This window comes from Oryctolagus cuniculus, chromosome 13 (assembly GCF_051225735.1).
Source record: "Oryctolagus cuniculus isolate XC-2025 breed Fujian yellow rabbit chromosome 13, ASM5122573v1, whole genome shotgun sequence".
Classification (NCBI taxonomy): Eukaryota; Metazoa; Chordata; class Mammalia; order Lagomorpha; family Leporidae; genus Oryctolagus; species Oryctolagus cuniculus.
Window position 1 is genome coordinate 90,459,135 of NC_142879.1, and position 144,179 is coordinate 90,603,313.

Genomic DNA, 144,179 nt, shown 5'->3' on the forward strand with positions numbered 1-144,179 from the left:
CAGAAACAAAATGATTAAAATATGGTTCCTAGGAAACATATATGGATTGATACATATAAGGATACATATAAGTTTTACTAAACTGGGTGGAAATTTAAGCTAACCATTAAGATGCTGCATTTCAAATTAGAGTACCTGGATTTGACTCTGGCTCTAGCTACCAACTCAGCTTCCTGGAATGTAGTGGTCATGGCTCCAGAGCATAGGTTACTGCCACCTGCATGGAAGAACTGCATTGAGCTCCTTCTTGGTTTTGGCACAGCCAGGCTGTTGCAGGCATTTAGGGGAGTCAGTGAGCCAGGAGATAGTAATTTTCCTGTGAGCTAGCTGACAGCTTTCTCTCCCTCTCTCTCTCAAATAAATATCTAAAACTTGAAAAATACTATTACTGAAGTGGACTTGGAATTAGTCTTGACTTTAGACATTGAGCCTATGTTATCCTCATACCAAAAGGCAATCATAAAATGTGACTAAGAAAGTTTGAAATTGTCTTTAGTTAGTTTAGAGGTCTATGTGATATGATAAATGACAGGAGTGAGATTTGAACTCCATTTGTTATATGAAGACATGTTCTCTCTCTTCAGCATTTGTGAAATAGAAGGAAGAAGTGGGAAAGTGAGAATTAAATCTCAACAAACATAGTTTTCCCACCTGCATATTAAGAAGTATAGATTTCCTAGAAATGTTCGCTGTAATAGTTCTTGGAAGAATATATTTTTAATTCTTTAAAATCAATCAAATAATTTTAATTCAGATCTCAGAGTTCTGCTGTGCACCTTAGGGATATCAGACCCCAAAATTTGATCTTGGGGCCAGTGTTGTGGCACAGTGGGTTGGACAACTGCCTATGATGCAGGCATCCCATATGGGTCAGGTTCAAGTCCCAGCTGCTACACTTTAGATCCAGCTCCCTGCCCATGTGCTGGATGAAATCAGTGAAGTACAGCACAAGTGATTGGGCTCATGCACCCATGTGGGAGACTTAGAAGAAGATCCTGGCTCCTGGTTTTGGCCTGACCCAACCCCAACCATTGTGGCCATTTGGGAAATGAGCCAGCAGATGGAAGACTTCTCTCTGTGTCCCTCCCTCTCTGCCTCTGTAACTCTGTTTTTCAAATAAATAAATAAATCTTGGGGTTAGCATTCTGACATGGTGGGTACAGCTCCCACCTGCGATGCCAGCATCCCATGTGGACACCAGTTCATGTCCCAGCTGTTTTCTCTTCTAATCTGCCTCCCTGCTAGTGGCCTGGGAAAAGGGTGGGAGATGGTCCAGGTGCTTGGGTCCCTGACACCCGTGTGGAAGACCCAGATGAAGCTATTGGCTCCTGGCTTCAGCCTAGCTCAGTGCTGAATGTTTTGGTTATCTGGAGGAGTGAACCAGCAGATGGACGATCTCTTTATCTCTCTGTCCCTTCTCTCTCTGAAACTCTTTCAAAATAAATAAATCTTTAAAAAATTTAATCTGCAGATGTCACATAAAAATGCATTAAAGGGTTATTTAAATTTTGGCAAAAAATTAAAATTAGTGTTACATTGCCAACTTTCTTCTTAAGAGGTGACTTCAAAAGCTGGTCTCAGTGTAATCTTGACTAAACAATATACAGTTGTCAGTCAAACAGTCACATAGCTGTAGCTGTGAAAAGGAATTCTGTAGAGATTGTTAATATTCACGGTTAATTTTAAGTATCTTCAATAATGTGCTTGGCAGAATTATTCTTAGGTGTTTAAATCCAATTGAAAACTGATCCCTGTTAAATATATGAGTGGAAATAAGAGAGGGAGATGACAGTTTGGCACATGTTCCTTCAGACTTACCCGTAAGGGTAAAGCTAAAAACTTTCCATGGGACTCTAAATCCCATTAAGTTGGCAGGTACCAAAGGCATCTTGTTAGTGTGATTAGTTTAAGTTCATAACTGATCATAGAGATAGAATTAAGTGTCAAATAGATCAATAAATAAGACCAAGAGTCTGCTAATAATAATTGATAGAATTGAAAAGAATGATACAACATGGGAAGCGGGCCACACAGCAGATTCATAGAATGACAAATACTCTAAACAGCACTCTGGCCTCAGAATCAGCCTTATAGGCATTCACATCTGGATAAAAAGTCCATAAGAACATTTCAGGCATGAAAAGCCAAGACACTGTGGCAAAAATGACTTCAATGAAAGATCTCTGTGAGTGAGATCATGGTGGAAAGAAGGGGCCATCAAAGAAGGAGAGCTTCCACTTTGTGGTCTTGTCTAAATAAGGTCAGAGTTTTTGAACTCAAGAGGCCTCCATAACTTTGGAAGCTTATGACAAGAGCTGCGGGTGATTACTGACTTCATAAATAAGAGTGTCAATTGTTAAATCAACAACAGGAGACACTGTGCACTTGATCCTCTTGTAGGATCTCTGTCCTTAATGTGTTGTACTATGAGAATTAACAGTAAAACTAGTCTTCAGGCAGTACTTTGTACTTTCTATGTCTGTGTGGGTGCAAACTGTTGAAATCTTTACTCAGTATAGAGTTGATCTTCTGTATTAAAGATAATTAAAAATTAATCTTAATTAAGAATGGGATGGGACAGGGAGTAGGAGGTGGATTAGTTTGGGGGTGGGTATGAGAGGAATGACTGCTATAATCCAAAAGTTATACTTATGAAATTTATATTTATTAAATAAAAGCCTTCTATAAAAAATGTGATTGGGCCTTCTCCTATCAGTTGAAAGGCAATGTGAAAGCATAAATCATTATGCTAAAAGAGAAGAATTTCTGTCTCAACACAGCAGTTTCCATTCCTGCTGGAGTTTCCAGCCTGCCAGGTTGCCCTGCAGACCCGTACTTTGCAGGACCCACATCACAGGAATCAGTCCTTTAAAAATGCATTTATATTATATATCACATATATCTGTTCTACTGGCTCTGTTTCTATGGAAAAATCTGATACACTGGACAAATAACATTGCACCATGATACTATGAAGAACAGAATGAAGGATAGGATCAACCTAGAAAAAGAAATTGATTGCTCAGTTTTTTATTTTTTTAGGTGGGATTTTTTTTTATTTAGTAAATATAAATTTCCAAAGTACATTTTATGGACTACAATGGCTCCCCCCCATAATTTCCCTCCCACTCTCACCCCTCCCATCTCCCATGCCCTCTCCCATTCCATTCACATCAAGATTCATTTTCAATTATCTTTATATACAGAAGATCGATTTAGTATATATTAAGTAAGGATTTCATCAGTTTGCACCCACACAGAAACACAAAGTGTAAAATACTGTTTCAGTACTAGTTATAGCATTACTTCACTTTGGACAACACACTGAGGACAGATCCCACATGAGAAGTAAGTACACAGTGACTGCTCTTGTTGACTTAACAATTTGACACTCTTGTTTATGGCGTCAGGAATCTCCCTAGGCTCTAGTCATGAGCTGCCAAGGCCATGGAAGCCTTTTGAGTTCGCTGACTTCGATCTTATTCTGACAGGGTCATAGTCAAAGTGGAAGTTCTCTCCTCCCTCCAGAGAAAGGTACCTCCTTCATTGATGGCCCCGTTCATTCCACTGGGCTCTCACTCACAGAGATCTTTCATTTAGGTCTTTTTTTTTCCAGAGTGTCTTGGCTTTCCATGCCTAAAATAATCTCATGGGCTCTTCAGCCAGATCCAAATGCCTTAAGGGCTGATTCTCAGACCAGAGTTCTATTTAGGACATCTGCCATTCTATGAGTCTGCTGTGTATCCCACTTCCCATGATGGATCATTCTCTCCCTTTTTTATTCTATCAGTTAGTATTAGCAGACACTAGTCTTGTTTGTGTGATCCCTTTGACTCTTAGACCTATCAGTGTGATCCATTGTGATCAGAAATTGATCACTTAGACTATGAGATGTCATTGATACATGCCACCTTGATGGGATTGTGTTGGGATCCCCTGGCATGATTCTAACTCCACCATTTGGGGCAAGTCCTATTGAGCATGTCCCAAATTGTACATCTCCTCCCTCTCTTATTCCCACTCTTATATTTAACAGGGATCACTTTTCAGTTAAAATTTAAACACCTAAGAATAATTGTGTGTTAATTACAGAGTGTTCAATCAATATTACTAGAACAAAACAAAACAAAAAATACTAAAATGGATAAAGTATTACATTATACATCAATAGTCAGGACAAGAGATTATCAAGTCACTGTTTCTCATAGTGTCCATTTCACTTCAACAGGTTTCCCCTTTGGTGCTCAGTTAGTTGTCACTGATCAGAGAGAATATATGATATTTGTCCCTTTGGGACTGGCTTAATTCACTGAGCATGATGTTTTCCAGATTCCTCCATCTTATTGCAAATGACCAGATTTCATTATTTTTGACTGCTGTATAGTGTTCTATAGAGTACATGTCAAATAATTTCTTAATCCAGTCTACCGTTGATGGGCATTTAGGTTGGTTCCAGGTCTTAGCTATTGTGAGTTGAGAAGCAAAAAACATTAATGTGCACACAACATTTTGTTTGCCAATTTAATGTCCTTTTGGTAAATTCCAAGGAGTGTTATGGCTGGGTTGTATGGTAGGGTTATATTCAGGTTTTTGAGGAATCTCCAGACTAACTCCTATAGTGCTTTATCAGTTTTCATTCCCACCAACAGTGGGTTAGTGTCCCTTTTTCCCCACATCCTCGCCAGCATCTATTGTTGGTAGATTTCTGAATGTGAGCCATTCTAACCGGGGTGAGGTGAAACCTCATTGTGGTTTTGATTTGCATTTCCCTGATTGCTAGTGACCTTGAACATTTTTTCATGTGCTGTTGGCCATTTGGATATCCTCTTTTGAAAAATGTCTATTGAGGTCCTTGGCCCATCTCTTAAATTCGTTGTTTGATTTCAGTTGTGGAGTTTCTTGATTTCTTTGTAGATTTTGGTTATCAACCTTTTATCTGTTGCATAGTTTGCAAATATTTTTCCCATTCTGTCAGTTCCCTCTTCACTCTCCTGACTGTTCCTTTTGCAGTACAGAAACTTCTCAATTTGATGCAACCCCAATTGTTAATTTTGGCTTTGACTGCCTGAGCCCTCAGGGTCTTTTCTAAGAAGTCTTTGCTGGTACCTATATCTTGCAGGGTTTCTGCAATGCTCGCTAATATTTTGATGATGTCAGGTCATAGATTTAAATCTTTAATCCATGTTGAGTGAATTTTTGTGTAAGGTGAAAGGTAGGGGTCTTGCTTCATGATTCTGCACGTGGAAATCCAATTTTCCAGCACCATTTATTGAATAGACTGTCCTTGCTCCAGGAATTGGTTTTAGATCCTTGATCAAATATAAGTTGGCTGTAGATGTTTGGATTGATTTCTAGTGTTTCTATTATGGTCCATTGGTCTATCCATCTGTTTCTGTACCAGTACGATGCTGTTTTGATAACAACTGTCCTGTAGTATGTCCTGAAATCTGGTATTGTGATGCCTCCGGCTTTGTTTTTGTTGTACAAGATTGCATTAGCTATACGAGGTCCCCTGTGTCTCCATATGAATTTCAGCATCATTTTTTACAGATCTAAGAAGAATGTCTTTGGTATTTTAATTGGTATTGCATTGAATCTGTAAATTGTTTTTGGGAAAATGGACATTTTGATGATATTGATTCTTCCAATCCATTAGCATGGAAGATAATACCATTTTTTTGGTATCTCTTCTATTTCTTTCCTTAAGGTTTTGTAATTCTCATCATAGAGATCTTTAACGTCCTTGATTAAGTTTATTCCATTTAGCTCTTCTTTTTTATTTCCAGGGTGTCTTGCCTTTCCATGCCTAAAATAATCTCATGGGCTCTTCAGCCAGATCCAAATGCCTTAAGGGCTGACTCTGAGACCAGAGTGCTATTTAGAACATCTGCCATTCTATGAGTCTGCTGTGTATCCCACTTCCCATGATGGATCATTCTCTCCCTTTTTTATTCTATCAGTTAGTATTAGCAGACACTAGTCTTGTTTGTGTGATCCCTTTGACTCTTTGACCTATTAATGTGATCCATTGTGAACAGAAATTGATCACTTGGACTAGTGAGATGGCATTGGTACATGCCAGCTTGATGACATGATTCTAACTCCACCATTTGGGGCAAGTCCGATTGAGCATGTCCCAAATTGTACATCTCCTCCCTCTCTTATTCCCACTCTTATATTTAACAGGGATCACTTTTCAGTTAAAATTTAAACACCTAAGTATAACTGTGTGTTAATCACAGATTTCAACCAATAGTACTAGAACAAAACAAAGAGAAAATATTATATGAAAGATCTCTGTGCATGAGATCCCAGTGGAAAGAACGGGGCCATCAATGAAGGAGGTACCTTTCTCTGGAGGGAGGAGAGAACTTCCACTTTGACTATGACCCTGTCAGAATAAGATCGAAGTCAGCGAACTCAAAAGGCTTCCATGGCCTTGGCAGCTCATGACTAGAGCCTAGGGAGATTCCTGACGCCATAAACAAGAGTGTCAAATTGTTAAGTCAACAAGAGCAGTCACTGTGTACTTACTTCTCATGTGGGATCTGTCCTCAGTGTGTTGTCCAAAGTGAAGTAATGCTATAACTAGTACTGAAACAGTATTTTACACTTTGTGTTTCTGTGTGGGTGCAAACTGATGAAATCCTTACTTAATATATACTAAATCGATCTTCTGTATATAAAGATAATTGAAAATGAATCTTGATGTGAATGGAATGGGAGAGGGCGTGGGAAATGGGAGGGGTGAGAGTGGGAGGGAAATTATAGGGGGTAGCCATTGTAATCCATTAACTGTACTTTGGAAATTTATATTTACTAAATAAAAAAGTTTATATCAAGGCATTTGATTGTTTTTGTGGCTATTGTGAATGGGAATGATCTTAGAAGTTCTTCCTCAGCCATGGCATTGCCTGTGTATACAAAGGCTGTTGATTTTTGTGCATTGACTTTATACCCTGCTACTTTGCCAAACTCTTCTATGAGTTCCCATACTCTCTTAGTAGAGTTCTTGGGATCCCCTAAATAAAGAATCTTATCATCTACAAAGAGGGAGAGTTTGAGTTCTTCCTTCCCAATTTGTATCCCTTTAATTTCTTTTTCTTGCCTAATAGCTCTGGCTAAAACTTCAAGAACTATATTGAATAGCAGTGGTGAGAGTGGGCATCCCTGTCTGGTACCAGATCTCAGTGGAAATGCTTCCAACTTTTCCCCATTCAATAGGATGCTGGCCGTGGGTTTTTCATAAATTCCTTTGATTGTATTGAGGAATGTTCCTTCCATACCCAGTTTGCTTAGAGTTTTCGTCATGAAAAGGTGTTGTATTTTATCACATGCTTTCTCTGCATCTATTGAGATAATCATATGGTTTTTCTTCTGCAGTCTGTTAATGCGGTGTATCACATTGATTGTTTTGTGAACATTGAACCATCCCTGCATACCAGGGATAAATCCCACTTGGTCTGGGTGGATGATCTTTCTGATGTGTTGTTGCATTTCTCTTCTCCTAGTAGATTTGGGTCTGGTTTGCTGCAGTTTTTCTAGATCCTTGAGTTGCGTTGAAAGCTCATTTATTTGGTTCCTTTCCAATTTCTTGATGTAGGCACCTATTGCTATAAACGTTACTCTTAACACTGCTTTTGCTGTATCCCATAAGTTTTGGTATGTTGTGCTGTTATCCTCATTTACTTCCAGAAAGTTTTTGATTTCTCTTTTTTTTTTATTTCCTCTATGACCCATTGTTCATTCAGGAGCATATTGTTCAATCTCCATGTGTTTGCATATGCTCTAGTTATTCCTGAATTGCTAATTTACAACTTTATTCCTTTATGGTCTGAGAAGCTGCATAGTATGATTCTAATTCTTTTGAATTTGCTGAGACTTGCTTTATGGCCTAGTATGTGGTCAGTCCTAGAGAAGGTTCCATGTACTGCTGAGAAGAATGTAAGTGCTTTATGTGTAGAATGAAAAGTTTTGTAGATATCTGTTAGATACATTTAGGCTATAGTGTTGATTAATCTGCTGTCTCCTTGTTGATCTTCTGTCCTGTTGATCTGTCTATTTCTGAGAGTGGAGTATTGAAGTCCCCCAGTACTACTGTATTGGAGCCTAAGTCTCCCTTCAAGTCCCATAACAAATCTTTTGCATAAACCGTGCCATGTAATTAGGTGCATATACATTGATAATCATTATATCTTCCTTTTGAATTGATCCCTTAATCATTATATAGTGCCCCTCTTTGTCTCTCTTAACAGTTTTTGTGGTAAAGTTTATGTTGTCCAATATTAAGATGGCTACACCCGCTCTTTTTTCATTTCTGTTGGCATGGTATATCTTTTTCCAGCCTTTCAATTTCAGTCTGTAAGCATCTTTGTTGGAAAGATGTGTTTCTTGTAAGCAGCAAATAGATGGGTTTTGTTCCTTAACCCAATCAGCCAGTCTGTGTATTTTAACTGGACAATTCAGGCCATTAACGTTCAATGTGACTATTGATAAGTAGCAACTTTGCCCTGCCATTTGCCAAAGATATTTTATAATATATGCTTTGAATTCCCTGTGATCTTTTGCTGTGAGGTTTCTTTCCTTTACCTTATTTCATATTGTTGACCATATTTCTGTGTTTCTGTGTGTAACACATCTTTGTTTTTTTTTAATTTTTTTTGACAGGCAGAGTGGATAGAGAGACAGAGAGAAAGTGTCGCTCCCCGTCTTCGTGGAGGAACGACACAGGACCCTGCGCTGTTCTTTCGTCTGCTCAGCCCTTCCCGGGTTTGCTGCTGGTTCTTCCCGGGTTGGCTGCTGGTCCTTCCCGGGTTGGCTGCTGGTCCTTCCCGGGTTGGCTACCGTCCCTTCCACCTCCGTGGAAGGGCGGTTCCCCCTGCCACATTCCCCACTTCCGCAGGGGAGCGGCACACCGCCGGCCGGCTCTCTCAGGGGCTGCACAGGTGTTCCCCTTAGATGTTCCTCGTGCATGCCGTCTCTCTCCTCCTTTATAGTCCTCCTCCGCCAATCCTAACTCGGCTACCCACACGCCGAGTACGCTGCTCTCCTCCAATCAGGAGCAGGTCCTGCAGCTTGTCAAGTTGGTGAGAGGCAGCTGGGTAGAAGCTGTTGCCTCCTCTCCCAGTGCCATATTGTGGGAGAGCAGATGCATAGAATAAGTCTTAATTCCAGTAACTCAGTCCAGTCTGGGTAGCTCCCCACAGAAAGGTCTTCCTTTTGCCATTGGTTCACCCTCCAATGGCTGCCGTGGCCAGCACACTGTGGCCAGTGCATCATGCTTATCTGAAGCCAGGATCCATGTGCTTCTCCTGTTCTCCCACCCGGGTGCAGGGCCCAAGGACCTGGGTCATCCTCCACTGCACTCCTGGGCCATAGCAGAGAGCTGGCCTGGAAGAGGGGCAACCAGGACAGAATCTGGCGCCCCGACTAGGACTAGAACCCAGTGTGCCAGTGCTGCAAGGCAGAGGATTAGCCTATTGAGCCATGGCACTGGCCATGTGTAACACATCTTTAAGCATCTTTTGCAGGGCTGGACAGTGACGACAAATTCTTTCAATTTCTGTTTGATACGAAAGGTCTTTATTTCACCTTCATTCACAAATGAGAGCTGTGCAGGATATAATATTCTGGGCTGGCTGTTTTTCTCTATTAGTACCTGGACTATGTCTCGCCAATCCCTTCCAGCTTGTAGGGTTTCTGATGAGAAGTCTGCTGTGAGTCTAATTGGAGATCATCTGAGAGTAAGCTGGCATTTCTCTCTTGCACATTTTAGGATCTTTTCTTTATGTTTCACTGTGGTGAGTTTGATAACAACGTGTCGTGGTGAGGATCTCTTTTGGTTATGTTTACAAGGGGTTCTGTGAGCTTCCTGTACTAGGATGTCTCTGTCCCACCGGCGCCGCGGCTCACTAGGCTAATCCTCCGCCTAGCGGCGCCGGCACACCGGGTTCTAGTCCCGGTCGGGGTGCCGGATTCTGTCCCGGTTGCCCCTCTTCCAGGCCAGCTCTCTGCTGTGGCCAGGGAGTGCAGTGGAGGATGGCCCAAGTGCTTGGGCCCTGCACCCCATGGGAGACCAGGAGAAGCATGTGGCTCCTGGCTCCTGCCATCGGATCAGCGTGGTGCGCTGGCCGCGGCGGCCATTGGAGGGTGAACCAACAGCAAAGGAAGACCTTTCTCTCTGTCTCTCTCTCTCACTGTCCACTCTGCCTGTCAAAAAAAAAAAAAAAGGATGTCTCTGTCCTTCTCCAAACCTGGAAAGTTCTCTGCTAGTATCTCACTAAAAAGGCCTTCTAATCCTTTCTCTCTCTCCATGCCTTCAGGAACTCCTAGAACCTGAATATTGGGTTTTTTAATAGTATCCTGTAGATTCCCAACAATATTTTTTAGATTTCTAATTTCCTCTTCTTTTCTTTGGTTTGACTGTATCCTTTCCTGTTCTCTGTCTTCTAAGTCCGATATTCTCTCTTCTGTTTCCCTGACTCTATTTTCAAGGCTCCCTAATGTGTTTGTCATTTGATCTATTGAGTTCAATTCATTTTGATTTCTCTTCACTATCACACTTTCCTGTTCTACTAGTTTCTTTTCATTTTGATTCGTCCTTAAGATTTCATTTTCTCAAAGGAGATTTTTCCATCCTGTCCAGTAAGGAATTCTGTACCTCAAGCATTTGTTTTTGAAAATTTCTAATTGTTCTTATAAATTTTTTGAAATCTGTATCTTGCATTTCTTCCATCTCATCATTTTCATAATCTGGCTTGGGGTGTTTTGTTCATTTGGGGGCATCATAATGTCTTCCTTGTTCTTGTTTCCTCAAATTTTGCATTTTTTGCTTGTATTGTGGAGATATCTTTAGATTCTAGGAAATAACACAAATGTAGGCATCAAGAACAAGTAGTGTAGACTCATAAGAATCGTAGATTCTTAGACCAGAAACAAGTACTGGAAATCATGTAGGTCTCCGTTCACACAAGTTTTAGAATGCAGAAAACCCTTTCAAAAGGCACTAAGTTGTTAGGAGCAGAGGGAGAGCCACCAGCATGCCAGAGACAGATTCTCATCTCTCTTTTACCCATAGTTTCTGTGCTTTAGCTCCTTATTTTTCAAAGGAATGAATGCCATTCTAAAAATCAGTGTTACTTCTTAGGTTGTTTAAAAATAAAAAATACAATGGCTTTTCCACCCTGGTGCTCTGTCAGAGAGGGTTCCTGTCTCCAGGATGCTGGTCACTGTGTGGGAGGACCATGAGCATCCTAAGGGGTGGTGGCCAGTCAGTCTGCTATCCACCACATCGGCCCTGTGCTAAGTGCTTTGCCTGTGCTTTCTCATTTAATCTTTACCCAGGACTCTTGGAGGCACATGCTTTTATTTTCAACTTCATCTACCTGGATTAATCAAGGCTTAGGGAAGTTTGGGAGTGTGCCAAGTCCATGCCACTACGAAGCATGAAGGTATTATATGAAGATATTCAGTCTTACTGCAGGAACCACAGAGATTTGGGGGTTTCGTAGCACTACAGATTGCTAATCCTCATCTTCCAACTTACTATCAGGAGGCCCCTTGCCCATCCAGGATAAATGATGCTGAATGCATGACTTGATTCTCTAGGGATATTACAGTCACATGATTCATAACAAACTGGCCCAGCATTGTGTGCTGATGCAGCTGAAATGAGTGTGTGTCTTGTGATTCTGCAGATGGACAACACCTGTGTGGGCTCATACTGTGAATACAGGACCACCCACCAGGAGAATCCTGTAAGACCTGGATACAATCAAAACATCTGGGCTTTGCAAATCCCCAAGGAAATGGCATGAGCCAAACACCTTTAAAAGGCCACTACCTTTAGTTCTCTTTGTTAACCTGTATAATGAATTTGAACAGAAAGTGCCTAGAGGATGTGAGGAAGTGGACTTTTCTCCACCATGGTTATCACAGAGCACACTGATGTCCCTGCGATAACAGACAAGGAGAGTTGGGCAGAGTGCTCTTGCTCGTTCATAGGAAACACAACTGCAGTGGTAAAAAAAACACTTTAGTAGACCCACTCATTTGAAAAATAACACAGAAACTGAAGTCATAAAGTTGGTTCTACCTCCCCTTAGCCATATAACCTTAGGTTTGTCAGTGACCCTAGATGAACTTTGCTGTCTTATATAATGGAGCCAGTTTATTTACTTTTAGTGTTATGTGCAACAAGTAAGAATATTTTGGACATGGATGTGAAGATTATCAAATTCTGTACAAATATATCATCAAGTGCACATGGGTATTTAACTGAGGTTGAAGCACATCAGCAGAGAACATTGTTGTCATCCAATCGTCCTGTCTAGGAAGAGGTCACACACTAAATGGTAAAGCTTGGTGGGACTTCTGGGAGGCGTCTGATGATGCACTGTGGAAAACAAAGGCTTGGAGAGACCAAAGAGGATACTCAAACTCACAGAGTCTAATCAAAGCAAAGGGGAACTAGAATTCAGTTTTCTGGAATTTCAGCCTCATGCAATTGTAATGCATGGTTTATGCCTTTCTATATTTTAAATTTAAATTTTAAATTTCAAAAGCCAATCTTCTTTCAAGATAATCTAAAAGGAAAATTGTCCTGATTGACTCAGAGGTTTCTCATGGCCAGCATCCATCTAAAAGCATCCCAGGATGATCCAAATGGAAAGACAGTGAACCATTAGGGCGGCTATGAGATGAGGCCATAAGTCATGACAAACATCAATCTTGTCCCTAAATGACATAAACATAAACAGTGTGACTCTGTTCCCTGCTACTCAGAAGTAACAAAGCACCAGCCCTTGGGAAATTTCTAGGAAAAACAGTAGAAATAGTAGGAGACAAGATGAGGCATTTTCTACCCTCAAGTTCATTAAAAACAAAAAGACATAGATGGTCCCTTTAAAGGTATTAATCATCCCTCCTCCCTTCTCAAACACTTATTTTTAACTCTCTCTCTCACAGACTACTTTTAATAAATAAGACTGTTTAGCAACTGAATAAAGGAAGTAACTAAGTCTACTGGTTGCTCAATAATTTCATGTTTACAAACTCCAAAGGATTCCAACAGAAGATTTTAGTACCACACATAAATTCTTTTTTTAAAGATTTATTTATTTATTTGAGAGGTAAAGTTACAGATAGGGAGAGACAGAGAGAAGTCTTCCATCTACTGGTTCACTTTCCAAATGGCCACAATGGCCAGAGTTATGCTGATCCGAAGCCAGGAGCCAGGAGTTTCTTCTGGTCTCCCATATGGCTGAAGGACCCAAGCACTTGGGCTGTCTTCTACCGCTTTTCCAAGCCCTTAGCAGGGAGCTGGATTGGAAGTGAAAGTGTCCACATGCTTAATCTACTATGCCACAGTGCCAGTGCCCACACATAAATTTTTTATGATTGAAAGAACCTTAATAGGTTCTCTCATCCAATCTCACACCCGAGGAAAATATTCTGTATGTGAGATCCTGCATAGAAAGCAACCTGGCAGCTCCTAGAACTACCTAGGGATAAGGCACTTCTTACTGGGAGTGAGGACTAGAACTCGCAAGCCCACATGGTTTATTTATGGTAACAGTGAAAAATCTGACTCCCCACAACTCCTAGCCATTGGCCCCACTGCTGTGTGTACACAAGGTATCACAAGTAGCTCCCCTCTTGGCATTTATCCATGTCATTTTGTGAGTTACACCCTCTGTTACTCTTCCAATGCACTCTTCCTCCCTCTTTCTTTGCAGCTAACATACTACTTAGCAATAGATTCTTTTGTTGTTGTTGTTTAAATATTTATTTATTTATTTGAAAGGCAGCTTTGCAGAGGGAGTCTTCCATCCACTGGTTCACTCTCCAGTTGGCCACAACAGTCGGAGCTGTGCCGAACTGAACTCAGGTGCCAGGAGACTCTTCCGTGTCTCCCACATGGGTACTAGTGCACAAGGACTTGAGCCATCTTCTACTGATTTCCAAGGCCATAGAAGAGAGGTGGATCGGAAGTGGAGTAACTGGGACTTCAACTGGTGCCTATATGGGGTACTGGCACTGCAGGTGGCGGCTTTACTTCCTACACCACAACGCCGGCCCCATCAATAGATTTTGAACAATTTAATGCCTAACACTTTGGGTATCTTGCTTAGAGACTTGCACAATTAAATTATTTTTCCAAGGGCCAGCGCTGTGGCAGAGTGGGTTAATGCCCTGGCGTGTAGTGCTGGCATCCCATATGGGTGCCAGTTCGAGTCCCAGCTGCTCCTCTTCTGATACAGCTCTTTGCTATGGCCTGGAAAAGCAGTAGAAGATGGACCAAGTGCTTGGGCCCCTGAACCCACGTGGGAAACCCAGAGGAGGCTCCTGGCTTTGAATTGGTACAGCTCTGGCTCTGAGGCCATCTGGGGAGTGACCCAGCAAATGGAAGACCTCTCTTTCTAACTCTTTCTCTCTCTTTAACTGTCTTTTAAATACATAAATAAAATAAATTTTAAAAAATAAATATTTTCCAGATGACATCCTTTACATATTTTAAAGCATTTAATAGACCTTCTCTTCTCCAGAATTAACAATCCTACATGCCTTCTGCGTCACTTTTGATTTTGTTTCAAGAGTTGAAACAGTCTCCCAAATGTGTCTCAGTTATTCAAATCCCAGTAAAAATATATGACACAGCAGAGGATAACGGTAGAATACAAGGACACTTATCATTTGATCTAACTGTCTTTCAGACATGGCTGCCTGAGATTGCATTCCTTTCCTACTAGGTCACATTTTTTTAAAGACTTACTTTATTATTTGAAAATCAGAGTTACACAGAGAGGAAAGGCAGGGAAAGGGAGAAACATCTTTCATCTGCTGGTTCACTACCCAACTGGCTGCAATGGCCAGAAATGTGCTGATCCGAAGCCAGGAACCAGGAGCTTCTTCCAGGTCTTCCATGAGGGTGCAGGGCCCAAGGACTTTGGCCATCATCTACTGCCATCCCAGGCCATAACAGAAAGCTGGAAGGAAAGTGGAGCAGTTGGGTCTCGAACTAGTGCCCATATGGGATGCCAGTGCTTCAGGCCAGGGCATTAACCTGCTGTGCCACAGTGCCAGCCCCACATTTTTTACTATAGTGCATTAAGGTACTGTTTGAAGAAAGAGCTCCTCATTGCTTGAACCTAACCAGATCTGGAGTTTTTCCTGCTTTTTCCATTCACATTGCACGTTACTGAAGCCACTGCTGATTCCTGATTCTCTCAACTTGTTCTTGAGGCACCCCTTCCCTTTCATTCACTGTCTACCCTTGAAGTGTCCTGAGTATCCTGGGAAGGTCTAGAATGGAAGGAAATGATCAGAGGGTAACACACAACCAAAATTTTAAAAATTTGAATAATTTTAGAGAAAAAACCCTAAGTATATCCAGCAAGTATGTGAGCACGATTCTATGCAAAGGACTCCCCCATTATCCACCTCAGTGATGCCAGGAGACATGACGTCACCATTCTCTTCCTCCACAAGAGTCCATGGTCCACTCAGGATGTCCCTTGCCCATTGAAACAAATTCAACATGACACTAGAGGCATTACCTGATAGATTTATTAAAGTTGAAGCTCCTTACATATGAAAGCCAGTCAGAAGTTCTTTTCATAAATATATATTACTTTTTTAATACCCACTCTCATTCCAGGTAGCCCCACAAGAATTCCAGAGTAGAACCAATATTTTTCTTTCACTGTTTCTTGTCCTCACTGCCTTTATCTATTACTAGATCCTGTTGTGCCATCCAACAGAGTGTCATTAAGACTCCTCATTATCTTCATAGTCAAGGCTCATTTTTCTAAATTAACAAACACCATGTGTCAGGCAATGTGTTTGATATGAGGCTACAATTAATTTTCTTATAACTCCATTTCATCCCAGAAAGTAAAGAAGAAAGAAAAAGATGAGAATAAAAAGGAAGGAAACAAAAATAGTACAAATTAGAAAAAATAACATCAAGGCCATCGCATGGAATCAGGAATGAGAATTAAAATTCATCGCAGGAAGATCTATACAATTCCTGTAGTCAGATCAGAGTTAACTTTAAATTTTTTACAGTGAAGGAAAAAAATGTGAGTGGAAGGAAAATTATGGGGGGGAAGCCATTGTAATCCAATAACTGTACTTTGGAAATTTATATTTACTAAATAAAAAATAAATTAAAAAAAGAAACAATTTCATAAAACCAAGTGTTTCCTATCTCTCTCTTTCACACACACAGACACACACACACACACCATTCTCCTTGGTCTGAAACTGTTTGACACATGAAACTGCTGTGATCTCACACTTAATTTTGCTGCAGAATATTCTCATCTTCTCCATTTATGTCTTATTTCTGTCCTTTTCAAGCTGTCTTTTGCATCATACACAGAAGATTACATAAAGAACTGCTCAGGTGTGTCTGTTTCTCTGGCCAAAGATCTGCTGAATACAACCACAGCAAAGCTGAGCATTTTTTGTTTCTGGTTTCTAAGGTGTTCATACCCAGTTTTTCCCCAATACATATTGTCTCAAGTTCAATCATGAGAAATGACATGTTTGGCTCTTTTTTTGTTTCCTTTTTTTTAAGATTTATTTTATTTATTTGAATGTGAGTTATGAGGGGGAGAGATAGATAAATAGATAGACAGACAGACAGACAGATGATAGACAACTTCCATACTCTGGTTCACTCCCCAAATGTCTGCAATAGCCAGGGCTGGGTAGACTGAAGCCAGGAACCAGGAGCTTCTTCTAAGCCTCCTACTTAGGTCATTTCCACTGCTCTCTCAGGGGCCCAAGCGCTTAGGTCATCTTCTGCTGCTCTCCCAGACATATTAGCAGGGAGCTGAATTGGAAATGGAGCCACTGTGACTCGAGTTGGTTCCCCCATGGGATGCAGGCCTCAAAGGCAGTGACTTTACCCACTAGGCCACAACTCCAGCACCCATATTTTTCTCTTAATCCCTATCTCCCTCATATTTCTGGCAGTATCCATATTAACAAGTGTAATTCTGCCCCCTGGCTTTTGTAACACTTCTATTAAAACAGGAAAATAAGTATCCATCCCTTTATGGAAAATTTATTCCTTTATGGAAAACATACCCTAATTGTATGTTTATGGGTCTGTTGCTTATATGGATACCCTGACCTTATAACAGAGTATCAGTCATCTTTTTTTAGTATCACTGGTACTCATACTGAATTAACTTACTTTTTATTAACCTCATAAACCTAGCACTAATACTAGACCTTGACTAATTTATCTACTCACCTCCCATACTCCTGGATTTCTGCTGGCTGCTGCTTTGAGCTCTGTTGATAGCCTCTTTCCAACTTATGTTCCTCCTGTTTTGAGTATTTAATTAGAATTACACACTTTCTCCTGACAGTCAAACATCCCCCTTCACACAATGACCAATATATCCACTCCTCACATGACCCTGAATCCATGTTCTAGAGCTGATCTGGACCTGAGCCCATCAATTCCATCCTCGAAGTTTTTCAGTCTGGCCCATCCTGTACACAGACAAACCCAGACTCCTCGTTATAGACTCCACAGAAGTCCTTATGCCAATCTCATATGCTTTGCTTGCTGTTCCCCAGTTTACTGAAAATAGATTTTTGTAAAAAATGTTTTTCTAGAAAATGTACAGTGCACAAAAAACTTAATGTGTATGAGCAAAGTCAAAAAATGTGATTAGAGTATTACGTAAAAAAAGTTTAAACAGCAAAAAAAATTGGGAATATCAATTATAATATAAACAAGGTTTGTATGAACCACTTTAGGTTATATTGTCATCCAAGAGATTATGTTTGCATTAATATCTGTTTTTGTGATGTTCTTATGCATTAAAAGGTATTTAGTATTGTATGAACAAATGTTGAACAAAATTTTATTTATTTAGCAAAAAATTAAATAAAATTTTGATTTTTCTGGATTAATAGAAACTGTCTTATCACACACACACACACACACACACACACAGATGGCCAGCCCAGATCTCCAAGATAGATCTAGTTTTATAGTTGTAGGATTCTATGGAAAGTAAATCATCTGATAAGAAAAGATTTTTTTTTTCAGTTGTATTTTTCTAACTCCCAAGTTTATTTTCAAAACTATTTTTTCTGGCACACAAACCGTGTAAGTTTAGAATTAGTTATATGAAGGACAGAAATGATCTATATTTGTTATAAACTCACTAAAATCTAACAAAGAAATACTATCATGCAAATACTGAATCTCATCAACATAATTGAACTTTTTTTTCCTTTTTTTAACTTTTATTTAATGAATATAAATTTTCAAAGTACAGCTTATGGATTACAATGGTTTCCCAACCCATAACTTCCCTCCCACCCACAACCCTCCCCTTTCCCGCTCCCTCTGCCTTCCATTCACATCAAGATTCATTTTCAATTCTCTTTATATACAGAAGATCAGTTTAGCATATACTAAGTAAAGATTTCAATAGTATACACCCACATGGAAACACAAAGTGAAAAATACTGTTTGAGTACTAGTTATAGCATTAAAACACAATGTACAGCACATGAAGGACAGAGATCCTACATGAGGAGTGAGTGCACAATGACTCCTGTTGTTGACTTAACAAGATGACGCTCTTGTTTATGGCATCAGTAATCACCCTAGCTCTTGTCAGGAGTTGTCAAGGCTATGGAAGCCTTTTGAGTTCACTGAATCTGATCATATTTAGACAAGGTCGTAGTTAGAGTGGAAATTCTCTCCTCCCTTCAGAGAAAGGTACCTCCTTCTTTGATGACCTGTTCTTTCCACTGGGATCTCACTCGTGGAGATCTTTCATTTAGAACATTTTTTTTCCCAGAGTGTCTTGGCTTTCCATGCCTGAAATACTCTCATGGGCTTTTCAGCCAGATCAGCATGCCTTAAGGGCTGATTCTGAGGCCAGAGTGCTGTTTAGAACATCTGCCATTCTATGAGTCTGCTGTGTATCTCGCTTCCCATTCTGGATCACATAATTAAACTTTTTTAGATCATTTTCCCACCTAAACCAATTTGCGTTTGGCATTTGGGTGACATGGGTATAAACACAGACATATTCAACAAAGGGAGACAGCATTCAAGCATCCTTCTTCTGTATATAATTATATTTAAGAAATAAAGTGGCTCAAGTGGGAGGAAATAAGCTGAGGGCCTCAAGAAATAAACAAAAATCAGCAAGTGTGAAAGGTGCTGATTCCATCAACTTTTCTTTCGTGCCTCCCAATATACAAGAGTGCACTCTGGGTATGTGAAGTAAAACTTCTCATAGGCCAGCTCCACCAAGGGGTGTGGGACGAGGGGAGGGCAGCAGGAGGATAGAGTGTACCTCCCACACCCGTGCTTCCCTCAGAGGCCACTGCCTCCATGAAACACTGCCTTGGACTCTGACTCCAGGCTCCGAGTCTGATTTTGCTGCTGCATTTGTTCTGCTCTGTTTGTGGTGTTTGTCCCCCGGTTCTCTAATTGGGGCAAAGAGGAAGGCTCAACTAGTCTAAGAAGGCTTAAGATCTTTATTTATTATACTGCATGTACAACTGATTTCCATCAACAATTATTTTTTAAGATAAGCAGTCAATGGAAGACACGTGAGGCCTGGGGTACATCCTAGCATCTGAGCACGCGGCTGCTGGTGGGGACCCCTCAGGCCTAGTGGGCTTTCTCCAGGAGGGCCCTGTAGCACCATACATGCTGATGTTATACAGCCTCAAAGTCCACCTCATTGCCATAATAGGGATCTTCAATAATGAGTTGTTTTTATGGATCATAGCTCCCAAATAGTTAAATTTAACTTTGCAGTTTTTAACTTGATTACTTTTTCTATTCAAATCTCTCAGGTTGCTTTCATCCCTACACAGTATGTAGTCCGAGGTGGCAAAGTCTCCCTTGGTGACCTGCAGGGCCATGTGGCTCATGGGCACACCCTGACTCCACATGAACTCATGCCCACAGTAGTCAGGGAGGTTCCCTATCTCACAGGTGGATGTGGCTGTGTGTCGCTCCCCCTCTTCATGGAGGAATGACACTAAACCCTGCCTAGGCTTCATAACCGAGTCACAGCACCATTATGTCGCTCCCCCTCTTCACAGAGGAACGACACAGGACCCTGCGCTGTTCTTTTGTCTGCTAGGCCCTTCCCGGGTTTGCTGCTGGTTCTTCCCTGGTTGGCTACCGTCCCTTCCACCTCCATGGAAAGGCGGTTCCCCCTGCCACTTTCCCCACTTCTGTGGGGGAGCGGCACACAGCCGGCCGGCTCTCTCGGGGGCTGCTCAGATGTTCCTCAGGTGTTCCCCTTAGATGTTCCTGGTGCATGTTGTCTCTCTCCTCCTTTATAGTCCTCTTCCACCAATCCCAACTCTGCTACCCATACACTGAGTACGCTGCTCTCCTCCAATCAGGAGCAGGATCAGCTCCTGCAGGTTACTGGTCGAACTAGAGGTAGCTGTATAGAAGCTGTTTACTCCTCTCTCAGCGCCATATTGTGGGAGAGCAGATGCATACAATAAGTCTTAATTCCAGTAACTTAGTCTAGTCCGAGTTGCTCCCCACAGCTGTGCTGTCTATCTTCCAATTGTCTGAAACATTCTGATCAGTCACGAGTTTTCTGAAAACTGCTTCTGCAATGGGTGACCAGCAAATGTTACCCAGACACACAAACAGCACCAACTTGGATGCCGTCTGGGCCATCTTCCAGCACATGCAGACAAAAGATTTTTGAAATAGCTTTCATTCCAGTAGTGTGTAGGATGCATGCAAAGAAGTAAACCTAGAAAATGCTTTTTGTTGTTTTTAGCTTTATTCCAAGGCTATGGTCTCTGTGATCAGAACAATAAATTAAGTCTGGTTCCACCAATAAATAGATATGTACCCTAGAATGAGTCACTTAACCTCTCTGAGTTTATCCCATCACTTATACATAGGATTAATAATATTTTAAAGATTTATTTATTTATTATTTGAAAGTCAGAGTTACACAGAGATAGAAGGAGAGGCAGAGAGAGAGGTCTTCCATCCACTGGTTCACTCCTCAATTGGCTGCAATGGTTGGAGCTGTGCTGATCTGAAGCTAGAAGCCAGGAACTTCCTCTGGGTCTCCTATGCAGATGCAGGGGCTCAGGGGCTTGGGTCTGCATCTACTGCTTTCCCAGGTCAAAGCAGACAGCTGGATCGGAAGTGGAGCAGCCGAGTCTCAAACTGGCACCCATATGGAATGCTAGCACTGCAGGCAGTGGCTTTGACCACTATGCCACAGTGCCAGCCCCTAGGATTAATAATAAGTATTCTATCCTCCTCAAGAAAATATGAAAAATGTGTATAATGTATACTAAATTTCTTCACTAATAATCTTCTAAATAAAATTTACTTATCATTTTCTGAACAAGCATAGACATCTAGCAACTAAATCTTTCAAGAGTATGTTAATTCAAGTAGAAATGAATATATGTATACACTAATATCACATGACTTCTTCCTGCTTTGATTACTAATGAATGACCAAGCTTGTTGCTGTAAATAAATGGTCACTAGGATGTTTTTCAAACATACGTGTGGCTCAAGATTAGACTTCTTCCGCTTTGTGGTCTCACCTGTCAACCACAGCAACTATTTTTGACCATAGGCTTTTCAGTGACATCTAACTTTGCACAAGAGTCATCATCCTTACTGAGATGTAGAGATGTGTGACATACTTGACACAAGCAATGTGCTTCTTTTTTTATTTTCTTTTCCTAATCTCTTTAGCATGCGTCTCTGCTTTGGCAGATGACTAGGACCACCCTCCACTGCTTTCCCAGATGCATTAGCAGGGAGCTGGATTGGAAGTGGAGCAGCTAGGACTCTAAACAGCACTCATATGGGATGCCTGCATTTCAGGCCAGGGCTTTAACCTGCTGTGCCACAGTGCTGGCTCAACAGGTGACTGTTTACTCTCAATAATCTCCTCTTGGTATTAGCAGCAGTTTGTAATTTTTTGTTTGTTTACCTTCTTCTGTAATCTATACTTTTAAAAAATTACAAAAAGTTCCAGCACCCTGAGAACCCTTATCACTAGGGCATACAATCAGATGTTTGTCCAGCAAAGGGTGGTGTAGATGCAACATGGAAAATGCAAGGTGAGTTGATCCATCTTTCTCAGGCTGTAGTTTTCCTGGGCACCTTTTATAACCCACTGACTTATCTTCCTCTTCCACAGAGTGGAAAATATGTTAAGCTATCCTATTTAGCCAAAAGCCAGCGGCAGCACTTAAATATGTCATCAGCCCAGGGCCAGCACTGTGGCGCAGAGGGGTAAGTAGCCAACTGCAACAGCAGCATACCTTATGGTAACTGCTTTGAGACCCACCTGCTTCACTTCTCATCCAACTCCTTGCTTGCAATAGCAGCAAAGATTGCCCACGTGTTTGGATTCCTGCACCCACATGGGAGACCCAGACAGAGTTCCAGGCTCCTGGCTTTGGCCTGGCTCAGCCTCAGCTATTGTGGCTATCTCGAAGTGAACCAGCAGATGAAAGATAGAGATTCTCTCTTCTCTGCCTTTTGCCTAAACATACATTAAATAAATAAATGAAAAGGCATCAATATGGCAACTTTTTGAGGAAAAGGCTTCTGACAGTCGCAGGTATTGTCTCAATGCTTAAAAATATTCAGACACAGGCTGGCACCATGGCTCAATAGAATAATCCTCCTTGCGGCGCCAGCACACCGGGTTCTAGTCCCGGTCGGGGTGCCGGATTCTGTCCCGGTTGACCCTCGTCCAGACCAGCTCTCTGCTCTGGCCCGGGAGTGCAGTGGAGAATGGCCCAAGTCCTTGGTCCCTGCACCTGCATGGGAGACCAGGAGAAGCACCTGGCTCCTGGCTTCGGATCAGCGCAATGTGCCGGCTGCAGTGCGCCGGCCGCGGCGGCCATTGGAGGGTGAACCAATGGTAAAAGGAAGACCTTTCTCTATGTCTCTCTCTCTCTCACTGTCCACTCTGCCTGTCAAAAAAATATTCAGACACAAAAATTATAAACTGACATATTTATATTTCTGAATCAGATATTTTTCAGAAAAAACTGTTTGCCACTCATCATCAATTATCAGTCTGAAAGCATTCATGAAAGAAATCAAATAATTTTACTAAACACAAAATCCTCTAGTATAGCCCACATTTAAACCAGTTGCTACCATGGATATACACAGATTGACTTTTGTTAATTTACGAGGATCATTGCACTTCCATGGCATGGAGCTGTCTGAAAAGTTTAAATGCTGGTGGGTGCGGCATTATTTCCCATATTTGCTTATTTTGCAGAGTGCATTTATTAAATATCTATCATGAACTTCATATTCTATAAATCTGTTCCAAGTATGTTGATATTTAATGGTACTTACACACTTATAAACTGGGCTAATCCTCTTAACTTCTCTCTGGAATAGCTATGCCTTTGACATTGCCTTTTTCACACATATGGAAATGCATAATAAGCTTCTGTATGGTACTTCAGAATTTATAAAAGGCTTTTCACATAAGATTTACATAATATCATGTGAAAGTGGCCAAATATCACAGTCTCCTCATTACAGAGGGGAGAGGTTTTAGTGACTCTCCCAACAGTTACTCAGATTCTAATGGTCAGGTTAAGAATCTAATTATGTCTCAGATACACATCTAGATTTTTCTTCCTACTGTCTCATTGTCATAATTCTCAGCCTATGAGTGAACTTCAGTGTTAGTGAATGCTAACATTCAAGGTTCTAAGTGAAAAATTACCGAGGTTTGCATTGGTGAGTAAAGCATGTGTCTAAATGTTACTCGTATTTAATAATAAGTATTGAATCCCATGAAACTGAATATAAGATTATACAAATTTTTCAGATGAAGAGCATATATCTAAAAACACATTCTTACATTTTGCAAACATGCTGAAACACCTTACTGGAGCATGTGTTTCACATAGTGGTAAAGCCTGCCACATCTCAATCAGAATGACTGCGGCTCAAGTCCTAGCCCTGCTTCTGCTCCTAGCTTCCTGCTAACAGAACCCTGGGAGGCAGCAGCTGATGGCTCAAGTACTTGAGTCCCTGCCACTTATGTGAGAGACCCACATTGAATTCCTGGCTTCAGCCTGACCCAACCCTGGTTATTGGAGAGATTTGAGGAATGAGCAGTAAATGGAAGGGCTCTCTCTGCCTTGAAAATAAACAAAAATAAATATACAGACCTTTTCTTAAGGTGTCTTGCTCACATCTAAATGATTTCCTTTCTCACAGTAAAATACCTAACTGTTCTCTTTAGTAACAATGCAGGTTTTGCTCTTCACATCCACTCTTGAGCTCCAAGTACTGGCAGCTCACCCTAGCATGCTGACTGGTTCCAATGTTCAAGCACATATCTCCCATTCTCTTTTGGTGGGTCTACTGGAAAGAAAGGAGAGTACCTAGAGTACTTAATCTTATTATTGCTCTTGCTGTCCACCTGCAGGCCTGAGGGAAGAGCACTTGAATACACACTGTGGAGTTCTGGACGTAGTTTCCAAAATTCAGTCACTTCGCAGCTCAGGGACTCTGTCCTCATCAATCACCTTAAAACCTGCAGGAGTAGGGAGAAGCTGTGTTTGAAGAATTCACAAATAATGTGCATTGAAGCCAACCACTACCACATCCACCACACCCCTAATTCAGAGTTCTGGCAAATCCCAAGCAGACCAGGATTGACTCAGGAGGTGACCTCGACTCCTTGCTCTGAAAGGCTCCAAAGGGCCTGGTGCTTCCTGCAGGGAGCTCAGGGGTGCCAGGAGGCAAGCAGCAGCTCAGCAGGTCCAGGCACACACAGACACACATCCAGAACTGACCCAAAAAGCAGGCCTAGCTGGGGTACTGCCTCCTGACAAAGTCTCCTACTCTCTCCCAGAAGGTTGCAGGCCAGCACCCGGAATTGCAGAGTTTGGGGCTTGCCTGCCCTCCCACGAAGGAAGCCGCCCCCGTGGGAACCCCACTGCACTTGCGGGCAGGGCTGGGGGAAGAAGGACCAAGCCAGCCTCTGCCCCAGGACTGCAGCCTGGGGAAGTCCCCGGCCCCCAGTGCCCCTGCCGGGCGTGGCATCTCTCTGAGTGCACTCTGAGCCAGGCCTCAGCCATCAGCAGCTCCTTTGCTTCCAGAATCTGCTGCAGGCTGGCTCAGGCTCAGCCTGGCCAGAGGCCTCGGTCCAATCCTGGCTGCCCTGGGGCAGGACCAGTGCTGCCAGACCCGCCTCACAATGGGCTGGCTATAAAGGCGGTGGTCATTGGCGGGTAGCTGGTAGTTGAGATGTGTGCGGGTGATGTGGGTGGTGTTAGGTTCTTGGCCCTTGAGCTCGATTTCAGACCTTGGGACAAGAAGGCAGGTAGCGGCCCCGAGAGCCAGGAGGGGCATGAGAAGACAAGACATACCCAGTGAGTGCGACCACCTGCCTCTCCCACCAGCCCTGCTGGCTGAGGCTTGCAGCACATGAGGCATTTGGGGAAGCAAGAAGGCCGAGTCTCAGCAGGAAAACCAAGCGTGTGGTGCTGATTTGCTCACTGACGCTGTAGCTATGTGGTCTGCAAGGGCAGACACCCAGGAAGGGCTTGGTAGGAGGGTGATAGAGGCACACTGAGCCCTCGTGCAGCCACCTACTGTAGGCATCCAGGGCAGCAGAGTCCTGCGGGGTCCCTAGAGATCCTGACCATGCTGTGCCTTGGGTCATCCACCCTGCTGCACTGCTGCTGGGGGCAGTGCTTCTGCGGTTGGATATCTCCTTCGAGTCCATGGCCATTTTCTGAAGATGGGCTGATCTCACACAGTGACAACCATGGAACAAATCACTGTTCTGTGGCATCTGCCTCCCAGGAGCATTGTGGGTGGACAGGGGGGAACGGGTGACCGGTGGTACCTCCTGTGCATGGTCTCTGGCCCGTCCAGGACCGAGGGTGAAAGGCAAGCAGAGAAGCCGGCTCAAGGCAGTCCCGCTGTGGGTTCCATCAGGTATGAAATGTCTCCCAATTGTGGTTAACCTTGCAGAGAAATTGTCCCCTTTTGTGGGCCAGAGACAGCATCTGCTTTATTAGCTGTGCAGTGTATTGAAAATTAAAATTTGGGAAGTCCTATCTTTAGTCCTCGCAGCAGTAGTTACATTCTGAGGAATTGATGAAACTGCTCAGTACTTCGGGGCTCAGTTTAAATATTAGGTGGGTAAGCCTGCTATTGGCTTTTGGTTTATCTCATTTGGTTTGTTTGTAGATACTGGGTGACTTTATTTGGTAAAAATGCATTCAGGCTCAGTAGTGTATTCAAGGATGGTCATTTAGTGAAATGTCTTTTTTTTTTTTAAGATTGAAGACAGGATTGAGCTACTCATTGCAAAATTCCACCACTCCTGGGAAGGCCAAAATCAGCAAGAAAAGCAGATGGCAAACTTTCATCAAGTAAGTTGAGATTCCTGTGTTTGAACAGCTCACAGCTGAGCTGGTGAAGGGACCTGCTCTGTGCACCAGTAATTGTGGAACTGCTCTTGCAGACCTTCCCTGATGGAAGCACTGCTGTGGTCAGAAGCATTCCAGGAGCTGCTGGCCAGCAAATGTGAATTAGTCTTTAATTTAATTCACCAGAGTGTAGAAAGGCTGTGTCCTCAAATGAGCAGCTCACCAAGGAGAATTCTACTTGACCTAGAAGGTCTGCTTATCTCCCTTTATTTCTCAGCATATTCACCCCAGGTGGGGAAGATAAATCACCCTTCAGAACTGCAATGGCAGTTCTCTTGGTTGAGGCTAAGGATGCTTTTCATTGCATGCAATGTTTGCAAGAGACTTAGTTCCCTGAGGATTTATGCCTCTCCTGTAGATACATTTTTGGCATTAAAAACTGAAGTATTTCTGTTTTAGTAGTATGACACCAACTTAAGTATTTTGCCTACTGGCATCTTTATCTTTAAAGGGCTAAATCCTCAGGATTACAGGTTTGAGTAAAAACTAGAAAATAACTAATCCTAGTACTAGAAAAGCACAAGGGATTATTTGATCATTCGGTTCCTCATATTTCACATGCTTTTTTTTTCTACCTTCTCTTCCCTCCCTACAGATGGTCTAGCTGTATTTAAGTCTTTTTTAAAAAACTGAATTCTGTAAAGAAAATATATGCTTCTGGATGGCTTGTGAAAACTTCCAAAAAATCCACCCACCCAGAAGCTATACTTAAAACCAAGGCAAATATATACAGTCTAAGAAAAAGTCCCAAAAGAGGTAAGACAAAGTTCCCCATTTCAGCGTAAAGTGTACACCCTTGGCACTGAGAAGCAGCAAAAGAAGTAAAAACATAAGATTAAAGCAAGGGTCCGGGAATCTGAAAACTTCCCTGGTGTCTTAGCTTTCAACTAAGTATCCCCAGACCTGGCAGGTGGAGCTCATCACACGTTACAGCTTCTGATTTTCACTTTCAAAGAGCAGAGCTCCGTTCTCTGACAAAGGATAATGAGTGATCTTTGTTTCAGATGAACATGCTTTCAAACCAAAACTTTTATTATCCAAAATATACAAGAAGCTACAACTCCTTGCTATACAACTGCCTGAAAAGGGTGTACAGCATGATGTTTTACTTATTTGAAAGGCAGAGTTACAGAGAAAAAGAGGGAGAGACAGAGAGAGGTCTTCATCTGTTAGTTCACTCCCTAAATGGCCACAGTAGCCAGGGCTGGGCCAGACTGAAGCCAGGTGCTTCCTCCAGGTCTCTCATGTAGGGACAGAGGACCAGGTGCTTTACCCAGCAGGGAGCTGGGTAAGAAGTGGAGCAGCTGGGACTCAAACCAGCATCCATATGGGAGGCTAGTGCTGCAGGCAGCAGTGTAACTTGCTATGCCACAGCACCAGCCCCAGGAAGAACTCTAATCCCTGTTGTTTGGAGTCAGAGTTCTAGTACGACTTGTGTGAAAAACCACAGACCACCACAAAGCCCCATGGTTGATGAGAAAAAGGGAGCCCCAGAGTAGAGGACATATTCTGTTTCCTAAAACAGAAGTCTGTGACTGCCAAAGAGAATGACATTCAATTCAGTTCCCTCAGAACTATTGATTCCAAGCTAGGTAGTGAATCAGGAAGCTGGTCACTGTCCAAGAGAAGCTTGTATCAGAACAGCTTCCACCACTGTACAGACTCAGGCAATAAATACATAGTCTGAGTGGGCTGGGTCTCACTGGAAAAGCAGGACTGTGAGATGGGAGATAATGGAATGGAATGCTGTTGGTCTAAACTCTTGTAAAATCAATAGGTCTGGGATTATGTGACCTTAGCTACCTAGCTGTACATCTGTCCTTAAATCAGTTCATGTCACCATATAGTGGTTTTAGTTTTAGGATTTGAGTCCCAACTAACATAACATGTTTACTGTGTAGAAGAGTACTAAAATTCTTGTGACTCCATTTCATCCACGCTATTGTTGTGTATTGCTTTACCTGAAATGATGTTTGAATTGTTAAATGGTATATAAAATAGTGAGTGCTCATGTGTATAAAACCACAGTGTCTATTATAAGTGCCAAAATCTCTTGAAGGCAGTTAAGTTTTGAAGTGGTCTTTAAATATTTTAATACATTTATTTCAATAAATAATGTCATTGAATACTTAGAGTCCAGGTGTGAGTTGATTTGATTTTTATAACTGGAACTTTGACCAAAACAAAGGGAAGATCTTTGTAGTAGAGAAGAAGTGTGCATTACTGTGTCTATGCAGGGAGAACTGACAGCCCCAGAGCTGAGTTGAGGGTGGCAAGGAAGATGCTCTTTTCTAAGCCTAAGTCACAGCACATCATTAGAGTCACCTGGGGTTAAAACTACTAACAGAATCTTTTATTAAACATCAGGGTCATGATGAGAATAGAACATTGACCTAAATCCCTTCTTGAGGATTAAGAACCAGCTATATAGAAGTGAACTGTATGGAGACAAACACCAATGTTACATTACTCAACTCTCTACTGCTCCAATGAAGGGAGAAGACAAATGGGGAATATGGGCCTCCCTTTTTTTTGTCATCTTTTCTTTGGTTCCAACTCACATGGGCTTCCAGAAGACATACATGGAAACTGCTCTCTTCTGTGGTCAACACATGATCTCAGAATTTCCCTTATTCATTTGCCTTCACTTGCTTAACAAATTTTGATTATGTTACTCTAGGTAATGAGGAAGGCAACAAAAGTGCACTTTCCCCCCTCATTTTTAAAACTGATTTATTTGAAAGGCAGAATTACAGAGAGGGGGTAGAGACAGACCTTCCATCTACTGGTTCACTCCCCAAATGATCACAATGGCCTGAGCTGAGCCAATCCAAAGCCAGGAGCCAGGAGCTTCTTCCAGGTCTCCCACAGGATACAGGGGCTCAAGCACTTGGGCAGTCTTCGGATGCTTTCCCAGGCACATTATCTGGGAGCTGGATTGGAAGTGGATCAGCCAGGATTTGAACCAGCACCCATATGGGATGCTGGCACAGCAGGCAGTATAGTGGCTTTACCCACTGTGCTATATTGCAAGGCCCATATAAGTATATATTTCAAAGATTTATTTATTTGAATGGCAGAGTTAGAGAAGGAGAGACAGAAGAAGAGAGATCTTTCAACCTCTGGTTCAGTCCCCAAATGTCCACAACAGCAGAGGCTGGGCCAGGCCAAAGCCAGGAGGCTGAACAGTGGACAATCACTTTAGTTATTAATTTAAAATGAAAAGGCTAGAGCTGGTGCCATGGCATATCAGGTAAAGTTGCCACCTGCAGTGCTGGCATCCCATATGGGCACTGGTTCATGTCCTAGCTGCTCCGCTTCTAATCTAGCTCCCTGCTAACATGCCTTGGAAAGCAGCAGAAGATGGCCCAAATACTTGGGACCCTGAATCCATGTGGGAGACATGGAAGAAGCTGCTGGCTTTGGATCAGCCCAGCTCTAGCTTTTTGCAGCCACTTGGGGAGTAAACCAGCAAACGGAACATCTCTCTATGTGTCTCTCTCTGTAACTCCTTCAAATAAATAAACCTTTAAAAAAAATAAGGTTTATTCACATGGGCTATGAGCCAATCCAGGAAAAGTAAGAGAAGCAATAACTATTGCTACCTGTATTTTTATCTAATCTAAGTATCGTGTAAACTAAAATATACAATACTAGGCGTATACTATCAGTAATTACACTACTGAGGCTGGTGCCGTCGCACACTGTTTAATCCTCCACCTGTGGTGCTGGCATCCCATATGGATGCCAGTTCTAGTCCTAGTTGCTCCTCTTCCAGTCCAGCTCTCTGCTGTGGCCTAGGAAGGCAGTGGAGGTTGACCCAAGTGCTTGGGCCCCTGTACCCACATGGGAGACTGGGAAGAAGCACCTGGCTTCTGGCCTTGGATCAGTGTAGCTCTGGCTGTTGTGGCCATTTGGGGAGTGAACCAACAGAAGGAAGATCTTTCTCTCTGTTTCTAACTCTATCTGTCTAATAAACAAATAAAATCTTTAAAAAAAGTAATTATATTACCAATACTCAGTAATTATAATTAAGAATTTTAGTAACTATACTGATTATGAACAGTAATTCAGTGTTTCTCTTTTAACTTTTAAAATTCCCATGAACTCAAATGTTTTTCTGTTGGTCCTAATAGAACTACAAGCCCTAGCAGTTCTTTTATTTTATTTTATTATTTCTTTATTTATTTGTAAGTCTGAGTTGCAGAGAGAGGAGAGGCAGAGAGAGAGAGGTTTTCCATCTGGTGGTTCACTCCACAATTGGCCGCAAGGGCCAGAGCTGCGCTGGTATGAAGCCAGGTGCTTCTTCCGGGTCTCCCATGTGGGTACAGGAGCCCAAGGACTTTGACCATCTTCTAATTCTTTCCCAGGCCACAGCAGAGAGCTGGATCAGAAGTGGAGCAGCCAGGTCTTGAACTGGCACCCATATGGGATGCTGGTGCTTCAGGCCAGGGCGTTAACCCACTGTGCCACAGCATGGGCCCCAGTCCTAGCAGTTCTATGTTTAGCATTTCATCTTCAGTTCCAACTGCTAATAATACAGTAGAATTATAGAAGACCTGACAGTCACATAAACCTTACCATAAGATAGCACTGTGTAGAATAAATCCTTTAAATATAAAGACAATCTTCTTATTGCACAAGGGAGGAAGAACCAGAGGGGTAAAATAACTTGCAAATGTCACTTAGCTCTTGTGGCTTAGAAACAAGGAAGCCTCTCAGCTTTATGCCACTTGCCTCAACTAGATGAGCCTATAATTTTAAAAATACTCAACTTGGGCTCCATGAGTTTAAATGAATTTTTCACAGTTACGTGACAAAGAAGCACCAAAGCCAGAAGTAAAAATTATTGCTCTTATCTTTCTCTTCCTTATCCACTATGGAAACCTGATTTACAGTTATACATTATTCAAATATCATTTACAACCAAGAAGTTTTTTTTTTTTTTTGCTAACTTTAACAATGAAACTACTTTTAGCCATTGAGGAAGTTATTTTAATAGAAGATATAGACGTACTTTTTTTGTTTTGTTTTTTAATTTGAGATGCAAAGAGACAAACAAGTAGACAAAGAAGTGGAATTCACCCTCTAGTTCACTGCTGAAATGTCCACAGTGGCCAGGGCTGACCCAGGAGCAGGAAACCGAATCATCTGAGTCATCACTTGCTAGCTCCCAGGGTCTGCATTATCAGGAAGTTGGAGTCAAGGCTGGAACTGGGAATCAAACGCAGAAACTCCAATGTGGGACACAGGCATCTGAACCACAAGGCTACACCCTGGCTTCCAGACTGGTTTTTTCACCAGTCATCTGAAAATGAAAGTTAGTTCTGACCTGAAATCCAAGACTCTAGAGTCCTCAGGTGTGTGTGCATGAGAGTTAGTTGGGTTGTCCAAGCAGAGTCTGCAATTTAGAGAGAACAGAAGAGTGAAACATGTGTCAGAAGATGTCAGCATTGGAGAGGTGGCTGTGCTGTAGTCAGAGGCTGAGGAGGACAAGTCCACAGAGAGGAGCAGCACATGGGAGGATGGTGTACTAGAAGGTAGGGAGAAAAAAAATTGAAAAATAAATATTTTTAAAATATTTATTTATTTGGAAGACAGAGTTATAAACAAGGAGAGACAGGGAGGAGGGAAGGAGAGATCTCCCATCTGCAGGTCCACCCACCAAATGGTCACAATGGCTGGGACTGGGTCAGATCAAAGTCAGGATCTGGAACTCCATCCAAGTCTCCCTCATGGTGGCAGGGACTCAAGAACTTGGGTTGTCTGCTGCTTCTCAGATGCACTGGCAGAGAGCTAGATGGGAAGTAGAGCAGCTGAGGTGCAAACCAGTGCCCATATGGGATGCCAGCATCACTGGCAACAGATTATTCTAATGCATCACAACACTGGCTCTAACAAATGAATTTAGGTAAAACAATTCAAAATGCCAGAAAAGTATCAAATAAAATGTCAGGGATGAGCACTGTGGTGCAGCAGGTTAAACCACTACTTAGGAGGCATACCTCATTCTTAAGTATGAGGATGTCTTTTTTGCTTTTTGTTTAGCCACTTTTGTACAAGAGAGTAACAAGATAAACTGTTCTCCAAGGAGTCTGATCTGATCACCTCACATAGGATAGACTGAGATGAGAAGAAAGTGCAAGACAGATTACAAGTGCAGAAAAGAAGAAACTACAACTGGAATGACAGCATGAGGAAGGAAATGCAGTCGTGTTTTGTGAGAACTAAAAGCAAATATATGTGCTGTTTGCAGAAAAATAGCATTAAAAGTGCATATGAGGCCAGCGCCATGGCTCACTAGGCTAATCCTCCACCTGCAGCACGGCACCCCGGGTTCTAGTCCTGGTTGGGGTGCCGGTTCTTTCTCGGTTGCTCCTTTTCCAGTCCACCTCTCTGCTGTGGCCTGGGAAGGCAGTGAATGATGGACCAAGTGCTTGGACCATGCACCCACATGGGAGACCAGAAGGAAGCATCTGGCTCCTGGCTTCAGATCGGCAAAGCACACCAGCTGTAGCAGCCATTTGCAGGGTGAACTAATGGAAAAGGAAGACATTTCTGTCTGTCTCTCTCTCACTCTGTCAAAAAAAAGCATATATGAGATTTTCAAAAAGTTTGTGGAAAATGGAATTAAAAGATAAGCTTAATTTGTCCAACAAATATTGAAATCTATGCATGTGAACAGTTTTCAAAAAGTTCATGGAAAATGCCCATCATACAAAAATGGTGCATGGATTTCAAAATAATTTTTTAAAGAAAATTATTTATTCTGGTTTTTTTTTTTTTGATAGGCAGAGTGGACAGTGAGAGAGCGAGAGAGACAGAGAGAAAGGTCTTCCTTTTGCTTTGGTTCACCCTCCAATGGCCACTGCAGCTGGCGTGCTGTGGCCTGTGCACCATGCTGATCCTAAGCCAGGAGCCAGGTGCTTCTCTTGGTCTCCCATGTGGGTACAGGGCCCAAGGACTTGGGCCATCCTCCACTGCACTCCTGGGCCACAGCAGAGAGCTGGGCTGGAAGAGGAGCAACCAGGACAGAATCCAGCACCTCAACTGGTACTAGAACCTGGTGTGCCAGCACAGCAGGCTGAGGATTAGCCTATTGAGTGTGGCGCTGACCTATTTATTTATTTATTTATTTATATGAAAGGCCGTTAAGGGGAGTGGGAAGGGGAGATACAGACTTCCATTTTCTGGCTCACTCCCAAAATGACCACAAGAGCCAGTTCGGGCCCAGGCTGAAGATGGAAATCAGAAGTCCATCGAAGTCTCCCACAGGGGTGGTAGGGGCTCTAGCAGTTGAACCATCTCCTTCTGCCAGGTGTATTAGCAGGAAGCACAACAGCATATGGCAGCTTAACTTGCTGTGCCACATAGACAGTCATTGAAAATAAATTCTTGGAGCCGGCACTGTGGCACAGTGGGTTAAGCCACTTTTTGCAGTGCCAGCATCCTATAGGGGAACAGTTTGAGTCCTGGCTCCACTTCTGATCCAGCTCCCTGTTATTTTGCCTGGGAAATCAGTGGAAGATGGCCCAGGTGCTTGGGCCCCTATACCATGTGGGAAACTCAGAAGAAGCTCCTGGCTTCAACCTGGTCATTTGGGTACTGAATCAGCAAATCGAAATTTCTCTGTAACTATGACTTTCAAATTAATAAATCTTTAAAAAAATTCTATGCACTTAATCATATCCAAGAATTATTGCCGAGACCAAACCAAAGAACATTTCTTCCGTGTTTTCTTGTAAGAGTTTTACAGTTTCAGGTCTTGAGTCTTTAATCATTTTTGTGTTGATTTCTGAGTAAGTTGTATGATAAGGACCCAAATTTACTATTTTGCGTATGGATACCAGTTTTCCCAACACCAAAGATGACTCTCATTTTCCCTTATGTATTCCTACCATCTTCAATAAAAATTGTGTTACTACATAAAAAAAAAATTCTATGCACTTAAAAGACCTGTTGCAATCCAAGTGCACAGTTACTTGCTCAGCAGAAATGCTAATTCAGGTGCAAGAAGTGCTGGTATCAGGGATGCCTTGGTAAAGAAGTAGTGGTTTGTAGAGGGCACTTAAGGGGCTTTTATGCAGAAGCCAGACAGCAGTGTTTTAGAGTTTAAGAGATAGTGTTGGTTTACAAATTACATATTCTGACTGGTGTTGTGACATAGAGGGTAAGTAAGGCTACTGCCTGCAGGGCCAGCATCCCATGTGGGTGCTGGTTCGAGTCCTGGCTGCTCCACTTCTGATCCAGATCTCTGCTGAGGCCTGGGAAGGCTGTAGAAGATGGTCTAAGACCATGGGTGCCTGCACCCAAGTGGGAGACCTGGAAAAAACTTCTGGCTGCTAGATTTAGATCAGCCTAGCTCTGATCATTGCAGCCATTTAGGGAGTGAGATTGTGGATAAAAAGACCTCTCTCTCTTTCTGCCTCTGCTTCTCTGTAACTCTGCTTTTCAAATAAAATCTTTTTAAATTATGTATTAACTTCCAACTGGGAGATCAGTAATTAAGTCAAGGTAAGTAAGTCATTTAAATAGGCATCTAGTCAGCCAGTAATGATGACTTCATTTCATTTCTTTTTTTTTTTTTTTTTTTTTGGACAGGCAGAGTTAGACAGTGAGAGAGAGAGACAAAGAGAAAGGTCTTCCTTTTTCCATTGGTTTACCCCCCAAGTGGCTGCTGTGGCTGGTGTGCTGCACCAATCCAAAGCCAGGAGCCAGGTGCTTCCTCCTGGTCTCCCATTCAGGTGTAGGGCCAAGGATTAGCCTAGTGAGCCACAGCACTGATCTTGTTTCATTTCTAAACACAGAAATTATTTTAAATGGCTTTAGAGATGTACTTATCAAAATAATGTGGGCAGGACTCCCTGGAGCAGCACAGAGGCTGCAGGAGAATGAAGAACACCTGAACCAGTGAGCCCCGAGTAAAGTGTTTGTGCAGCTGATGCAGAACTCCCAGTTTCTAGATGACAGACACATGGTTCATAACTGGAAATAGAATAAAACTGCCTGAGAAGAAGCATAGTGATAAGAACAGGCACAAAACCATGGTGTTCTAGGGTAAGGTCCTTTTGGTCCTCTGCCATTACGTCCCCTTAGCAACAGGCAGAGCCTACAGCCTTCTGCCACCCATCCTCCAACCTTTGCGATTGGACAGGAGGTGAAAATTCTACCTAGAGTTTTAAAAGATTTATGTATGAGAGAAAGAGAGTGAGGACTTCCAATCACTGGTTCACTCCCCAAATGTCTGACAGATGTTCTCTTTAAAAATCTCCACTCAGGCCCAGTCCTCAGTCCCCAAACCTCTGTCAAAATCTCATCATGTCCTTTAGGCTCATCAAGCATCCATTTACACTATAACTGAGTTAACATACTGTGTAGACACATACAATCTGGGTAATTTCACTATTAAGCCAAGTCACTGACAATGAATCTGCACCTGGTTCCTAGGAAGCACTCAATGAATCATTGCAATTACTATCCTTGTCGTTAAAGAACTGGTTTATCAGGCCAGCACTGTGGTGTAGTGGGAAAAGCCACTGCCTGCAGTGCCAGCGTCCCATATGGGCACCACTTTGAGTCCTGTCTGCTCCACTTATGGTCCAGCTTTCTGCTATGGCCTGAAAAAGCAGTAGAAGATGGCCCAAGTCCTTGGGCCCCTGCACCCATGTGGGAGACCTAGATGAAACTCCAGACATTGTGGCCATGCGAGGAGTGAACCATTGAATGTAATACCCCTCTCTCTGTCTCTGCCTTTGAAACAAATGAAATAAATCTTAAAAACAAAAGAACTAGTCTATCAGCATCAGCAGGAATGGAGCTTGAATTTCCCCATACCAGTTATCAGCTGTGTGACGTTGGGCAAATCCTTAAACTACTCTATGTAGCAGCCCTGCTTATGTGTTTGAGAGCTGCATTTAGCTCTTTCCTTCAGGCATTCTTTTCTAACCTCAGCATTTCTTTATAAACTTGACTTTTCTGTAACAAGGATTGCAGATCACAGCACTGTGAGAAGTTCTTGTCAATACCTGAGAAAATGTTTCTCAACCTTGTTCTTTTGTGTACTCATACAAAGAACATGTCTTGGCACGTAGTTGAGGTTCCAATAAACCAGAGGGTCATCAGACAAAATAACAAGCAGCCTAGAAAATATGCAAACCAGTTTAGTCTAAATGTGCTCATCTTCCTTGGAGAGATAAGGCAGCTAACTTGGAAACATAAAAATAGCTTTTTCATAAAAGATCAAATCCATGTAATATGAAATAGAGAAGATGGTAGATAATTTAGGTTTGTTGTTGTATGCATACTTGTATGGTAATATAAGTATGAGTAAATATATGATGGAATGGGTTCATAGTCAATTCATTTTTTTGTAAAGAAAAGTTGAAGGATAGATCCATGTTTCCAGTAAAGTCACTGTCTGCTTTTGTTAGAATGAGAATGGAAGGGAGAGAGGGGAAGCAGAAAGAAATAGGGTCTGTATTGGTAAGAAGATTGGGAATCACAGCTCCAGTGAAGGCGAGAGAGTCCAGTCTTGGTGTTATAGAGGTAGGTGCATTTCCCTCACCCATGTCTTCCATTCAACCCATGGGAGAGGAAGCTGAGTGCAATTATATCATATTTGATTGTATTCTAGAGAGAGTTTGCTCTGAAGTTATCGGAATTGCACATCAAGCCTTTCCATGACAAATGACTCTCTCCGCTGAAGAATGTAATTAACAATGCGGTGAGTAGCTGGACTCTTTTTGGGAGACCCGACAATATGCCTTACCAGGCAGTTATCATTAATCAAAACCCAAGCAAGAATATTAACAAAGTATTCACAAAAAGTGTCCAATAAACCCATTTGTGAGGTTACTCAGACATCTAAGTACATAATGCTGCACAAGGGCCCCCTGATCAAAAGAGCGCATCTCATTCCCTTGTCACAGCTGTAACATTCTGTTACTCACTGGTTATTGTGGCCCAGGTAAATGAAGTCTTGCAGTAACATACAAGCATGAGGAACATAATACTGACATTTCACAAAGAACACCCCAGAGATAACAGAATTTATACATGCATAGTCTATAACACAAAAGGTTTTACAGGACCCAAGATGTTAGCAGGAAACAAACAGCCTGGGAAAAGTGTTCTGAATGTATTACAGCTGGCAATGAAGCTTTTGTGTAGAAATAGCAGCAAACCTGATTCAAATGGCTGAAATGTTAACACCAGATAAAAAAGAAACTGCAAAAACTTTTCACATGACATTAGACAGAAACAAACACTGAAAAATACATTCAAAATCAAGATCATGCACTGTATGCCCTGAAACTCTTAACCACTGCAAACATGAAGATGAACCGTACCCGTATCTTTATGGAGAATCAGGAAGGCAGGACTGTCTGTTGCTCAACCATCTACACCCACACCTGAGCAGTTGCTGGACCTGTAGGGAAGATGTTTTAGAAATGGAAATATGTTATCAATGATGCCATATTTCTGACACCCCCACCTTCCTTATGAGCAAGAAGCCATCATTTACTTCCTCTCAAAGTACTTATCTTCCCCATATACAACAACTGATAGCATTTGTTGCCTATTTTATCAAAAAGAGACACCGAGCTGGCACCAGGGCTCACTTGGTTAATCCTCCACCTGTGGCACCTGCATCCCATATGGGCGCCTGGTTCTAGCCTGGCTGCTCCTCTTCCAGTCCAGCTCTCTCTGTGGCCCAGGAGGGCAGTGGAGGATGGCCCAAGTGCTTTGGCCCCTACACCCACGTGGAAGACCTAGAAGCACCTGGTTCCTGGTTTCGGATCAGCGTAGTGCCGGACATAGCAGCCATTTAGGGGGTGAAACAACGGAAGGAAGACCTTTCTCTCTGTGTTTCTCTCTCACTGTCTATAGCTCTACCTGTCAAATAAATTAAAAAAAAAAAGAAGCACCAGATTCCAAGATTTTGTTTTATAAGCCTATTATCTAGAGCCCTCCACACCTGGGTTATTTTTGCTTAATTCCATGTAATTTGCGTTTACAATTCTGGTGCATGGGAAATGTCAAATTAGCATCAAGGACACATTTTCTATACCAGAAAGACTTGACTGAAATAATGATTGTGTTTCTTTTTGTTTTTTCTGGATTTGCATTTTAACTATTTACTCAAATGTTTGGCCTTACTTGATTATAAAGGTGATTTTTAATAAAATGTTACATAATTTTCGAAGAAGAATGAGAATTTACTTTAAATGGTGTACCTAATGGAAAACATGCACGCATTCCAGCCCACGTTTAGCTAATTGGTAACACAGGCACAATGGGACATGAAGGCTGGAGCTGGCCTCACCTCAACAAACCACCACAGCAAAGTCCACTCTCCCCGATCTCCCTCCGTCCTCTCCACACAACCTGGGAGAGGCAGACTGCGTGCACAGAGATGGAGAGGGGGCTGTGGAGCCAGCCGAGGTCACTGGTGCAGGGACAGGTCCTGTCGCCCGTGTCCGGAGCCAGCCCAGCCCTCAGAGGTGGGGTCCACAGGTGGAAGAGCTCACTTTGGGGAAGTCCAGGTCTCTCTGTAGCTGGTTCTGACAGGATCCATCTGCCCCATGGCCCCTTCTGGGAAACCTGGCCCCACACACTCACTGCTCCAGTGGCAAAAGCCAATGGGCATGAGGGGCGTCACAAAAGCCATAGCCAATCAGCATGCTCCCTGGCACAGGGGGCGTGGGGAGGTTGTTGCTAGGTGATGGGCGTGCAGGCTGTGTTTGGGGTCTGAGGCCACCCCCTGTGGCCTCTGTGATCCTGCTGGGTTCTGCGGACCTCTAGCATTCGCCAGGAGCTGCAGAAGCCGGCTCCGGGTGAGTCACCGCTAACTGCAGCTCATCAACTTCTGGTCTTTGTGTCTCTTCATATCCCGAACGATTTCTCTTTTGGGAAGTTTCTGTAATGTTCGTTTTAACAATGTTTAAAGATATTGCATGGTTAATCCTCTTGGTTAATTTCTCTTGTAGATGCGTGTTTTCTAGTCTTTTTAAATATTTTCTATGTGTTTTTTGCTGTTAGTAATGACATTTTAAAAAAAAGATTATTTGAAAGGCAGAGTTAGAGAGAGAGAGAGAGAGAGTCAGAGAGAGGTCGTCCATCTGCTGGTTCACTCCCCACTTGGCCACAATGGCTGGAGCTGTGCTGATCTGAAGCCAGGAGCCAGGAGCTTCTTCCAGTCTGCCAGGTGGGTGTAGGGGCCCAAGCACTTGGGCCCTCTTGCACTGCTTTCCCAGGCCATAGCAGAGAGCTGGATGGGAAGTGGAGCAGCCGGGACTTGAACTGGCACCCACATGGAACGCCCGGGTCATGATATATTACCCAGTGATCTTTTACCCTCACTTGTCAATTGTATGTAGTTCGGGATTACACTGGATTGTCTGTAAGTAATGGTGTCATCTGGGTACATTGACAGAGTTGCTGATTTGTTTAGGGTTGATGCTTGTGGTTCGTTTTTGCTGTTTGATTTCCCTATTAAGAGAGGTGGGGTGGCCGGCGCCACGGCTCACTAGGCTAATCCTCTGCCTGCAGCACCGGCATCCCAAATGGGCACTGGGTTCTAGTCCCGGTTGCTCTTCCAGTCCAGCTCTCTGCTGTGGTCCAGAAAGGCAGTGGAGGATAGCCCAGGTCTTGGGTCCTGCACCCGCATGGGAGACCAAGAGGAAGCACTTGGCTCCTGGCTTTGGATCGGCACAGCACCGGCCATTTGGGGGTGAAGAAATGGAAGGAAGACCTCTCTCTCTCTCTCTCTCTCTCTCTCTCTCTCTCTTTCTCTCACTAACTCTGCCTGTCAAAAAAGAAAAAAAAGAGAGGTGGGGAAGAAGTCAGGCATGTCTGGGTCTGTTCCCAGGGGAAAAGCTTTCACTGAGCCTACCTCAGGTAGTTTGTTTTAGTCCATTTTAGACAATCTTGATCATATATAGGCAATCACTCTTTTTTGCAATGTTGCCAGAAGTTGATCTTTTCTTTCCATCTGGATACTGAATTTTGTTAAATGCTCTAACACTTAATCTAAATGAACATGTAATTACTTCACATTTTCAACCTACCTGGATGGTTTACAGGGTTTGTTTGACAATGTGGAATTCTCTTCATTTTTTAATGTGTCTTGCTTGTTATTGGCCTATGATATTTTCCTATATTGTTGAATTCATATGATATTTTCCTTACAATATTACCTGTTTATGAAACAAATGCTCATTAATTTTATAACCTGGTATTGTGTACATCATATATACAACACTGGCTTCCCAAAAGTAATTTAAATATATTCTCTGTTTATTTCCACTTAAAATGAACTTGGGAAATTTAAGTTTATTTTACTTTCTTAAAAATTTAGAATATTCCACATGTTTGGGCCCAAAATTTTACTTGTGGAACTTTTGTCATGGTTGGTTTGGCTTTTCAGAAATTCAATCAACTTATTCAATTATGTAGTTTTTTTTTTTCTGTTTCATGCTATATTTTTGTTTTGGGAGACTGATTTTCAAAATGTAACAGATTTTGAACTCTGGAGTCACATTTTTATTTCTAAGAATTTAACAATATCCTCTTAGTATCTTGGTAAGTTCTGTATGTTCTATAAGGAATGGTCCTGTGATAATTTCCTTAAATTGGTTATTGGTTTAGTAATTTTCTCAACTTTTAAAATATGATTCTCCTTACATGTTTCTGTAGTACTTTTGTGACTAGAAACGTTTCATTGATGTCTGTTGCATCTGTGTCCTGCCTTTATTTAAATATTCTTTCAGCATTTTTCCTCTTTAATTCTTGAGAAGGTAGCTGAGATTTCAGTGTCCTAACATATTCAATTAAGGATTTCCATTTTCTCTGAGCATTATAAATTCTCTTCTTAAAATATATTTCCCTTTATACATTCTCAGTTCTTATTCTCAAGACATTAAACTGTATCATGTTTTTATTGGGAAGCAAGGAAAAATATTCCATTCCAGAATATTAAAAACATAAAATTTTAAATTTTGCTGAACAGTTTGTAACAGTTGAACTTGCATTTTAGGCATAAATTCATTTTCTTGATATATTATGACAGATATATTCTTTGAAAGGTAGTGGGATATATGGGGTAAATGATCCAACAGATTTGTTTTCATTAGATCAAAGTTGCCCATGGGATATCTAAACTTAGAATGAGTTTGATATCACAACACTATTTACAGTCTCTGCAAGAAAAGTAAAGGACATTTTGTCCCTAGATTTCAAATCGAGATAGTCCAATTTACTTTTGGTTCTCAATGATATATTATTGTGTTGTATAACACCATGCATTCATGAAAAATAGATTTTTATTCAAACATTCACATTTGTACCACATTCTTTTTCTTTAGCTCACTAGGTCTAAAATTTTTCTAAAGGACATATTTTCTAAAATACAAGTTCATATATGTTGCCTGCTGTAATCAATTTCTTTTTAAAAAAGATTTATTTTGATTTATTTGAATGAGTTACATAGAGAACTGAGCTGATCTGAAGCCAAAAACCAGGTGCTTCCTCCGGTTCTTGCACATGGGTTCAGGGGCCCAAGGATGTGAGCCATCCTCTGCTGCTTTCCCAGGTGCATTAGCAGGGAGATAGATCAGAAATGGAGCAACCGGGATTCAACCAGCACCCATATGTGATGCCATCACCAAAGGCTGGGGCTTTAGCCTACTGTGCCACAGTGCTGGCCTCTGTAATCAGTTTCTAAAGTGTACTCACTGACAAGAAGAATTACACAAAGTACACTCATCTAACAAGGCATGTTAAATTTAAAGATGATGGCTTTACCTGCTATGCCACAACGCTGGCCCCAAGTATTTGGTTTGGAGCAATACTCATCTGCAGTTTCCATAGATTTTACCAGAAAGTATCATTTGATAGTAAATCCTTTTAGTGGATATATGGAATAGACCAAACATTGAATTTGTAAAAAAATGGCTTTCATTGAGATCATGCCAAGTCTAAGGCTTTGCCACTTCATGTTTATATATCTTTGGGCAAACCAGTTACTTACCTCTTCATGCCTCAGTTCCATTTCCTTTTAAGGAGCTATTTGCTTTTTTCTGGAAACAAAATGCTGGAAACATCACCTTGTATAAAATAAATGTTAGCAATTATTGTTATTATCTATTCACATTTTCCTAACTGAAGATTTATTTATTTATTTATTTATTATTTGACAGGTAGAGTTATAGACAGTGGTGAGAGAGACAGAGAGAAAGGTCTTCCTTCCGTTGGTTCACTTCCCAGTTGGCCACTACTGCTGGAACTGTACCAATCTGAAGCCAGGAGCCAGATGCTTCCTCCTGGTCTCCCATGCAGGTGCAGGGGCCCAAGCACTTGGGCCATCCTCTACTGCTTTCCTGTGCTATAGCAGAGAGCTGGACCAGAAAAGGAGTAGCTGGGACTAAAACCGGCACCCACATGGGATGCCAGCACTGCAGGCAGAGGATTAACCAAGTGAGCCAGGGCACCGGCCCCAAAGATATTTAAATATCTGTGATTTTATGCATAATGTTGTGGTATACACATTTAGAAAGAACTAGAAATCTATATGAAATTATATACATTCAATTTCTTAAAAATTCCATATTTTTCTTGACATGGTAACTCAAGCTAGATTCAATTCTGTTTAATTTGATAAGTGAGCCATTTCTTATCTAATTCCCTAGATAGTGTAACTTATTCACTTGTTTGTGCTTTGTGATGGTACCTGCATCTTTTTCAAAAGATGTGCCAGTTTTGGTCAAAAATAAATCACTAGATTAAATTTGTTATTTAAATAAAGGGTCTATTTTATGGCAGTAATATTAAACTGGTACGTTGATGCACTTTGTTCAATGGATTGGAGACTTGCTGATTGTGTGTGTGAATGGTGTGTGTGTGTGTGCACTCAGTTTAAAGCTACAATAAAATAATTTTCTTTTTGGGTACATTTGACTAAGAATAAAAGAGCTCACTTTTTAAAGGGTCAGTGCTTTTGATTCATCACATATGTTTCTTCTCTGTACTAAACTCACAAATCAGATTGTGAATGTTATGAAATCATTTGAGGGCCAGGCATTGTGGCTTAGTGGGTAAAGCCACCATCTGCAGTGCCAGCATCCCATATGGATGCTGGTTTGAGAACTGGCTGCTCCACTTCTGATCCAGCTCTCTGCTATGGCCTGGGAGAGCAGTGGAAGATGGCCCATGTCCTTGGGCCCCTGAACCTATGTGGGAGACCCAGAAGAAGCTCCTGGCTTTGGATGGGCATAGCTCCAGCCATTGCAGCCAATTGGGGAGTGAACCAGTGGATGAAAGACCTCTCTCTATCTGCCTCTCCTTCTCTCTCTGTGTAACTCTTTAAAATAAATAAATAAATCTTTTAAAAATCGTTTGAAGGTAGATTATGATAAGATAAACATGTACCATAAGTATAAATCACTCACCAGGATAACAAAAAGGAGCTATTCCAAATATCCACAAAATACAAATGGAATCACAAATATCAATAAAAGGAAAAGTGTACCAAAAGTAGTATATGATAAAATATAACAGAAATAATGAAATGTAAGACTTAAATCCAACCATATAAATATTCTAATTAAGTGTAAATGTTCTGAAAACCTCCTTAAATGTCCAGCTTAACAAAATAAATTTCAAAGCAAGACACAAATGTATGCTACTCAGAATGAATATGTGTTAAATACTTATGTGTTAAAAGTAAAGGACCGAGGCCAGAGCCCTGGAGCAGGTTAATCCTCCACCTGTGGTGCTGGCATTCCATATGGGCCCCAGTTCTAGTCCCAGCTGCTCCTCTTTCAGTCTAGCTCTCTGCTGTGGCCTGAGCAAGAAATGGAAAATGGCCCAAATGCATGGGCCCCTGCACCCGCATAGGGGACAAAGAAGAAGGACCCAGCTCCTAGCTTTAGTTCGGCGCAGCTCCAGCCATTTCAGCCATTTGGGGAATGAACCAACACTCTCACTCCCTTCTCCCTCTCACTGTATCTCTACCTCTAAAATAAATATACAAACATCTTCAAAAAAAAAAAAAGAGAAGTAAAGGACCATCTATTAACACTAGTCAGAAGAGGTCCTATATCAGTGTTGGGCAGCATCAGTTTCAAAAGAAAGGATATGATTAACACTGAGTGTATTTTTCAGTTATAAAGGGGATGGTTAATTATGAAGTCATAACATTCATAAGTGCTTATGCTACTAATAACCTTTGAAATATATGTAGCCAAACACTGACAGAACTACAAGGGAAAAGAATCATTCAAGAAAATAAATGTTGAGAAATTTGAATGCCATCTTGGTTACAGGCAACATTTCTCAAAAAAAAACCCACTATATTCTAGATTTCAAACACAACTCAACATATTTATAAGGATGGAATTCGTTAGAACAAGGCAGGAATGTTTCCTCTCACCACTTCTATTCAATATTGCACTGGAGGTTCTAGGCAATTCGATCACTCAAGACCAGATTTAAATTCACTTCCTTAGAAACCTTTCCAGCTTTTATGAAGTAGAGAAATAATTGTGGCCGGCGCCGCGGCTCACTAGGCTAATCCTCCGCCTTGCGGCGCCGGCACACCGGGTTCTAGTCCCGGTTGGGGCGCCGGATTCTGTCCCGGTTGCCCCTCTTCCAGGCCAGCTCTCTGCTGTGGCCCGGGAGTGCAGTGGAGGATGGCCCAGGTGCTTGGGCCCTGCACCCCATGGGAGACCAGGAGAAGCACCTGGCTCCTGCCATCGGATCAGCGCAGTGCGCCGGCCGCAGTGCATCAGCCGTGGCGGCATTGGAGGGTGAACCAACGGCAAAGGAAGACCTTTCTCTCTGTCTCTCTCTCTCACTGTCCACTCTGCCTGTCAAAAAAAAAAGAAATAATTGTTAGGTGAGCTTATATGGCACATAATTATTAATTTTCATTCCTAGTTATGCTTTGTTTATATTAGAGTGTTATATGCATGTAGCATGGTAGGGAACATTTTTACAAATGTCCATCCTCTTGCTAAAGTAATTTAACATTAAGAGCATTTAGTTGAAGTCATTTTCTACCATTTGAGTATGTGATACTCTAATGTTAAGAAATCAAGTCTAAGTCTAGGAAATTTAGACTACTGACAATATATAAAACTCATTTATAGGGGCCATTAATGTAGTATGGTACGTTAAGCCTCCACCTGCGATGTCAGTATCCAATATGGGCACCAGCTACTCTGTTTCCCATCCAGCTCTCTGCTAATTGCCTGGAAAAGCAGCATCAGATGGTCCAAATGCTTGGGGCCCTGCACTCATGTGTGAGACCCAGAGGAAGCTCCTGGCTCCTCGCTTTGGACTATCCCAGCCTCAGCTGTTACAGCCATTTGGGGAATGAAGCAATAAATGCAAAATTCTCTCTCTCTATCTCTCTACCTTTCAAATAAAATATAGCTTAAAAATTCTGAATTTTGTGAAGAAAGCATAGGCTCTGGCTGGCTTGTGAAGACTTCAAAAAAATCCAATCACCCCAGAAGCTGTCCTCAAAAGCAAAGAAAATATATACAGTCATCTTAGAAAAACATATAATAATCTGGGAAAAGCAGTGCAAAATGCTCAAGTACTTTGGCCCCTGCTACCTGCCTGGGAGACTTGGAAGAAGCTCTGGGATTCTGGCTTCAGCCTGGCCTAGCCAAGGGCATTGCAGCCATCTGGGGAGTGAACCAGTGCAAGGAAGATCTCTCTCTCTGTATCACTCCTCCTCTCTCTCTAATTCTGCCTTTCAAATAAATGAAAAATAAATCTTAAAAATCTCATATATGTAAATCCAGTATTTGTACTGGGTTTTCCACTATTATCATGTTTGAATTTTCCATAATTTATGGCTTGTCCCAAGCAAAAAATCCTGCTCCATAAGAGATACCAGAAAATGGAATATCATGGTTCTAACACAATTTGCTTTTTCTTACTGCTTAGGAGTCCACAGATTTCTCTAAAGGTTCTTTCTTCTCCTCTGTAAGATCACTAAGTATTTCATCAGACAGCTTGGTTGTAGTAGGTGCTGTCTAGGGAGTCACAGTGTATTCAAACCCTTGGTAGTGACCCACAGGTGAAGGTGGCATAGAAGAGGCAACAGACATTGCATCTTGTGATGGTGATGATAACCAGCTTGTATGTTCACTTTGATCTTGATTCTGAGGAAATTTTTTTTACTAGGATGTCCTCTGGCCAACATGCCTTAACATTTTCAGAAATACCTCTAATATCTGAAACATCCCACACAGCAAGGCAGGAATCAAAGCATGAGCACTCTTCCTCTTCTTGGTCATAGGGTTTATATGAGAGAGTAGAATAATGAGCAGTAGTAACAAGGGACAGCTCAATAAAGATACAGAAATTCTGGAGTTCTGTAGCCACAGCGTCTACAGTTTGCCAATCTTATATATATGTTTCAGTAGTAACACCAACTTTCACCAACAAAGCAGTAACTGCTGCTTGCCAGAAAGAAACAAAAATCACCAGTTTTACAGAAAGAAATCTGCCAACAGGTGGGACTGCATTCTTCCTTTAATAATTTATAAAATAGCAGGAGAAAGTACTGGTAAACAATTGTGACATATTTATTATTACCAAGCAAGTCCAAACATTTGAAAAGTTAATGTTTCCTTCATCATGTATCCCAACCAGCTCACAGATTAAAACAACAATTTCTCCAGAGTAACTGACAAACCACTTTTGCTCAGCCTTAGGACAAAGCTATCACTGACAGCAACAGAGGTAGAAGATATTTACATCTCAATTTTGAGTTCATAAACTTAACAAATTTTACGTCATGAGTCACAGTGAAATGTGTTCCCTGATGTTTTTAAACTTTTATTTAATGAATATAAATTTCCAAAGTACAGAATATGGATTACAATGGCTTCCCCCCCATAACGTCCCTCCCACCCGCAACCCTGCCCTTTCCCACTCCCTCTCCCCTTCCATTCACATCAAGAATCATTTTCGTTTCTCTTTATATACAGAAGATCAGTTTAGCATACATCAAGTAAAGATTTCAACATTTTGCTCCCGCACAGAAACATAAAGTGAAAAATACTGTTTGAGTACTAGTTATAGCATTAAATCTCAATGTACAGCACACTAAGGACAAAGATCCTACATGAGGGGGGACGGAGCCAAGATGGCGGAATAGTGAGGGCGCGCACCGATAGTCCAGGAAAATTTAGTTTAATAAAAGGGGAGTTACGGTAGCCTCAGAAAAAAAGAACCAGGAAAATATTGCAGAGGAAACTCTTCTGGATCGAGTGGCCATGAATCAGAGGACCTACTGGGAGAACAAGGTCGCCCACCACGCGGAAGCCAAGCCGCGGGACCGAGCCACGGGACCGAGCCGCAGGAAGCCGCAGGGTCTGCGTGCCAGTGCTCGAAGGGGAGTGCGTGCCACAGACAACAGCGGACAGGCTTGGGACGTCCAGGGCCCCGAGTCCACACATTGGCGCTGGAAAGGGAGCGGACCTGCGTGGAGAGCGTGGGAGCCCACAGTTCGGGACACCAGCGGCAGACTCAACACAACAGCGCTGGAACGCGAGGTGAGCCGAACCTCAATAGCCCGAGACACCGGCAGGCAAGTGGAGAGAGGAGACTAGAGGGAACGACCCCCGGGGGGGGGAGTTCACCAGGCTAGCTGGAAGAGAGAGAGAGAAAAAAAAAAAGGTGACTGGTACGGACACGGGTTTCTCTCTCTCCGCTCACCTCTCAAGGGCGAGCAAGACAAAGAGTAGGCGCCATCTTGGACATACGTCATAAGCAGAGCGACCTCAGGTCTGCACCAGCCCTGAGCCTAGCAGAAAAACCTGACTCTGGGCGGGGCAAATTAACAGGAGATTAGGACCTAGTAAATTTGTGGTGCTACTGAACTGAGACTGTGAAAAAAGAGACGGTGGGGGAAAGAACTCACGGAATTCACGTGAGCACTCTCCAGAGACGCTACAATTCCATAACTTTGGCAACCCAGTGGGAGACTGAAGGAGAATTTGAGCCCACTCTGAGGGCCGAACAGATCCCCTGTGTGGTCCTTGGGAAAGAGCTTCTGATCTCTGGCTCCTGTGGGTATATCATTTGCCTGCTAACTACCTCCAACTTCGTTCAGCTGTGCAGAATAACTTCCCTTTTGAATCAAAAAAAAAGAAAGAGAGAGAGAGAGAGATTTACCACACCTAACCTGGGAGTGTCACCTTTGGCACACCAAACAGAGCTCTCAGGCCACACCCATCTCAAGCCCTAAGGCTCCATCAAAAACAGATAGTCCACTTAATCTAGAGTCATAGTATGACAAGAAAAAGCACCACAGTGAAGAAACCAAATATCTCCAATATGCCAAATAACAAACGCAAAACCCAAGGTAATAAAAACAAAGAAGTCACCATGACGCCCTCAAATGAAAAAGACACCCCAATTCAAGATTATGAAGATGATGACATAGAAGAAATGCAAGAAGCAGATCTCAAAAAATTGATAAGAACATTAAGAAGTTCTCAAAAACAAATTCTTGAACTACAGAAATCCTTAATGGATAAGATAGAAAATCTCTCTCGTGAAAATGAAATATTAAGGAGGAATCAAAATGAAACGAAACAACTAGTACAACAGGAAACTGGGATAGTGACGGAAGTGAAGAATTCAATAGATCAAATGAAAAACACAATAGAGAGCCTTACAAACAGAATGGGTGAAGCAGAAGAGAGAATATCCGACTTAGAAGACAGAGAACAGGAAAGGATAAAGTCAGACCAAAGAAAAGAAGAGGAAATTAGAAATCTAAAACATATTGTTGGGAATCTTCAGGATACTATTAAAAAAACCAACATTCGGGTTCTAGGAGTTCCTGAAGGCATGGAGAGGGATAAAGGATAGAAGGCCATTTTAGTGAGATATTAGCAGAAAATTTCCCAGGTTTTGAGAAGGACAGAGAAATCCTAGTACAGGAAGCTCACAGAACCCCTAATAAACACGACCAAAAGAGAGCCTCACCACGACACGTTGTAATTAAACTCTCCACAGTGAAACATAAAGAAAAGATCCTAAAATGTGCAAGAGAGAAACGTCAGATTACTCTCAGAGGATCTCCAATCAGACTCACAGCTGACTTCTCATCAGAAACTCTACAAGCTAGGAGGGAATGGCGAGATATAGCCCAGGTACTAAGAGAGAAAAACTGCCAGCCCAGAATATTATATCCTGCAAAGCTATCATTTGTGAATGAAGGTGAAATAAAGACTTTTCATAACAAACAGAAATTGAAAGAATTTGCTGCCACTTGTCCAGCCCTGCAAAAGATGCTTAAAGATGTGTTACACACAGAAACAAAGAAACACGGTCATCAATATGAAAGAAGGTAAAGGAAGGAAACCAAGGAAGGAAAGCTCACAGCAAAAGATCACAGGGAATTCAAAGCATATATTAGAACTTATCTTTGGCAAATGGCAGGGCAAAGTTACCACTTATCATTAGTCACATTGAACGTGAATGGCCTGAACTGTCCAGTTAAAAGACACCGATTGGCTGATTGGGTTAAGGAACAAAACCCATCTATTTGCTGCTTACAAGAAACACATCTTTCCAACAAAGATCCATACAGACTGAAAGTGAAAGGCTGGAAAAAGATATACCATGCCAACAGAAATTTAAAAAGAGCGGGCATAGCCATCTTAATATCAGACAACATAAACTTTACCACAAAAACCGTTAAGAGAGACAAAGAGGGACACTACATAATGATTAAGGGATCAATTCAACAGGAAGATATAACAATTATCAATGTATATGCACCTAACTACAGGGCACCGGTTTATCTAAAAGATTTGTTAACGGACTTAAAGGCAGACTTAGAACCCAATACAATAGTACTGGGGGACTTCAATACTCCACTCTCAGAAATAGACAGATCAATAGGACAGAAGATCAACAAGGATACAGTAGATTTAAACGACACTATAGCCCAAATGGATCTAACAGATATATACAGAACTTTCAATCCTACAGCTAAAGATTTTACTTTGTTCTCAGCAGTACATGGAACCTTCTCTAGGATTGACCACATACTAGGCCATAAAGCAAGTCTCAGCAAATCCAAAAGAATTAGAATCATACCATGCAGCTTGTCAGACCATAAAGGAATGAAGTTGGAAATTAGCAACTCAGGAATCCCTAGAGCATACGCAAACACATGGAGATTGAACAACATGCTCCTGAATGAACAATGGGTCATAGAAGAAATCAAAAGAGAAATCAAAAACTTTCTGGAAGTAAATGAGGATAACAGCACAACATACTGAAACTTATGGGACGCAGCAAAAGCAGTGTTAAGAGGAAAGTTTATATCAATAGGTGCCTACATCAAGAAATTGGAAAGGCACCAAATAGATGAGCTTTCAGCGCATCTCAAGGACCTAGAAAAACTGCAGCAAACCAGACCCAAATCTAGTAGGAGAAGAGAAATAATTAAAATCAGAGAAGAAATCAAAAGGATTGAATCAAGAAAAACATTACAAAAAATCATCCAAACGAGGAGCTGGTTTTTTCAAAAAATAAACAAAATTGACACCCCATTGGCCCAACTAACTAAAAAAAGAAGATAAAAGACCCAAATCAATAAAATCAGAGATGAAAAAGGAAACGTAACAACAGACACCACAGAAATAAAAAGAATCATCAGAAATTACTACAAGGACTTGTATGCCAGCAAACAGGGAAATCTATCAGAAATGGATAGATTCCTGGACACATACAACCTACCTAAATTGAACCAGGAAGACATCGAAAACCTAAACAGACCCATAACTGAGACAGAAATTGAAACAGTAATAAAGGCCCTCCCAACAAAGAAAAGCCCAGGACCAGATGGATTCACTGCTGAATTCTACCAGACATTTAAAGAAGAACTAACTCCAATTCTTCTCAAACTATTCAGAACAATTGAAGAAGAGGGAATCCTCCCAAATTCTTTCTATGAAGCCAGCATCACCTTAATTCCTAAGCCGGGAAAAGATGCAGCACTGAAAGAGAATTACAGACCAATATCCCTGATGAACATAGATGCAAAAATCCTCAATAAAATTCTCGCCAATAGAATGCAACAACACATCAGAAAGATCATCCACCCAGACCAAGTGGGATTTATCCCTGGTATGCAGGGATGGTTTAATGTGCGCAAGACAATCAATGTGATACACCACATTAACAGACTGCAGAAGAAAAACCATATGATTCTCTCAATAGATGCCGAGAAAGCATTTGATAAAATACAACACCCATTCATGATGAAAATTCTAAGCAAACTGGGTTTGGAAGGAACATTCCTCAATACAATCAAAGCAATCTATGAAAAACCCACAGCCAACATCCTATTGAATGGGGAAAAGTTGGAAGCATTTCCACTGAGATCTGGTACCAGACAGGGATGTCCACTCTCACCACTGCTATTCAATATAGTTCTGGAGGTTCTAGCCAGAGCTATTAGGCAAGAAAAAGAAATTAAAGGGATACAAATTGGGAAGGAAGAACTCAAACTATCCCACTTTGCAGATGACATGATACTTTATTTAGAGGACCCTAAGAACTCTACTAAGAGACTATTGGAACTCATAGAAGATTTTGGCAAAGTAGCAGGGTATAAAATCAATGCACAAAAATCAACAGCCTTTGTATACACAGACAATGCCATGGCTGAGGAAGAACTTCTAAGATCAATCCCATTCACAATAGCTACAAAAACAATCAAATACCTTGGAATAAACTTAACCAAGGATGTTAAAGATCTCTACGATGAAAATTACAAAACCTTAAAGAAAGAAATAGAAGAGGATACCAAGAAATGGAAAAATCTTCCATGCTCATGGATTGGAAGAATCAATATCATCAAAATGTCCATTCTCCCAAAAGCAATTTATAAATTCAATGCAATACCAATCAAGATACCGAAGACCTTCTTCTCAGATCTGGAAAAAATGGTGCGGAAATTTATATGGTGGCACTAGAGACCTCGAATAGCTAAAGCAATCTTGTACAACAAAAACAAAGCTGGAGGCATCACAATACCAGATTTCAGGACATACTACAGGGCGGTTGTAATCAAAACAGCATGGTACTGGTACAGAAACAGATGGATAGACCAATGGAACAGAATTGAAACACTAGAAATCAACCCAAACATCTACAGCCAACTTATATTTGATAGAGGATCTAAAGCTAATTCCTGGAGCAAGGACAGTCTATTCAATAAATGGTGCTGGGAAAATTGGATTTCCACGTGCAGAAGCATGAAGCAAGACCCCTACCTTACACCTTACAAAAAATCCACTCAACATGGATTAAAGACCTAAATCTACAACCGGACACCATCAAGTTACTAGAGAACATTGGAGAAACCCTTCAAGATATTGGCACAGGCAAAGAATTTCTGGAAAAGACCTGAGAGGCACAGACAGTCAAAGCCAAAATCAACTATTGGGATTGCATCAAATGGAGAAGTTTCTGTACTGCAAAAGAAACAGTCAGGAGAGTGAAGAGACAACCGACAGAATGGGAAAAATATTTGCAAACTATGCAACAGATAAAGGGTTAATAACCAGAATCTACAAAGAGATCAAGAAACTCCACAAAAACAAAACCAACAACCCACTTAAGAGATGGGCCAAGGACCTCAATAGACATTTTTCAAAAGAGGAAATCCAAATGGCCAACAGGCACATGAAAAAATGTTCAAGGTCATTAGCAATCAGGGAAATGCAAATCAAAAGCACAATGAGGTTTCACCTCACCTCAGTTAGAATGGCTCACATGCAGAAATCTACCAACAACAGATGCTGGCGAGGATGTGGGGAAAAAGGGACACTAACCCACTGTTGGTGGGAATGCAAACTGGTCAAGCCACTATGGAAGTCAGTCTGGAGATTCCTCAGAAACCTGAAGATAACCCTACCGTTCGACCCAGCCATCCCACTCCTTGGAATTTACCCAAAGGAATTTAAATTGGAAAACAAAAAAGCGGTCTGCAGCTTAATGTTTATTGCAGCTCAATTCACAATAGCTAAGACCTGGAACCAACCTAAATGTCCATCAACGCTTGTCTGGATAAAGAAATTATGGGATATGTACTCTTTAGAATACTATACCACAGTAAGAAACAACGAAATCCAGTCATTTGCAACAAAATGGAGGAATCTGGAACACATCATGCTGAGTGAAATAAGCCAGTCCCAAAGGGACAAATACCATATGTTCTCCCTGATCGGTGACAACTGACTGAACACCAAAAAGGAAACCTCCTGAAGTGAAATGGACACTATGGGAAACGGTGACTTGATCAGCATAGCCCTGACTGTTAATGAACAACTTAATACATTATCCCTGTTAGTAGTTTTTTTTGTCTGTTCTACTTAATATGACTGGTTTAATTCTGTAATTAATACACAGTTATTCTTAAGTGTTGAAATTTAACTGAAATGTGATCCCTGTTAAACATAAGAGTGGGAATAAGAGAGGGAAGAGATGTATAATTTGGGACATGCTCAAGCTGACTTGCCCCAATTGGTAGAGTTAAAAACATACCAGGGGATTCCAATTCAATCCCATCAAGGTGGCATGTACCAATGCCATCTCACTATTCCAAGTGATCAATTTCAGTTCACAATTGATCATAATGAAAGGACTAAGAGTCAAAGGGAGCACATAAACAAGTCTAGTACCTGCTAACACTAACCAATAGAATAAATAAAGGGGAGAGTGATCCAACATGGGAAGTGAGATACTCAGCAGACTCATAGAATGGCAGATGTCCTAAATAGCACTCTGGCCTCAGAATCAGCCCTAAAGGCATTCGGATCTGGCTGAAAAGCCCATGAGAGTATTTCAGGCATGGAAAGCCAAGACACTCTGGCAAAAGATCTCTGCGAGTGAGATCCCAGTGGAAAGAACAGGTCTTCAAAGAAGGAGGCACCTTTCTCTGAAGGGAGGAGAGAACCTCCACTTTGACTATGACCTTGTCTAAACAAGATAAGAATCGGAGAACTCAGAGGGCTTCCATAGCCTTGGAAACTCATGACTGGAGCATAGGGAGACTACTGATGCCATAGACAGGAGTGTCAATTGGTAAAGTCAACAACAGGAGTCACTGTGCACTTACTCCTCATGTAGGATCTCTGTCCTTAATGTGCTGTGCATTGAGATTTAATGCTATAACGAGTACTCAAACAATATATTTCACTTTGTGTTTCTATGGGGGTGCAAACTGTTGAAATCTTTACTTAATGCATACTAAACTGATCCTCTGTAAAAAAAAAAAAAAGAAAGAAAGAAATTATCAACTCCCAACTTGACTCTCACTGGGATTAAACATGACAATAGGTCTGATCTGATTTCATCATCATTTAAAAAAAATCATCTATTATTTTACACTTTATGTTTCTGTGTGGGAGCAAACTGTTGAAATGTTTACTTAATGTATACTAAGCTGATCTTCTGTATATTAAGATAATCGAAAATGAATCTTGATGTGAATGGAAGGGGAGAGGGAGTGGGAAAGGGGAGGGTTGTGGGTGGGAGGGAACGTTATGGGGGGGAAGCCATTGTAATCCATAAATCATACTTTGGAAATTTATATTCATTAAATAAAAGTCAAAAAAAAAGATCCTACATGAGGAGTAAGTGCACAGTGACTCCTGTTGTTGACTTAACAAATTGACACTCTTGTTTATGGCATCAGTAATCACCCTAGGCTCTTGTCATGAGCTGCCAAGGCTATGGAAGCCCCCTGGGTTCACCGACTCTGATCATTTTTAGACAAGGCCATGGTCAAAGTGGAAGTTCTCTCCTCCCTTCAGAGAAAGGTACCTCCTTCTTTGATTACCCGTTGTTTCTACTGGGATCTCACTCGCGGAGATTTCATTTAGGTTTTTTTTTTTTTTTCAGAGTGTCTTGGCTTCCCATGCCTGAAATAGTCTCATGGGCATTTCAGCCGGATCCGCATGCCTTAAGGGCTGATTATGAGGCCACAGTGCTGTTTAGGACATCTGCCATTCTGTGGGTCTGCTGTGTATCTCAGTTCCCATGTTGGATCGTTCTCTCCCTTTTTTATTCTATCAGCTAGTATTTGCAGACACTATTCTTGTTTATGTGATCCCTTTGGTTCTTAGTCCTATCATTATGATCAATTATGAACAGAAATTGATCACTGGGACTAGTGAGATGGCATTGTTACATGCCACCTTGATGGGATTGAATTGGAATCCCCTGGTATGTTTCTAACTCTACCGTTTGAGGTAAGTCAGCTTGAGCATGAGGAGGAACGAATTTCTGAAAGGTCAGAAGAGAGTTTGAACTACTAGAGCAAAACTGCAAAGTACTTGTAAAGCACTTAATGTCAGTGACTTGCAACTGGGTGTCTGATTTTAAGAAATAACTTGGGGTCAGCACTGTGACATAACAGGTAAAGCCACTGCCTACAGTGCCAGCATCCCATATGGGAGCAAGTTCATGTCCTGACTGCTCCACTTCTGATCCAGCTCTCTGCTATGACCTGGGAAATCAGTAGAAGATGGCCCAGAAGAAGCTCCTGGCTCCTGGCTTTGGATCAGTGCAGCTCCGGCCCTTGTGGCCAACTGGGGAATGAACCAGCAGATGGAAGACCTCTCTCTCTCTCTCTCTCTCTCTCTGCCTCTCTTTCTTTCTCTAAGTCCGACTTTCAAATAAATAAAAATATTTTTAAAAAGGAAATATCTTGAAAACAGATCCATTTTATAGGTATTTGATATGTCCAAGGAGAGAATCTGCCTCTGGGCACACCCTATTTTCATCTACATGTTTGGTTGACTCTACCTTACAGCCCCTCAGACTTTGAACCCTAAATGTCAATTTGATTGCACCAACACCATCTACAAAATACTTCAAGTATTTTCTGTTATGGTCAAGCTGCACATTGCTGCACCATTCAGAGGAAGAAAAGATCCCAGTGTCTCTCCTCCAAATTGCCCAAGGCTCATGCAGTGTGTAGCATCATGCAGCAGATGCCCACTTTTGTAGCCACCAATCCTGCCAGTAAATGCAGCCAGCATTTCCAAGTATTAAGGACAGTCCCTTCAAAGAACCCAGCTAAATGTAAGACTGCAAGAAAAAAACATACCTTGCGAAGCTGGGTCACCAAATAGGCAGAGATGTGAGTGAAACAGTGGCAGAAGTGGAAGAGAAAGTGGGTGCTCACTTTATGACTTTTCTGTGCCTACCTCAGAGACAGTCATGTGTAGATATCAGCCAGCCCATTTCTTCAGCACAAAAGCTGATGATAGGTTCTCAGGTGCCCAAAGCGGCTGTCATATCTCCTGTACCTCAGTGCATTGAGCAAAGTCCATAGCTGCGAATGGTGAGCTCAGATGGTACCAAGTTCCCCCATTGCCCTCATTGCTGGGTTTTCCCCTTTAACAGCTAAAGTCTTTCCTTAGATTGACTCTTCCAGAATAAGAAGTCCCATCTGTAGCCATCCAGGATGTGGCAAGATCTTAAAATTTCACATGTGGGGCCACAGCTGTACTTCTCTGCCACAGCCTGCATCATCTATAAGTGCTAGTTCAAGCCCTGGCTGCTCCACTTTGGATACAGCTCCCTGCTAATGTACCTGGGAAAGCAGTGGAAGATAGCCCCAGTACTTGGGCCACTGTACCAACTTGGGAGACCCAGATGAAGATCCTGGCTCCTGGTGTCAGCCTGGCCCAGCCCTGACCATTGTGGACATTTAGAGTATGTACCAGTGGACAGAAGATCTCTATCTCACCCTTGTTTTCTGTGATTTTGACTTTCAAACAAATAAATTAATGAATCTTTAAAAATTTTTCATGCGATAGTCCGCAGGAGAACACACACAGGGAAAAACCCTTTTAGCTGCAGGTGGAGAGATTGTAAAAGGTGGTTTGCCTTCAGATGAACTGTCCAGATAATGGCAAACTCACACATGTGAGAAGCAATTTGCCTGCTCCAGGAAGCCTCAGGTGTGAAGGCCCACCCTGGGTTGGACAAGTGTTTTGGTCACAGGCAGGTCACAGAATGGCAGGTTTCATTTGTAATTACATAAGGGACATGAGAAAACTTGTGTTCCTTTGAAAATTTTGAAGGTTTCAGGTGAGGTCAACATAGGTAGTACAGATTTTGAGTTTGTGTGGACTTTTTAAAATTTCTTTGCTGTTTATAATTGAGACCAACTTTTTTTTAAGGTTTATGTATTTAAAAGGCAGAGTTACAGAGAAAGAGAGGGATAGAAAGTTACTGCTTGTTCACTCTCCAAATGGCCTTAACATCTAAAACTGGGCCAAGAGCTTCATCTGAGTCTCCTAGGGTGCTGGGGCCCAAGCACTTGGGCCCTGTTCTGCCTTTCCAGGTGCAGTAGCAGGGAGCTGGATTGGAAGTGGAGAAGCTGGGACTTTACCTGGCACCAATAGGGTATGTTGGTGTCAGAGGTGGCAGTTTTACCTGCTACACCACAATGCTGGCCCCAATACCAACTCTTCAATGTGATTCTTCTCAACTGGTTTCAAGAATTTAGACTAGAAATAAATGTTATGGTAAAGAGATATAGTTGCAAAATCAGTTTCTATTATCCCAGATACTGTTATCTTTCCCTAGATTTATCTTGTTTGCTGTTTCTAGTAATTCCAATCAACATGGATGTAGTCATTTAATGTATCTACAACTATTGTTTTTACACTATTGATATTTGGCATTCAATGACTACATATTGCCAAAGAGGGTCCAACTATGGAATTATCACCAATTTAATTGCTCTGAAGTGTGTAGCTACCACTTTGTATTTTTATTTTGAAAAATTTACAGATGATTATGTCCAGGCATTTTATTGTCATTTGAACTTCAGTTTCCCTGGAGTTTCTTGTGTAGATTTTAAAATATTATGCCAATGTGTTTTCTATGGACTCTAAGATAAACTGCATTTTGTTTAGAAAAGAAAACTGAACATGAAATATACATTGTAAAGAAGAATATCAAGATAACTCCTTGAAAATAAACAGCTTCTATCATCAGTTAAATGCCCTTATGTTATGATGATATAAGCTGTGCTTTATTGAATTAGTACATTAGAGAGCGTTATTCACAGGTGGACAATGATATCATTTTAACTTATAGGAGGTTTTTTGGGATACAGAAATAAATAGGTAGAAAAATTCATATATTCACTTATGTTAACAATATTTCTTTCTGTTCTGTTATATAGCAGGTGATTAACACTGTGGTAAAGAGATAGAGGGATCCTCTAGCTACTGGTTTACTCCTCAAATTCCTGCAACAGCCAGAGCTGTGCCAGATTAAAACAAGGGCCCATAACTCAATCCATGTTTCCACATGGGTGGGCATAAAGGAAGGACTTGAGTCATCATCTGCTGTTTCCCAGAGTGTATATTAGCAGGAAGGCTAGATCAGAAGCAGAGTAGCCAGGACTCAAACCAGTTGCTCTGATATGCAGCACAGGCTTCCCAAATGGTGATTTAAGTTGCTGTGCCACATGCCCATCTCCAGAGAGTCATTCTTTCCTTAGAAACTTAAGGCCCAGAAAACCAGGGAGTTTGAGTAGTCCTGAATTTACAGAAACTGAAATATGTTGTACAAATTAATGTCTACTGAAGGATCCTGTTGTTTGCAATTTTGATTGCATGATTTCACCACAGTTTGTGCAATGTCCTCTTATTACATTATAGTATGAGATTGCCTGTAATTGGGGTTGATGCATTTGCTACAGCAAGGGCCATTGGGTAGACAATAAATAACTGCTTCCTGGCAGAAAGAATATCAGTTCCTGCCCATTGTCCACTTTGGAAGAAGAGACCCTTACAATATAGAGAGCTATTGAAAAGAACAAAAGTGAAAAATTTCAAAAAAAAGCAGTCAGGAAATTCAGGCCTGTGTTTGAGGATACAACACTGAAAACCCAAGCAAATGGCCCCTTTTCCTAACCCTAAAAATCTGGGACTCCTACATGAGGAGTAAGTGCACAGTGACTCCTGTTGTTGACTAACAAATTGACACTCTTGTTTATGGTGTCAGTAATCACCCTAGACTCTTATCATGACTTGCCAAGGCTATGGAAGCATTTTGAGTTCACCGACTTCTGATCTTATTTAGACAAGATCATAGTCAAAGTGGAAGTTCTCTCCTCCCTTCAGAGAAAAGTAACTCCTTCTTTGATGGCCTGTTCTTTCCACTGGGATCTAACTTGCAGAGATCTTTCATTTAGGTTTCTTTGGGTTTTTTTTTTTTTTTTTGCCAGGGTGTCTTGGTTTTCCATGCCTGAAATACTCTCATGGGCTCTTCAGCCATATCTGAATGCCTTAAGGGCTGATTCTGAGGCCAGAGTTCTTCTTAGGACATCTGCCATTCTATGAGACTGCTGTGTATCCCACTTCCCATGTTGGATCATTCTCTCCTTCTTAATTCTATCAGATAGTATTAGCAGACACTAGTCTTGTTTGTGTGATCTATTTGACTCTTAGACCTATCATTATGATCAATTGTGAACTGAAATTGATCACTTGGAATAGTGATGTGGCATTGTTACATGCCACCTTGATGGGATTGAATTGGAATCCCCTGGCACATTTCTAACTCTATCATTTGAGGCAAGTCAGATTGAGCATGTCCCAAATTGTATATCTCTTCCCTCTCTTATTTCCACTGTTATATTTAACAGGGATCACTTTTCAGTTAAAATTAAACACCTAAGAATAACTGTGTGTTAATTACAGAGTTCAACCAATAGTATTAAGTAGGACAAAAAAATACTAAAAGGGATAAAGTATTAAGTTATTCATCACCAGTCCAGACAAGGGCTGATCCAGTCACTGTTCCTCATAGTGTCCATTTCACTTCAACAGGTTTCCCCTTTGGTGCACAGTTAGTTGTCACTGATCAGGGAGAACGTATGATATTTGTCCCTTTGGGACTGGCTTATTTCACTCAGCATTATGTGTTCCAGATTCCTCCATTTTGTTGTAAATGACCGAATCTAGTTTCATTGTTTTAGACTGCTGTATAGTATTCTAGAGTACATATCCCATAATTTCTTTATCCATTCTACTGTTGATGGGCATTTGTGTTGGTTCCAGGTCTTAGCTATTGTGAATTGAGCTGCAATAAACATTAGGGTGCAGACCGCTTGTTTGTTTGCCAATTTAAATTCCTTTGGGTAAATTCCAAGGAATGGGATGGCTGGGTTGCATGGCAGGGCTATATTCAGGTTTCTGAGGAATCTTCAGACTGACTTCCATAGTGGCTTGACCAGTTTGCATTCCCACCAACAGTGGGTTAGTGTCCCTTTTTCCCCACATCCTCGCCAGAATCTGTTGTTGGTAGATTTCTGAATGTGAGCCATTCTAACTGAGGTGAGGTGGAACCTCATTGTGGTTTTGATTTGCATTTCCCTGATTGCTAGTGATCTTGAACATTTTTTCATGTCTGTTTGCCACTTGGATTTCCTCTTTTGAAAAATGTCTATTGAGGTCCTTGGCCCATCTCTTAAGTGAGTTGTTTGTTTTGTTCTGGTGGAGTTTCTTGATCTCTTTATAGATTCTGGTTATTAAACCTTCATCTATTGCATAGTTTGCAAATATTTTCCCACTCTGTCGGTTGCCTCTTTACTTTCCTTACTGTTTCTTTTGCAGTACAGAAATTTCTCAATTTGATGCAATCCCAATTTTTAATTTTGGCTTTGACTGCCTGTGTTTCCGGGTTCCTTTCCAAAGAGTCTTTGCCAGTGCCTGTATCTTGCAGGCTTTCTCCAATGTTCTCTAATAATTTGATGGTGTTGAGTCATAGATTTAGATCTTTAATCCATGTTGAGTGGATTTTTGTGTAAGGTGTAAGGTAGGGGTCTTGCTTCATGATTCTGCATGTGGAAATCCAATTTTCCCAGCACCATTGGTTGAATAGACTGTCCTTGCTCCAGGAATTGGTTTTAGATCCTTGATCAAATATAAGTTGGCTATAGATGTTTGGATTGATTTCTGGTGTTTCTATTCTGTTCCATTGGTCTATCCATCTGTTTCTGTACCAGTACGATGCTGTTTTGATAACAACTGCCCTGTAGTATGTCCTGAAATCTGGTATTGTGATGCCTCTGGATTTGTTTTTGTTGTACATGATTGCTTTTTCTATTCGAGGTCTCCTGCGTCTCCGTATGAATTTCAGCATCATTTTTTTAAGAGCTGAGAAGAATGTCTTTGGTATTTTGATTGGTATTGCATTGAATCTGTAAATTGCTTCTTGGAGAATGGACATTTTGATGATCTTGATTCTTCCAATCCATGAGCATGGAAGATTTTTCCATTTCTTGGTATCCTCTTCTATTTCTTTCTTTAAGATTTTGTAATTCTCATCATAGAGATCTTTAACGTCCTTGGTTTATTCCAAGGTATTTGATTGTTTTTGTGGCTATTGTGAATGGTATTAATCTTAGAAGTTCTTTCTCAGCCGTGGCATTGCCTGTGTATACAAAGGCTGTTGATTTTTGTGCATTGATTTTATACCCTGCTACTTTGTCAAAGTCTTCTATGAGTTTCCATAGTCTTTTAGTAGAGTTCTCTGGATCCCCTAAAGAAGAATCATATCATCTTCCAAGAGGGATAGCTTGAGTTCTTTCTTCCCAATTTGTATTCCTTTAATTTATTTTTCTTTCCTAATGGCTCTGGTGAAACTTCCAGAACTATATTGAATAGCAGAGGTGAGAGTGGGCATCCCTGTCTGGTACCAGATCTCAGAGGAAATGCTTCCAACTTTTCCCCATTCAATAGGTCGTTGGCTGTGGGTTTTCAAAAAGTTGCTTTGATTGTATTGAGGAATGTTCCTTCTATACCCAATTTGCTTAGAGTTTTCATCATAAAGGGTGTTGTGTTTTATCGAATGCTTTCTCTGCATCTATTAAAATAATCATATCATTTTTCCTCTGCAGTTTGTTAATGTGGTGTATCACATTGATTTGCGAACACTGAACCATCCTTGCATACCAGGGATAAATCCCACTTGGTCTGGGTGGATGATCTTTCTGATGTGCTGTTGCATTCTATTGGCGAGAATTTTATTGAGGATTTTTGCATCTATGTTCATCAGGGATATTGGTCTGTAATTCTCTTTCAGTGCTGCATCTTTTTCCGGCTTAGGAATTAAGGTGATGCTGGCTTCATAGAAAGAATTTGGGAGGATTCCCTCTTCTTCGATTGTTCTGAATAGTTTGAGAAGAATTGGAGTTAGTTCTTCTTTAAATGTCTGGTAGAATTCAGCAGTGAATCCATCTGGTCCTGGGCTTTTCTTTGTTGGGAGGGCCTTTATTACTGTTTCAATTTCTGTCTCAGTTATGGGTCTATTTAGGTTTTCTATGTCTTCCTGGTTCAATTTAGGTATGTTGCATGTGTCCAGGAATCTATCCATTTCTGATAGATTTCCCTGTTTGCTGGCATACAAGTCCTTGTAGTAATTTCTGATGATTCTTTTTATTTCTGTGGTGTCTGTTGTTACGTTTCCTTTTTCATCTCTGATTTTATTGATTTGGGTCTTTTATCTTCTTTTTTTAGTTAGTTGGGCCAATGGGGTGTCATTTTTTTTATTTTTTCAAAAAACCAACTCTTCATTTGGCTGTTTTTTGTAATTTTTTTGATTCAATCCTGTCGATTTCTTCACTGATTTTAATTATTTCTCTTCTACTAGATTTGGGTCTGGTTTGCTGCAGTTTTTCTAGATCCTTGAGATGCATTGAAAGCTCATTTATTTGGTACCTTTCCAATTTCTTGATGTAGGCACCTATTGCTATAAACTTTCCTCTTAACACTGTTTTTGCTGTATCCCATAAGTTTTGATATGTTGTGTTGTTATCCTCATTTACTTCCAGAAAGTTTTTGATTTCTCTTTTGATTTCTTCTATGACCAGTATTAATTCAGGAGCATATTGTTCAATCTCTATGTATTTGCATATGCTCTACGGATTCCTGAGTTTCTCCTTTCCGGCTTCATTCCACTGTGGTCTGACAAGCTGCATGGTATGATTCTAATTCTTTTGAATTTGCTGAGACTTGCTTTATGGCCTAGTATGTGGTCAATCCTGGAGTAGGTTCAATGCACTACTGAGAAGAATGTAAATTCTTTAGACGTAGGATCGAAAGTTCTGTAGATATCTGTTGGATACATTTGGGCTATAGTGTTGATTAAATCTGCTGTTTCCTTGTTGATCTTCTGTCCAGTTTATCTGTATATTTCTGAGAGTGGAGTATTAGAGTCCCCTAATTCTATTGTATTGGATTGTAAGTCTCCCTTTAAGTCTCTTGACATATATTTTAAATAAACTGGTGCCTGTAATTATGTGCATATACATTTATAATAGTTAAATCTTCCTGTTGAATTGATCCCTTAATCATTATATAGTGCCCCTCTTAACAGTTTTTGTGTTAAAGTTTCTTTTGTCTGATATTAAAATGGCTACACCAGCTTTTTTTGGTTTCTGTTGGCATGGAATATCTTTTTCCACCCTTTCACTTTCTGTCTGCATGCATCTTTGTTGGAAAGATGTGTTTCTTGTAAGCAGCAAATAGATTGGTTTTTCTTCTTAATGCATTCAGCCAGTCTGTGTCTTTTAACTGGAGAGTTGAGGCTATTACCATTCAATGTGACTATTGATAAGTAGTAATTTTGCCTTGCCATCTTCCCAAAGATATTTCCAATATATGCTTTGAACTTCCTGTGATCTTTTACTGGGAGGTTTTCTTCTTTTACCTTCTTTCATATTGATGACCGTGTTTCTGTTTCTGTGTGTAACACATCTTTAAGCATCTTTTGCAGGGCTAGATGAGTGGTGACAAATTCTTTCAATTTCTGTTTGCCATGAAAGGTCTTTATTTCACCTTCATTCATAAATGAGAGCTTTGCAGGATATAATATTCTGGTCTGGCAGTTTTTCTCTCTTAGTACCTGGGCTATATCTCGCCATTCCCTTCTAGCCTGTAGGGTTTCTGATAAACTTCTGATATACAGAATTTCAGAATGCAAATTTGTGCAGCTCTAAGACACTAAGTCTGCAGATATTTGCTATTTTAGTCATAGAAAATGAATACACAGGCAAGCAGTTTAGCTGGAGGTGGAGAAGATAGAATGTTGGAAAATAGAATTCAAAAATTATTTTTATTTGGTGATTCAGATATCAAGATAAATGTGTAAATAGATAAGTTATTTTGAAACAGGGAAATCCTGCAATAACACTCAAGTTCAACTATGGTGTTGTTCACTACTTTCATTTACACTTAGAATCACACCTGCCTTTAATTGTTACATCACATGGGAAAAATCTGATTTGTATTAATGTAGGAAATAATCCATGGAATTCAAAGTTAAAATAATGTTTTCTCCATCATGAATCAGTTCCAGTGAGAACTGACAATAGGATTAGGGTTATGCTGGAAGTGAGACAGAGGATACTTATTGAGGAAGTTTGGTATGCTTACGGGTTTCATGGTGTCCTTCATTTCATGAAAGTCAAGAAAGATCTGGGCCAATGGCCAGCTGTATTATAAAAGATTTTGTCAGATTAAAACAGCCTCCAGTGTACAGTTGCAATTTACATTTTTCCTACATTAAGCAGCAGAGCTACGTTTGCAGGAAGTGGGATGAGGGAGAGAGAAAAAGGAAAAATAGAGCTTTCTTGTTCTATTACTTAATTTTTTTGCTTTAGGAGTCCTAGATTGGGTCCAGCATTTTAGTGCAGCAGGTTAAGCCACCACTTACAATGCCAGCCTCCCATATGAGCACCAGTTCATGTTCCAGGTGCCCCACTTCCAATCCAGCTCTCTGCTAATGCAACTGGCAAGGCAAGACAAGATGGCCCAAGTGCTTGATCCTCTGCCACACACATGGGAGACCCAAATGGAATTCTGGGTTCCTGGATTCAGCCTGGACCAGTCCTGATCTTTGCATCCTTTTGTGGAATGAATCAACAAATGGAAGACTTGTGTTCTCTCTTTGCATGTGTGTGTGTGTGTGTGTGTATGTGTGTGTGTATGTGTATGTATGTATGTATCCCTCACTCTTTGTAACTCTGCTTTTTAAATAAAAATTTTCTTAAGAAATAAAGAAGAGGTCCTGGCTTGTGCTTATAAACTGCTATTTGAAGGCATCCAGGATCCTCCTACAGAATAATAAATCCATACTTCACTATAGAACAACCAACCCAAACAACAAAAATGAAATTGCATGCATTCTTTAATTTTATGTCTATAGCTTTCTCCCAAGAGAAACACTTTTTTAAAAACATCTGGAAGGTGATTAATCTAGTACAATTTATCTAACCTGACTGGAAAAGAAGAAAAATAAAAACACAAGGTCATCTAAAGATTTGAAAGATTTGGAACCACACAGATTAATATAATTACATTTTAGTATTTTATTTTTCATAGTTTATATGAAAAGCAAGTTCCATTAAATTTAGTTTATGTTGCTAAGATATTTTTCTCAGTGAATAACCTCCTTTTGTAGTGCAAATATATTATTTGACCATCAAATTGAAGAATTAATTTTTTAGAGACCGGTGCCATGGCTCAATAGGCTAATCCTCCACCTTGCAGCACCAGCACACTGGGTTCTAGTCCCAGTCGGGGCACCACATTCTGTACCAGTTGCTCTTCTTCCAGTCCAGCTCTCTGTTGTGGCCCAGGAGTGCAGTGGAGGATGGCCTAAGTCCTTGGGCCCTGCACCCATATGGGAGACCAGGAGAAGCACCTGTCTCCTGGCTTCGGATCAGCATGGTACACTGGCCACAGAACACCAGCTGCAGCGGCCTTTGGAGGGTGAACCAATGGAAAAAAGGAAGAACTTTCTCTTTGTCTCTCTCATTGTCCACTCTTCCTGTTAAAAAATTAATTTTTTAGGTTTATTTATATATTTGAGAGACAGAATCACAGAGAGAGAGAGAGAGAGAGACAGAGAGAAAGGTGTTATATCTGCTGGTTCACTCCCCAAATGGCACAATGGCTGGACCTGGGCTGATCCAAAGCCAGGAGCCAAGAGCTTCTTCCGCATCTCCTATGTGGGTGCAGGGGTCCAAGCACTTGGGTCATCTTCCACTGATTTCCCAGGCCATAGCAGAAAGCTGGATTGGAATAGGAGCAGCTGGGACACAAACTGGCACCCATATATGGGATGCAGGTGCCACAGATAGAGGCTTAGCCTACACCACAGTACCAGCCCCCCAAATTAAATTTTTGAGTAGCCTTTTGGATCTGAATATAACAGTCAACCTTATAGCTAACTATTCCTTTGTAATGATTTGATTTCCTTGAAAATATTCAGGTATTATGTTTTAAGTATTTTATTGAAAGTATATTATAATCAAGATGTCATTACCTATGAATTGAATCCAACAAAAAAGAAACTTGCTTGCATAGACATGTATTTAAGGAAATTTCTTCCTTTTGTATTTAAATAAAAATTTCCTAGGACCTAATAGAATTTTAAGACACATTGTTAGGATCAATAGTATAGAGTTTGACTTTGTGTAGACACAAGTAATAAAAGACTTTAGAAATATTTTCATTTTAAATAAAAATAAAGCTCCAGTTTGCAGCTCATGTTCAGAGGTTCTGATATACATGTTTTTTAAAAAAAGGCTGGTGTGGTGTGTGACTATAGGAGTTGAATCAATGAGCAGAGACTAATGCCATTGACAGATCCATTGCTCATATTAATAGTGCCATAAAAGATAAAACTTTGTCTTTATAGCTAAATATTTTTAAAAGCTATAGTCAATATACAAGTGAGATTATTATGAATAAGTACATTTCCAAAAATAGAATATGACAGATCAATTTTTGCTAAATTTTGTATAACCTAGAAAATTTGTATCTTTCTGAATAGTGTACCATTTTCAATGAATATTAGAATTTTATAGGAAGGCAATGTCAATAATGATACATATGGATAAAATTAGGATAGTAGTACAAATATAAAACAAATCAAGAAAATAAGTGTAAGGGACATATCTTTGGGCCACCAGGGAAGATGCCACTTTGGATTCCTGATCCAATATTGGGGTGTCTGAATTTCAGTTCCTGCCCTGCTTCTGACTCACCTTTCTGTCAATGTGCATTCTGAAGAGCAACAGATGATGACAACAATATTTAGGCCCCTGCTACCCACAGGTGAGACCTGGATTGACCTGGGTTTCTTGCTTGGCCTGGCCCTGCCTCAGGTTTGGCTGGCATTAGGGAAGTAGACCAGTAGATGGCACATCTCTCTGTATAAGTTTCTCTCTGTTGGTGTCTGCTTTTCAGGTAAATAAAATGATTAAATGAACTTTGGAAAGTATAAAGTCATCTTATAAAGTACTGTGCAGTGACTAAAATAAAAAGCATAATAGATGTGATGCCCACAAACTTCAAGGCAGATTTTAATTGGTTTCAGGGTAGAAATATTGGCATGTGAGAATAATACTGGAGCTGTCATTGTGGACAGGGAGCTAAGCTGCTACCTGCGATGCCAGAATCCCATGTCAGACTGCCAGTTAAAGTCTCAGCTATTCTGTTTCTGATCCAGCTCCCTGCTAATGTGCATGGGAAAGCAGTGTATTATGGCCCAAGTACTGGGGCCCCTGTCACTCACATGAGAGACTAGGTTGGAATTCCTAGCTCCTGGCTTCAGCCTGGTCCAGCCCCAGTCATTGTGGCCATTTGTGGAGTGAATCAGCAAATGGAAAACTGTTCTCTTTCTTTCTCTCTGTCATATGTCCTTCAAGTAAACAAATAAATATTTAAAAAATAAGAATGTTGGTTCAAAAGGATGATATTGCATGTAATATAAGTATACCATTTAAGGTTGGGAAAGAACAATTGAAAAATTTTTAAATATTTATTTTATTTATTATTTATTTACTTATTTATAATTAGAGAGAGAGGAGAGAGGGAGAGACAGAGAGAGAAAAGGAGAGAGACCTTGCATATATTGACTCACTCCCCAAAAGTCTGCATTGGCTAGGGCTAGGGCAGGCCAAATCCAGGAGCCAGGAGCATCTTCTAGGTCTCCCATGTGGATTCAGGGGCCCAAGAACTTGGGCCATCCTCCACTGGCTTTCTCAGGCACATTAGCAGGGCATTGGATCAGAAGTGGAGCAGGGGCTAGCTGATGTAGCAGGTAAAGCCTGGTACTGTAGTGTAGGCTAAGCTTCTGTGCACCCACATCCCATATAGGTGCCAGTTCGAATCCCAGCTGCTCCACTTCCAAGTGTCACTTTTTTTTAAAGGTTTACTTATTTGTTTGAAAGAGTTACACAGGGAGAGGAGAAGCAGAAAGAAGGGGGAGTCTTAAGTCTGCTGGTTCACTCTCCAATTGGCCTCAACAGCCAGAGCTGTGGTGATCAGAAGCCAGGAGCCAGGAGCTTTTTCTGGGTCTCCTGGAAGTTCAGGGTCCCAAGGACTTGGCCCATCTTCTTCTGCTTTCCCAGGCCATAGCAGAGATCTGGATTAGAAGTGGAACAGTCGGTCTCAAAGTGGTGCCCATATGGGATTCTGGCACTTCAGGCCAGGGCATTAACCTGCTGTGCCACAGCATCAGCCCCTGAAGTGTCATTTTTATCATATCAAATTAATGGTAAATGCTACTGACATGACTTTTCATTTGTGATGTCAACCATGATCCCCAAGCATTGTAGCGGTTTTCAGGTTCTTCACTATATGATGTTTGTTTTCTCATTCTTTCACTACTCCATTCTTTGAAAACCAGTCACTAAGCATAACAAACTTTCAAGAGGGGGAGAAATTCACTTCCATGACCTTGAGATTTTCTCCAGATGAATCTAGTTTTACTAGACTCAATATTGTTGTATTTTACACCTTTATTTATTTATTTTTTTTTTGACAGGCAGAGTGGACAGTGAGAGAGAGAGACAGAGAGAAAGGTCTTCCTTTGCCATTGGTTCACCCTCCAATGGCCGCCGTGGCCGGCATGCTGTGGCCAGCACACTGCGCTGATCTGATGGCAGGAGCCAAGTACTTATCCTGGTCTCCCATGGGGTGCAGGGCCCAAGGACTTGGGCCATCCTCCATTGCACTCCCTGGCCACAGCAGAGAGCTGGCCTGGAAGAGGGGCAACCGGGACAGAATCCGGTGCCCTGACCGGGACTAGAACCCGGTGTGCCGGCGCCACAAGTTGGAGGATTAGCCTAGTGAGCTGTGGCGCCAGCCACACTTTGGTTATTTTAAGAGCTGTCTCAGGGCCAGTGCAGTAGCTCACATGGTTAGTCCTCTGCCTGCGGCAACAACAACCCATATGGGCACCGGGTTCTGGTCCTGGTTGCTCCTCTTCCAGTCCAGCTCTCTGCTGTGGCCTGGGAAAGCGGTGGAGGATGGCCCAAGTGCTTGGGTGACTACACCTGCATGGGAGACCAGGGAGAAGCACCTGACTCCTGGCTTTGGATCAGCACAGCAGTGGCCATCTGGGGGGTGAACCAGCAGAAGGAAGACCTTTTTCTCTCACTCTCTATCTGTCAAATAAATTTTTTAAAAAGTATTTAGGAGTCATTTATATATGAGAATATAATGCTATTTCTTATAATTTACTGAAAATTTGAATATGGGAATCATTTATTTGATAGGGCTTTGGTCTACAATTACTTTGTCATATTTAAAACAATTTTTTAAAAAAAGAAAATAAATATTCATAAATAAATAATAAGTACATTTTGTTGACTTGCTGAATGGAACATGTTAGTCACTCATCTGAAAATTTAGGTGTGCAGCATATTGATTGCGTGAAATGCCTCCAGTTCTTCAGCTTTCCTTTATTCATGTCTGTTGCCACATAGCATTCTTGTGGCTTCCCACTCTTCTCTAGATACCACCCACATTTCCTGGTTTGTACAGTGAGATGTGTTCAGGTAAGACAGAAGAAGAGATTTGGAAAATCATTTGTACATCTCCACCCATGCTCTTGATCTTTTATCGTGGCCATAACCATATACCTGAGCAAGCCTTCTAGAGTTTAAAAATCATGACTGTGTTCTTTGGAGTCTGTTAGTATGGAGCCAGATGTAGAGCCCAGGTGCCCTAGTCAGAAAAGCTGAGGCCATCCTAGGTTAGCTGCCATCCGATGAATTCCAGATATATAAGTGAGCCCCAGTGAGACTGGTTGAGTCTAGCCCAAGTGAACTACACCTCACAAACACAAGCCCTAATTACGTATTTCTTGCTGTAGATCACTGAATGTTTGGTATTCTTAGAATAATTACTGATATAATATCTTCATATTAATATCAAGAAAATGCAACTTTAAATTTCATTAGACTTCCCGGTGTGTTTGTGACATTTCAAATATACCAAGAAACATATTAACTTTCTCACATATTTTAGTAGAAAATGACCTATAAGTGTTATATAATTTTACTTATCCCAGTAAAGGACTAGTGTTAGCAAGTGGGCATTAAGACTTGTTCAAGGGACTTGCCCAAATGGTGGAGTTAGAAACGTGCCAGGGGATTCCAATACAATCCCATCAAGGTGGCATGTAGTCCAAGTGATCAATTTCAGTTCACAATTGATCACACTGATAGGTCTAAGAGTCAAAGGGATCACACAAACAAGACTAGTGTCTGCTAATACTAACTGATAGAATCAAAAGGGAGAGAACGATCCATCATGGGAAGCGGGATACACAGCAGACTCATAGAATGGCAGATGTCCTAAATAGCACTCTGGCCTCAGAATCAACCCTTAAGGCATTCTGATCTGGCTGAAGAGCCCATGAGAGTATTTTAAGCATGGAAAGCAAAGACACTCTGGCAAAAAAAATAAAAAAGAAGACCTCAATGAAAGATCTCTGCAAGTGAGATCCCAGTGGAAAGAACGGGGCCATCAAAGAAGGAGGTACCTTTCTCTGAAGGGAGGAGAGAACTTCCACTTTGACTATGACCCTGTCTTCATAAGATCAAAGTCAGCAAACTCAAAATGCTTCCATAGCCTTGGCAACTCATGACTAGAGCCTAGGGAGATTACTGACGCCATAAACAAGAGTGTCAAATTGTTAAGTCAACAAGAGGAGTCACTGTGTACTTACTTCTCATGTGGGATCTGTCCTTAATGTGTTGTCCAATGTGAAGTAATGCTATAACTAGTACTGAAACAGTATTTTGCACTTTGTGTTTCTGTGTGGGTGCAAACTGATGAAATCCTTACTTAATATATACTAAATCGATCTTCTGTATATAAAGATAATTGAAAATGAATCTTGATGTGAATGGAATGGGAGAGGGTGTGGGAGATGGGAGGGATGCAAGTGGGAGGGAAATTATGGGGGGAGCCATTATAATCCATAAACTGTACTTTGGAAATTTATATTTACTATATAAAAATAATAAAAAAAGACTTGTTCAAAGGGCTGGCACTGTGGTATAGAAGGTTAATCCACCACATGCAGTGCCAGCATTCCACAGGGGCACCAGTTTGAATCCCAGCTGCTCCACTTGTCATCCAGCTCTCTGCTAGTGCTCCTGGGAAAGCAGTGGAAGATGGTCCAATTCTTACTGGGCCTCCTCCACCCACATGGGAAACCCAGAAGAAGCTGCTGGATACTGGCTTTGGCCTGGCCCAGCCCCAGCTGTTGCAGCCATTTGGGGAGTGAACAAGTGGATGGAGTGTTTTTCTCTCTCTCTGTTGCTCTCACTCTTTATCTCTCTCTCCTTTCCTCCTCTTTTCCCTCTCTCCCCTCTAACTCTGCCTTTCAAATAAATGAATAAATCTTTTTTAGGAGTTTTTCAGAATTTCCTGAAAAGTTCATTTTCTCATCAGGGAAAAAAAATCACTAATCTCTCTTAACTCAATATCAGGTTTCCTTAAAACTTGCCAATTGGTCACATTTCTTCTTTTCACTTGATATGGGATAAAGACTTTTGCTTATAAACATATTTAAAGTGACTTTTTCAATCTCCTTTCCCCCTTATAAACATTCCCATTGCATAAGGCCACTATAGACCTTAGCCTGCTGAACTTCGTATAGCTCCCCACCTCTCTTCTGTGTTGCACCTGGGACATGTGCCTTCAAATTCTGCACTTTGATAAAATTCCCTTTATAATCAATAGTCATGATTCCCAGTGCAATCATTTTGAATCTGCAGATATTTCCTCTGCATATTTCTATTGGGAAAGTTTGTCATAGGATTCATAGCTTTTCTCTCTCCTTAAAGTCAGTGAAAGAGCATTTAGCTATCATAATTTTAATTCTAGTTCAAGATTCATTTCAGAATTTTAGAAAATCAGTTGATACCTTTCATCTTCCTTTGCGATTGATCTAAAATAAGTCATGGTCCTTTGGTAAATTCTGTCATGATGTTTCCATGTTTGAAAAAAAGAAACCTTTTTCACAAGTGTTTTTCTTGGGAATCATTATTCTGAAAATGTATTTTTCCTTATATTTTTTTAAAAGCTTTATTTCTTTGAAAGGCAGAGTTACAGAGAGAGAACTCTTCCAATCCACAGTTCACTCCCCAGATGGCCACAACAGCCAGAGCTGCACTGATCCAAAGCCAAGAGCTTCTTTTAGGTCTCCCATGAGGGTGCAGGGGTCCAAGCACCTGGGCCATTTTCTACTGCTTTCCCAGGTCATAGTAGAGAGCTGGATTGGAAGGGGAGCAGCTGGGACTTGAACCGGTGCCCATTTGGGATGCTGGCACTGCAGGTGACAGCTTTACCTGCTATGCCACAGTGCTGGCCCCTCCCTATGTATTGAAAGCATGTAGTGTATTCTTATTTATAACAAACTTATCCTAATATAACTCTTTAATTCTAAACAATTTCTTGTATCCTGTCAATTAATTTTGAAGTTTTTCAGCATGTAAATGAATACAGAAAGCAAATTTTAGTAACAGTTATTTATTTATTGATTGATTGATTGATTTTATTTGCTTGTTTAGCACCAGTGCTTATTTCAGGGAAATGGTCTCAAGGGCTACGGTGTGTCCAGCAGAGTCCCAGGGTCTCCTGTTTCTCACATGGCCTTCAGGTTATTGGAACTTTTTTAAAAAGATTTATTTATTTATTCGAAAGTCACAGTTACACACACAGAGAGGCGAGGCAGAGAGAAAGAGAGATCTTCCATCTGCTGGTTCATTCCCCAATTGACCGCAACAGCTGGGGCTGTGCTAATCTGAAGCCAGGAGCCAGGAGCTTCCTCCACGTCTTCCACATGGGTGCAGGGGCAAAAGGAATTGGACCATCTTCTACTGCTGTCCCAGGCCACAGCAGAGAGCTGGATTGGAAGTGGAGCAGCCGGGACTCAAACCGGTGCCCATAAGCGATGCCAGCACTGCAAGTGGTAGCTTTACCTCAATCCTCATGAGTTTTTTGTTTGGCCATCTGCTCCAAGCGGCAGGGTTCACCAGTCTTGTGTCTTGTGAGAGCCCCACCACAAGGTCTGTGATGAATGTGTGCTGTGTCTTCCCTGAGTGTAGCACAGTCACCCCTCAGCCATTAAACTGAACCAGTTTACAGGCCTGAGTGGGTTGGTTACTGGACCAGTCTAGCTGCCCTTCAGGAGCAGTTCCACTTCAGCCCTTCTTCTCCACAGCCTGGGCAGTCCTCCTGGGGTTGTGACGATGAGGTCATCCTCCATGATCCAGATGTCGATATCCAAAAGGAATGAGGGCCAAGTGGCCAGTCATTCTGGTCAAAGGGATTTTCAATGGAAACCACAGGATAGTTCTTTTATTAAAAAAAAATATTTATTTTAAAGGCAGCAGTAGAGAGAGGGAGAGAGAGAGAAACCATCTGCTGATTCACTCACCAAATGGCCACAATGGCCAGAGGTGGGCCAATCTGAAGCCAGGAGTCCATCAACTGATAACTAATTAATGAAATTGTGAGATGCACACACACACACACACACACACACACAATGGAATGCTACTCAGTCATTAAAAAATTAAATCCTTTTTTTTTGCAAGAAACTAGATGCAACTGGAGATTATTATGCTTACTGAAATAAGCCAGCCCCATAAAAGTAAATAGCATATGTCTCCCTGATTTATTATGGTTAATATACAGAATAAGAAATGTAGTGCACATGATGAAAATTGAGATTTGTTATATTTGACTTTTTCTGCCCTGGTCTATACTCTTGAGAAACAGTGGTTGTTTTTTGTTTGGTTGGTTGATTTTTTTTGTTTGCTTTTTACTGAATTACAGCTTGTTACTGGTTGAATTCTTTATTTAGTGGAGGGTTAAGCTTGTGTATAAAGTAAATTAAAATTATGTCACTGTAAAAATTAAGAGGAAATTAATAAAGGAAGGAGGAGGGAGGGAGAGAGGGAGGGTAGAGTGAGAAGTATCATTATTCTCTTAAAACTATATATGTGAAATATATTAAATTTGTTCCATTCATTTAAATTTTTTAAGATTTTTTTTATTTATTTCAAGGAGATACATAGAGGCAGAGGCAGAGAGGGAGAGAGAGAGAGAGAGGTGTCTTTCACCTGCTGTTTCACTCCCCAATGGGCCACAACAGTTGGGGCTTCTTCCAGGTTTCCTAGAGGGGTGCAGGGGCCCAAGGACTTGGGCCATCTTCTAATGCTTTCCCAGGCCACAGCAGGGGGCTGGATTGGAAGTGGAAAAGCCAAGTCTTGAACCAGCACCCATATGGGATGCCGGCACTGCAGTTGGCAGCTTACCTGCTATGCCACAGTGCTGGGCCCTCCATTCATTTATATATAATTAACCTCAAGCTTAGTAATTCAATTTACACAAAGCAGTCTAATCTTAAAAATCAAACATGAATAATGAGTTATATGAAGGGTGTTTACTATAATTATTCATCATAGAATATTGTTAAAAATGAAGCTGTCAAAAGGAGAGGTTAATTTTTTCATCCAATTAAAATTGCGACCTTTAAAAAGAATAGTTAACAACCTGAAAGGAAAAACACATACACACTGTTGAGTAGGAAAAGTAGACTACAATGTAGCATGTCTATTTTGGTCATGGTTTTGTTTGTAAAAGTATACATGTATATGCATGTATCTGTGTGTAAATATTAAGTGACTGAATATAGAAGGAGATTTGATCTCTTCCCATATGCTATATTAAATTTTCCAAATGTTCCATGATATGCACATTAATGCATACATGTAAACAGAGACACATTTTAGAATGAAGTTAAGGAAAATTTTCAAACTATTTATATATCTTAAAGGCAGTTATAGAGACAGTGAGGGAGAGAGATCTTCCATCTGATGGTCCACTCTCCAAATGGCCATGATGGCCAGGACTGGGCCATACTGAAGCCAGGAGCCAAGAACTCTTACCACTCTAATATATTAGGCTATTTTTTTGACAAGCAGAGTTAGACAGTGAGTGAGAGAGAGAGAGAGAGGGAGAGAGAGAGGGAGAGAGAGAGAGAGAGAGAGAAAGGTCTTCCTTCCATTAGTTCACCCCCCCAAAGGGCTGCTATGGCTGGTGCACTGTGGCTGGCACGCTGCACCAATCTGAATCCTGGAGCCAGGTGCTTCCTCCTGGTCTCCCATGTGGGTTCAGGGCCCAAGCACTTGGGCCATCCTCCACTGCACTCCTGGGCCACAGCAGAGAGCTGGACTGGAAGAGGGGCAACAGGGACAGAATCTGGTGCCCCAACCAGGACTAGAACCTGGGTACTGGTGCCACAGGCTGAGGATTAGCCAAGTGAGCTGCAGCGCCAGCCATATTAGGCTATTTTAACATGAGAAAATAGGACTTCTTTACGATCTCCTAGATAAGAATGATAATCAAAATAAAAGTATCTACAATGTCTCACTATATTGTTTTAAATATGTGTCATATTGTACATTTAAATATTTGCCAAATTGGTGTTTTTAAACAGATGCAATATGGCTTGTATACACAATTCTAAGAACATAATGATATATCCATCCTCTCTCCTAGTCTTCTTCCTTGTATTTTTCTTTAGTTTTTGAGATAACATTTTAAATACACTTTACAGTAAAAAAGTCTTAATACTTCACCAAAAAACATTTAATGCCTAAAATGCAAAACGACCCTAGTTTAGTGGGAATATAGTCAATGGCTATAAACAATATTTGAAAATGGAGACATTAAATGAAATGCGTCCTAATTCCTTTACAAAAAGTCTCATGGGAAATCTTTTGTTATTTACCAAATATCAGTGCAAAAACATCTATTTATATGATCTCTAAAAAAATGGATTGTGTGTAATAATGTAGAACTTTCTTCAAGTTTTCTTGACAGTCTCACATAAAAACTGCTTGATAAATATAAACAGTTTCAACCTCCTTATAAATTGTAGAAATCGTTAGGCATTCTACACTATTTTTAGTTAATAATTACACATACTAAAATTAATGGGGTATTTCCCAGAAAGCTATGCAGAAAGGCCAGGTCCTGGAACTGAGACCCTATTTCCCACATGAGAAGAAAGGAGGAACTGAGGACCTCACAGATGACAACTCTTCATGTGCATGAACCCCATACACACAGCACTGCTTCTCCCTAGTGACCACTCCATCCACACTGCACAATCAGAGGAGAAGTGGGGCTGCTGCCACTCAGCTCGCCACAGATGGCTCTGGGCCCGAGACTTCTCTGCTAACAGGGACAGGGCAGTGTGCCTGGGTCCAGGGTGCCAGTCCAGGCCCCACCCTGTAGACCACAAGGAACCCAGGGAGGTTCTGTGTGGGCAGTGAGATGGAGCCCAAGGTTCCAGAGATGACCTCTGGGAGCCAGCGTCCTGCCATCAGGTACCCCCAGCTACACCTTCCCCAACTCTGGACACCTGGCCCCACACACTCACCATTCCCAGGCACCCAGGATGGGCTGTGTTGAGTGGAAAATGTCAAAGAACAGCAGATGCTGCACTAGCTCCAGAGTCTCACAGAGGCAGAGACCGCTCTTTGGACCTCTCTCCTCCTTGAAATTGGAACACTTTTATGTTGTCATAATCCAGTGATTATGTGGCAGTGATGCCATGACACCTGATTGGACAGCTTGCATAGCCGTCAGCACGCAGGACCCAGAAGACACAACAAATCAGCATTGTTTACATCAGGGATGGGAACTCCAGGCCGTACCAGATAGGCAGAGAGGCGAGGCCTGGGTTCAGGTGCCAAGGGCCTCCTCTAGGGATGCACATTTTCACCAGTGGGATCCTGCCACCTGCTGGGACCCTCCTGCCTCCCCATGGGTCTTCCTGGGAGAATCCAGTCTGGAGGCTGCAGTAACCTGCTTAGGGTGAGTTAGAGAGCATTGGCTATTTATTGGCTTGGATCTTTTTCATTTTCTTCATATTTTTGATTCATTTTCTCTATGGGATTTTTCATATTGATTTTAAGAATGCTAACAGATATTGCATAATTCAATTATTTTTTTCTTTCATCTCTCTTGTAGATATTTGTTTTCTAGTCTGTCTCTTGCCCTTTTATTTTCTGTTTGTTTCTCGCTGGTACTTAGTAATTAGTGGATTTTGGGCATTAATTTTTCCAGTAATATTGTTTATCAGTTGTAGTTCTTTTTAGATTTTATGAATTATCTATGTATTTTAGTGACATCCTATGTAATTGTGTGTGTGTGTGTATACACACAATTTTATTCCTGAGAAATTGAACTTTACATGTTTATGCCATTTTATTTCCCTGATTGCCCTTACAGTAGAAAGTTGAAAAGAAACAGTGGTGGCATCCGGGTGTAGGCTTACTTCCAGGGAAAAGCTTTCAATGATCCTGTTTTAGTTGTTTTGGTTGTTGTAGGTTTCTTTTAATCTTGATCAGATTGAAGAAGTTACTTTCTGTTTGTTTTTACTGATGGTAAGGCTTTTTTCATTCGATGTTGAATTTTATTAAATGTTTTCAACATGTAATCTAAACAATCATGTGATTGTCTTTTTGCATTTTTCACCTATTTGGATGGCTGTTTTGGGAATCTTGACAACTCTTGTATTTTTTATCTCTTGGTTGTGATCAATCTATTATGTTTTCCTATATCATTTCATTTATTATAATAATACTTTGCTTAGAATATTTGTATCTGTTTATGAAAGGTATGCTTTTAAAAATTATTTCATGTCCTGGTACATTTGCATCATCATTGACGTAATGCTGGTTTTTCAAAAGAAATGAAAAAGTATTCTCTGCTTATTTCCACTTTGCATAGATTTGAGAAACAGGTTTCTTTTTTCTTCCTTAGAAGTTGGGAATATACCTGTAAGTATGGTTCTGAAATTTTGATTGTTTAACTTTTTTTCTTGGTTGGTTGTAGCTTTCAAAATGCGATTCAACTTATTTGGTTTATGTAGGAATTTTTCTATTTTATGTTATATTTGTGTTTGGGGAATTTTATTTTCAAAGTATGGTAGATTTTTATCTGTTTTGTCAGAATTTTACTCCTAAGGATTTCACACATTTCTCTAAGTGGGTTGGTAAAAGCTATAATTTCTACAAAAGAATGATTGTTTAAATTCCTGAAATAGGTTATTTGTGTGACTTTTACTTTTGTTTCCTTAATCACTTTTAATAATCTTTTATTAACTTTGCTAACATTTTGTTTTGTTTCGTTTTGGTTTTGGTTTTGGTTTTTTTGCTAACATTTCTTAAAAATTTTATTCTTGCTTATTTGCCTGTACTTTTTTACAGCATTTCATTATGCCTGTTGTTATCTTTTTTCTTATTTAATTCCATATTCTTTGAGTTTTTTCTTTATAATTCTTGACAAGAAAGCTGTAATGATTGCTTTTTGGTGTTTTACTTTAACATAATCATTGAAGGGTATAAATTATCTCTAAGTACTGATTTACTGTATCCTCTTTATTCCCTTCTGTGCTTTCAACCCCTTTGTGTGCAGGCCCTGTCTGTCTTACAGTGTCCTCAATACCATATACCTGCAACCATCACGGATTACATGTGCTTTCATTTCTGTACCTGGAACTCATGTTCTGATTGGTAAGTTAGTGTTTGATCCATTAGAGACCCATTATTTACAAGTGTATATGCATGTAATCACAGCACAGCAACCACCCCTTCCATGACTGCAAAATGGCCATGGCCCCTCAGGATATATCACATTCTCATAGAGCAATATATCTCCTGATTTCTTTTAGAAAAGCAGTAAAATTCGCAGACATAGCAAGTAGACATTTCCTTATGTATTGTCAACTGCATGTTTTTGTCCACTTCTAAATCAATTTTTCAAAACAAACAGGACTACCGTGTTTGTCTGAATTTTTACTTTATGGACTTGCCTGTTTATTGCCAATATGTGTTGATGCAAAAGATTCATGTACCTTATTCAGGACACATTTAGAAGTGGCCTGAATGGCAGGACTCTTCAATCATAGAGCGTATTTAAAAAAGGTGGTACAGACAATATATTTTTAAGTAAAAATGGTTTAAGTTTTTTTTAATGCTCTGGAAAAAAAAGACATTATAATTCAATAGATCCTAGCCCTGGAGAAAAAGGTTGCTTTAGGGGCTAATGTTTGGTAAAATGCTTATTTAGTAGTTAGAAATTGTGTGAGAGCAGATGATTCCATGAAATAATTGTAAGACAATAGTGTTCAGCAATGTGATGATTTCTAAGATGGGAAAATTTGTTTTCAAGCCTCAATCATGAAGCAGCCAATTTACTGAGACTTTGACAATGAAAATTGAGTAAGACTTTTTAAGGAAATAGTATGCTAAAATTTAAAGACCACATTGAAGGAAAGGATTTTTTTTTACTATCATTTTCCCACTGTTCCAAGGACATTTCCTTTAATTTGAGATGAAGAATCATGAACAGGAGAGAAGTAATAAAAATGTGGTTCATATCTGTCATGAAAATTACTTCTAACAAGGTACTGTTTGGAATCAAAGTGACAAAAGGCCCACTGAGTTTTTGAAGATTTTATTTAATAAACCATGGGCCTTAATTTACTTGTCATTACCAAAAACCTTGATGAGGCTTGGGTCATGGCAGAATTTGTGTAAGGTGGTATCAAGATCACTATTTCAAAGTGGTTTTGCTATATCAGGAAATACCTCCTCAAAAGATGGAGGTATAAGCATTTTACCAAATATTTGCCCCTGCTAGAAAAACCATCTCAAAAGGACTAAATAACTACAGTGCCTATACACATAACCACAAAAATATTTTTTAAAAAGTAAGAAATATTCCAGAACCAAAATCTCTAACAAAAGTGAAGTCTTCATCCAGCCTTTAGGAGAAAAGCTGAAAGGGAGAATGTGGTAAAGAGTTGCAGGTTTTCTGGAAGGTATAATGATGCTGGTGGGGCCTAGGAAGTAACTCATGAAAGTTACCAGTTCATGCACTTATTTCAGAGCAGAGAAATACAATGAAGAAGATCCACTGGGAAGAGAATCCAGTGTGAATGCGAGCAAAACTAAAAGCAAAGTAAAGAAAGTTCAAATATATGATGAAAAGAATAAGAGAATGGAAGCTTCCAGAAAAGAGAGAAGCCATGCTTTAGTACAATTTGTAAACAAAATGAAAAACCTTAGAATCATGATGCTAGAAGATTCTCCCTTGCCTGTCCACTAACAACCTTCATAGAAGCCTAACCATAAAAGAGTATAAAAGCCATTGTGCTCCAACATGAATGTGGAACAGACACAGTAGCAACTCTTATTACTTACCTCTTATTATTATACTTACCTCTTATTATACTTACCTCTTATTACTAAGCGTTTTCTCAAGAAAATGGCTCTTATACAATTTTGTTAGGTAGCTAAGTTACTGCTGCCTTTTCTGTATGGAAGGTTAGCATTATTTATCATAGTCCGTAAGTGTCCCTACTCTGGGACCCCATAATTAATCTCAAGCCTAGTATTTCAACTTATACAAAGCAGCTCTGGCAGCTGATAGGGCTTGGAAGTAACAACAGCCCAGGAGCATTGAATATGCATTGTGCCCTGATCTTGATTTCTAAAGAATTTCTCAAATTAAAGGATCCAGGGCTCTTTGGAAAAATGGTGAGTCTCAGTCTTAGGCAAGGAGATATACAAATATGAGCCTGGGTCATCTTACAGTGCCAGAGAATAAGATATGTCCCTATGGACTAAATGATCCCATGATGAGGGGGCATGACAATGGAACCAGATGAAAAATTCCCAGTGGCCAAAACAGGAATAATTTAAGTAATAATATAAATGAATTAGTATAGGAACTTGAAAATTTTGTGGTAAATTGAATTAAGATATATTTATTTTGGTTCAATATTTTAAAATCTATATATAGGTTTCTTTTTTCATAATGTATATTTTCTGTGAAATCTTTGAAGGCCCCTACTATTGGATAATATTCAAAGTATAAGGTAAATATTCCTGAATCAACAGTGACATGAATGATTGATTGAATACATAAATAAATGAGGAGACAATTTTTCCAGGCAAAGAATCCCAAATAAATTCCACCCTCAGGGATATGTGTCTAACTCTCTACTCCTTAAGCATGGTCTATACATAGTGACCTACTTCAAAAGAGTAGGGTATGGAAAAGGGCTTGAGGTAGGCACAGAGTAGCTTCACATTAGTGAAACCTGAAAAATACTACTTGCCACCAGGTGTTCCAGACTAACATCGGCAGTGATGTCGTGTTGACAGTGACTTATTCTTGTTGCACTGCAATAAAAATCATGGCCCTACTCTCAAAAACCCAGAAACCCAGTCTAGCCATGAAGGCAAAAAAAAAAAATCACATGAATCTCCAGTTAAGAACAGTCTATAAAGATCCAAGGAAACCATTGGGAAAGTCACACAAATCTAAATTTTGCATCCAGACTTACAGAATACTACAAACTTTTTATGAAGAAAAGACAAATCTAAGTTTCCCAGACCTACCCCAAGTGGAAATAAGCAGACAATATTTTAAAATTTCTTTTGGGGCTCCAGCTTCTCTCAGCCAGTCGGAACCTGCTCTGCTGGGCCTGGGGGCCAAAAAAGTTCATTCTCCTGCCCCAACGGTCATTGTGACCAACTGCCTCGCCTGTCTGGCAGCATAATCCACCTCTCTTCTCTCTGGCTTCCTTCAACCCTGTCTCACTCCCACCTGGAAATATTGGCTTGCTGCTGCCACCGTTTCCTTGTCTTCTGCCCAACCAAGTGGCCCTCCCCACTGCAGCAATGTGCGACAAAGAGTTTGTGTGGGCCCTGAAAAACAGACTTGGGTGAGGTGAAAGAGTATGTGGCCAAGGGAAAAGACGTCAACAGGACACTAGAAGGTTGAAGGAAGCCTCTTCATAATCCAGCATATTGTGGGCAGCTTGAAGTCCTGGAATTTTTGCTGCTGAAAGGAGCAGACATCAATGCTCCAGATAAACATCATATTGCCCCTCTTCTGTCTGCTGTCTATGAAGGTCATGTTTCCTGTGTGAAATTGCTTCTGTCAAAGGGTGCAGATAAGACTGTGAAAGGTCCAGTTGGACTGACTGCCTTTGAAGCCACTGACAACCAGGCAATCAAAGCTCTTCTCCAATGATGGATAGATGGACTGATTATTCAGACGAATGACTCTCCTGTGGCCTCACACTGCTGCCTATCACTCTCTATCTGCCAGCTTGTTCAGCTAAATACTTCTTCAGGGGTGAGGGGAGAGATAAATGCATAACAAGTCAGACTACAAGGAAAAAGTAAAAGGAAACAATATTTTGGAGGAGAGGGAAGAAAGCATGGTCAGGCTTTTCTAGGATTCCTGATCAAGTTAGCCTCTTTTCCATTTCTAATGAACTACACAGTTTACAACCCCAGAGAGAGGAAAGATAAAATATACCAGGAACATTTGAGCTTTTCAGCTCCCCATCTAGTTTGTTTTTATTAGTTTTAATTAGTTTGTGTTGGAAGTCTAATTGTACAAAGGCCAACTCCACATGTTTGGTAGCCCTAGCTGTAAGCAGTAGTGGCTGCTGTGATGTAAACGTAGGGTGCTGAGATAAGCAATTAGCTAGAGCTTTCTGCCTTAAGAATGCACTCTCCTGGGGACTCCCTGGCACTGTTAAGAGCACTGCCTGTGGTTCGTGACCACATCTTTCCTCAACGATCTCCTGCTTTATGTGAAAGCTCAGTTAAGGTGAGGTGGACAAACTCCTAAATTGCTGGGTGACTGAACTTTGGATTTTCTTTCCCCTTTCACATGGATTTCATGTCTCTTTCAATAAAACTGACTAGTTTTATTTATGAAATCCTAAATTTATAAAATCCTAAAGGAGAAATCATTCCAGTATGCATATTTTTTCTCCTCTAGATTCAGACACTTATGTAACATTGAAACACTTTCAAACTCATGCTAGTAGTTAAAGGGGATTTAAAAATAGAATCATAGACATATGCATGTTAATATCATATAAAGAGAGAGCAGTTTTGTTAGTACCTTATGGATTTTCTTTATTTTATATTTGAATGGATTGACCTCAATTATTTTGGAGAATCAAGGAACATTGTTTGGAATGCCTGTCTCAGACCCATCTTGAATGCTGATTATTAAGTGTGCCAAAGCTATCACTGGGGTAAGATTTACTGTTTGGACAAATTTAACCTCATCCCTTCAAAAATGTGGTTGTTACCAGGTTCCGCTGAGTTGGTGATAGGTTTCTGCTGAACATATGCCAACCTACCTACATATATTTATTGGCTTTTTTATAGATCATACATTGCATAAAATGAGACAACTTCAAAATATACTCACATTGTGTTCTTAGAATACAGTGCCCTAAAATGATATTCTTTTTTTTAATTTATTTAATGAATATAAATTTCCAAAGTACGGCTTATGGATTACAATGGCTTCCCCCCCCCATATCGTCTCTCCCACCCGCATCCCTCCCCTTTCCCACTCCCTCTCCCCTTCCATTCACATCAAGATTCATTTTCGATTCTCTTTATATATATTCTCTTTATATATATTCATTTTCGATTCTCAGTTTAGCATACATTAAGTAAAGATTTCAACAGTTTGCTCCCACACAAACATAAAGTGAAAAATAATAGATGATTTTTTAAATGATGATGAAATCAGATCAGACCTATTGTCATGTTTAATCCCAGTGAGAGTCAAGATGGGAATTGATAATTTCTTCTTTTTTTTTTTACAGATCAGTTTAGTATACATTAAAAAAGATTTCAACAGTTTGCACCCCCATAGAAACACAAAGCGAAATATACTGTTTGAGTACTCATTATAGCATTAAGTCTCAATGTACAGCACATTAAGGACAGAGATCCTACATGAGGAATAAGTGCACAGTGACTCCTGTTGTTGACTTTACAAATTGACACTCCTGTTTATGGCATCAGTAATCTCCCTATGATCCAGTCATGAGTTTCCAAGGCTATGGAAGCCTTTTGAGTTCACCGACTCTTATCTTGTTTAGACAAGGTCATAGTCAAAGTGGAGGTTCTCTCCTCCCTTCAGAGAAAGGTACCTCCTTCTTTGAAGAATCTGGAACACATCATGCTGAGTGAAATAAGCCAGTCCCAAAGGGACAAATACCATATGTTCTCCCTGATCGGTGACAACTGACTGGACACCAAAAAGGAAACCTGTTGAAGTGAAATGGACACTATGAGAAACGGTGACTTGATCAGCATAGCCCTGACTGTTAATGAACAACTTAATACATTATCCCTCTTAGTAGTTTTTTTGTCTGTTCTACTTAATATGACTGGTTTAATTCTGTAATTAATACACCGTTATTCTTAAGTGTTGAAATTTAACTGAAATGTGATCCCTGTTAAACATAAGAGTAGGAATAAGAGAGGGAAGAGATGTACAATTTGGGACATGCTCAAGCTGACTTGTCCCAAATGGTAGAGTTAGAAACATACCAGGGGACTCCAATTTAATCCCATCAAGGTGGCATGTACCAATGCTATCTCACTATTCCAAGTGATCAATTTCAGTTCACAATTGATCATAATGAAAGGACTAAGAGTCAAAGGAAGCACATAAACAAGTCTAGTACCTGCTAATACTAACTGATAGAATAAATAAAGGGGAGAGTGATCCAACATGGGAAGCGAGATACTCAGCAGACTCATAGAATGGTGGATGTCCTAAACAGCACTCTGGCCTCAGAATCAGCCCTAAAGGCATTCCGATCTGGCTGAAAAGCCCATGAGAGTATTTCAGGCATGGAAAGCCAAGACACTCTGGCAAAAAAAAAAAAACCCTAAATGAAAGATCTCTGTGAGTGAGATCCCAGTGGAAAGAACAGGTCTTCAAAGAAGGAGGAACCTTTCTCTAAAATGATATTCTTATGACCTTCCTGAGAAAATTTATACATATCTTCAGATATTTATTTCATAGGCATACCCTTATATTTGTTATCTTGAATTTAAGATATTAAGATTCCTTTGTCATGTAAGCTTATTAAGCTTATTGAGAATACTGGAGTTTTTCCTTAAGGCCATCTCATGCAATATACCTCAAATTTTTAAAGGAGGGGGAAGGAGGATACATTTAGGGACTTAAATTCAGATTGCAAATAATAAAGAATTAATGATTTTTAAAGCAGTGTAGCATTCATTCTACAGTAGGGTTAAACCATGAACAAAAATGGTCAGTTTGGCTAATAACAAGTTCTACTGATCAGTCACTAATTGGTTGGCGTGTGTGTGGCGGGGGGGGGTAAGTATGTGTGGGTTTTCTCCCATGAATCCTTTTTTAATCCTGTGGCTTTTTCACTTAAACTAGCCTAAACCTGTAATTTTCTTACATCCAAGAATACAATCACCAAAGGGTGGTTTAAATACTTTGATATATATAGCTAGTTCTGATAACTTAATGCAGCCTAATAGAGTTGGACATCCTCATTGAACCTGGAGGGCATTCTATCAGTCTACAACTATCAACATAGTACACCAGGGTATCTTTGTTCCACCTCTTGGCATAATGCTAATCAAAAGGCTTGAGTTTTACCCATTACTTTCCAAGTGTTTTCTTGTGTTTTCTTGTGTTTGGCTATTGTAAAGAGTGTGTTGTCCTAAACTTGGTCTGCTTTCTATGTAATTATGGTAGAGAAGCCATTGGCATTCTTTGTACATTTTGTCCTGATCTGATGTTCTTGTAATGCAGAAGAGGCTATCTTGCCCTCCCTCTTCTATTTCAGCCATTTTGTAAACCCCATAATTACGAAGCAATTGCCTGAGAAAATAACGTATAAAGATAGAATAGTATAGACTGACCATGGTTGTTTACAATTTTTATGTAGGTTATTTATAATATATTTCTAAACCACTTGGCAGATAAATTCACAACACTTAATGTTCATATTTTGAGTAAAGGAAGCTAAAACTGTCTGCTTTTTGTACTACATGCAGTAACAAAAGGTTAAGTTTTGTTCTCCACTAAAATATTGTTCTACCTCTCAGAAAAGATCTTGCATGTTCTGTAGTTTTGTTTTAAACCAGTCATTTCATAGGCACTATCTCAAGTAAAAACAGGTGATTTACCTGTTGACTGTAGTGTACCAACAAAGTCCCTCTTGCAATTATAGTTCATTGACAACACCTGAGTATCCCAAGTAATTGCCAACTTTCTGAACCCTTTTGGGCATAAAAATAAATAATAGGTAGATGCAGAAGGTGAAAGCTGCAAACAATTAGGCCCTTTATTCATTGATTATTTTTCCCCACAGATAATGGATTTTTAAATCCATTTTTTAAAATTCTATTGTTTTAGAATCCATTTTTTAAAAATCTATTTGATTTTTTTCCCTAGCACTTCAACTGAGCTACTGTTTTCTTCCATGCAATATCGTATACTCAATTTGTGTATAGTAGAAGCTGGAAAGAGTGCCCTCATAAATAAATAAGCAATTGTAGTGTTTTGCATGCAAAATTTAAAAAAATTTAAATTGTCCTGATTCTATTTTGTAAATGGAGAAACGATCATCTTTCTAAGCAGTAATGGAGCAAGACTAGTGCTTTGTGCATTTTGATTTATTTGAGTTCATTTTTTTCATAACATCATACTTTTGACACAATTGGGTCTTTCATGAGTATCCTAGTTCCTGTACATCTGAATGCTAAATAATACTGTGTTAAAGTTTTGTGGTGCAAGAAAAAATGGAATGAACTTGAATTGTGCTACAGAAAAATAAAATTTGTTTTGGAAAATCAGTATTGCATAGATAATGATATAGATTTACCACAACTTGAAATAAGAAGTTTCTTAAAAGTATCCCTTTCATAAACTTAGCTAAAAGTATCCTAAACAAAATATTAATAAATGAAATCACATATAAAACATAAAAAAATCAATAGCAAGCAATATATAATAAAAAATGCAAGAGTGGTTAAGATTCCTTACAAGTCACCCAGGCAGGTAAAAAACTACAAGAAGAAAATCACATGTTCCCTTTGGTCACATGTTTAAAAGCATTTCATAAAGTTCAGCATGCAATTAAAAAAAATTGAGAAAAGAGTAACAAACAAAACACAACAACAATGCAGTGAGTTTTGTAATCTAGTCAACAGAGAAAGGAACCTACAACAAACACAGCTAATACAGAGTCATTTAAATCTTTTTCCTTGAGAGAAAACCTAGACATCAGCCAGCCCAGCGATGGGAGAGGGTGCCATGATTGGTTGGCGCTGGAGTGGCGGGCCATGGAGGGCCCTGGCGAGTCTGGGTTTCAATCCAGGGCTGGACTTTTTCCTTCCATGTTTCAAGGCTGTGAGGGGCTGCGAAGGGTGGGGATTTGGCTCGGTGGAAACCTCAACTTGGTTCTAAGAGCTGTGAGTTTGAGAAGGGATGACTAGAAGTGAGCTTGGGCTGACCAGAAGTGAGGCCTCGTTGGGAAAGAGTGGGTCCCCTGAGGGAGGGGATTTTGCAGCAGAAGGGGGCGGGGGGAAAGGTGGAAGATGACGTGGGAGCACCAGGCTTGCTGTGGGTAGCTGCTGATGCTCTGAGAGAAAAGCGACAAGCAGCTGCTGGGAGCTCAGGGATAGCCCTCGGGGAGGGAACGTGGGAGTTCAGTGTGGGATAGTTGAGTAGGGGAGGCCTCAGGCTCCAGAGAGCTGGCCAGGGGGTATTCTTGGCAGTCAGAGCATCCGAGAGGGAGGAGCCAAGGGTATGGGCAATTTGTTGTGCCAGTTTGGCTCAAGGTGGGCTCTGCACTGGGAGCGCTCAGTTTGGAGTTTCCTCGCTGTCTTGGCACAATTACTAGAACCACACTCCATGCCTTTGTACAAGAAACGGTGTCTCCTGAGGTGCGGAGGGAGCCAGGATGCCCTGGGCTCTGAAGATGCCTCTGGCCAATGAGGTGATGGAATCCAGACTGGTGCAGGACTTTGATGCTAGCCTGTCCGGGATGGGCCAGGAACTGGGTGCTGGAGCCTATAGCATGGGTGATGTCCTTGCATTGCCCATTGTTAAGCAAAAAGAGTAAGTTTGCCTCCTGATAATGAGAATAAAATCCTACCTTTCCAGTATGTGCTTTGTGCTGCCACCTCACCTGCAGTGAAACTCCATGATGAAACCCTGACATATCTCAGTCAAGGACAGTCTTATAAAATTCGAATGGTATACAACAGAAAGATTAGAGAACTTGCAGAAATTAATGGCAAATTGGTTAAGAGTAAATTTCGTGTAGTGGTCCATGACAGAAGGCTACAGTACATTGAACATCAGCAGCTGGCGGGCTGAAGGTGGAACCGACCTGGAGACATATTTCTTGACATAGATATCTCAATGTCTGTAGGTATAATCAAGCTTGAACTAATCCAAACCAGCTAAATACAGTAGAGTTCCTGTGGGACCATGCAAAGAGGACATCTGTTGTACATGCTCAAGGCTAACTGAACTGTCCAATCAGGAGCAGTGGCATAAATGCTACATAATCACGCACGATCTTGACGCCATAATCGTTGTTCAGTTCTGTGGCAGAGAGAGGTCTGAGGAGGGGGCTATACTGCTGGGAGGTTCGTCCCCTGTTTTCCGAGGGTCTTTCCCCACAGGATTCCACACCCCTCAGAAGCCGTGAGAAAGTAAGTGTAGGGCAGGAGCGCAGAGATGAGGAAGGTGGTGAGGGCTCTGGAGTCTGTGGCCCCATCTCACTGCTGGCCCAGCACTACCCTCAGCCCCTCTGTCCACAGTGTCAGGGCTGGGCTGGCACCCAGACTCCAGGAGTCCTGTGCCTTCCTGGCAGGAACTTGTTGGCCCAGGAGTCTGGGGGGAATCTCTTGGCAGCTGTGTGGTGGCCGCCTCACGACTTCCCTGATAGTGCAGTGGGGACCAGGTGGTTGCTAGGGAGAATCCAGGCTGTGTGATGGGGTTCATACAGGTGAGGGGCTGTCATTTATGGAGTCCTCAGCTCCTCTTTTCTTCCCAGGGTGACCTGACTCTCCAAGTTTCTTGAAGATGTTGGAAGCAGAGTCTCAGCCTTGGACCTTGACCTCTCAACATAGCTCTTTCTGGGGTCTGACCTCACTCTATGTTGCTGACATAAGTGTCATAGAGTATGGAAATTAAAATCAAAACAGGGTATTGGGCTCAAGGTTTTTGTCCAAGTGTTAGAGGGCAGGAGACCACTGTAATTTGGTACGTGGATGTCATCTTAGACCTTACACATTATCTTGACAGGTGATCATCTGTCTTTGAACTCTCAAAATAGAAATATTAGCTAGTCACATTTATGAGTGCTTTAAAAATTATTTCTGTTCCCTGATAACCTTCCCAATCCCAAAGATACAAATCTAGATTCCTAAATTATTTTTTATTTATAATTTAATGTAGGGTACATTTTCAAGAATATGTGAGTATAATTGACATACAAAATTTTATATTCCCATGTTCTGTGACCTGTTGTTTTGATATGTGAGGGGATTTTTAAAAGATTATGGAAAATTCATGTTATCTTGTAATCCTATTTTTCACAAACTTCTTTGGCATTTATATCCTATTTTAAACCTTTTTGTGTCTCCTTGTACATATACATTATTTAATGATAGGACAATCAACTTAACAAATCATTGAGAATATATGTTTATAGAAGAATACTTAAGAGCTTAACAAATCATGAGCCTCTAATACTGTATTTATATTCTATATACTGCACTGTGTATTAGGTCTCAAGGAGTTAATTTATCTCTTAACTGCAAGTATGTGTCATTAAACTACCATCTTATTTCCTTCATTCTCAGCCCCTGGTAACCACTATTCTGTTTTGTACTTCAGTTTGATGTTCTTAGATTCCTCATGTAAGTGAGAATGTGTAGTATTTATCTTTCTGTGCCTTACTTCAAGCATTCTGATGTCCACATTCATACATTTGGATCCATGTTATGACAAAATAGCATATTTTTCAGTATTGAATGTGATTCATGGTGTGTGTGTATATGTTTTCTGTCTTCATCTGTTAACAGTGTGGCTATTTCCATATCTTATTCTTGTCTTCTGAATAATGTTCACATGAACAAATGTATCTTTTTTTTTAAGATTTTATTTATTTAGTTGAGAGATAGAGTTACAGTGAGAAAGAGAGAATAAAAGAAAAAGAAAGCTCTTCCCTTCATTGGTTCACCCCCAAATGGCCTGTATGGCCAGAGCTGCATGGATACAAAGCCAGGAGCCAGATGCTTCCTCCCGGTCTCCCATGCAGGTGTAGGGGCCCAAGCACTTGGGCCATCCTCCTATGGTTTCCCAGGCCATAGTAGAGAGCTGGATTGGAAGAGGAGCAGCCGGGACCAGACTGGGACCTATATGGGATGCTGACACCACAGATGGAGGATTAACCCACTTTGCCATGGCGCCAACCCCCAGGTTATCTTTTAGATAGTGATTCTAGTTCCCTTGGATGTATATCCAGTAGTGGGAAAGCTTTGTTTTTTGCTAGTTCCATTTTTAATTTTGTTTGAGATACCACTATAGTGTTTTCCATTTTACATTCCCACAAACAATTTTATATATTTCCTTTCCTCCACATCTGGTTCAACACTTGTTATCGTTTATACTTTTGTATAATAGCTATTTTTACATATGTGAGGTCACAACCCTTGTGGTCTTGATTAGCAATGCTGAGCCTCCAGGAAGTAAAATAGTGGATGAGAGTATTATCTTTCCCTCTCTGTCTGTTTCTCTGTGTGTCTGCTTTTTCAAACTAATTAATTAAGAAATATGTAAAAACTACTTGGAGTAATTGGTAAAATCAGATTTAGATTTTAGGAGCGAGTTCCTAGTGTTACATAGAATGTTGGGGGTGACTATAGTCCACAGTAATCTGTTCTATATTTTATGAGCAAATAGAAAAAAGATGTTCCAAGGCTCTGATAATGAAGTGTAATGTCTATGTAGGGAAAATTGTTTATCCTGATTCATTAGTACACATTGGATACAAAGCCATTAAATTAAAATTTCACTCTGTAGGCCATATATGTGTATAATTATTGTCAAGAATAACTCCAAACAGCATCTTACTTGGTGTATAAGGTTAAGGGGTGTTAAAACATTTAAGTTAGTTTCACGTTTAATATTATGGTCTTCAGAGCAGCTTATTAAGACTGTGAATCTGGAAATAACAGAATTGGAATTTCGTCATGCTAAGTGGAGTGATTAGGAGGGAGTGTTTACCTTAAGTTGATGCTAAATACGTCTTTTAAATTGTTTCACATAAGAAAAATGAAGTATTTCTTTAAGTGTATTTGGAATTACTTTGAATTAGGCAATATCAAATAAGAAATATGGAATTAAATGTTAAGTTAACTTTGGTGCAAAAATTTCTTAAATAAATGCATAGTTGTTTTATACTAAACATTATCCATTCAATGGTAAAGGCCCCTTGTGTTTAGGTTATTATATATTTTTGAACCAAATTGAGCAAAATATGTGCAACCTTGGCATATTTGTTTGTCTTTAGTTTCTTCTGTGAATCCCAAAGTCAGGAATCTCTGTGCCTAGTCATACTGTTTTAAGTGATTGTTCCATGCTTGTCATATTTTTGGAGTTCCATAATCATAAGCACAGTCTAATATAAATGCAATTTCATTAATCCCCAAATTATTCTTCTTATTTACTGTAACTCCTATCCATCATTAACCCCAGACTGCCATTAATCTGAACTCTGGCTCCAGAGATTGGCCATTTCTTTTTTGGATACATTACAATGTGTGGGCTTTTGCTTCTGATTCTTCTCTTCTTTAAAAAAAATTATTTTGTAACTACTTCCCAGGAATTATATCCGATAGAAAACAAGAAATAACACGAAATATTATACATGAATATGCACATCTATGTTAAGGACATATGTAATGTATTATAGATTACATAATGAGATAATATATGTAATATAAATAGCCTACATTGGTTGGAATATTTCATACATATATTATAGGTATACCTCAGAACTTTAAGGGAATTGTTAATGATGCCATATCATAAAGTTGGAAGATAGTCTAATAGCCAATAAATAAATTAATAAATTATCATATATTTACAATGTAGTATGAATCCATTTTCAAAATGAGGATAGATACATATTATACTGATTATTACACCATTACAGTATATTTAAATCCTTTGGTTTGATGACATATCTTAAAAAAATTAGTTATAATATTTGAGATATCTGTTGATGTACAAAGAAAAGCCCCATGCTACTCTGGCTTTCTGATCAGTTTCTAAAAAATGACTAATCATGAGATTTTTGGGTTTTGCTCCCAGTGCATTAATGCTCAAATGATAGACATTTAAATTATTTGACTATTGTTGAGGGATTGCATACAATTTTATATACTCTGTAAACATTTCTGAATGATAGATAAAACCTATTAAAACATATCAAAGGATCTTTGATCCTCTAAGCTTAGTGCTGGCAAACTTTTTTGTAAAGAGCCAGAAAGTAATACTTTATGATTTATGAACCATAATATCTCTGTTGTTGCCTAAAATATGTATAGGCTGTAAGTAAATAGATGTGGATGTATTCCAACAAAACTGAATTTACAAAAATAGCAAGGAGCTGGATTTGGCCCACAAGAACTGCTAATGCAGTGAATCTTCCTGTTCAGAATACCGCGCATGCATGTCACTACTCATTTTAAAGACAACAATGTGTACCACACCACATTTTTCAAGAGGGAGCTCAAATAAAGCTTCAAAGCCTTACATATATAATAAGATTACTTTCTACATTTTCCTTTGTTAAACAATTCAAAATTTAATATGATTAAGAAATTTTACCTTTGACTAGGATAGAATTAGATGATGTTTACCAAGCCTTTGAGATTTTTCAATCTTTCTCTGGTATTAGAAGTCTAAACAAAATGATAACTGGTACACATAGTACATATTTGGGAATTGTCAGGAGGACCTAACTTTAGAAACGTATCATTTAGTGCCTTGGTCTGCCTTTTAGTGCTACATATTCATTTCACAGTTTAAAAACTGTGAAGTGTTGCAAATTTAATTTATAATTATTATTTAAGGATTAGAAAACACAGATAAAGGAAAATTAGATCATGTATGATTGTCACTCAGGAAAAATACCAGTGAGAGTACTGCCTTTCCTCACTGTCATAAATATTTTTTCCCTTTACTCCTTAATGCATTCCAGTAATTTCCAATTCCAGGATCCCATCAAAGCTTGTTCTCTCCAAGTTAATACTTATTTCTATAAAATTAGAAGTCATTTCTTCAATGTCATTTTATGTAACCTGTCAGTAGTATTGTTCTGAACAGAAAACTCTTCTCCAAAATAGCTTCCTCATTTGTTTTCCAAACATCTTTCTGTCTAGGGAGTGATTTTATTTCACTTGTCAAATATTAGTTGGTTGCCAATATGTGAGTTCATGTCTGCGGTTTCTCTTCTGTCTCATTGGTCAACATGTCTATTTTTCTTCCAGTACCAGGCTGTTTTAATTATAACTGCCCTCTATTGTGCCTTGAAATCTGGTATTGTGATGCCTCAAGCTTCATTTTTATTTAAGATTGCATTAAGTATTTAGGGTCTTCTATTTTTCCATATGAATTTTAGGCTCATTTTTTTCTATAATTGTGAAGAATGTCCTTAGTGTCTTGATAGGGATTGTTTGAATCAATTACTCGGAGTAGAATGGACATTTTGATGATATTAATTTTTCCAATCTATGAACATGGGATATTTTCCGAATTTTCTGTCATTTATTTCTTTCTCTTTTTAATAAAAGATTGTGTTTATTTATTTGGGAGGTAGATTTACAGTGAGAGGGAGAGACAGAGAAAGTCTTCCATCCACTGCTTCACTCCCCAATTGGCCACAAAGGCCAGAGCTGTGCTAATCCAAAGCCAGGAACCAGGGGCTTCTTCCAGGTCTTCCACATGGGTACAGGGGCCCAAGGACTTGGGCCAACTTCCATTTCTTTCCCAGGAAATAGCAGAGAGCTTAATTGGAAGAGGAGCAGCTGGGACTTGAACCATCAGCCATATGGGATGCCAACGCCTCAGGCCAGGGCATTAACCCACTGCACCACAGCACCGGCCCCTCTAATAGTTTTTATTGGAGTCTTCCAATTTCTCTATGTAAAAGGTCATATCAACTGCAAACTGGGGTAATTGTGCTTCTTTCATTCCAATTCATATCACTTTGATTTGTTTTTCTTACCTAATGTCTCTGGCTAAAACTTCCAGAAGTATATTGAAAATAATGGTGAAAATGGTCATCACTGGCTCCAGATTTGGTGGAATTCCTCCCAACTTATCCCCATTCAAAATGATACTGCCTGTGGTTTAGTCATATAGTGCTTTGATTGTGTCATGATAGGTTTCTTCTCTGCAATTTTTAAAGGTTTTTGTCATGAAAAGATGTGATATTTTATCAAATGTTTCTCTGCATATTGAGATAATCATATGCCTTTATCTTTCATTTTGTTGATTTTAAATAACACATTTATTGATTTGTGTATGTTGAACCACCACTGCATCCCTCAAATAAATTCCACTTTGGGTAGATGATCTTGTTAATGTATTGCTAGATTCCATTTGATACTATTTTATTGAGAATTCTTGCATCTTGTCCACTAGGGATATTAGTGTATAGTTCTTTTTGCATCTCTCTGCTTTTGTAATCAAGGAAATGCTGGTCTCAAAGAATGAGTTTGGATTGATTCTATCCTTTTCAATTGTTTTGAATAATATAAGAATGGTGATCAGTTCTTCCTTTAAAGTTTGGTAGAATTTAGTCTCTTCAGGGCTGGCAGTGTGGCATAGATGGTTAAGCCTCTACTTGCAGTTTCTGCATCCCATATAGGTACTGGTTCAAGCCCCAGCTGCGCCACTTCCAATCCACCTTTGTGCTAATGTACCTTGGGCACTTGCACCCATGTGGAAGACCCAGAAGAACCTCCAGGCTCCTGGCTTTGGTTTGTCCCAGCCTCAGTCACTGCAGCCAAACCATTTGGGGGAGAGAACCAGTAGATCAATATTCTCTCTCTCTCTCTCTCTCTCCCCCCCCAATCTCCTTTTCTTTTTCTCTCTGTATCTTTGCCTTTTAAATAAATAAATAATATTTTAAAAATGAATTTAGTCTCTTCTACAATAGTATTTGGAAAGTTGGATTTCACATGCTGAAGTTTGAGACCGGTTTGACCCAACTCATGATGGATCAAGCATCTAAACCTAATAACCTCAAACCATCACAATTACTAGAGAGAAACATAGAGGAAAATCTACAATATATGGCCTAGGCAAAGAATTCTTGGGTAAGATCCCAGAAACATGGGTAATAAAACAAACACAGATAGACAAATGTGATTACATGAAGTGAGAAGTTGCTGTGCAAAAAATGAAATAATTAACAAAGTGAAGAGATAATTAACCAAATGAAGAGGTAATCAACAGAATGGGAAAAAATATTTGCAAAATACGCATCCAATAAAGGATTAATATCCAGAATATATAAGGAGCTCAAGAAATTTAATAACAAAACACACTCCAGTTAAAAAATGGACAAATGGCATGAATGAGAATTTTTCAAAGGATGAAATAAAAATGGCCAATAGACAGATGACAAAAAATTCAGAATCACTAGTCATCAGGGAAATGCAAATAAAAATCACAATGAGGTGTGTGACCTCTCTCCAGTTAGCATGGCTTTCATCCAAAAATCAAAAATGACAAATGCTGGCCTTAATCATAAATATTCTGAAATAAGCATAAAACTATCACTCATTTATCTAGTTTTCTATTGCCTTTCTAGTGTATTCATCATAGTCTGTTTCTTTTGTTTTTTTTTCTCATTTCCCCCTTTTTAAACATAGAATCGTTCTAGAGTGCAATCTTTGATATTCTTTCTAATGACTTTTACTAGCTTGTATGTACTGATGATTTCCAAATTTGTATCTCTAGCCCAGGAACCCTCCTTCATTTCAGATTAGTATATCACACTGCCTACTTGATATCTCTCTTTGGATATCTATTACACAATAGATTTAAATCCTAACAAGTCCAAAATGGTACTAATGTTATTCTTTCTCATACCTGCCCCTTATATAGTCTTCCTACTTAAAACCCTTAAAAGTAAAAATCTACTTTTAAAAACTTACATTTTAAAATTAGTTTTAAAAGTAAAATCTACTATACATATTACAATCTATCTTCTGGCCAGAATTCCTGGATTTGAATTGAGAGTCTGCTGCTGGTGGGCCGTATGAGTTTAGGCAAATCATTTGGCCTTCTTGTACTTAGTTACTTCCTTTACAAGATGCGTAATGTTACCTACCTCACAGAACTGTGAGGATTAACCATGGTTTAACACAGGAGCAATGCTTAATACAACAGTTTGTAATTGTGTATTATGTACTATGTATTATGTATTATGTATTATGTATAATCATCAATACTAAAGGTTTCTCTCATAGTGACACCTTCCAAAATAGATTTTAGTGACACAGAATCTTGAAAATAGCAATGACAATCAAACTTGGTTTATTTATTCCTACATATAATAAAAGTGATATTGTCTTTTTTCTTTTGCTTTGTTAGAAAGTTTCACATAAAGTTACTTATAATTAGTAGTAGTGCATTTTTCTTGTTCCTACATGTTGCTCTTGAAGTTAACCCCACTTGGAGAGTATTACTGTACATTAAATCGCTAAGTGGAGCACTTAGGAGGTAGTGCTTTATCTTAAATTGATGCTAAATACAACTTTTAAATTATTTCAATAAGAAAAATGAAATATTTCTTTAAGTGTATATGGAATTACTTATGTGGAATTACATATGTGAAATTACAATATATGGAATTCCAGGACCTGCTGTTCCAGCTGGAGGCGGGCCACACCATCAAGGCCAACACTCTTTTGCAGCAACTCTCTGGCCTCCAATTCCATGGAGTCTTTTCTGAAGGTGGTGGGGTGTGGTATCTGCATGGCGTGCTGGGCCCCATCCTTGACCGGGTGTTTGAAGAGAAGTACATGGAGCTGAACCCCAGCAAGGTGGAAGTTAAGGACATAGGGTGCTCCTGGCTGCACCACCCGCAGAACAAGGCTGAGGTGCTGGAGCAGGGTGCACAGACGCTGCGGGCCCACCTGAGGGCGCTGCTGAGTACACGCTGTCTCTTGGTTCGCGCATGCCCCGCCTTGGTCAGCGGCACCTTCCGCCCGCTCTTCCAGCGCATGCGCGAGCGCGTCCCCAGTGCCCAGCATGAGACCCTGAGAACCTGCGGCTCTTCGCCATCACCAGCTTCTTCTGTGTGCGCTGCTTCTCTCTGGCCATTATGTCGTCCAAGCTCTTCCCCCTGCGGGAGCGGCACGCGGACGCCCGAACCAGTTTCACCCTGCTCCCGCTGGCCCAGGCCATTCAGAACGCGGGCAACATGGACACGATGGCACCCAGGGCCAAGGAGGTGTGCATGGAGCCTCTGCAGCCCACAGTGCGCCAGGCATGGCGCCGCTGAAGGACTTCATCACCAAGCTCACAGACATTGAGGAAGAGGAGGAGCTGCACCTGCAGCCATCTCTGAGCCGCTCTTCATCCACAGGACCAAGGGCGAGGGTCCCCTGGCTGCCTCCTTCAAGAAGCTCTGCTTCTCCCTCACCGCTGAGGCCTTCAGCCACGCCCAGATGCCTGGCTCCAGGAACAGCACCCTCATCAAGCTGGCACACATCCAGGAGGCCGAAAAGGTGGAGGAGAAGAGCTTTGGCAGCTTCCCTGTCATGTGGGTCATCTACACGGAGGACACTGGCCTGCCCCAGACTGCCCACCTTCAGTGCAAGTGTGTGAATAAGCTGAGCCAGTGGCTGTCAGCGCTGCGGAAGTGAGCACCAACAACCCGGCCTGCTGGGCTCCTACCACCCCAGCGTCTTTCACGGGCACAAGCGGGGCTGTTGCCACCAGAGGGACAAGTCAGCTAGGGGCTGTGACAGGACGTCGTGGCGGGGGACCCTGTGGGAGTGGAGTGGCCCTCTGGACCACGACCTGGAGGCCCAGCTCCTCTTCCGGCACCTGCGTGCCTTGGAGCCTGCACCATGGAAGAAGTGTCAGGAGCTGTCTGCAATATCCAATAAGAAATATGGAATTAAATGTTAATTTTGGTGCAAAATTTTTTAAATGATAGTTTTTTCTTTTTTTTTTTTTGACAGGCAGAGTGGACAGTGAGAGAGAGAGACAGAGAAAGGTCTTCCTTTGCCGTTGGTTCACCCTCCAATGGCCGCCGCGGCCAGCGCGCTGATCCGATGGCAGGAGCCAGGAGCCAGGTGCTTTTCCTGGTCTCCCATGGGGTGCAGGGCCCAAGCACCTGGGCCATCCTCCGCTGCACTCCCTGGCCACAGCAGAGAGCTGACCTGGAAGAGGGGCAACCAGGACAGAATCCGGCGCCCCAACCGGGACTAGAACCCGGTGTGCTGGCGCCGCTAGGCGGAGGATTAGCCTAGTGAGCCGCGGCGCCAGCCCATAAATGATAGTTTTTTCAAACTAAACATTGTCCATTGAATGGTAAGGATGCCTTGTGTTTATGGTATTAAATATTTTTGAACCAAAATGAGCAGAGTATGTGAAACCTTGTCATATTTGTTTGTCTTCAGTTTCCTCTATGAAGCCCAAAGTCAGGAGCCTTTCTGCCCAGCCACGATGTTTCAAGTGAGTATTTCATGCTTTGTCAGATTTTTGGAGTTCTATGATCATAAGCACAGTCTAATGCATTTTCATTAATCACCAAATTCTTCATTTTGTTTACAATGATTCCTCATCCACCAGTAGCCCCAGACAGGCATTAATCTAAACTCTGTCTCCAGAGATTGGCCATTCTTTTGGATATGCTACAGTGTGTGGGGTTTTGCTTCTGATTTCCTCTCTTTCTTAAAATATTTTGACTTTGATTATTTTTGTGGTCTTTTGTTTCTTAATTGATGTGTATTGCCAAATAGTATGCCATTATAAAAGATGTGCTGCACACTTTTTCTTACACATTAGTATTTGGGTTGCTTTCATATTTGGCTTTTATGAATATTGCTGCAGTGAGCCTTTATTGGTATGTGGATTTTGTGTCTTTTAGTGGTATACCTGGGAGATAAACTACTAAGGCAATAAACAGTCCCATGTAGAACATGCCAAATTACTGTCCATAGTGGCTGCACTGGAAGTTTATGAGGGTTCCATGCTCTTCATGTCCCTGGCATTTATCTATGGCTGAATCAGTCATTTTACTCTATAGGAATTGATGTATTTCCCAAGATTTGATTGCATTTCTAATGACTAATAATAATAGTATTTTTGCTGTATTAAAATGTCTTACTGAAATCACTGTTTTGTTTTAAAAATTGTGTGTTATATTTTTCTTTTGTAGTATAAAATCCAATTTTTAAAATTTCTTAGTAATATTTTCACTTTGATGCTATATTGAATGCTAATGCTAATTGTATTTTCATTATGTTCATTGCTACTGTACAGAAATATGATTAATGCTTATATCTTTATTTTATATTCTGAACATCACTGAGTTTTACTTTGGGATTTTAGTGAATACCTCAGAATGTCTTTTGCTTGCGAATATGTCTTAGATGTTACAAGCCATGTTTGCTCTTTTGTATGCAATCTGGAGTTTTTTTCTTTTGTGTGTGTGATTTCTTTAGCACAATGTTCCATTACACTGTTGAACAGAAGTGTTAAAATACTTATGCCTATTTCTGTGTTGCTGCGTGTAGCATATCTTAAAGCATCTTTTGTATGGCTGGAGGAGCAGTGACAAACTCTTTCAATTTCTGTTTGCTAAGGAAGTTCTTTATTTCACTTTCATTCATAAATAAGAGCTTTGCAGAGTATAGTATTCTGGGTTGACAATTTTTTTCACTTAAGACTTGGAATACATCTTGCCATTCTCTCTAGCCTTTAGGGTTTCTGATGAGAAGTCTAATATAAGTCTAATTGGAGATCCTCCGAAAGTAAACTTGTGTTTCTTTGGTGCACATTTTACAATCTTTATGTTTTACTGTGGAGAGTTTAACTACAATGTGTCACGGTACAGATCTTTTCTAGTCATACCCATTAGGAGTTCTGTGTGCTTCCTGTACTTGGACATCCCTTCCTTTCTCCAAATTAGGGAAGTTTTCTGTAATTATTTCACTTAATAGGCCTTCTAATCCATTTTCTCTCTTTTCATGCCTTCAGAAATCTGTAAAGCCTGTATGTTGAGTCATTTGATAGTATCACAAAATCTCTGACACTATTTTAAGCTTTCTAATTTCTTCTTCTTGGGATTTTTTTTTTAGAGAAGTATGTTAAATTTCCAGAGATTTGTGTCTAACTCATATTTTTCTTCTGCTTCATCAAGTCTATTCTTAAGGCTTTCCACTGTATTATTTATTTGTTAAAATGAATTCTTCATATTCAATATTTCATTTTGATTTCAAATTGAAATCTCAATTTCACAGGGAAACTTTTTTCTCATGTACAGATTTCTTTTTTTTTAAGATTTATTTATTAATTTAAAAGTCAAAGTTACAGAGAAGCAACGTCAAAGAGAGAGAGAGAGAGAGAGAAAGAGAAGTCTTCAATCTGGGGCTCACTCCCCAGTTGGCCACAAGGGCTGGAGCTGCGTTGATCCAAAGCAAGGAATCAGGATTCTGCTCCACGTCCGCACATGGGGGACATGGTCTTGCAGTGGACATGCAGGGGCCCAAGGTCTGGGCCAGCTTCCACTGATATGCCAGGCCACAAGAGAGAGCTGGGTCAGAAGTGGAGCAGCCAGGACCCCTTCCAGAGCCCATATGGAATGCCAGCACTGCAGGCAGTGGCAACATCTGCTATGCCATGGCACCTTCCTCTTATGGATTTCTTTAGTTCATGGATTTGTTTTTTATGACTTATAATTCTATGACCAATTTTTTGAATTCCATTTCTGGCATTTCTTCAATCTCTTCTTCACATTTATTATTGAAGAGTTTTGTTCTTTTGGGTTGTCATGTTGTCTTCCATATTCTTGTTTCTTGAACTGTTTCATTTATTATTAGGCATTTGTGGTGATACTTGTTTTTGTTTTTTTTTCCTCTGTGATGTCCTTTATCTTTGAACTCTGCTTCTTTGGCTTAGGAGAGTGCCTGTTCTTTCAATGAATACCCAGAGGTGAATGCTGGGTGTGGTCAGGGAGTTCTGCACAGTGCTTCAAGGTTAACAGAGTGTCCAGGATGACACAAAAGTTGGATGTGGTAAATCTCTTTTTTTTTTTATCAGAGGGGAGATTTGTTCTGTTCTCTTGGCATATTCTTGTGCTCACCTCCTCTCCTCAGTGGAGACCAGCGCCTGTGCAGGAGCCCCAGTGGGTATAATTTTCATCCTTGCCACCACAAGAACAGCACAAAGAATCTATGCAGTCCTCCCTGTGAACATGAATTCTACAGCAGTGACCCTCACCAGGAACTCAGGTAGCCCTGAGCATGTGGAGCCACCCACAGTGATTTGCCAAAGGTCCTGACACACCCTGCACCCTCTCACACAGCCACTGTGTTTCCATAGTCCTGGCACCCTAGCATCACACAGTCATGAGCATCCAGCCCCCTGTCAATGCTCCCATCCAGACTCAGGTGTCTCCTGCTTCAGCTGGTTACTTGGGCACACAGACATGTGCTGGTGCAGCTGTTACATGTCCAAAACGGTGCCCACCTTCTCTCAGCCAGTTACATGATGCCATTGCTGGATGACTGGGGAGAGAGAAATGTGCACCCTTTTTTTTGTTCTAAGTTGGCAGGTGCACTGTACCCCCCCCCACCCAGTGCTACAAACTGGGCCCATGCCAGGCTCTTCCTACAGCTTTATCACCAGTGACTTGGGCTGTTGCAGTCTGGTCTCACCTCATTGCAGAGCTGGTGCAGAGGCCTTTGGCTACTGGGGTCCTGAGCTCTGCACATCATCACCCTCCACATTATGTCCACAGTGGCCCCCAATTTGCATGGAGTTTCCTCTGCTGTTTTCTCCCTAACCCTTCCCTGAGATTGCACACTATCCATTTTTTAAACTATCCTCTCTTAGGCTAGAGTAGTAAGCTTCCTCCCATGCTGCCATCTTGAATCCTCCCTTTGATTTTCTTTTTGAGTTATTGTGGGTATTTGGATCCTTTTATAGTCCATATGAATTTCTCTATAGTTTTTAAATTTTTCTGCTAAAAGTAACTACTGGGATGTTATAAAGAATCATTTGAATTTATAGATCACTTAGAATCTTATTGAATTCACATATATAGTTTATAATTCATGAAAACACTAAAAATTTCTACATATTTTTGATCATTAATACTTTCCATAATCCTTAGTAAGTATCAGTGTTTAGATATGCTATTTCCTTGATTTACTTCATTTCTAAGTACTTTATTCCTTTTAATACTATTGAAATTCCAATTTTTTTCATTTCCCTTTAATTTATTTTTATATTAAAAATTTTTATTTATTTTTATATTAAAAATGTTTTTTATATAAAGTGAGCAAATTTCATGTGCTTCATAAGTATGGGTTTAGAAGCAAAGTGATATTATGATGTTTAAAAATATTTTTAAATCAATATTTAAAACCACAAATCACTCAACAGAGAACGTGTCACATGCCACTTTAGTATGGCTGGAGGAGTGGTGACAAACACAATTTCTGTTTGTTATAGAAATTCTTTATTTACCTTCAATCATAAATGAGAACTTTGCAGAGTATAGTATTCTGTGTTGACAATTTTTTTTTTTTTTTTTTTTTTTTTTTTTTTTTTTTTTTTTTGCTTAAGACTTGGATTACATCTTACCATTCTCTCCTAGCCTTTTAGGGTTCCTGATGAGAAGTCTAATATGAGCCTGATTGGAGAGCTTCTGAAAGTAAACTGGCATTCCTCTGGTGCACATTTTACAATCTTTTCTTTATGATTTACTTTGGAGAATTTAACTACAATGTGTTCTGGTGAAGATCTTTTCTGCTCATATCCATTATGAGATTTCTGTGCTTCCTCTATTTGGACATTCCTTCATTTCTCCAAATTAGGGAAGTTTTCTGAAATTATTTAACTAAATTGTCCCTCTAATCCAATCTCTTTCACACCTTCAGAAATTCATAAAGCCTGTATGTTGGGTCATTTGATAGTATCACATAAGTCTCTGATACTCTTATTTTCTAATTTCTTCTTTGTCTTCTTTTTTTGTTTTAGTCTGACTGTAAAATTTGTTTTCTAACTCGAATATTCTTTCTTCTGCCTCATTGAGTCTATTCATAAGGATTCCCACTGTCCTTTTCACTTGTTCAATTGAACTTTTCGTACCCAGTATTTCATTTTGATTTCAATTTAAAATCTCAATTTCATGGGGAAACATTTCCTGCTTCTCATGCATGGATTTCTTTAGTTCATGAATTTTATATTACTTAGAATCCTATGATCAATTTTTTGAATTCCATTTCTGGAATTTCTTCAATCACTTCTTCACATTCTATTATTGAAGAGTTTTGTTCTTTTGGGATTGTCATGTTGTCTTCCATATTCTTGTTTCTTGAATTGTTTCATTTACTATTGGGCATTTGTAGTGATACTTGTTGTTTTTTATTTCCTCTGTGATGTCCTTTATCTTTGAACTCTGCTTCTTTGGCTTAGGTGAGTGTTCTTTCATTGAATACCCAGAGGTGAATGCTGGGTGCAGTCAGGGAGTTCTGCACAGTGCTTCAAGGTTAACAGAGTGTCCAGGATTCTGGTAGAATGAGAAGGCCATGCCAAGGTGGCCACTGGCGAGTGTCAGTTACTCAGGAATGGCTTTGAAACCACCTGGCAATGGAGCCTGCCTGGCAACAGGCTGTGATTGGTTGGGGCATAGACCGCCCCTTGACCAGATTGGCTGGACTTGGCTATATAAGATGTTGTTCCAACTGTAATAAACGAGTCTGCGGGCTGCTCACCTCAAGCCTGCTTTCACCCAACTCCTGGGGTCTGTGTGGTGGCTCCGTGCCTCTTGCCCCCACCATGCTGCTCCTCTCAGAAATGAATCCACTGCAACATTGTTGAAAAATCAATGGTAAATCTTTTTTTTATGAGAGGGGTGATTTGTTCTGTTCTCTTGGCATATTCTCATGCTCACCTCCTCTCCTCAGTGGAGACCAGTGCCTGTGCAGGAGCCCCAGTGGGTATAATTTTCATCCTTGCCACCACAAGAACAGCACAAAGAATCTATGCAGTCCTCCCTGTGAACATGGATTCTACAGCAATGACCCTCACCAGGAAATCAGGTAGCCCTGAGCATGTAGAGCCACCCACACTGATTGCCCAAAGTCCCAACCGCACCCTGTACCCACCCAAACAGCCACAGTGTTTTTTTTGTAATTTTTAAACATTTTTATTTATTTATTTGAAAGTCAGTTACACAGAGAGAGGAGAGGCAGAGAGAGAGAGAGAAAGGTCTTCCATCCAACTGGCTACAGTGGCTGGAGCTACACCGATCTGAAGCCAGGAACAAAGAGCTTCTTCCAGGTATTCCATGTGGGTGCAAGGGCCCAAGGACTTGGACCATCTTCTATGGCTTTCCTAGGCCATAACAGAGAGCTGGATTGGAAGTAGAGCAGCCGGGACTTGAATCGGCACCCAAACGGGATGCCTGTGTTTCTGGCCAGGGCGTTAACCTGCTGTGCCCCAGCACTAGCCCTAGCCACAGTGTTTTCACAGTCCTGACACCCCAGCATCACACAGTCATGATAATTCAGCACCCTGTCAATTCTCCCATTCAGACTCAGGCATCAGACTCAGTTTCATTCATATATATTACACTTTTGTTCTGTGTATATTAGTTACCATAAATCAGGGACAACAGGGTATTTGTCTTTTAGGGCCTGGTGTATTTCATTAAGCATAATGTTTTCCAGTTCCAGCTATGTTGTAAAAGACAGGATTTCATTCTCTTTTATGGCTGAGTATTATTCCATAGTGTATATATGCAACATTTTCCTTATCCAATTATCAGTTTATTGACATCTTGGTTGATTCCACATCTTAGCTATTGTGAATTGAGCTGCAATAAACATGGGGATAGAGATAACATTTCCATATGCTGATTTCACTTCCTTTGGTTAAATTCCCAGGAGTGGTGTGTCTGGGTAATGTGGTAGGTAAATTGTCAGATTTCTGAGAAATCTCCATACTGCCTCCTTAAATAGTGGTTGTACTAGTTTACATTCCCATCAACAGTGTATAGGGTACCTTTTACTCCATATCCTTGCCAAAATAGATTGATTGCTTTAATTTTGGTTTATAGATTTTTTTTTGACAGGTGGAGTTAGACAGAGAGAGAGACAGAGGAAGGTCTTCTTTCTGTTGGTTCACTTCCCAGATGGCTGCTACGGCTGGCATGCTGCTCCAATCCAAAGCCAGGAGCCAGGTGCTTCTTCCTGGTCTCCCATGTGGGTGCAGGGGCCCAGGCACCTGGGCCATCCTCCACTGTCTTCCCAGGCCACAGCAGAGAGCTGAACTGGAAGAGGAGCAACCGGGACAGAACCAGTGCCCCAACTGGGACTAGAACCCGGGGTGCCAGTGCCACAGGCTGAGGATTAGCCTAGTGAGCTGCAGTGCTGGCCTACAGATGTTCTAAATGGGATGAAGTGACAGCCTATTGTGTTTATTTTTTAAAGTTTTATTTATTTATTTGAAAGAGTTACATAGAAGGAGAGACAGAGGCAGAGAGAGAATCTTCCAGCTACTTGTTCACTCCCCAAATAGCTACAATGGTCAAGGCTTGGCTAGGAGCTTCACGTGGACCACCCGCATGGTACATAGGTGAGAGGACTTGGGTTATCTTCTGTTACTTTCCCAGTTGCATTAGCAGGGAGCTGGCTCAGAAGTTTAGCTTCTAGGACTCAAACTGGCACCCACAGGGATGCTGATAGTGCAGACAGTATCTTTACATTCTATACCACAGCACCAACCCCTCATTGTGGTTTTTATTTGCATTTATCTGATGACTAGTGATCCTCAGCATTTTTCCATTGTTGGCCATTTGAATTCCATCCTATTAAAAATGCTTTTTCATGTTCTATGTGCATTTCTTAACTAGATTGTTTGTTTTTGTTGTTGTTGAGTTTCATCAGCTCTTAATAAATTTTAGATATTATTCCTTTATTGCATAATTCACATTTTTTCCATTCTGTTGATTGCTTTTTCATTTGGTTAAGAGTTTCTTTTGTAGTTCAGAAATTTTTTAGCTTAGTACAATTCATTTGCCTATTTTTTGCTTTTGTTGCCTGTGCTTCTGCGGTCTTTTCCAAGAAGTTTTTGGCTATGCCAATGCATTACAGAGTTTCACCCACATTTCCCTCTATTAATTTGATGGTATCATGTCATAGATCTTATATCTATTTTGAGTTGATCATTATATAAGGTGTAAATAGGGATGTTGTTTCATAACTTTGTATACATGGATCCAATTTTCTCAGCTCCATTTTTGAAGATATTGCCCTTTCTCTGGGGGTTGATTTTAGCTTCTTTATGAAAGATTAGTTGGTTGTGTATGTATGTAGGTTAGTTTCTGGGGTTTCTATTCTGTTCCATTGGTCTACATGTCTATTTTGTACCTGTACCAGACTTTTTTTGATTATAACTGTTCTATAAATGTGTTTTTGAAATCCGATACTGTATTTCAGGCATGGAAAGCCAAGACACTCTGGCAAAAAGATATCTGTGAGTGAGAACCCAGTGGAAAGAACAGGTCTTCAAAGAAGGAGGTACCTTTCTCTGAAGGGAGGAGAGAACCTCCACTTTGACCATGACCTTGTCTAAACAAGATAAGAGTCGGAGAACTCAGATGGCTTCCATAGAACTCATGACTGGAGCATAGGGAGATTACTGATGCCATAGACAGGAGTGTCAATTTGTAAAGTCAACAACAGGAGTCACTGTGCACTTACTCCTCATGTAGGATCTCTGTCCTTAATGTGCTGTACATTGAGATTTAATGCTATAACGAGTACTCAAACAACATATTTCACTTTGTGTTTCTATGGGGGTGCAAACTGTTGAAATCTTTACTTAATGCATACTAAACTGATCTTCTGTAAAAAAAAAAAAAAAGAAATTATCAATTCCCAACTTGACTCTCACTGGGATTAAACATGACAATAGGTCTGATCTGATTTCATCATCATTTAAAAAAATCATCTATTATTTTTCACTTTATGTTTCTGTGTGGGAGCAAACTGCTGAAATCCTTACTTAATGTATACTAAGCTGATCTTCTGTATATTAAGATAATTGAAAATGAATCTTGATGTGAATGGAAGGGGAGAGGGAGTGCGAGAGGGGAGGGTTGTGGGTGGGAGGGACGGTGTGGGGGGGAAGCCATTGTAATCCATGAGTCGTACTTTGGAAATTTATATTCATTAAATAAAAGTTAAAAAAAATAAAGCATGCATTTTTAAGGTAAAAAAAAAAAGAAATCCGATACTGTGATGGTTCTGGTTTTGTTTTAGTTGTTTAAGTTAGCTCTTCAGGGTCTCTTTGGTTTCTGCATGAATTTTTTTTTCACTTGTGAGTCGGAGTTACACAGAGAGTGGAGATGCAGAGAGAGAGATTGATCTTCCATCTAATGGTTCAGTCCCCAAATGGCCACAACTTCAGATTGGTTAGAACTATGCCAGTCTGAAGCCAGGAGCTTCCTCTGGGTCTCTCACATGGGTGCAGGGCCCAAAGACTTGGGCAATCCTCCACTGCTATCCCAGGCCATAGCAGAGAGCTGGATGGGAAGTGGAGCAGCTGGGACTAGAAATGGCACCCATATGGGATGCCAGCACTTCAAGCCAGGGCATTAACCCATTGCACCACAGTGCTGACCCCTCTGCATGAATTATAACATCATTTTTTTCTGTGTCTGTGAAGAATGCCATTGGTATTTTGGTTGTGATTGCACCGAGTTTGCAAATTACTTTGGGTAGAATGAACATTTTGATGATATTAATTCCAATCCACAAGTAGGGAAGAGTCTTCCCTTTTTTATGTCCTCTCTTTCTTTAATGTTTTGTGATTTTCATTGTAGAGATCTTTCACATCTTGGTAAAATTTATTTCAAGGTATTTAATTTTTGTAACTGTTGTGAATGCTACTGTTTTTATAAGTTCTTTTTCAGCCATGGCATTGTGTACAAAGGCTGTTGGTAGTGTGTTGATTTTATATTTTGCAACTTTATCAACTCTCATGAGTTCTAGTAGACTTTTGGTGGGACTCTTTTGGTTTCACTATATATAGGATCGTGTCATCTGCAAACAGGAATAATTTGACATTCTCCTTTCCAATTGGTGTCACTTTGGTTACTTTTCCTTGTCAAAATGGCTCTGGCTAAAATTTTCAGAACAATATTGACTAGCATCGTGAGAATGGACATCCTTGCCTGGCTCTTAATCTTAGTGGAAATGCTTCCGACTTCTGCCCATTCAGTATGAGGCTGATGTGGGTTTGTCATATATTGTCTTGAATATGTTCATGAGTAAAGGTTTTTTATCATGAGAAGATACTGTATCTTATCAAGTTATTCTTCTGCATCTATTGAGATAAGCATATGGTTTTCTTCTATTAATGTGATGTGTCATATTTATTGATTTCCATGTGATGAACCAATCCTGCATACCAAAGATAAATCCCAGTTGGCCCAGGTGAATGAATGATCTCTGATGTATTGTTGGATTCTATTAGCTAGCATTTTGTTGAAGATTTTTATATCTGTGCTCTTTTGGGATGTTGGTCTATGATTACCTTTCTTTGTTGTATCTTTTTCTAGTTTTGGAATTAAGGTAATACTGGCCTCATAGAAGCAGGTTGGGAGGAATTCCTCCCTTTCAGTTGTTTTGAATAGTTTGGGAAGAATTGGAACTAGTTCCACTTAGAAGTTTGGTAGAATTCAGCACTGAACCCATTTGCTCCTTGATTTTCTTAGTTGGGAGGGTCTTTACTATTGATTCAATCTCTGTCTCTGTTATTGGTGTTTGGTTTTCTGTGGCTTCAGGAGTCAATTGTGTTAGATTGTATGTGTTCTTTATTATTTATTCAATCTCTGCCTTGGTTATTGGTCTGTTTAGGATCTTTATGCCTTCAAGAATCAATTATGCAAATTACAACTCCAGTTGGAGTGGCTGTTCTCAGACAAAAAATAAATGCTGGATGTGGAGAAAAAGGAGCCCTCATAAACTGCTGGTGAGAATGAAAGTTAGTACAACCATTTTGGAGGCCAGTATGGATGTTCCCCACAAAATTCAAAACAGATCTGATCTATGATCCAGCATACCACACCTAGTCATGTGTTTGAATGAAATGAAATAAACACATGAAAGAGATACCTGAGCTCCCATATCAAGCACAATTCACAATAGCAAAGTATGGAACCAACCTAGGAACCTATTTATTTATGTGTGAATAGATGAAAAATGCAATATATAAAAACAACAGAATATTATTCAGCCATAAAAAGAATCAAATCTTAACATTAGTCACAAAGTAGATTTAACTGGAGTTTATTATGTTAGGTGAAATCAGACATAGAAAATTGAATACAGCCTTTTTTCCCTCTTACATGAAAGGTTAGTAAAAGTAGACCTGAAATTGGAATAATGGTTACTAGAGACTGGGGATTATCAAGGTAGGCTAGAGAAAGGTCAGTAAGGAATATCAAAAGGTAGAATAAGTAAATTTTAATGTTCCACAGCACAGTGAGTGACTAGAGCTCATAATAAGGTATTTTGTGTTTAGTTTTGTGAAAACAGATATAATAATATCACAAAATGGATTCATGGCAATGATCATAACATAAGAGAAAGTGATATAATGTGCATGATATAAATCATAAAGCAGCATTTATAGTTATATGCAAATATGTCCATGCAATTTGTGTACTGTTTCTATATTAACTTCTGTTGTGGGGCACATCAAACAAAGACCACTCTAATCAATGAAATCAAATCGAGGAGTCTTTACTAGCCAGCTGGTGGCTGCCCTGCTCACAGAACAAATCCAGAGAAGACGGCCCTGAATTGCATTTTGGCCATCGTTTTTGTCTGAGAGGTAACAGGATCATTCCTGTTATAAACCTTTTGGGCTATCTCCACCAACTCAGAGAGGAGATTTTCCTCAAATCCCTCTAATTTCTGTAATTTACACTGAATATCAGGTGCTGACTGAGAAACAAAGCCTACATTTATGGCACCCCTATTTTGGGGGGCCTATGGATCTCTAGGGGTATGTAAGCACTATGTCTCAAGAGACATGCAAGGAAAGCTGAGAGATACTTGTCTGGCCTTTGGACAGAATCACGCACCCTAGAAAAGTTTGTTGCTTTCCTGGCCACCACTAAGACCCCTCTCAGTAGAGTCTGGCGATACTGGCGATACTGATCGAGAGCCTCCTTCTGTCATCATTTGGGTCCCACTGGGGTTGGACTATGGGGAAAACTTCCTCCAGCTGGGCTGGTTCAGAGGTTGATTGACTGGTCCTAGGACTAGCTTTAGAGCATCCCTTTGGATGTGGTCTCTTTCCTCAAAGGTGAAGGGAGTCTGGAATAGTTGCCGGCAATCATCCCAGATCAGCTGATGTGTGAAGAAAATAGATTCAAGAAGAGAGATTAATCCCTGTGTCTTTTCAGAAAAGGAAGAGGTTTTTTTTTATTTTTTTTTTCCTATTATACAAGTCACTGGTGGAAAATAGAACATAGACCAGTTCAGGTGGCTGTGTAGAATCAGGTATTCCTTAGGGCTTCAGGTGAAATGTTGACCCACTCCACATATGTAGGGGGCTGAAAGGATGGCACACCCCTGGTGGCAGTCCATCATCTGTGAAGAGTAGGGGGCCCCTGGCATAGTGGCCACTGGAGGCTCCTGAGGTGAGGCCAATGGACTGGTTCCATAGGGAAGGGGGACCTAGTGGGAATGGATCCCCCAGGGTACCCTGAGTAACAGGAAGTGGTGGCACCTACCATTCAGTTTAGCTGAGAGGATACGTCATCTCCCTATCATTTTTACCTGTTCTTTTTGGTAACCTTTTAGCCATGGTGAGGATTGGAAAGGAAATCAATCCAGGTTTCGCTGTATGGAATCTGGTCAGGTTGACCAGGTTTTCTGTAAATCACCTTTTGGACCTGCAAACCTATATATATATATATATATATATATAGGTTGGTAGTTCCCTCCAGTGGCCACCCAATGTTGGCTACCCAACAGCCACTCTCATTCACAGAAGAGCTGGAAATCATAAGTATTTAGGGTGAAATCAAAAGATCTAACTGCATGCCTTGTAAGTTCACTGAAATTTTGTCAAAAATAACCAGCAGGGAGGAACGATCCATGTCCCATCCCTATGACAAAGATGACACCAACACAACAATACAGAAGGAACAACAAGACAAATAGACTCTGACACAAATTAGATTCAACCAAGACCAGATGTCTCCATTTGGAGACCAGAAGTCTGAGACAACATCTGGAACTCAGACCTGGGTGTGGAAGTAGTGCTGTGTCCAGCCTACCAGCAGTCCCAGATGGATCCATAGACCAGAAGAAATGAAAAAAATGATTCCTACTAACAGGTGAGGTACCAGACAACTCTTTTTTTTGGACTTTAGAATTTGGTGGGCCCAGGGACAGTGCACAGGAATTGGATTCAGCCTGGGAATGAGGAACATCTCTCAGTGGCCACCCCCATGAGTTTCCCTGCACTCCAAACACAGAAACGTGAGCTGGTGATCCCTATGCAGAAAAATAGTGCAGGATCTCGCTGGGGCCTCCAAATGTTGAGGGGCACACCAAACAAAGACCACTCTAATCAATTAAATCAAATTGAGCAGTATTAGCCAGCTGGTGGTTGCCCTTCTCACAGAACGAGTATGGAGAAGACAGCCCTGCCTGAGTTGCATTTGTGGGGAGTTTTTAAAGGTGAAAACCACATCTTGGCAAGTAAACAAGCAGTTATATAGAAGCCAAAAATGTGCTGGTTACAGCTGGATAAGCAAACCACACCTGGGTATGCTCTCTCCTTTGGAAAAATTTTAAGTTGTTCTGTCACAAATTTATTAAATTCCCAATTTCTTAAGTCCCCTTGTCACACTTCCACAAAGAACAGAAGATATGTGATATATTTACTTCTGGGTCTGTCTTTCCAATTACCATTCATTTTACTACAGATTTCAAGATTTCATTTTTTTTTTTGTGGCTAACTCATATTCTTTCATATATATATATATATAACATTTGCTTTATCCACCCTTCAGTTTATGGACATCTAGAATCATTGCATATCTTTTCTATTGTGGATTTGGCTGCTATGAACTTGAGAATAACTCTTTCGTATGTTGATTTCATTTCCTTTGGATATATGCCCCTGAGTAACTGGATCATAAATAAATATATCTTGAGATTTTTGAGATATCTTGTTTTCCATAATAGTTATAGTAATTTGTATTCCCAACAATAGTATATTAGGGTATCCTTTTTTCTATGACCTTTTCAGCATTTGTTATATTTTGATTTTGACATAATAGTCACTCTACCTGGAGTGAGATGATATCTCATTGTGGTTTTTATTTGCATTTCACTGATGACTAGTGCTACTAAGCATTTTAGATGTTTCTTTTGGTCATTTGTATTTATTCCTTTGAAAAATATCCACTGATATCCTTTGCCCATTCCTTTTTTAAAAAAGATTTATATCTTTGAGCAACAGAGTTACACACAGAGAAGGAGAGAAAGAGAGAAAGGTCCTTCATCTGCTGGTTCACTCTCCAATGGCTGCAATGGTAGGAAATGGGCCAATCTGAGTTTAGGAGCCAGGGACTTCTTCCAGGTCTCCCACGTGGGTGCAGAGGCCCAAACACTTGGGCCATCTTCCACTGACTACCCAAGCCATTAGCAGAGATCTGGATTAGAAGAGTAGCAGCTGGGACATGAACCTGTACCCATGTGGGAGGCTAGTACCACAGGTAGAGGCTTAGCCTGCTATGCATAGTACCTTTGTTCTGCCCATTTCTTAACTGGATAGTTTTGTTGTTGGATTCTTGAGCTCTTTATCTATTCTGGATATTAATTTTTTATCAGATACATAGTTTACAAATGTTTTCTTTAATTCTATCAGTTTTCACTTTGTTTACTTTGTAGTACAGAAGTATCTTAACATTGATATAATCCCATTTCTCTATTTTTTGTTTTATTGCTTGTGCTTCTTGTGTGTTACACAAAATGTCTTTGCCTAGGACAATGTCCTGCTGCATTTATCCTATGCTTTCCTCAAGTAGTGTGATAGTTTCGGACCTTAACGTTAAATCCTCGATTCATTTACTGTTGACTCTTTGTGTAGGATATAAAGTTCACACTTCTGCATGCAGAAATTCAATTTTCTCAATGCCTTCTCAACGACTTTTTTAGCATGTTTGTCAAAGATTAATTAGTTCTATTTGTGTAGTTATTTCTGGTGTTACTATTCTATTCCATTAGGTTGCATGTCTATTTTTATGTATGTGCCATGCTTGTTTTGATTATAATAGCCCTGTCGTGACTTGGAATCTGGTATTGTAGTGCATCTATCTTTGTTTTTATTATTTAAGTCAACTTTGGCCATTCATATTCTTTTGTATTACCATCTAAAATCTAGAATTATTTTTTCTCTGGGGAATATCCTTTTGATGGGGGTTGCAAGGAACCTGTAAATTTTGGGGATGGCATGGGCACTTGGAATAACAATTTCTCCAATAGTTGAACCATGAACAATTTTCCTCATTTTTATATCTTCAGTTTATTTCATTAATGTTTTCTAATTTTCAATGCAGGGATCTTTCACATCCTTTGTTAAACTTATCCCATTAGTAAATATTTGGTACCTTTTGTGAATGGAGTGGGTCTTATAAGTCTTTTCTCAGCAAGATAATTTGCTATGGATGAATAGTATCGATTTTTGTGTGTTGATTTTGCGTCCTGAAACTGTTAAATTTTCTTAAAATTTCTAATAGAAGGGTATTTTTGTTTCCCAATATAAAGAATCATGTCATCTGCAGGGATACTTTTATTTCCACCTTTCCAATTTGCATCTTTTTGGCTTCTTCTTCTTGCCTTATGGCTCTGAATAGAACTTCTAGATCTATGCTGAATAAAAGTGTTGACAGTGGAGATCCTTGTCTGCTTCTAGATCTTAACCAAAATGCTACCAGTTTTTCTGCATTTTTTTTACAATGTTGGCTGTGGACTTTTCATATATTTCCTTCTTAGTATATGCTGCTTCTATACCCGATTTTCTGATTTTTAAATATAAAAGGGTATTGTATTTTATCAAAAGCTTTCTCTGCATCAACTTAGACAATTATATGGATGTTATGCATCACATTTGTCAGTCTGTGTATGCTGAAATATCCCTGAATCACTGATGTATGGTCCATCTGGTCAGGGTGGATGATGTCTTTGATGTGTTGTTGAATTCAATTTGCTTGCATTGTGTCAAGTATTTTTACATCTACATTAATCAGAGTTATTGGTCTGTAGCTCTCTTTTTTTTGTTCTATTCTTGTTTGGTTTTAGCATTAAGGTAATTAATTCAAGCCTTGTTGAGTTAGTTTGGAAGGTTTCCTTCCTTATAAGTTGTTTTGAGCAGTTTAAGAAGAATTGCTGTTAGTTCATCCTTGAAAGTTTAGTAGAATTTATTAGTGAAGTCACCAATTTCTGAGCTTATTTTTGTAGGAAGCGTTCATTGTTGACTCAGCCTAAGCCTTGCTTTTCAGTCTATTCAGTTTTTCTATCTTCATGCATCAATTTTGTTGTATATTTTATAAGGAACTGAAGGAGAGGAGCCAAAGATTCTAAGCAAGAGCTCGGCCAGGTAGTGGGTCTGGAGGGTTGAAGGGGGTGGGGGAGTTGGGGCCTAATGGACACTCAGTTACAGTTGGGGCTGATTGACTGGGTGCATGGTAAGAACTAGCAATTGGGTGGATGATAGAGTGTGAAGCTTGCTTTAGTAAAATAATGCTTACTGTAATTCATTTTATTTATATAGAAGTTACAGTTATTAATATACATGTGCTAATGTATGTAATCGCAGATACTGATGTTTAACATATGTAACAAATATACATTGTATAAATATTAGTATTTATATCATAATATTAGAATATGATTATTTGTAATTATAGCATTATTGTAAATATTAGAAACCCAGAGAGGCAGAACCTGGAGCTATGAAGAGTTGACTGTATTGTTCAAGACCTGTAGCCCTCATCAAACAGGTAAGCTTAACATTCCTTCTGCCATAGACATCATTTGGCTCTAAGTGTTTGATACAAACCAGTGAGTGTGTATTGCACGTATGAGAAACAAGCCCACCTGAGCTCACCCAAAGAATGGACTCAGAAGCATGAAGGGAAGAGAAGGCAAGGTATTTATTGATACTTGGTCATTTTTTTAAAAAAGATTTATTTATTTATTTATATGTTTATTTGAGGGGCAAAGTTACAGGTAGAGGGAGACACAGAGATAAAGGTCTTCCATCTACTCATTCACTCCCCAAATGGCTGTAATGGTCAGAGCTGGGCCAATCTGAAGCTAGGAACCAGTAGCTTCTTCTGGGTCTCCCATATGGGTGCAGGGTCCCAAACCTTTGGGCCATCTTCCACTGCTTTCCCGGGTGCATTAGAAAGGAGCTGGATCAGAAGTGGAGCAACTAGAACCCATATGGGATGCCAGGCTGCAGAATAACCTGTGCCACAGTGCCGGCCCTACCAAATTCATTTTATGATACCATCAGAATGAAGAGATTCATTTCTCCCACTTATTAAGATTTGTCATGAATAAAATGTTGAATGCCTTTATATGTCTCTGAAATGAAAGGATTTGTTGAGTCATAACAGATGCCAGCCAGAAAGAAGGATTGGTCCTGGACAAGTTACAACAGCCCTTGGCACCAAGGATGGCTAGCAGTAGGAGAAATGTCTGCCAAATCTATGCAGCTGGAATATTTCATACTGCTAGTCTGGGGTGAAGAAAGCATGCATTGTTCACATTGAGCCTGCACTGAATACTGATAAGAGCAGCAGAAAATGCAAAGAACAAATTTCTAGTATTCATGGATAGTGCATAACTTGGCGCTGCTGGATTGGTTGGAATAAGAAGTATGGAGGGGGCCAGGCTTGTGGTGTAGCAGGTAAAGGTGCCGACTGTGATGCTGGCATCCCATTTGGGTGCCAGTTTGAGGCCCAGTTGCTCCACTTTGATCCAGTTCTCTGCTAATATACCTGGGAATGCAGTGAAGGATGGCCCAAGTACTTGGGCTTCTGCACCTGTGTGGCAGACCTAGCTCTGGCCAGTGCAGATGTTTGGGGAGTGAACCCGCAGACAGAAGATCTCTTTCTCTATATGTCTGCCTCTCCAGCTTTGTAACTCTGCCTTTGAAATAAGTAAGTCTTTAAAAGGAGGGAGGAGGGAGAATGGAATGAGCATGATGCCCATGCTCCTGGGGTGTTGAGTGAAGTTTCAACACATGTTTAGGAATAGGAATCTGTGGGGAGCAACTGGGAGCAACTCGGACTAGACTGTTACTGGAATTAAGACTTATTCTATGCATCTGCTCTCCCACAATATGGCGCTGGGAGAGGAGGAAACAGCTTCTACACAGCTGCCTCCAGTTCAACCAATAAGCAGCAGGAGCTGACTCTGATTGGAGGAGAGCAGCGTACTCGGTGTGTGGGTAGCAGAGTTGGGATTGGTGGAAGAGGACTATAAAGGAGGAGAGAGACAACATGCACCAGGAACATCTATCTGAAGAACACCTGTGCAGCCCCCGAGAGAGCCGGCCGGCGGTGTGCCGCTCCCCCGCAGAAGTGGGGAAAGTGGCAGGGGGAACCGCCCTTCCACGGAGGTGGAAGGGACGGTAGCCAACCCGGGAAGAACCAGCAGCAAACCTGGGGAGGGCCGAGCAGACAAAAGAACAGCGCAGGGTCCTGTGTCGTTCCTCCACGAAGAGGGGGAGTGACATAATGGTGCCGTGACTCGGATATGAAGCCTAGGCAGGGTTTAGTGTCGCTCCTCCACGAAGAGGGGGAGCGACAGGAATCAGTTTTTTGCTCTTTTGTTGTGGCCCCAATCTGTTAGCTGAACTACTTTTTTCTTTCTCCAAGATTATAAATACATTAAGGACATCTTAGAAATTTATCAGTTTCTAGGCATAAGACAAATGAAGAATTTTATGCTAGTATTCTCCTACTTGTTTCTACTGACATAAAATACACAAGGGCAAACAATGAGTCCACCTAGAAGGTTTATAACATAGCATTCTGGGTCTTGGGCTTTTCCACATCCCTGGGAGGTCTCCAGAATCCCACCTTTCTGTCCAGCTCCACAGGGCTGCCCTTCAAGACTGATGCCATCTTACCTGGTACATATGTGTATTGCCTCAGGGGTAATTTCAGAACCCAGAGTGAATTCAGCCAGCTCCAGCCACCTCCATTGGCACCCAAGTCTCTGAGTCCCATGGGGTATTCAAAAGATGATTTTCCTTCTGGTGAACATCTTTTAAATGAATGGCCAGTGGCCGGCTCCTCACTAAGAGTGAGGTTCAGTGATGAGGTCTTAGTGATTGGTGTTAACCAAGAGCACCTTCTTATTTTCTTTTAATCTTTGCAATTATACTTTCTTTCTTTTTTTCTTTGAGAACAAATCTTATCATTAAAGAAGCACCTAAGAAAAAATGTAATGGAATTGGACACTTAGGCTTATCTAAGACTTATGAGGTATAAGAGTATCTTCCACTAGTACACTAAAATGAAGTCAATCTTTGAGAATAAGTTTTACCATTAACTCTCATAATACAGCTCTTTGAGGACAGAGGTCCTGCATGGGAAGTTAGTGGACAGTGACTCTTTTTGTCAACCTAATAATCAGCATTTTTATGTATGCTGTCAGTGATCCCCCAAGGCTCTGGACATGAGCTGCCTAGGCTATGGAAGCCTTTTTTAATTTATTTGTTAAGTACAACTTTAGGAATATAGTTATTCTTCCCACCATATCAGCCCTCCCACCCCTCCTCCTTCTCCCTTTCCCCTTGCCAGTCCCATTCTTATGGAAGCCTTTTGAATCCACAAGCTCCTCCAGTATTTAGACAAGACCATAAGCAAAGTGGATGTTCTCCCTTCAGAGAAAAGTACATCCTTCTTTGATGACCTCTTCTCTCCACTGGGATCTCACCCACAGTGGTCCTTCATGTAGGAAGTTTTTGCCACAGTGTCTTGGCTTTCCATGCCTGAAATGCTCTTCTGGGATTTCAGTCAGACCAGAATGCCTTAAGGGCTAATTCTGAGGTCACAGTGCTACTTTAAGTGATTGTCCTTCTATGAGTCTGCTGTGTAGACTGCTTCTATGTTGGATCATTCACACCTTTTTAGTTCTATTAATATTATCAAACCCTTAATCCTATTTATATAATCACCTTAATACTTAATCCTAGCTATATGATCTCTTTAACTCTTATTGCTATCCCTATGATCACTTTAACACTTAAACTTCTTTTTTACCACCCTGCTTAAGGGGATTTGGTGTCCCATGGCACGTTTTTAAACTGTGCCCTCAGAAGTAAGTCCATAGGAATGTATGCATAACTATACACCTTTACAGTTGAAACTTCATACATTTCATAATTACTTCAGGAACATGGTGATTCTTCCTGTGGTCATACTCCCACCCACACTTACACCCCCTTCCTCCTTCCTCTCTTATTCCCACTCTTACTCTTTTTTAGTAAGTTTTTTTTTTGACAGGCAGAGTGGACAGTGAGAGAGAGAGACAGAGAGAAAGGTCTACCTTTTCCATTGTTTCACCCTCCAATGGCCGCTGTGGCCAGCACACTGCGGCTGGCGCACCATGCTGATCCAAAGCCAGGAGCAAGGTGCTTCTCTGGGTCTCCCATGTGGGTGCAGGGCCCAAGGACATGGGCCATCCTTCACTGCACTCCCGGGCCACAGCAGAGAGCTGGAGTGGTAGAGGAGTGACCGGGACAGAATCTAGCGCCCTGACTGGGACTAGAACCTGGTGTGCCAGTGCCACAGGTGGACAATTTAGCCTATTGAGCCATGGCACCAGCGCTAAGGTTTATTTTCAATTAACTTTATACATATATGATTAACTCTATATTAAGTAAAGAGTTCAACAAATAGTATGAAAAAGAAGAAAAACTTCCTCAGTTGTCAAGACAGGACTTTTCAAAGACATTGCTTCTCAAAATGTCAATTTCAGTTCTGTAGATTGCCATTTAGGTGCTCTATTAGTTATCACAGATCAAGGAGAGCATAAACTGTCCCTTTGGAACTAGCCTATTTCACTAAATTTGATATTTTCTAGTTTCATCCATTTTGTTGTAAATGACTGGATTTTTACTACTCCTGTGTGGTATTCCATGGTGTACAGATCCCATAATTTCTTTATCCAGTTTTCAGATGACAGGTATTTGGGTTGATTTCACATCTTAGCTATTGTGATTGAGCTGCAATAAACATGGGGGCACAGATAACTCTCTCATATGCTAATTTTATTTCCCTTGGATAAATTCTCAGGAGTGGGATTGCTAGGTCATATAATAAATAGGTCAGCATTCATATTTCTGAGGAAACTCCATACTGTCTTTCATACTGGCATTTCCAGTTTATTTTTTAAGATTTTTAAAAATTATTTGAAAGCCAGAGTTACAGAGATGCAGAAGCAGAGAGAGAGAGGACTCCCATCCCCTGGTTCACTCCCCAGTTGGCTGCAATGGGTGGAGTTGGGCTGATCTGATGCAAGGAGACAGGAGCTTCTTCCAGGTCTCCCACATGGGTGCAGGGACCTGAGGACTTGGGCTACCTTCTACTGCTTTCCCAGGTCATCAGGAGGGACCTGGATTGGAATTGGAGCAGCCCAGACAGGAATTGGTGACTATATGAGTAACCGGCATTGCAGGTTGTGGCTTTACCCACTACGCCACAGTGCCAGCCCCACTCAGGGGGTTATTCAAAGTATGAGTTTTTCCTCTATATCTAGACTCATTTGAGTATTTTTGCAGTTTTGTGTGTACCTTAGAGTTCCTTTAAGTTTTTCTATTCATTTACACAAGTGCACAGAACTAAGTATTGCCACAAGAAGATATTTTCAATAGGGACACCATACAGGTTTTTTTCCCCCAAACATTTACTTATTTTATTTGAAAGGCAGGGAGGAAGGAGGGAGGGAGAGAGGGAGAGAGAGTGAGAGAGAGGATCTATCTGCTGGTTCACTCCCCAAATGGCTCAAACAGCCTGAATTGGGCTAGGCCAAGGCCAGGAGCCAGGAGCTTCATCTGGGTCTCCCACATGGATACAGGGGCCATCTTCTGCTTTGCCAGGCATATTAGCAGGGAACTGGATTGGAAGTGGAGCAGCTGGGACTCAAACCAGAGCCCATATGAGTTGCTGGCATTGCAGGTAGCGGCTTAGCCCACTGCATCACAACACTGGTCCAATCATACAGGTTGTGACCTGTTATTGATGATCCAGAAGACATCTGGAAACCTCACTAAGCTATACTCAGAAAGGAGCTGGACTGAAAAGGCTCTGCTTCCTAATCTGTCCTGGCCTTGTACATGGCAGTATAGATCCCACACACCTCCTTTAGCTAGAGTGACACTCTTCACCCTTGAGTGCTGGGACTGGAATTAGACCATCTGCTTGTGCATCTACCTGGGTCAGCACGCCCAACACCCTGCCTCCGTCCAAATCATTTTAATGCTTTGGAATTTAACAATATTTTTGTTCATGCAAACATTAGGACAGCTGTGAAGAATATTTTGTAGAATATGACACCAATAGAGGGAACTTATGATTAGTTATTTCAAAATATACATATTCATGAATGATTTTACTCTTTAAAAAAACAATTTCATGTAAATCTGGATGTTGGTTTTTCTCATCTTTATTTAGGTAATTCTCACAAGGAAAAATACATTTACATTTTTTTAAATTTACTTGTTTTTGACCGATTGAGAAGGGGAAGGGTGGGAAGAAAACACATTTCCATCCACTGCTTATGTCCCCAAATGCCTGCCATGGCCAAAGTCTGGGGCCAAAGTCAGGAGCTGGGAACTCAGTCCAGGAGAGGCAAGGACACTGATCTGCTGCTTCCAAGTGTCTGCATCAGCTCAAACCTAGAGCCAGGAACTGAAGCCAGGCACTAGCGCATGCAATGTGAGCCTCTTTCCCTGCATCTCAGCTGTGAGGCCAAGCAACCACTCCAATATCATTGTTTTTTACTTTCTTAGATTTTTTAAAAATTAATATTGAATTCCTCATCTCCAGTAATTCTGTGTGGTTCTTCTTTTTTTTTATTTGACAGATAGAGTTAGGCAGAGAGAGAGAGAGAGAGGGAGAGAGAGAGAGAGAGAGAATGGTCTTCCTTCCATTAATTCACCCCCCAAATTGCCGCTATGGCTGGCGCGCTGCGCTGATCCGAAGCCAGGAGCCAGGTGCTTCTTCCTGGTCTCTGACGTGAGTGCAGGCACACAAGGACTTTGGCCATCCTCCACTGCCTTCTTGGGCCACAGCAGAGAGCTGGACTGGAAGAGGAGCAACTGGGACTAGAACCTGGCACCCATATGGGGTGCTGGTGCCACAGGCAGGAGGATTAACCAAGTGATCCAGGGCGCCAGCCCCCTGGTTCTTGTTTATCATTAACATCTGAAGAGTTCTGATTATATCCATGTACTTTTTCCTGATTTTATCTGCTGGTCTATGCATGTCTTGTGTAACTCAGTGAGCTTCCATTCAAGTGACTTTTTGACATTCTTTCAGCAATTTGCAGATCCCATTTCTGGGGCTGTTGCTGGGCATTTGTTATCATGCATTTCACTCCCCATGTGCACTGTGAGAAGCAGCCACCACTCCCACTCTTTATACACAGTCTTCACAGGGCATGTCCACAGAACCCAGCAGTGATCAGCTGGAGGTGAGACAGAGACTTATCATAGGGTGTGCTCATGTAAGGCTGGATTCAAGTCCCCATCACTGCTCCCCTTCCCATTTCACAGGGAGGAACTCAGTCCTGAACCTCATTGAAATATCCAAGATCAGCACTGGCTCTGAGTGCAGGCCTTGACCTTCCCCTTGTCTCTGCTGTCCCATCAGTCATGCTCTGTGGGCTGCTCACTGTGCAGGAAGAGCCAGCCCATACCCTGACCCCATGGAGGGTGACATGAGCAGTCAGAGGCCAGGTGGCCAGGTGCACTGTTCAGTCTCATGTTCTCTCCTGCAGAAGTCAGGGGTGAAGGCAGCCTTGTCTGTGTTTGCTAAACCCAGATAGGTGAGGGGATGATGCACATTAAGTGAAATTGCTCTTCTTACCCCATATAAATGCGACTGCTCTCAGGTTGTGGCTGGTGCTTCAGGTTCTCTGCTGATTCTGAACTTAGGAGCATTTTGGCAGTAACCACAGTGTCACTGTAGGTGTTACTGTGGAACAGTCAGCATAAGTTTCCTGCTCGGCCTTCGTCCTGTGAATTTAATTTGAAATGTAAATCCATGCTTTGAAATCTGGTGCTTTCTCTAACACTGCCCTTCATATTGGAGGCCATAGTTTAGAAGTGACCTTAGCTTCTAGTACACAGTTCAATATGCTTTGTAGTCACCTTAATCACGGAAATATTAATCTTAGAATCATCTTCCCCATTAATACATAGTTCCTCACACACACAAGCTTTTGAAACAAACATTTTTTTTTCTCCAAGATGCAATGATATTTCAATAGAATTTACTATTTGTAAGTTTGTGGATATTTCCTCTGGAATATTGCTGTAATTTTCAAGCTAGAGATTCTAAACTATTTGAAAAGCTCTCATGTAGTTCCCAGATGTCCTAGCAATGGCTATTTGTGCATTTTTGCTTTGCATTAATTAACTGACCAAACTGTCTGAGTGTTGGGACGTGTCTGGGCACACACTCAGGTTGAACATTTTTATTTGTACAGATTCCACAGGGAAGGCTCCTGGGATGGACAGATCAGCCCGAGTCCCAGTGCACACTCTGGAGGGTGCCCATGGGGAGTTCTTCATGTCTCATTTGGCCTTAGCTGCTGCTGCAGCCACTGCTGTCTTCATGCATGGATCTACTGCTTCCAGACTGTCTCCATCATGCACATGTGCACCAGGAGGTCAGACCATTGCCCCCACTGCCCATGCTGCCTAACCAGTGCCTCCACTGCCCATCCTGCCTGACCAGTACCTCCACTGCACACCCTGCCTGCATTTATGAAGTCCCAGGATGCACCACATCATCCATGCATCCTCCCAACCTGTGCTGGCCTCCTCTGTGGCAGGTCACCTGTCCCTGGTATGGAGTATCAGAGGCGGGAAGGGCTTGTGTTAGGTAACACTTGTCTCTTGCTGAGAAGCGGTGCCAGGGGTTATTTTGGATGCAGCTGGATCCTGGTACAGCTGCCCCACCAGAGGGAGTCCATGGCTAGTGAGCAGCAGAGCATCCCCAGGTCAGGAAGCCAGGAGTGTGCTTGTACAACCCTGGAGAACATTAAGAATAGAAATTAAGCAGAAGATTCCTTACTATTTGAGAGAAATAGTTGCATACAGATGCAACCAGAGGAAATCTGAAGTATAAATGAAGTTCTTGGGGAAAAAAAAAACATAATGGGGATACAAAGGTAATGTTGAAAATAATTCAATTTTTCCTGTCAATGGAAATATACTCTCAAATCCCATCTGAATAGATTACTGGTTTCTGAGTGGGAGTAACTGATTGCAAGTGATATTGCAGTAAAATCTCGACCTTGAAGAAAACTCCTTTGGGCATCTAGACTGAAAGAAGTGACACAGAAAGGTGGACATTAGAGGATGGTGGATTGGAAGCAGAGAACCTTGGACTCAAACTGTTTTCAGTGGGGTCCCGGGCTGGGATTATTCCAGATTCTTCACTCCACATGTGTAAGAATTCAAAGTGGAGACAAAAAGTGCATAGAAATGCAGGATTCATGTAAAGCACAGGAAAAGTGCACATTTAAGAGCTAAGTCAGGCCAGCTCGAGAGAGAGAGTGAACACACAGACAAAACAGAAAAATGACTTCAACACTGCAGAAACCTCAACAAGGCTCAGACCACACTTTTATGCTATTGGTAAGTGTGGAAGCTGGTGTCTAGGGTAGGACTTCATTGAATTTCAAATTATCAGATTGGCATGGCATCAGGTGCTTGATGGGAATGGGAGTGCTGGCCATGGTAAATTTAAAATAATGGCATTATAGTGACCTAAAGGTATTGTGGGGACATACCCTGCAGCCGTATTGCATATTTGCAGCTAGCACTGGTTGTACATTTGCTGTGTTGAGGAGCTTGTGTAGGTTTTGTGTGTCCTTTTGCTACCTGGAAGTGTGTGGGCTTAGTGGTGCATGGGAAGTGGGGGTGGATGCTGCACATAAAGGGAGTGTTGAGTTGTGGGCTGGCCTGGGCTTGCCTGCAGGGGTGAGCTGCAGCTGCTGTCAACTCGCAATTCCCCCAATGGTGCCATCCCATGATGCGTTGGGCCAGAGCAGTCATGTAGTGGCTGGCACTGCTGCATGTGTTGGCTTGAGCTGCCCAGTAGTGGCTCATAGTGCCACATGAGTTGACTCCTCCCCTCACTACTTCCCTTCCCACATTGGAACCAGGTACTCATATATGGGTTGTGGGCATCCCAAGTGCTGACTTAACTGCTGCATCCAGCTCCTGCCCCAGGTAGGTTTCAATGAGGGAGTGATCATGGTAGTATTCTCTAGGGTGACTGTTTTATAATTCTTTATGTTCTACTCTGGCATGGATGCTTTCCCTCATGAGTTTTATTCAACAAACAAGCATGAAAGCAACTAGTACTGGGTGATTGGAATTTCACATAAAAGACTCCAACATAACACATTAAATGGAAAATATTAATTATAGAACATGGCTCTAAAGTATCTGTAACATAGATCTGGATCTATATCATTAGAAGCTAAGCAATGATGAATGAGGGTATTTGATGGAGGCCTGCTGTGCACATAGTGGTCCTGGTGAGGATGGACGTGGCTGCTGTTGTGTTTCCTCCTGTGTTGTTCAAGCTTCCGATGGCTTGGGAAGCTCCAGTTCCTCTGAGTCCCAGGACTTCACATCGCAAACTTCCAAGGAATTAGAAGGATCAGTATCCTAGCTACAGAAGCAAGGATCACCAGGTAGAGCAGAGAGGAGGCAGGAGGGCTCTACTGAGCTAGGTATTCAGATTGAGAGCTCCCCATGGCCCTGGAAGGTGACTTTGAACCCTGACCTGTTCGATGCTGTCCATCAGCAGAGAGAAGAGAGCCGTCCTTTACGAATGAGTCCCCTTAGGCACTCACCTGGGCTGCCTTCAGGGGATGGCCCCCTTCAGCAGTGAACCTGTATCACAGGAAAGTGGAGGTCTCTGGGTCCTAGGGGGAGAAGCCAAGGCCCACTGGGCCCTCAGAGGAGCAGGAGGTCTGAGGACAGAAGGAAGAGTGCTGCCCCTGCCTGCCCCCTGCTTTTCCCATGCAATCCCTCATGGAACTGATTGTTGACTATGGAAAACTTGCCAGAGCTCTTTGGTTTTCTCTTCTCATCTGTAAAGTTGTGTCTATCTGCCCCATAAAACTGATCTCTGTATGTTTTGCTGAAAAATAATTGTGTTGTTGTATTTAAGACATTGAAGTATATTTCAGCACCACCAGAGTTATGGAAGACATTTTTTTAAATATTTAAGTTATACAAGGTGCATGTATCTCATATATACAGGTTTAGGAATATATTAATTCCCACCCTTCCCTCCCTGCCATCAACACACCAACCATTCTTCATCCTCCCTCTCCCATTCCCATTGTTAATTTTACAAAGATCTATTTTCAGTTATTTAATGGTCGTAAAGTTAACCCTACACTAAGTAAAAGATATCAACAAATAATATGAAGAAAAAGACACTGTTCCTCAATGCAAGAGATGAGGGCTATAAACAACCATTATAAACAACCATTATACTTAGTGAAAAACCAGCCCCAATTTTATGTTTTCCTTGATCCAAAATAACTACTGAGTACCTATAATGCAGTCAATTGAAGTGAAATGGACAATTTGAGACACTTCTTTTTAAAGAGTAATGAAGCCAGTAGTATTTACATTACTTAAATATAGAATTATGAAACAAATGAAGGAAACATAACTGACCTGTGGTCCTAGGCCTATAATTCACTCAAAGGAAGATTGCAGTGAATTGCCATCAAGTGATATGAGTGCATTTGATGGATAGAGAGATAAACCTTAATCATATCAAAAGTAAAAAAAAGACCTATACATACAAAACTCCCTTGATCCTCAAAAGAAAGGTGCCATGAGATGACCCCCATTCTTCCAGGGACTGAGGGGAGCCCAGGTCTTGGGCAAATGCCAGTAGTGCTTGTATTCTGTCATCTCCCCCAGGTCATGTCAGGAGCCATTCAGTGCCCACAGAGCTGCAAAGCTCAGCCAGGTTCTGGGGACCTCTCTGTGCCTCATGCTTTTCCCAAGAAGCCAGAGATAGGGGAGTTCAGGGGTATCCTCCCATGTCTCACAAACTCCAGTGATTTACTGGGTCAGGCCCCACTGGTGAGGTTGGGCAGGTGAGGCTTCGGCTACAGGATGATATGTCTGTGAGCTCTGCTTTCACTCTGCACACACACCTCTAGGAATGGCCCCAATGCTGTCACACAGTTGCTGATCCTACCAGGACCTTCATACTCTCCTAAGGGTTACTGGAGGGCTCAGTCTAGCAGGCCTAGGGACAAACACAGAATGGGGATTTGGCCTTGGCACCTTCCCAGGATACATACCTCTCTTGCCTGCCTAGATCCTGTACAACCACTTCTCTTCTCTTGCTGGTTTAGGCAAGATGGTCACCTTTCCAGTTTGGGGTTCCATTTCCTTGGCTTGCGTGATGTGCCATAAAGCACATGAAGCAATGAAGTCCATGTGGACTTCTCACCACTACCCCTATCTGCCTGCTCCTCACTCACATTCCCTCTCCTTCCTCTGGGTCAAGGTTTTCTATGTACTGCATGCTCTTGGATAATTCACTTGGAGAGAACATGTGGACCTCTGGAATGAAAGCAGCAAGCATTCTTTGCATGCTGCAAATGTTGCAGTGCAGGATAAGCCCTGTTTTGGGGGCACCAAAGCCACCATCACACTCCCTGGGTTCCTCTCTCCCGAGCTTAGTGGGGCCCAGCTTACCTGCTCCTGCTACAGCTCCGGTTAGGTTGCTCAGCATGACATCACACTGCAGCTTGGAGGTCAGAGGTTAGGGAAGCTCATCAAGTGAGAGAGGAGGGCTGCAGAGAGGTTGCCTCAGCACAACCGGTGCAAGTGTATCCACTGCCTGGGTGACACCGGTCCTTCAGGATGAGAATCACCCGTGGAATGGAAAGGGAGTGAAGAGGAAGCAAGAACAGGAGCTTAGGAGGAGAAAGAAAGTGGGTCAAGAGGAATTCAGTTCCCTGCAAATCTTCACTTACTTCTGTTTGCACATTGCCATGTTGCCCTCTGAGTGCAGGAGCAGTGGCTATGATGGGGAGGTCTTGGGAGTGAGAGGGAGGGGAAGTCGGACTTGAGGTGCAGGCTCAGGCTGTCATTTTTGAATAGTATCTTGAGTCTAGTCTCAATGGATAATAGATCTGCACTTGAATCTCCCCCACTGAGGAAAAGGCTTAGGCCATGTTAAATATGCACGAACATATTTTCATATATAAAAAAGGATGACAAAAATAAACAACATTTCTGTGTCTGACAAAGAGAGGCAACCTTGACAAGAGATGTGTCCTCCTCACCTGGCTGTTCACTTTGAATCTCTTCCACCAGGTCCTCAGGGACAACTAGGAGAACACAAGGTAACTGTCAGTGAATTGGCCTTGTGGAAGAGTTAGGCAGGGAACCTTTTTGCTGCGGACATGGAACTAGGTTGTGTGGAGGTGGTCAGTGAACAGTCACTGACTCAGGCACTGCCGGGCCGTCCTCCTTGGTGTAGTCAAGAAGCCCCAGGAGAGGATCAGGGAAGTGGTGAGAAACGGTGTCTTGGCCTTCTTGCTACAGACAACCAAACAGTATGAAAGAACCAGTGTAGAAGTTGATGAACGCTCTCTGCACTGTGTGACACAATGAAGGCATCTCTCCCTACTGCTGCCCATGCTGCAGGCAGGGAAATCCCTGCTTTTCTCCACCTGTCCCAAGATCATTCGGCTTGTGAAGATCTACATAAACTTCTACCATGTTTACCATCAATTCCATTGGGCATTTAGTTGTTACAGTGTGTATGATATGTAACATTGACTATTCTGTAATTTGTTAGTAGATTCCAGGGACATTATTTACAATGACATACCATGTGCCCATCGCCACTGTATGCACCAACAGTTTGCATTGCACCCAACACAAATTCTGAATTACAATACAAACTTCCCTCTCCTTCCATCCTGGGGTCGTCTCTACTTTCCCTTCCTTTGAATTTGTCTGTTGTAGATACTGTATTGTAAGTGACTCCTGTATCTCAGTAGGCATGTTTTACTGTGTCCATCTGTGTTGTATTCTGAATAAAAATTCAACTCATGCTTGTGTCTTTATAGCATCCCTAGTATTTGTATATGACATGTACACTATCCATTCATGGAGTGATAGGGAGGAAAGTCAGGAAGCCCCTTCATGGTTGCCAGGGCCTGAGATTGAAGCAAGTGGAACTGGACTGATGGAGGGATTTGTTTTCCTTTGGGGGACAACATGCTTCTTTTTTTTTTTTCTGTGTGTATGTTTTTTTATTTCTTTTTTTTTACTTTTATTTAATGAATATAAATTTCCAAAGTGCGATTTATGGATTACAATGGCTTCCCCCACATACCGTCCCTCCCACACACTACCCTCCCCTTTCCCACTCCCTCTCCCGTTCCATTCACATCAACATTCATTTTCGATTATCTTAATACAGAAGATCAGCTTAGTATACATTAAGTAAGGATTTCAACAGTTTGCTCCCACACAGAAACATAAAGTGAAAAATAATAGATGATTTTTTTAAATGATGATGAAATCAGATCAGACCTATTGTCATGTTTAATCCCAGTGAGAGTAAAGTTGGGAGTTGATAATTTCTTTTTTTTTTTTACAGAGGATCAGTTTAGTATACATTAAGTAAAGATTTCCACAGTTTGCACCCCCATAGAAACACAAAGTGAAATATGTTGTTTGAGTACTCGTTATAGCATTAAGTCTCAATGTACAGCACATTAAGGATAGAGATCCTACATGAGGAGTAAGTGCACAGTGACTCCTGTTGTTGACTTTACCAATTGACACTCCTGTCTATGGCATCAGTAGTCTCCCTATGCTCCAGTCATGAGTTTCCAAGGCTATGGAAGCCCTCTGAGTTCTCCGATTCTTATCTTGTTTAGACAAGGTCATAGTCAAAGTGGAGGTTCTCTCCTCCCTTCAGAGAAAGGTACCTCCTTCTTTGAAGACCTGTTCTTTCCACTGGGATCTCACTCGCAGAGATCTTTTGCCAGAGTGTCTTGGCTTTCCATGCCTGAAATACTCTCATGGGCTTTTCAGCCAGATCCGAATGCCTTTAGGGCTGATTCTGAGGCCAGAGTGCTATTTAGGACATCTGCCATTCTATGAGTCTGCTGAGTATCTCACTTCCCATGTTGGATCACTCTCCCCTTTATTTATTCCATCGGTTAGTGTTAGCAGGTACTAGACTTGTTTATGTGCTCCCTTTGACTCTTAGTCCTTTCATTATGATCAATTGTGAACTGAAATTGATCACTTGGAATAGTGAGATGGCATTGGTACATGCCACCTTGATGGGATTGAATTGGAATCCCCTGGTATGTTTCTAACTCTACCATTTGGGGCAAGTCAGCTTGAGCATGTCCCAAATTATACATCTCTTCCCTCTCTTATTCCCACTCTTATGTTTAACAGGGATCACATTTCAGTTAATTTTTAACACTTAAGAATAACGGTGTATTAATTACAGAATTAAACCATTCATATTAAGTAGAACAGGCAAAAAAAAACTACTAAGAGGGATAATGTATTAAGTTGTTCATTAATAGTCTAAGCTATGCTGATCAAGTCACCGTTTCCCATAGTGTCCATTTCACTTCAGGAGGTTTCCTTTTTGGTGTTCAGTCAGTTGTCACCGATCAGGGAGAACATATGGTATTTGTCCCTTTGGGACTGGCTTATTTCACTCAGCATGATGTGTTCCAGATTCCTCCATTTTGTTGCAAATGACTGGATTTCGTTGTTTCTTACTGTGGTATAGTATTCTAAAGAGTACATATCCCATAATTTCTTTATCCAGTCTACCATTGATGGGAATTTAGGTTGGTTCCAGGTCTTAGCTATTGTGAATTGAGCTGCAATAAACATTAAGCTGCAGACCGCTTTTTTGTTTTCCAATTTAAATTCCTTTGGGTAAATTCCAAGGAGTGGGATGGCTGGGTCGAACGGTAGGGTTATCTTCAGGTTTCTGAGGAATCTCCAGACTGACTTCCAGAGTGGCTTGACCAGTTTGCATTCCCACCAACAGTGGGTTAGTGTCCCTTTTTCCCCACATCCTCGCCAGCATCTGTTGTTGGTAGATTTCTGAATGTGAGCCATTCTAACCGGGGTGAGGTGAAACCTCATTGTGCTTTTGATTTGCATTTCCCTGATTGCTAATGACCTTGAACATTTTTTCATGTGCCTGTTGGCCATTTGGATTTCCTCTTTTGAAAAATGTCTATTGAGGTCCTTGGCCCATCTCTTAATTGGGTTGTTGGTTTTGTTTTTGTGGAGTTTCTTGATCTCTTTGTAGATTCTGGTTATCAACCCTTTATCTGTTGCATAGTTTGCAAATATTTTTTCCCATTCTGTTGGTTGCCTCTTCACTTTCCTGACTGTTTCTTTTGCAGTACAGAAACTTCTCCATTTGATGCAATCCCAATAGTTAATTTTGGCTTTGACTGCCTGTGCCTCCCGGGTCTTTTCCAGAAACTCTTTGCCTGTGCCAATATCTTGAAGGGTTTCTCCAATGTTCTCTAGTAACTTGATGGTGTCAGGTCGTAGATTTAGGTTTTTAATCCATGTTGAGTGGATTTTTGTGTAAGGTGTAAGGTAGGGGTCTTGCTTCATGATTCTGCACGTGGAAATCCAATTTTCCCAGCACCATTTATTGAATAGACTGTCCTTGCTCCAGGAATTAGTTTTAGATCCTTGATCAAATATAAGTTGGCTGTAGATGTTTGGGTTGATTTCTGGTGTTTCCATTCTGTTCCATTGGTCTATCCATCTGTTTCTGTACCAGTACCATGCTGTTTTGATTACAACCGCCCTGTAGTATGTCCTGAAATCTGGTATTGTGATGCCTCCGGCTTTGTTTTTGTTGTACAAGATTGCTTTAGCTATTCGAGGTCTCTTGTGCCTCCATATAAATTTCAGCACCAATTTTTCCAGATCTGAGAAGAAGGTCTTCGGTATCTTGATTGGCATTGCATTGAATTTATAAATTGCTTTTGGGAGAATGGACATTTTGATGATATTGATTCTTCCAATCCATGAGCATGGAAGATTTTTCCATTTCTTGGTATCCTCTTCTATTTCTTTCTTTAAGGTTTTGTAATTTTCATCGTAGAGATCTTTAACGTCCTTGGTTAAGTTTATTCCAAGGTATTTGATTGTTTTTGTAGCTATTGTGAATGGGATTGATCTTAGAAGTTCTTCCTCAGCCATGGCATTGTCTGTGTATACAAAGGCTGTTGATTTTTGTGCATTGATTTTATACCCTGCTACTTTGCCAAAATCTTCTATGAGTTCCAATAGTCTCTTAGTAGAGTTCTTTGGGTCCCCTAAATAAAGAATCATGTCATCTGCAAAGAGGGATAGTTTGAGTTCTTCCTTCCCAATTTGTATCCCTTTAATTTCTTTTTCTTGCCTAATAGCTCTGGCTAGAACCTCCAGAACTATATTGAATAGCAGTGGTGAGAGTGGACATCCCTGTCTGGTACCAGATTTCAGTGGAAATGCTTCCAACTTTTCCCCATTCAATAGGATGTTGGCTGTGGGTTTTTCATAGATTGCTTTGATTGTATTGAGGAATGTTCCTTCCAAACCCAGTTTGCTTAGAGTTTTCATCATGAACGGGTGTTGTATTTTATCAAATGCTTTCTCGGCATCTATTGAGATAATCATATGGTTTTTCTTCTGCAGTCTGTTAATGTGGTGTATCACATTGATTGTCTTGCGCACATTAAACCATCCCTGCATACCAGGGATAAATCCCACTTGGTCTGGGTGGATGATCTTTCTGATGTGTTGTTGCATTCTATTGGCGAGAATTTTATTGAGGATTTTTGCATCTGTGTTCATCAGGGATATTGGTCTGTAATTCTCTTTCAGTGCTGCATCTTTTTCCGGCTTAGGAATTAAGGTGATGCTGGCTTCATAGAAAGAATTTGGGAGGATTCCCTCTTCTTCGATTGTTCTGAATAGTTTGAGAAGAATTGGAGTTAGTTCTTCTTTAAATGTCTGGTAGAATTCAGCAGTGAATCCATCTGGTCCTGGGCTTTTCTTTGTTGGGAGGGCCTTTATTACTGTTTCAATTTCTGTCTCAGTTATGGGTCTGTTTAGGTTTTCGATGTCTTCCTGGTTCAATTTAGGTAGGTTGCATGTGTCCAGGAATCTATCCATTTCTGATAGGTTTCCCTGTTTGCTGGCATACAAGTCCTTGTAGTAATTTCTGATGATTCTTTTTATTTCTGTGGTGTCTGTTGTTACGTTTCCTTTTTCATCTCTGATTTTATTGATTTGGGTCTTTTCTCTTCTTTTTTTAGTTAGTTGGGCCAATGGGGTGTCAATTTTGTTTATTTTTTCAAAAAACCAGCTCCTCGTTTGGCTGATTTTTTGGAATGTTTTTCTTGATTCAATCCTGTTGATTTATTTTCTGATTTTAATTATTTCTCTTCTCCTACTAGATTTGGGTCTGGTTTTCTGTAGGTTTTCTAGATCCTTGAGGTGAATTGAAAGCTCATCTATTTGGTGCCTTTCCAATTTCTTGATGTAGGCACCTATTGATATAAACTTTCTTCTTAACACTGCTTTTGCTGCGTCCCATAAGTTTCGGTATGTTGTGCTGTTATCCTCATTTACTTCCAGAAAGTTTTTGATTTCTCTTTTGATTTCTTCTATGACCCATTGTTCATTCAGGAGCATGTTGTTCAATCTCCATGTGTTTGCGTATGCTCTAGGGATTCCTGAGTTGCTAATTTCCAACTTCATTCCTTTATGGTCTGAGAAGCTGCATGGTATGATTCTAATTCTTTTGGATTTGCTGAGACTTGCTTTATGGCCTAGTATGTGGTCAATCCTAGAGAAGGTTCCATGTACTGCTGAGAACAATGTAAAATCTTTAGCTGTAGGATTGAAGGTTCTGTATATATCTGTTAGATCCATTTGGGTTATAGTGTCGTTTAAATCTACTGTATCCTTGTTGATCTTCTGTCCTATTGATCTGTCTATTTCTGAGAGTGGAGTATTGAAGTCCCCCAGTACTATTGTATTGGGGTCTAAGTCTCCCTTTAAGTCCGTTAACAAATCTTTTAGATAAACCGGTGCCCTGTAGTTAGGTGCATATACATTGATAATTGTTATATCTTCCTGTTGAATTGATCCCTTAATCATTATGTAGTGCCCCTCTTTGTCTCTCTTAACGGTTTTTGTGGTAAAGTTTATGTTGTCTGATATTAAGATGGCTACGCGCGCTCGTTTTTCATTTCTGTTGGCATGGTATATCTTTTTCCAGCCTTTCACTTTCAGTCTGTATGGATCTTTGTTGGAAAGATGTGTTTCTTGTAAGCAGCAAATAGATGGGTTTTGTTCCTTAACCCAATCAGCCAATCGGTGTCTTTTAACTGGACAGTTCAGGCCATTCACGTTCAATGTGACTAATGATAAGTGGTAACTTTGCCCTGCCATTTGCCAAAGATAAGTTCTAATATATGCTTTGAATTCCCTGTGATCTTTTGCTGTGAGCTTTCCTTCCTTGGTTTCCTTCCTTTACCTTCTTTCATATTGATGACCGTGTTTCTGTGTTTCTGTGTGTAACACATCTTTAAGCATCTTTTGCAGGGCTGGACGAGTGGCAACAAATTCTTTCAATTTCTGTTTGCTATGAAAAGTCTTTATTTCACCTTCATTCACAAATGATAGCTTTGCAGGATATAATATTCTGGGCTGGCTGTTTTTCTCTCTTAGTACCTGGGCTATATCTCACCATTCCCTCCTAGCTTGTAGAGTTTCTGATGAGAAGTCAGCTGTGAGTCTGATTGGAGATCCTCTGAGAGTAATCTGACGTTTCTCTCTTGCACATTTTAGGATCTTTTCTTTATGTTTCACTGTGGAGAGTTTAATTACAACGTGTCGTGGTGAGGCTCTCTTTTGGTCGTGTTTATTAGGGGTTCTGTGAGCTTCCTGTACTAGGATTTCTCTGTCCTTCTCCAAACCTGGGAAATTTTCTGCTAATATCTCACTAAAAAGGCCTTCTAATCCTTTCTCTCTCTCCATGCCTTCAGGAACTCCTAGAACCCGAATGTTGGGTTTTTTAATAGTATCCTGAAGATTCCTGACAATATGTTTTAGATTTCTAATCTCCTCTTCTTTTCTTTGGTCTGACTGTATCCTTTCCTGTTCTCTGTCTTCTAAGTCGGATATTCTCTCTTCTGCTTCACCCATTCTGTTTGTAAGGCTCTCTATTGTGTTTTTCATTTGATCTATTGAATTCTTCACTTCCGTCACTATCCCAGTTTCCTGTTGTACTAGTTGTTTCGTTTCATTTTGATTCCTCCTTAATATTTCATTTTCACGAGAGAGATTTTCTATCTTGTCCATTAAGGATTTCTGTAGTTCAAGAATTTGTTTTTGAGAACTTCTTAATGTTCTTATCAATTTTTTGAGATCTGCTTCTTGCATTTCTTCTATGTCATCATCCTCATAATCTTGAATTGTGGTGTCTTTTTCATTTGAGGGCGTCATGGTGACTTCCTTGTTTTTATTACCTTGGTTTTTGCGTTTGTTATTTGGCATATTGGAGATATTTGGTTTCTTCACTGTGGTGCTTTTTCTTGTTATACTATGACTCTAGATTAAGTGGACTATCTGCTTTTGATGGAGCCTTAGGGCTTGAGATGGGTGTAGCCTGAGAGCTCTGTTTGGTGTGCCAAAGGTGACACTCCCAGGTTAGGCGTGGTAAACCTCTCTCTCTCTCTTTCTTTTTTTTTTTTTTTTGATTCAAAAGGGAAGTTATTCTGCACAGCTGAACGAAGTTGGAGGTAGTTAGCAGGCAAATGATATACCCACAGGAGCCAGAGATCAGAAGCTCTTTCCCAAGGACCACACAGGGGATCTGTTCGGCCCTCAGAGTGGGCTCAAATTCTCCTTCAGTCTCCCACTGGGTTGCCAAAGTTACGGAATTGTAGCGTCTCTGGAGAGTGCTCACGTGAATTCCGTGAGTTCTCTCCCCCACCGTCTCTTTTTTCACAGTCTCAGTTCAGTAGCACCACAAATTTACTAGGTCCTAATCTCCTGTTAATTCGCCCCGCCCAGAGTCAGGTTTTTCTGCTAGGCTCAGGGGCGGTGCAGACCTGAGGTCGCTCTGCTTATGACGTATGTCCAAGATGGCGCCTGCTCTTTGTCTTGCTCGCCCTTGAGAGGTGAGCGGAGAGAGAGAAACCCGTGTCTGTACCAGTCACCTTTTTTTTTTCCTCTCTCTCTCTTCCAGTTAGCCTGGTGAATTCCCCCCCCCCAGGGGTCATTCCCTCTAGTCTCCTCTCTCCGCTTGCCTGCCGGTGTCTCGGGCTATTGAGGTTCAGCTCACCTCACGTTCCAGCGCTGGTGTGTTGAGTCTGCCGCTGATGTCCCGAACTGTGGGCTCCCACGCTCTCCACGCAGGTCCGCTCCCTTTCCAGCGCCGATGTGTGGACTCGAGCCCTGGACGTCCCAAGTCTCCCCGCTGTTGTCTGTGTGGCACGCACTCCCCTTCGAGCACTGGCGCGCAGACCCTGCGGCTTGCGCAGCTCGGTCCCCGGCTCGGCTTCCGTGGCTTGGTCCCGCGGCTCGGCTTCCGCGCGGTGGGCGACCTTGTTCTCCCAGTAGGTCCTCCGATTCACGGCCACTCGGTCCAGAAGAGTTTCCTCTGCAATATTTTCCTGGTTCTTTTTTCTGAGGCTACCGTAACTCCCCTTTTATTAAACTAAATTTTCCCGGACTATCGGTGCACGCCCTCACTATTCCGCCATCTTGGCTCCCGACAACATGCTTCTTAAAGTCTTGGTGATGTCTGCACACATGGGTGGATATAAAAAACTACTGTCATTGCATGGGGAAACAGGTGACTTTCGGGGAAACTCATTTCTATGTCCATAAAATAAAAAGTTATCAATGCTGCAAGTTTCACTTGGACATAAAAAGATTGTGAATGTCATCACTATCATCCTCACAAGGACAGCTGAACAAACTGGAAGTGACCACTGTAGAGTTTCCACCTCCAGAAGGCAAATGCTGAGAACTACAGCTGAAATCAGCTAAAGCAGAAGAGTGGAACCTGTCACTGGTAGGAATATTCAAATGGGAATTTGGATGGATTGCCAAGGCTGAGTTTACATTAGCTTCAGAGCAAAAAACCATGACATTCCAGTATAAGACGGGCCACTGTAGTTTGATAGGGCTAGCACCCCCCATGGTGAAGGGTAAAGGAAAATCTCCTGGGTCCAGGGTAGAGGGAAAATACCCATTTGTAAATACTCGGCAGGGAGTTGGGGTGGGGAGAAGTAGCCAGGTTGACATACTCCCAGGGTGATCCTCATCACCAAGTCACGGCCCTCGTGGGAAACTGCCAGAGCCTTGCATGACCTGGATGAGGCTGTGGACAACTCCAGTCCCATCTGGTTTTGTGTCTTAGGATAAAGAATACACAAAGTGATAACTCTAAAGGTGAGCATCCAGGGACTCAGGTGTACAGAAATGGAATTGAATCACAAGATTCTAGAATGCTTTCATTCCCCCACCTTGTACCACAGAATGATGGGGTTTCAGTGTAATAATAGAAAACCCAGCTGAGAGAGCAGTGAGGAGGCTCTGTGTGGGAAGTGGTGAGGAAAACCCTGAGGTTCTGTGGATAGCGATTCAGCAAGGAAAGTACAGAAACTTGGAGCTTCAGGCACTGTAGGTGCAGCAAACATTAAAGACCATCTCCCAGCAAGATGTGCATAAAGTCCCACACCAAGGGGCAGGTATTTAGCTCTTCAGCTAAGTCTCTGGTTAAGAGGCCCCAAGCCACATCAGAGTCTCTGGGGTCCAGCCCCTGATTCTAGCTCCTACACATTTCCTACTAATACGGACTCTTGGAAGAAGCAGAGATGGCTCAACTCGCTGGGTCCCTGACGCCAGTGTGGGAAACCTGGATTGAAGGATGTTTTGAAAATTAACAAATATTGAAATCTAAGCAACACATTCCACAAAGAAACGAGTCAGAGAAGGAACCTCAGTGGCGATTAAACAGCCAATCAGTTATATGGCAGGGACACATCAGCTTCTGGGCTTGCTGGTGATGATGACAGCAAGGAGCGTGCACTGACTGCATTTTCTCAGCAGTCACTGTCACCGTGTGTTGTATCTAATTCAGTGCACTGCTCTGAGGTCTGCTTCCCTGAGGAGCCTGAGAGCTCAGTTCCTTCCTCCCTTGCTGTCTCCCTCACCTGCCTTTTGCTGTCATGTGGGTCTCCGTGTGCAGCTGGTGGCTGACTGCCTGTGCTCCCCTCTTCCTCTCATAACCTGGTGCTTTCCTGGACCCCTCCTGGTCTTTCTGAGGGTCACCTCCATGTAGGGGCTATGACAACATTTCCTGGCAAAGCTTTTGTAGGGGCAGTTTAGAAATCTGAGGGGTCTTCAAATGGATCATGGAAATGCATATTGTAAACAACCATGTATGGATTCCACATTTTTTCCACTGAAATAAGCTTGTTTTTACTTTTTTTTTTCTAGAAATGTTTTGAAGTTCCCTCAGCAAGTTTCCCATTTTATTGCAAGCTACGTGCATGCTATTATTAGGGAATTTCCTATGCTATAATTTCTGAGCAACCCATGGTTCCCTTTTAATTTTCATCATCATTAAAATAAGCATGGCCATCCTCAGGTGGTTTCAGTCAGACATCCATGGGCAGAAAAGAGCCTGCTCTCATATCTCCTAGGTTCTTAGCAGGCTCCTCCTCTACAGCCAGGAAGCAAAGGAACAACCAGTGCTGATGCCCAGGGCACACACACCCACACATCACTGAGCGTCTGTGGCCACGAGGACCTTCACGGGACCTGCCACAGATGGATGCCAGAGCATGATGCGGGTTGGTTTTTAGACCAGGAACCACAAGAATTATGGCAGCAGAAGGCAGGGAACCAAGGAGTGCTGAGACCAAAGCACTGGATGGAGCCGGGACTCTTCCCAGGAACCATGGGAGTTAGGGCTGTGGAAGGCAGGGAACTGAGGAGTGCAGTGACGGAACCATTGGCTGCAGCCAGGACTCCTCCCAGAGCCCTTGGGTTCTGGCTCTGCGTGGGTGAAAACTGTCCAGGGAAGGGGAGCACATGTGCTGCCACCACATGGAAGCAGAAAGGACAAAAGGTCCCCTGTCTTTGACCATCCCGGACTCATCATTGCCCGTCATTTAAGGGAGAACCATGGGCTCCTGTGCAGGGGAGAAGCAGCAGACACTGTCCTTCCAATGCCCACTTCTCCACCCACCCGGCACGTGGCCAAAGAGCTGATCCAGGACCAGAGGGCCCCAGTTCTGCTTGAGTGCACCAATAAATTCATGGCTAAAGGGACCGACAGTGACACCTGCATCCCATGTGAGCACTGCATCAGGGCCTGGCTGCTCCACTTCCAATCCAGCTCCCTGCTAATGCACCTGGGAAAGCTCAAAAGATGGCACACACACTTGGACCCCTGCACCCATGTGGGAGACATGAAAGAAGCTCCTGACTCCTGGCCTCCGCCAGAGTTATGGCCATTTGGGGAATGAGCCAGTAGATGGAAGGTCTCAGTCCCAGGGACTCTCACTCTCACTCACTCACTCTCTCTCACTCTCTCTCAACTCTGCATTTCAAATAAATCTTTAAAAGAAAAATTTATGGTGATAAGGATTTTCGTTGCTGGGTGGGGCACATAGGACTTTTTATTGCTGGGGAACTTTCTTAAAGTTTTTCTTTTAATAAAGCTCAAGAGTTGCTACAAATGGAATTTTGTGTGACCCTGCTGAGCTGCCTGGAGCCCCTGCATCACCTCAGTCAGCAGACCCCGCCTCTGTCTGCCTCGCATCGCCCAGTACGTCAACTCATGTGAGACTTGTGTCTTTCAGTATTTGGGTCCTGTGCCAGGTGAAGGCAGGGGTTTGGCCCGGGCCAGAGAACTTTCCTGCATCTGCACGGCCTGGCAAGTCCTGGTGTCCGCAGCTGGAGCTGCGCCTTCAGGGCCCTGACCCCGACCCGGAGCAGGCAACCGGGAAGGTAAAACGAGGATTCTGGGCATGCATGTGTCATGCCAGTGTCCGCGGGGCTCCTCTCCGAACAGCCCCGGCTGGGCAGGGCTCCTGCGGAGACACCGCCTGTCGGCCTCAGCCTCTGAGAAGGAAGGAAGTACAGCCGCATGGCCCCTCCTGGCCCTGGGGTCTGGGCGGTCCCCACAGGGCATGTGCACTGAGGGTGCCTGGTGTGATCAGGTGGACCCCAGAGGAAGCACCTAGGTGGCGGTGGGGGAAGGGGGGTTGTCCTGCTGGGTCTTGTTCTTCTGTTGAGTGGGGGTTAGGATGCACGCCCCGTGCTGGGAATCCTCCCACCTTCCAGGGCTCTCCTTGGGGTGTGTCTGGTGTTATTCCCAGGCTTTAGGGTTGTGCTTCCTACTAGTTTTCACTTAAGGATAACAAATCCGAGCTGCCCTCCCCTCTCTCTGGAGGTCAAATTCTAAGACCCCCAAGTGATCGCTGAAAACACAGATTATATCAACCCCTATGTATTCTATGTGTTTTTAAATATACATCCCGCATAGAAAATTCCCAAGTTACCCCCAGTACAGGTCCGGTATTTCGGCAGGAGGTTATGATGCTGATTCAGATGTCCATGTCCCATGTTGGAGTACCCGAGCATGAGACCTGACTCCTGCTTCTGACTCTGCCCACTAATGCATATCTTGGGAAATAGCAGTAGTTGGGTGGCTGCCACCCACGTGGAATTTTTGGCACCACACATGTTGGTAATGAACCAGCAGATAAGAGTGTGGCCCTGTTTCTCAGATAAAATTAAATAAATAAATAAGGCACATTAGAGATTTAAAAAGCAATTTCTTCATAAATATTGGTGACTTACTAAAATTTGTCAAGATATAGAGGAAGAAAATAGATATGTTGCTTTTAGTTGCAGTTACACTAATTTCTTGGTTCTTAAAACCAATGGATTATTTCTATCCTTTATAAATTAAGCAAACTGGCCAGCTCCATGGCTCACTTGGCTAATCCTCTGCCTGCAGCGCCGACACCCCCGGTTCTAGTCCCAGTTGGGGCTCTGGATTCTGTCCCGGTTGCTCCTCTTCCAGTCCAGCTCTCTGCTGTGGCCCGGGAAGGGAGTGGAGGATAGCCCAAGTGCTTGGGCCCTGCACCTGCATGGGAGACCAGGAGGAAGCACATGGCTCCTGGCTTCAGATCGGTGCAGCGCTGGCCGTAGCGGCCATTTTGGGGGTGAAACAATGGAAGGAAGACCTTTCTCTCTCTCTCACTAACTCTGCCTGTCAAAATAAATAAGTTAATTAAACAAGCCTTATTATATTACTGAGCATGAGTTAGTGGTTTTTGCATACTTCTTCAATGAATAAGGAGACTTAAGTTTCTGTTTTTACATTTGTAACTTAATGTGTCTTTAAACTGTTTAAAATGTGTGTGTCCTAAAATGATTTGAGGATTGAGTGGTAGTAGGGAAGAAGGTGATGGAGAATGGGTTATTTCTTCATGTGCACCAAAGAGGGATATTATTGATATGATATGTAAGTTTTCCTCAGTGTGTTGTGATTAGTAGGTAGACCGAGTTCAGTGCTAATTCACCAGTTAGTCTCTGTTAGGATGGTAGTAAGTTTGGACCACGAGAATGATGACGGTTTGAACAGCCACCTGATTAAATTAATGATTAGCCCTGAGGCTTAGTTAGGTCTGCTAGGGTTCATCATGTTGCTGCTAGAGGTGAAATTGTTTTGTAGTCTTTGGGCCAATAGTGAAGTTCGCCTGTGATAGAGTTTGCAAGATAAAATAATATTGATGTTAGGTTGTGGGCCAGTGTTAGAGCTGTAGCTCCTGTAAATCTTCATGATGTTTGAATAAGAACTCTCACCATTACCAATGTTAATGTGGCTCACTAATGAAAAAGTGATTAGTGATTCTAGATGTGTTTGACAGAGCCAGATGGAGCTAGTTATGATTTTCCTCATAGGATCCTCAAAAGTGAATAGGCTCTGTAGTCTGTTTAAGGGGTCTAAGATTGTACTGACTCATATTTTGCCTTAGCCTCCTAGAATATTGACCTGGCAATAGAGGCCTCTACATGGGCTCCTGGTAATCATAGTTGAAGATCATATAGGGACATTTTTGTTTCTTACTATCCATGTTAATATGCACGGGTTTCTATTTAAATGCTATTTAGTTCCCTTAGCTCATTCTCAGTACCACAATTGATAAAACAACCTTTTCCAGTTGGATTACAGAATCTTTTTAGGTAGAATTTTCATTTTGTTTTCTATCATTTAGCCTGAGAAATATTTAAGTGAAATTTTTAATGATACACATTTGAAAATATATTAATATGCTCATGGATTTATTTTTAAAGATTTGTTTAATTGTCTGAAAGGCATAGTAACAGAATGGCAGAGGAAGAGCTAAAGAGACCTTCCATCTGTTTCACTCCTGAGATGACCACAATAACAGGGGCTGAGCCACTCCAAAGCCAGAAGCCAGGAACCCCATCTAGCATACACACATACAGAGAGATTTCAGCTGTAGTTTGTAACAGGTGAAAAACAATTTTATTATCATCTGGACCATTTGTATTATGCTATATTTTACACAGTTGACACAAAGGCAAAAATTTGAGATGTATTTCTGAACTACATTTGTGCCATGAAACAGCACAAACTAGAAAATCATAATCTTTGTTTGAACTGTGTAAAATATAGCATAATACAAATGGTCCAGATGATAATAAAATTGTTTTTCACCTGTTACAAACTACAGCTGAAATCTCTCTGTATGTGTGTATTTTTGCCTTTCTAATTAAAAATAGAACTTAATTTCTGGGTACATATAGCAAATTTGGATTCCTAATAGAATATATTTTAAAGGTTTTTATTTAGTTATGTACTTATTGGAAAGGCACACAGACAAACACAGAGAAACAGTGACAGAGAGATATATCATTCATCTGCTACAATCTTGAAATGCCTGTGGGCTGACTGAGGCCAAAGCCAGGAGTCTGAGCCCAATCTGGTTCTGCCATGTTGGAGGCAGGAACCCAAGTACTTCATTCACTATCTGCTGCCTGTCAGGGTGTGTGTCAGCAGGATACTGTATTAAAAATGAAGCTGGGACTTGAACTCAAGGAATTCAGATCAGAGATATAGGCATCCCAATGGTGTTTTAACTACAATGCAAAATGCATGACCCTGAAATATTTTAAAGCATGTTTTAATAATAGTGTGGTGCAAAATCAACAGTAGGCAGCTTTATTTCTGTAGTGTCCACTGACAAAGCGCTTAGCATGATATTGTGTACATTCAGATTATTAACATATACATAAGAAATTTTACATTCATCCTGAATTTTTGCCTACCAGGGATAATAAATAGAATCCCTTTTTCATGAAAGAATATAGATAAAGCATTTACTCTTAAAGATGTAATATAATGACTTAATTTTATCCATATTATAGATTTCATTTAGGTCAAACATTGTCTATTTGTAAAAAATGCAGATTTTTTTGGGGGGTGGGGAGTAGGTACAAGTCCTTTTGATGGATTTCCAATATTATTTAGTACTTCCAAGATATCCTGCTAAAGTGTTATGTTCACTGTTATGCAACAAAATTATGTTTTATTAAAAGTAGAAAGGTAAAAACACAGTTTTTTAAAATTTATTTGACAGA

The 144,179-nt window shown here is 41.1% G+C and overlaps 4 pseudogenes; 2 read left to right on the forward strand and 2 right to left on the reverse strand.

The window, feature by feature from the left end:
• Positions 1-19,663: 19,663 nt before the first annotated feature.
• Positions 19,664-20,701, reverse strand: LOC149122735 (low molecular weight phosphotyrosine protein phosphatase-like; annotated as a pseudogene).
• Positions 20,702-46,445: 25,744 nt separating this feature from the next.
• Positions 46,446-80,487, reverse strand: LOC149122736 (transmembrane protein 184C pseudogene; annotated as a pseudogene).
• Positions 80,488-82,654: 2,167 nt separating this feature from the next.
• On the forward strand, positions 82,655-83,020 carry LOC149122737 (myotrophin pseudogene; annotated as a pseudogene).
• Positions 83,021-97,735: 14,715 nt separating this feature from the next.
• Positions 97,736-99,026, forward strand: LOC127488522 (ras GTPase-activating protein 4 pseudogene; annotated as a pseudogene).
• The last annotated feature ends 45,153 nt before the right edge of the window (positions 99,027-144,179 follow it).